Source organism: Plecotus auritus, assembly GCF_963455305.1.
Source record: "Plecotus auritus genome assembly, chromosome: 6".
Lineage (NCBI taxonomy): Eukaryota > Metazoa > Chordata > Mammalia > Chiroptera > Vespertilionidae > Plecotus > Plecotus auritus.
The window spans coordinates 111945973-112070202 of record NC_137773.1 but is presented as its reverse complement, the minus strand read 5'-3'; the positions used below and the strand labels follow the sequence as shown (position 1 = coordinate 112070202).

Here is a 124230-nt window from a genome sequence, read left to right as displayed (position 1 = left end):
TCAAAATCTATTAGAAACATATTAAACTCACAATGCCACAGACTGAATGCGTGTTCCCCTAAAATGGGCATGTTGAAACCCTAACTTCCAATGTGATGGTGTTAGGACATGAAGCTTTTGCGAGATGATGAGGTCGTGAGGGTGGAGCCCTCATCATGGGATTAGTGCCCTTGTGAAAGAGACCCACAGCGCTCCTTGCCTCTCCTCCCTCCCCGCCCCCCGGCACACACAGGACACAGACAGCAGCCCTCTGAACCCACAGCAGCTCTCACCAGACACTGAATCTGTTGGGGTCTTGATCTTAGACTTCCCAGCTGTGAGAAATAAATGTCTGTTGTTTATAGTGGTCTGAACAGACTAAGATGCCTAGCAACACTAAAATTATCATGGTGCCTGCCAAAACCGGTTTGGCTCGGTGGATAGAGCGTCAGCCTGCGGACTGAAGGGTCCCAGGTTCGATTCCGGTCAAGGGCATGTAACTTGGTTGCGGGCACATCCCCAGTAGGAGGTGTGCAGGAGGCAGCTGATCGATGTTTCTCTCTCATCGATGTTTCTGGCTATCTATCCCTCTTCCTTCCTCTCTGTAAAAAATCAATAAAATATATTTAAAAAAAAAATAAAAAAAAATAAAATTATCATGGTGCCAGATGCATTTATATATACATGCATCAATTATGGTTAATATCATAATTATCAGACTGCATTAGACCATCTCATTTGTATTATTCCATACCCTGATGTTGACTTAACTGGCCCTGTTAGCAGAGTCAGAGGATATTAATATTTTGGATATAATAAGCAGCAGCAAAGAACGAATTACTATCTTGTCCAATACAACTCACTAATACTATGTTAATAGCATAATGAAACACTCTCTTTGGCTTAAACAACCATTTGCTTAGAATCGAAGAATTCTGGAATTAGACACTATTTTATAATATTCTACATCAAGTCCTTTTTACAGACGGGAACTTAGAGTTGTTAAGAAACTGGCCCCATCTCACACTGCATGGCTCACATTAGGACCAGGAACCCTGCTTCTGGTCTAACGCCCCTCCCACTATCTTGTTCTGTCTCCTGCCTTGGCCAAACACAGTCCCCCGTGGTCACACTCCACACATCCTCTGCGGACACACAGGACGTGGTTTCATATTGATGAACATCTGTCTGGATACAGCCTTATGTAATCTGGGTACCTTATTTATTAACCACAGAGAAAGAAGACTGAACAAGAAGCGATGTTAATACCACATGGTGCCTTTTTCACAATGCTAGAAGTTTGACTTCCATCCGTAGAAAACTGTTCATGTGAAAACATCACACAATGTTCAAGTGGAAGGGAGTAAATTTCCACACGATATTGAACATGGGTCCTTCCACTAAAACCTCCTGCTCTGAGTCTCTCAAACTATAGTTGTGTTCTACTAAGGGGTCTAGAAAGCAGTTCAATCGGGTGTGATTGGCTGCTTTCAAACGAGAAAAATAAAGTAAAATAAATTATCAGAGCACACCTCTCACATTAAGTGTTGTTTCATGAACTTTTGTTTTATGTATGTCATGTGAGCAAGATCAAAATTTAAAAGATGCCCCTTCCTCTAGGCTGAAAGCTACTGTTGCTATTGGAAAGTTTAAAGTGTTAACAGTGTTTGTAGCGACTGAAATGGCTTCTCTCCATTCCATTAAAACTACTATACCCAATTTGAGAAGGAGAGTTCTCCTGAATTAGAAGAATTTGAAAGTGGGACAAAACTTGTACAAAACAATTTAATCTGAAAACTTTGACTTTAAAATGTACAAAAAGGCTCTCACATACAATCCAGGGATACTGTTTGCCAAGAGTTAATTGTTGTTGTTTATTTTTCCAGTGCAATTTCAGGGTTAGGGCTTGTTTCACGAGAATGAAAGACTTGAGCACTAACAGGTAAGCGTGAGAAATAAACTCGGTGCTCCGGAATCCTGCCTCTGTGTACACCTGTAGTTCTTTGAAATCCTTCTATCCCCGAGATCTTTCCAACAATTTTATTACTCTATCAAAAATGTGTCTTATTTCCCCCTTTTCTTCTGAGTGTGAAGTGAATTTCAACAAGGCAGTTCAACGTGGAAACACTGGTGCCCTGAATATTTCTGTCACCTTTACAAAGACAGCTCTCTGGGCAACTTCCTCTGGTGGGTTCAGCCCTTAGGCCAATAGCTGTGAGCAAAGGACAAGGTGTTGTTTTCCTATTGTATTCCCAAAGAGCTGCTTTAAAAACAAGCCAGTAGGAGAGGTAGTGTGCGTGTGTGAGTGTGCGTGCGTGTGTAACTGTGTGTGAATGTATGCACTTATCACAGAGGCTTAGCCTGGTCAGGTTCCCCAGGGGTGGGAAAATACATCTGGTAAATTTCCAAACACCTTCGTGTGCTTCAAGTTAGAGAATGCCTGGACATCCCGGTTCAGAAGAGGCGGTCTCGGCCTGACTTCTCCCACAATCCCCTCCCTTGGACTTTCAGAGGGCACCCAGGTGCCAAAACTCGAATACAAGAGAGATGTCACTGCGCTTGAAGCAACACCATCTCCCATGAAACTTCCGAGTTTATTTGACACCAGGCCCTTCCGAGGGTTCAGGACTGGCCCACAGTCCTGGCTTAGTGTGTCCAGCATGAGCTTGGGTAAGTATGCCTCCATGAGCTTAAGTTTAATTGCATGCACAGTGAGAGATCTAAAACTAGTCTCCCAGGTCCTTCCCATTGCTACAATTCTAACGAATCCTATCTAATAAAAGAGCAATGTGCAAATTAACCATCACTCCGCTACACCCACAAGCCACGCCCGCCAGCCAATCAGGAGCAAGTATGCAAATTAACCCAAGATGGCTGCAGCCACAGAGTGAACAGGAGGCTTGGGTTTCCCCAGCAATGAAGGAAGCCAAGCTTTCCGCCTGCCCTGGCCTACCCTGGCCTGCGCTCAAGGCTACAAAGTTTCAATTATAGAAGATAAATAAATCCCAGATACCAGGGCCTCTGCTTGGGTCGCCGGGGGGCGTGGCCGGCCTGCAAACCACCACAGGCCCCTCACCCAGGCCGCCCCACGTCCCACGGGAACCCCCACCCTGATCCAGGACACCCGTCAGGGCAAACCAGCTGACCCCCACCTGTGCACCAGGCCTCTATTGTATCTAATAAAAGAGTAATATGCAAATTGACCATCACTCCAACACACAAGATGGCTGCCCCCATGTGGTCAAAGATGGATGCCCCATGTGGATACAAGATGGCCACCACAAGATGGCCAGCAGGGGAGGGCTGTTGGGAGGGATCAGGCCTGCAGGGGAGGGCAGTTGTGGGTGATCAGGCCAGCAGGGGAGGGCAGTTGGGAGGGACCAGGCCTGCAAGGGAGGGCAGTTGTGGGTGATCAGGCCAGCAGGGGAGGGCAGTTACGAGGGACCAGGCCTGCAAGGGAGGGCAGTTGGGCGCAATCAAGCCTGCAGGGGAGGGCAGTTAGGGGTGACCAGGCTAGCAGAGGGAAGTTGGGGGCGACTGGGCCTGCAGGGAAGGGCAGTTGGGGGGGACCCAGGCCTGCAGGGGAAGGCAGTTAGGGGCAAACAGGCTGGCAGGGGAGCAGTTAGGCATCAATCAGGCTGGCAGGGGAGTGGTTATGGGGTGATCAGGATGGCAGGCAGAAGCGGTTAGGGGCAATCAGGAAGGCAGGCAGGCAAGTAGTTAGGGGTCCCAGACTGGAGAGGGTACAGGCTGGGCTGAGGGACACACACCCGTGCACGAATTTCGTGCACCGGGCCTCTAGTCTTATATAAAACTAGAGGCCCGGTGCACAAAATTCGTGTACTGGGGGGGTGGTGTCCCTCAGCCCAGCCTGCACCCTCTCCAATCTGGGACATCCCTCTCACAATCTGGGACTGCTGGCTCCCAATCACTCACCTGCCTGCCTGCCTGATTGCCCCTAACCGCTTCTGCCTGCCAGCCTGATCACCCCTAACCACTCCCCTGCCAGCCTGATCAACGTCCAACTGCTCTCCTGCTGGCCCAATCACCCCCAATTGCCTTCCCCTGCAGGTCTGGTTGCCCCCAAGTGCCCTCCCCTGCAGGCCTGGTTACCCCCAACTGTACTCCCGATAGCCTGGTTGCCCCTAACTGCCATCCCCTGCTGGCCTGGTCACTCCTAACTGCCCACCCCTGCTGGCCTGATCGCCCACAACTGCCCTCCCCTGCCGGCCATCTTGTGACCACACAGGGGTGCCATCTTGTGAAGATGTGACGGTCAATTTGCATATTACCTCTTTATTATATAGGAGGATATGTTATAAAATGTGTTTTATAAATAGAGATATTTATGCACAAAAAACCTAGTGAATGGCTTAATGACAAAATCTCTAGATGTTTCAGTTCTGTGTTTTTTAGTGGAGGCCATACTGCCTTGCTCATTTCTGCTAACGGAACCACCACGGCTGCCACCAGGCAGGTTCCTGCCTGCCTGACGTGTGCTAGGGACCTCACTGCACTGTCTCTAAGATAAGGATGTAATATATCTAAGTAGTAATATCTAGGACTATTTGGGAAGTTAAGTAAAACAATCTGCATAAGGCACCTGGTTTCTGACGCACGTTTTGGAATGAAATAAAGACTGGGAACAAAAATGTAGGGGTCTTGTCCCCAGTCATTATTTAATGCGCATTTAGAAGTCTGTCATCCAATCCTTCCATTTCTGGATCAGGAAAGAGAGGTTAGAAGAGTTGAAGTCACCAGCCCACAGCCAGGCAGCTATTTGGTAAGACTTCCACAGTCTCCCTCCAACATTCTATGGCATCAGGTTGCTGTTGAACACAAGAGATTCCATGACTGTTCCTTTCATCCTTTCTCTCAGGTTACAAACACTGCCAGAAAAAAATTAAAAACCAGGCAAAGAAATGCCCACAGGGGGTTGGCAACCCTACTAATCCTGGGGACCAGCTAGGACCCATGGCAGCATCCAGATGAGGAGACCGCAGTTAGGAGAAGTTAATAACTGCTCAGGGCCATGCAGAATCTTAGTGACAAGGTCAGGACCTGCACCTAGGTCTGTCCGGGTCTAGAGGCATGGTTGTTACAGCACCATGCTGCCCTTGGACATGGTCTCTTCTTGGCTTTCTAAACAGTTTTAATGCTGCCACCCAGGTGAACTTGGATTCCAGCTCAAGCTGAGTGTCAGGAGTCCAGCTTTCTTCGACATCTGCCCCAATGATTCAGCTGAAGACAAAGAAGATCCTAACTTGGCAACACAAAACTCTAGGCAGAGCAGTGAATCTCATGCAATATGGTTAAAACTTCAATATCTGCCCGGCCGGTGTGGCTCAGTGGTTGAGTGTGACCTATGAACCGGGAGGTCACAGTTCGATTCCCGGTCAGGGCACATGCCCTGGTTGCGGGCTCGATCCCAAACAGGGGGCGTGCAAGAGGCAGCCGATCAATGATTCTCTCATCATTGATGTTTCCATCTCTCTCTCCCTCTCTTTCCTCTCTTTCATCAGTAAAAATATATTAAAAAACAACAACAAAAAACCTTCAAGATCTAATATGATGTTTTAAAGAAAAGAAACAGATGATTAAGTTGCTTGTGTTCTGAGGCAATATAAACATTTGTGTCTAAAAAAACTAACAGCATTAAGATTTGGGGGACCTGGCTTAATATAAATTCACACAGACAAAAAAAAACAACAATAAAAATTCAGTATTTTCAACATAAACTTCCATTGGCTAACAAAGTGACATAGTTGCAAAACAAGTTAAAACAATCTTAAACTGTCCCGATAAAAACACCCAGAGAGGATATAATTCCCCCAAACCATAAATCTGGCCGATTGTAAAAACCTCGTTTTATTTTTGGGTGCCACATTTTTTCCAAAGTTGATAATGGAAGTGCAGTGTGATTTCAGGGCATCGAGGAGGAGCTGGGACTTGTTGATGAGCCCATTGTCAGTGCACACAGATAAGAGCCTCCTTAGATGGAGGCCAGGCCCACGTGGGGGAAAGCAGTGTTTTAGATGATGACAGAAAAATACCTTCCTGTTACTGATAACTTCAATGTCACAGTCACTTCTGAAATCAGTTCAGAGCCAAACAGGTTGAAGCCAGAGGCTCATGCGTATGTCTGTTCTTTTGATCTCATTCTCTACGTTCCACTTGCATTTTAATTGCCCGTAGCTCTGATTCCTTCTCTGATTAATATTTGACCACTGTTTTATAGTATATTCTAGAATTCACTTTATTTCACTTTACTTTGTTAAGAATGTCCTTTAAATCCTTTGTAGGATGAGATGAACTTGGTTTGATTAGTTTAATATTTACTAGGCCTTCAACAATTGAGAGAACTGAGTATTTTTAGCTGGAAAACACAAGAGATGTTTTCAAAGCTGAAGAGTCTTACAGGAAAGAGAATAGGTACAGATTTCTGTGGCCACAAAGAACAAAAGTAAGACAGCCTGTGGACATTATTGGGAGGTGGATGAAAATCACCAGGATGAACATTTCGGAAGAGCTGAGGAAGTCTTAAAGAGGAACAGGCTCCCCTGGAACCTTCAGCGTTTCCATCCATGTCACCACATTTGAACAGAGGTCAGGGACAACCCATCAGGGAGGGGAGGCCGGACCAGAGGACATCTGAAGCCTCCTGGGTCTCTGAGGTTGTCGTAAGTACACACCACAGCAAGGAAAACAATATATAGGTTCGTAGAGCACCACATTATCATCGATGACAGCAGCAATCATCAGAACAGCAGTAATGGCCATAATAATAACACAGTACAGGGCTTTACAGCTGCTTTCAGCTGGGGCCTTGTCAAAGGACATCAGGTGTAAGTATTACTTCTCATCCCCATTTTGCAGATAAGACAATTAGAATGTTTCAACGTGAATTAACACAGAAGGGTAATGAAATCGCCTAAGCTGACAGTAAGTTAGCAAAAATGGAGTCCACTGGTTCAACCACTAACTGTGGTTAACTAGCAAATGTGGGCTGGTAAGTAAGATGCCACGGACACCGAGTTTGATCTCCTGATGTGTAACAAGAGGTCACGCTGCTAAGCGTTGAAAGGGTCCAGTGAACACTTGCCTCTGGAATTCCCTATTTTATAAGAGGATGCAGGACCCTCAGGGCTCTCTCTCCTCCCAACATCTGCCTTACTCTTCCCAACCAACTACTCCATGGCAAGGCCCATCACCTCAGCAGCTCAGAGCTCACCTCTCTACAGCTTTCCAATCAGAGAAAAAAGGGATCTTTCCTGCAAGTTCTAACGTGAAAACTCCTGGGAAAGGATGCTAATTAGCCTGAGTCACTCCTACCAAGAACCGTGGCCAGAAGAGGGAGAAATCCCCCCTTGGCGCTATGCCCATGCTGTGGTTAAGTGGCCTGGCTCTATTACTGAAAGCAGAAGACAAAGCAATCCACATTCACCACAGACATTTTCTCAATCGAAGGAAATGACATGTATATTAGCCACATTTCCAAATACATTCTTACCAGCTTTATCAGAAGTCTACATAATAAATAATTAGGTTTTCTAACTTTCTAAGAGGTTACTTAATAAAAAAGATTATAAACTGCCCTAGCCGGTTTGGCTCAGTGTGTAGAGCCTTGGCCTGTGGACCAAAGGATTCGATTCTGGTCAAGAGCATGTACCTCCATTGCAGGATCCTACCAGCACGGGCTCTGGTCAGGTCTCGTGCAGGAGGCAACCAATCGATGTGTCTCTCTTACATCGATGTTTCTGTCTTTCCCTCTCTCTTCCACTCTCCCAAAAAATCAACGGAAAAATATTCTCAGGTGAGGATTAACAAAACAAATAAATAAATAAGTAAAATTGTAGTTTTATCTCATTTTTGGGTGCTTTTCTCCCTTACCTTCTTTCCCTTCTGACTGATTTTTATCATTTCACAGACAACAGTTACTTTGGCCATAACATGACTGTACTTCCGGTTCCAACTGTGAGAAGCTACTCGGGACGTATTCACAGAGGGCATCTGAGTTCTAACAGTGACCAGCAGCCTTCCAGGGACAACCACGGCAACCTCTTTCCAGGGGTCTCCACCCTCTTCTCTTGGTGACTATACATTTCAGTTGTACAGGAAAAAAGAAAAAGAAGAAGGTCTTATTGTTCCGTTTCCATTCCGTGACTTATCGTAGATGCTAACTCAGGTGTTGAACAACTCTACCGATTCCTATTCCAGGCCACAGTATCAGACTTTACAGACAGAAGGACCAAGAGAGACAGGCCTTCGTGGGATTTTCTCCCTAAATAGTAAGTTGATAAGCAAGCAAGCAAATAAGCAAAACAGTCACAGGTTGTGATAAGTATGTGGGGAATCAAAAGGACAGTGGATGGAGGTCCATAGGGAGTCTAGGACGGCTCTTCTCAGAAGGTGAAGTTAAGCCTGGGGAATGGAGGATGGAAAGGAGTCGCCATTGGAGATGCAGGGAAAGGTGCTGTTGGCCAACCCTGGCACTACTGACATCTTAGACCCGTGGTCGGCAAACTGTGGCTCGCGAGCCACATGCAGCTCTTTGGCCCCTTGAGTGTGGCTCTTCCACAAAATACCATGGCCTGGGTGAGTCTATTTTGAAGAAGTGGCATTAGAAGAAGTTTAAGTTTAAAAAATTTGGCTCTCAAAAGAAATTTCAATCGTTGTACTGTTGATATTTGGCTCTGTTGACTAATGAGTTTGCCGACCACTGTCTTAGACCATAGAATTCTGGGGTGGGGACTGTCTGTCCATTGTAGCAGGGACCTCTCCCACTGGATACTCGTAGCGATGCCCTCCCTACCCCGAAGTGTGTTTCTGGCCATTACCAAATGCCCCTTGGGAGCCCCCCCACCCTACCCCCGGGGCTGAGAGCCACTGCTGTAGACACAGGGAATTAAGAATGTGAAGCTTCAGACAGTATGAGACATTGTTAGAGAGCTAGGGACAGAGCATTCTGGGTCTGCAGGCCTTGGCAAGAATTTGGATTTTATTTTATATAAATGGCAAGTCATTGAACATTTTTAAGTCAGGGAGCGACATGTCTATATTCAAAATAGATTACTTGGGCTCCTGTGTGGGAAATGGGTTTAAACCAATGAGGATAAACGAGATCTCAGGGCCAGGCACTGAAGAGCAGTCAGCGAGGTTGGGGCAAAGGTAGGAGAGGATGCGTCCCAGCCACCGGGCTGAATGTGCCGGAGGGAGTGGTGGCCAGTGACTGCATTGTTCCGGTGACCTCATTACCAAGTCACCGCCTGAAGACTTTTCTGGAATTGCTCTGTTTAGCTCATCTTCTTGCTTAGCTATAATTTCCCCTACAAATCTTCTGTATATAATTCCAAAGTAATCATCTTGTTCAAGAACATACAAAGGCTTCCTGTCATAGCCCTACACTGGCCTTGTTTATTCCTGTTTCTAAAAATTTGCTCTTGAAGTAGCCATGTCTCTTCCCTAATGCCTTCAACATAACCACCTTCAGTGAACCCTGCAGGCTGAGGTTCATGTTTGCTCTCCCACAGAAGCTCCCCCCTCCCCCCAACAATTCCTTCCCACACGGATGTCTCTATTCTCTAAAAAGATCAATGAAACTCCCAATTTTTCACGCCATCTGCTGAGCATGTACTTGTTAAGCATCAATGCCAGGCTCTGTGCTGTGCCCTGGAAATAAAACAATGCAAAAGTATGGTCTCTGCTCTCCAGGACCTTAGCTAGTAAGGAAATAAAACTTGTCAGCAGCAGTTTGTCTAGTATCTAAATCGGAGTCAGCCGTTCAGCTGCTGCTCCTTCAGCCGTTGGTTGCTCTAGCCCGCCCAGCTCAGTCCTGGCTCACCACGCCTTGAGCTGGGGATCACCTCCTGGAATTACAGCATCCCAGCGCCTCAGGATGGAACATCACTACACCTGCTACTCATCAGTGATAGGGTGGGTCCAGCCGAAGGCAGCACATTTCCCAGAGTCTGAGTTACCTTACTCCAGAAGAGTGGTAACAGGTGTATCAGTGTGATGGTGCAGGTAGTGCAAACTCTGGCTAGGCCTCAGCTGAACAATGAGGGGATCCTTTTTAAAAATCCTCATCAGAGGATATTTTTTCCATTGCTTTTTTCAGAGAGTGGAAGGCAGGGAGGGGGGAGAGAGAGAACCACTGATGTGAGAGACACATCGACTGGGGGCAGGGAGTGAACCTGCAACCCCCATATGTGCCCTTAACAGGGAATTGAACCCATGACCCTTTGGTGAGTGGGCCGACACTCTAACCACTGAGCACACCTGCCATGGCATTAGGTGGTCTTTGGCATGCCAAGCCCACCCCCTTGTATGATCTTATGCCAATGTGATATACAGAGATCCTTCTTCGTAAATTTGGGTCCATCCAGAAATAACTATTGCATCAAACCATCAAACACACACACACCCCGGCAAGGACAAACAGTAATTCTCAGAGGCAATACATTCAAAATCTATGTTGTGCTATTCCTAACTACAACGTTTCCTGGGACCCTTGCAGTTTGGAATGTCACAACATAGGTTTTAAATGTATTTTAAAATGCCTATTTCTATCCTAATATGCAGGACACTTTTCCTTTTCTCCATGTTTGCTTCAGATTCACCTCTTGACACTGAACTTGTGACCTATTACACATCCATCATTTAAAACCCAATACTTAGACATGCCAAGAACTGGCAGGAGGTTTGAAATTATATGATTAAAAAAGTGTAGAGTCAGGGTTTAGTCAAACCTCAGAGCAGGGTGAACTGCGTGGGCATTCTTCTGTAATCTCCCAGTGAGGAAGCGTCGATGAGCCACAGTTCAAATTATTTTTTCAAGAGTGGAGGTGGGGGTTGCTCCGTCAGTTATGTTTGCATAGAAATAATTATAGTACAATATCGATGTAATAATAGAAATACGCCCCAAAACGATGAAAGAAGGGCAAGTCTATCACAGAAAGTTATGAAAAGTTCCATGGAGGAGACGGGTATTGGACTGAGACCCGAAGGGTCCCAAGGGAACCGCGATGGATCTCAGAAGAGCCAGGAGTGTGGAGCAAGTGGGAAAGGACGTAGGCCATGAGGGACTCTGCTGCTTACGGGGAAGCCCAGCACAATTTTGGCAGAGGAATCTCGTGATCATATTTTCATGTTAGATTATGGGTAGCATGGAGGTTGGGCAGGAGTGGGACTAACTAGAGGCTACTGCGATGGTCCCAGGGAGGTGAGTCAGGAGAGAGGATGACTACTTGATAGACTAAGAAGGGAGAGTACAGATTTAAGACCGGTGGATGTGAGAGATACTTAAGGACATAAGAGCCAACAGAATTGGATAACAGGCTAGAGAGGAAATGAAGAAAATGCAATATAGAGGAACTTGTGGATTTCTGACTTGGCCAACTGAAACAGGGAATGAAAATGGGCTCGGTTCCAGGTGGGTGGGGAGAGACGCTGCACCAAAGTAGGAAATGGTAGGTGCCGATGTCAATGTGGGGCATATTGAAGGTACCTGGGTGAGGTCCGAATAAAGATGCTATTGCTTAGAGGGGTGCGGCACGCAAGGGAGGAACATTTCACACGCATCAGCCAGGCAGTCCCAGAACCAGGAGACCGGCACTAGGGAAGCCCAGAGGAGTTCATGGTGTTATTATTATCATTTTTAAAATGTAGAGTTTTTATTCTCCTTCAAAAGTTTTAAATTTCTTGAAGGCAAGAACCATGTCTTAAATTTCACTGAATTTCCTTCAGTACCTAATGCAGTAAAGAGAACACAGTAAGTGCTCAAGAAATTCTCAATTCAGTTCAACGTACTATTCGCCTATATCATCTTATTTCTTCAAATAAACTTTGAGTTACCTACGCGTTTACTTACATCAATGCCCTGCCTGCCCCCGCTTTGGAATGAGCTTCAAAACTATTTACTACTGACTGAGACATCGTTAATGCTAAAGACGACCGTGGGTTTTTTTTTTTTTCTTACTACTATTCCTAAGAAACAATTTATTACGAAACCAAGTTTAGCATAATTCCCAAGAAGCAAGCAGCATGTAATTGAAAACCTGTTGGAAAGCACGGTAAGGAGGCAGCCAGAGTTTTCTTACCACAATTAACCATTAACCAGGTCAGCAGGTCTGTGAAAGCTTTCATTTTATTAACAGCCACGAAACAACCGGTTGGGGGATACACACCCCTGCACACTGGTACGCATGCCTCCGACAGCTGAAGGGAAGCGCGTACCTGCACAGGGTCTGATGCCAGAGAGACGCGCAGCTCCCAGGTAACAAACACGCGACCCAAAGCCCCGCGCTGGGGACTCGCTTCCTGAGCTCAGAACACTCCCGACGAACCACCACGAGCACCGGAAGAGTGACCTGCACGAGAGGGCTCGCCCCTCCCTCGTCGGCACCTCCAGCCCTACCTGCAGCCACCTAGCGCGGCAGCGAGACCAAGCCCGGCGTCCGGCTCCCGCCTTAGGAAGATGCTCCAACCTCGGCTCTCGCGGGATCTCGCGCCGCATCGAACCCCCGCGGGAATACCGCCCCGCAAGTCCGACCCAGGAACTCGGGGCGGGGCGGGGTCGACTGGTGAGCGTGGGGGCGGGGCCAGCCCGAGGAGGCGGGGCGAGCGCGCGGCGCCGAGGGGCGGGGCTGCCGGGACCTGTTGATCGCAGGTGTCACTGCCCTGCCGGGCCCGGGGTATCTGCGCGTGCGCATGCTCCGTGAGCAGGGTCGTGCTCTAGGCGACGGAGTCCGGTCGCCTGTGCTCCAGTTCCCCGCGCGCGGCGGTTGCGGTGGCGGTGGCGGCAGCGGCTGGCGCGTCAGCCCGCTGCTGGCGCGAGTCGGCGCTGGGCCCTCGGGAGGGCGCCCTGCGGGAGAGGAAGGGCCGAGCGCAGGTAAGTCTTCGGAACGTGTCCCTGGATGGAGACCCAGCGCCCTGCGACCCCGCGGGCCCGATTGGGACACCGGGTTCCAGCCCCGCGACCCTGTCCGACTCCCACTCCCGGGGCCCACGCGGGTTCCTGGCCGGGCCAGAGGGCCCACGCTGAGTGGGTCGCGGTGGCGGCGCTGCTGCATTGGCGGGCGAGTGACCCGGGAGGACCTGAATCCCGCGGGGGCGCTCGGGGCGTTGGATGCGGGCGCCCGCCACTGCCCGGCCATGGCCCCCAGAAGCTGCCTTTAAAGGGGTCCGCGCGGCTTGGTGCCCCTCCTTGGAGACGACAGGTGACTGGATCCATCCGCGAGAATCTCTGGGCTGCTGGTTGCTGGGTGGTAGTAGTCACTTCCAAAGTTAATGTTTAGCCTCTAAACGGTCACTTATGGGGCATTTACCAAAGCGTTTTAAACGTCGTCGGAGAACAGGAAGTACCTGCGCAGGTGCCTTGGGGAGGGTCCGGGAGCTGCAATCTGAGTGCCTTGGAGGTTTTGTTATCCCGCTACAAAGTTTTCTTTATCAGCTCAAGGTCTGATTAAGGCTTGCAAAATGCACTGCAAGGCTTAACGTGTCACCCAGCCATTTGCCAAATGTTGCTTTATCTGGGAAAAACCAGTTTGTGTGTGTGTGTGGGGGGGGGGGGGGAGAGGTTTTCCGCAAGGAATTTTCAAGGCTGTTTTTTGAGGGATGTTCAACAGTAAACTTAGGAAGTTCTTTGTGATGAGGGTCTGATTCGCTTTTAGTTCTGGTCTCTTTAAAGAAAAGCATTGCTGATTCTCAGTATTTAAAAGGAGTAGCAAGTACTTAAACAAAATGAACTTTTGGCTAAATTGATACTTGTTAGTTTTATTTTCCTTTTTTTTTATGTTCCATGATATGGTCGACTCTAGGCAAAGATCCTGTGTACTGTTAAAGAGAAATTAAACGAACAAAACTTATTTTGCAAAAACAGTATGTGATTTATCTGCCATTGTCATAAGAATTCCAAATAGATTAACTCACTGTAGGTAGGAGTTAAGTATGGCCTGAAAAAACAAGTTTTTTTGTTTTTGTTTTACATTTTAGAGGATTTTGAAATTAGCTGTTTGGACAACGTGACTAGGCTCATGATTACTGGACCTAAATCATGAAAGTGATTTATTGAAATATGTTCACAAATTAAACTCACTGGTTGTTATGTATAAAAAATAAGTGCCCAAGAATAGACCTTCCTTTTTCCCTATTAATTTTTGAAAAACGTTTTATAAATTTTGGTATATGGTAAATTGTTCATGGAACTTGATACTAATAAGGCAATCCATTAATATTATTGTTTTCTCTATATGGTACTAAAAGTAGGTTCTAAAAAGATAGCTATTTTACTTTTTACTTTTTTTCCTTACAAAGAAAAGAAAATCACAAAACTCATAATTTAGTATGTTCTGTGACTCAAGGTCTTTTATATTATTTAGTGTCAAGTAAATATTTTAAACTGTAGTATCAGGAAATAAATTTTGGAGTTATGTGGTTTAGAAGTTTGTTTCAGCAAGACAAAGAGTTAAATTATGAAAATCTGATCTATTTTAAGGTGATATACACATTTACAAGTCAAAATCAGAGGCATTTTGCCTGCGGGAACTGTTTGGAATTCACTGGCCTACCATTCCACAGAGGATATTGCTTTACCCTCCAATTTTCCTAAAATATGTTTGAAATCTGTAAAGTGGTAGATTAAGCTATCCTACAGAGACGCTTAGGTACTAAACTACCTAGCACGTCTTCTTATTTGACAGCTCTAACTATAAGGTGTTTCTCAATTATAGACCTGAGAGACAGCCTGCAGAAGGTAGCTTACCCATTGCAGCTGGAAGTATTCTGAGCGTGCCTGGTATGCATGGGCCCAAAAGATTGTCAATGTAGCCTCATGTTGCTCACGAGCTCTTGGATAAAAGGAGGAATGAGCTAACTTATGTCATCTGTGGAGAGCTAGCTAGAAATTAGTGATGATACAAATGTGGTGTTAGTATATTATTAATTTAGTATAGCTGTAATGATTTTAGATTTTGCATTGCAGCATATGCGCATAAGAGCAAGAAGTGGATGCATCCTGTATACTACCACAGAGAAAATCTTCAAAGATAATATAAGCTTTGAATAACTTTATATAAAACCCTAATCTTGGCAAGTTATTATAAATTTTTTAATACTAGGAATACTGCATATTTAGAATATTTAGGCAAAAAGTATCTGTTCTTTGCTTTTCCAGGTTAACCTGTATCTTCTACCAGGAGTTCTTAAACTGGGCTCCATGCTTAAAACCAGAGCCTGTGGTTAGAGCTGAATTTTAACATAATTAACAAACATTATTCTGAGGAGTCCATAGGCTCCGTGAGCTACAAAAGGTGGCTGTGACACACCAACGCTAGAAACCATTGCATCCAGTTGAACAATTTTAGTTTTACATGAGTCACTTCAGAAAAGTTATATCGTATGTTCATATTTGTAATTTATCAGAAAATAAAATGTTATGCAACATAAACCATGTTTGAATATCTTAGCCGTTTCGATGAACAAAATCAGTTACATGCGTTGTCATGGTATTTTTTTATTTAATTTTTTGGAAATCATTACATTAGCTTTCTATTTTGCAAATATCGACCTGCAGAAAGCAGTTTGAAGAAATACTTTTCCTTTGGAATTTGGAACTTTTATATTTACCTTTTGTGCTTTGCCAAGTTAGCAAATTTGTTCAATAAATATTTATTGACCTGTAAGTTGTATGATAGGCGCTAGGGATTAAAAAACCAGTAGGACAGTGTTACAGTGGTCAGATATGTAAGTTCTTCCTTTTCTGAGCCTCCTCTCTGGTTCTTGCTAATCCTCCCCCAACTGCACTGAGATCCTAAAGATAAAATAGTCTTTTTTCTCATTCTCTTGCCTTCACGAGATGCCGCTTCTCCTCTCTTCCCATTCCCTTTTCAACTACCAATGACCACACCGAACCTGGAAGTGTGTTCTGATCCAGCAAAGGACAGTAGAGTACCTCATCCTCGCATTAGGCACCACTTGCTGCACTTCGTACATTCTTTTGTTGAGGGTTTATACTGTATCCCACAGGGAAGACAGATAATTAAGGGCATCTGAAGATGACGACAGGTACTATCATCTAAAATGTCAGGAGAGTGCTGGATGGGCCTCCCAGGGGACGGTTGTGCGGGCATGGGAGCATTCTCAGCACTGAGACCAGGCGACCCCAATGTCAAGGTAACATTTGGTCACTCTTGTTTTTTTATGGCCGGCTGGATCTTCATGTTATTTATGAATTTAAATGGTCAGTAGGAATGTTTGTGGTTATTTTTCTGAAAAGTTTTACAGGCAGCAGTCCCCTTATCTGTGATTTAGCTCTCCCCGTTTCAGGTACATGCACTCAACCGTGGGCTAAAATACTAAATGGAAATTCCAGAAATAAACAGTTCATAAGTTTGAATCATGCACCATACTTAGTAGCGTGACGACATCTTGCACTGTCCATTGCTGTCCCAAGGTGACTCAGCCTCTGGCTCAGCATCTCCGCTCTGAGAATGCCCCTGCCATTAGTCAAGCTGTCTGGGGTATCACACCCACTGTCTCAGAACACAGTGCTTGTGTTCACATCACCCTCATTTTACTTAATAATGGCCCCCAAAGCACAAGAGTAGCCATGGTGGTGATTCAGACGTGCCAAAGAGAAGTCAGAAAGTGCTTCCTTTAAGTGAAAGGTGAATTTTCACCACTTAGTAAAGAAAGAAAGAAATCTGCTGCTGAGGCTGCCAAGGTCTGTGGTAGGGACTCTTCTATCTGTGAAATTGTGAAGAAGGAAAAGAATTTGTGCTGGTTTGGTAGAGAGCAGTGAGAAACATTTACAGAATAGTATATAGTTTTTCTATTTTTTAAAAAATATATATATTTTTTAATATTTTTATTTATTTCAGAGAGGAAGGGAGAGGGAGAGAGCGATAGAAACATCAGTGATGAGAGAGAATCATTGATTGGCTGCCTCCTGCATGCCCCATTTTGGGGATCGAGCCCACAATCTGGGCATGTGCCCCTGCCCGGAATCAAACCCGGGACCCTTCAGTCTTCAGGCCGATGCTCTATCCACTGAGCCAAACCGGCTAGGGCTAAAAATAATATATTTTTATTGAGAGAACCAAGATGGTGGTGTAGGTAGACAACAGTACTCACTGCCTCCCACAACCACATCAAAATTACAACTAAAATAAAGAACAACCATTTTTAGAGCTACCTGAAATCTGACTGAATGGAAGTCCTACAATTGGAGAAGTAAAGAAGAAAGTGCATTGAGACTGGTAGGAGGGGCGGAGGCATGGAACAGGCTGGTCCAACACCCATGTATGGTGTTTCTTTAATCGGAAGGTGATATCTCCAAGGCCTCCCATGAGAAGCAAGGGATCCCAGTTCCCAGCTCTGGAACACCAGGCCCCCAGCCCAGGGTTCCAGAGCTGGGAAGAGAAGTCCCCATAACTACAGGCTGTAAAAACCAGCAGGGATTGTAGCTGAGTGACATGGAGGCTGCTGGAGACCCAGGTGCTCCTCCTAAATGGCTCATGTATGAATTTACATGGTCCTGATTCCTCTGAGCTCCAGAGCCACGTGGAGGCTTTGGGGGAATCCAGGGACATATGGGAAGGAACTGGACTGTCTGGCATTGCAGCAAGAATGCTGGGCAGCTTTCTCCCAGACAGGCGTGCTTGCGGGGGTCATTGTTCCTGTGCTGGGACCTCCCACATCACAGAGCTGACTGGCAGCCATATCTGAGTTTCCATCAGCGTGGCACACTGTTCGCTCCATCCTGGTGATTCCCTGAGACCCCCGCCCCATCCAATTTTCAGCTCTACCAAAGCTGTTTGCAGCTGCTTTTCCACATGAATGGCCAGTCCTGGCTCAGGTTTCAGACTTTGCTAAAATATCTTAAACAAGCAGCAGCTGGAGTCAGCATGCCCCAAACCTATCAATGAAAGGCCAAAGACCCAGCACTAGCACCAGCCTGTCTTGCCTCACAGCTGGGCCTCACCTGGGCCGTTCCTAGCCCAATACAAATAGCAGGCATCTGCAGATCTCTCTGTAACTTCTGCCGGCTGGTCCCAGGCAGTGACTGACTTTGCACCTCCCGAGAGGCCCCTGTGCACCCGGTGGGCAGCTTCAGATCACACCAGATTACAACTCTACACATGCATAAGCGACACACTCAAGGGGAAGACTCAGTGAGCACCAGAGCCCCACTGAAGCAAGTCCTGCTCCATTGGGGTGTCTCCTGCACAGCATCTCCCTCACTATAGTCACAGCTGGTCCCCACAGCCAGTTAGCCTGGAGGTCAGTTTCCCCCAGTGATGCCAACAGCAATCAAGGCTCAACTACAACAAGACTGTGCACACAGCCCACACAGGGGTGCACCTAGAGTGCCCAGCTCAGGTGACTGGGGAGGCTGAGGGCCCTACAGGATACCTACTACACAAGGCCACTCTACCATTTCTAGGAGACATAACAGCTCTATCTAATACATAAAAACAAACACAGGGAAACAGCCACAATGTGAAGACAAAGAAACATGTCACAAATGAAAGAAATGGAAGCAAGCAAGCTAGTGGATACAGAGTTTAAAACCATGGTTATAAGGTTACTCAAGATTCTTAATGAGATCTTCAGGGGACTTAGTGAGACTTTCAGGGGTTTTAGTGAGAATGTCAAAGACCAAAAAAAGTCAAATTAAGAATACACTAGCTGAAATAAAGAATAGTTTACAGGGATTCAACAGTAGAGTAGAGGATTCTGAGAATCAAATCAAATATTTGGAATTTGAGGAAGTAAATAACACCCAAGGAGAAGAGTAAAAAGAAAAGGAATCTAAAAATATGAAGATAGTGTCAGCACTCTCTGGGACAACTTCTAGTGCACCAACATTCGCATCATGGGGGTGCCAGAAACAGAAGAGAGAGAGCAAGACATTGAAAACCTATTTGAAGAAATAATGACAGAAAACTTCCCCTACCTGCTGAAAGAAATAGACTTATAAGTCCAAGAAGCACAGAGTCCCAGACAAGAGAAGCCCAAAGAGGCCCACAGCAGACATACCCTATATAATAAAAGGCTAATATGCAAATAGACCAAATGGCGGAACAACTGAACAACCGGTTGCTATGATGTCAGCTGTGGTGCCAGACCAAGGTGGGGCGCCGGTCGCTGTCATCAGGGCGAGCCTCTGGTGGTTACTGCAAATTATTTGCTCCCATGTGCTGCGGTCCTGCCTGGCGTTCGCACCTGTTGCGGGCACCGACCCTGCTCGCACCCACTACCAGTGCCAGAGCCACTGCTTGTACCCACTGCTGGTGCCTGGCCCCGATCGCTTCTCAGGATTTCTCCACCTTCCCCTGCTCCTGAGGGTTGATCAGGGCCAGCAGCCACCGCTCAGACCTGCTGCCAGTACCTGGTGCTGGTCCCAATCACTCAGCGCCGTCATGGGTGCGAGCGGAGGCTGCCGGCCCCAACCATCCCCGAGCACTTCTCCACCTCCCCCTGCTCCTGAGGGGCAATCGGGGCAGCAGCTGCTGCTTGCACCCGCTGACGGCACCAGCCCCGCTCGCACCCACTGCTGGTGCCGCCCCAATCACTCCGTGCCTTCAGCACCTGGGAGCAGCGGCGGTGGAAGCGGGGCTGCTGGCAGATGGGACTGGGGGCCACGGTGGGAGGGGCCAGGCGGGGGCACCCCTTTGCCCACTGCAGCCTCACGGCCCACAGTTCCTTCCCAGTTCCTTCCAAATTTGTGCACTGGCCCCCTAGTCATAATTAAAATGCCCAGGGTTAAACACAGAATCTTAAAAGCAGCAAGAGAAAAGCAGTTAGTTACCTACAAGGGAGTGCCCATATGAGTGTCAGCTGATGTCTCAACAGAAACTTTGCAGGCCAAAAGGGAGTGGCAAGAAATATTCAAAGGGATGAATAGCAAAGACCTACAACCAAGATTATTCTACCCAGCAAAGCTCTTATTTAGAATTGAGGGTCAGATAAAGAGCTTCACAGACAAGAAAAAGTAAAGGAGTTCATCACCACCAAACCAGTATTACATGAAATGTTGAAGGGTATTCTTTAAGAAGAGGAGGAGGAGAAAATATGAACAATAAAATGGTAATAAATACATATCTATCAATAAAAATCAAAATAAATGAACAAGAAATCTAATGAACAAAATAAACATGCATAAAATAGAATCAGAGGCATGGAAACATAGAACGGAATGACGAATATCAGAGGGAAGGTAGGTGGATGGGGAGGAGAGGTGGGAAAAGATTAAAGATCTTATATGCATACATGCATTACCTAAGGACAAATACAATAGGATGGTGATGGCCTGGGGCAGGGCAGGAACTGGGCAGAGGAGGATTATGGGGGGAAAAAGGGACTTCTGTAATACTCTCAACAATAAAGATTTAAAATAAAAAAATAAAAAATATATTGATTTCAGAAAGGAAGGGAGAGGGGGAGAGAGAGAGATAGAAACATCAATGATGTGAGAGAATCATTGATCAGCTGCCTTTTACTGCCCCTCTCTGAGGATTGAGCTCCCAACCCAGGCCTGTGCCCTGACTGGGAATTGAACTCTTGGTTCACGGGTCGATGTTCAACCACTGAGCAACACCAGCTGAGCATATAGTTTTTCTATTTTATTATTAGTTGTCTCTTACTGTGCCCAATTTATAAATAAAACTTTATCATAGGTATGTGGATATAGGAAAATACACACACACACACTAGAGGCCTGGTGCACGAAATTGGTGCACGGGGGGGGGTGTTCCTCAGCCCAGCCTGCACCCTCTCCAATCTGGGACCCCTCAAGGGATGTCCGACTGCCCATTTAGGCCCGATCCCTGTGGGCAGTCGGACATCCCTCTCACAATCTAGGACTGCTGGCTCCCAACTGCTCGCCTGCCTGCCTTCCTGATTGCCCCTAACCGCTTTTGCCTGCCAGCCTGATCACCCCCTCACCACTCCCCTGCCAGCCTGATTGATGCCTAACTGCTCCCCTGCCAGCCTGTTTGCCCCTAACTGCCCTCCCCTGCAGGCCTGGTACCCCCCAACTGCTCTCCCCTCCAGGCCTGGGTCCCCCCAACTGCCCTTCCCTGCAGGCCTGATCACCCCCATCTGCCCTCCCTTGCAGGCCTGGTCCCTCCCAACTGCCCTCCCCTGCTGGCTTGATCGCCCTCAACTGCCCTCCCTTGCAGGCCTGGTCCCTCCCAACTGCCCTCTCCTGCTGGCCATCTTGTGTCCACATGGGGGCAGCCATCTTGTGTGTTGGAGTGATGGTCATTTTGCATATTACTCTTTTATTAGGTATGATAGAGGTCTGGTGCACGATTGGGGGCCAGCTGGTTTGCCCTGACGGGTGTCCCAGGGTGGGGGTTCCTTTGGGGCGTGGGGCAGCCTGGGTGAGGGGCCTGTGGTGGTTTGCCCTGATCAGGGTGGGGGTTCCCTTGGGGCGTGGGGCAGCCTGGGTGAGGGGCCTGTGGTGGTTTGCAGGCCAGCCACGCCCCCCGGCGACCCAAGTGGAGGCCCTGGTATCTGGGATTTATTTATCTTCTACAATTGAAACTTTGTAGCCTGGATTGGAGCCAAGCCTTCTGCTCCCTCTGTGGCGGCAGCCATTTCTGTTGGGATTTATTTATCTTCTATAATTGAAACTTTGTAGCCTTAAGCGGAGGCCAAGGCAGGCCAGGGTGTGCGGAAACTTGGCTTCTTCCATCGCCAGGGGCAACCCTAGCCTCCTGCTCTCTCCAGCTCCGTGGCTGCCACCATTTCTGTTGGGCTTTATTTATCTTCTATAATTGAAACTTTGTAGCCTGGAGTGGAGGCCTGGGCCCGCCAGGGTGTGCGGAAAGCTTGGCTTCCTCCATTGCCAGGGAAACCCAAGCCTCCCTCCTGCTCTCTGTGGCCACAGCCGTCTTGATTGGGTTTATTTGCATATTTGCTCCTGGTTGGCTGGTGGACGTGGCTGGTGGGTGTAGCGGAGGTATGGTCAATTTGCATATTACTCTTTTATTAGGATATGTATATGTATATATATGGTTTGATACTATCCATGGTTTCAGGCATCCACCCCTGCAGATGAGAGGACCACATAGATTGAATTTTTCTAAATTAAATCTTCTCCATTGCTTACGTGATTATTTGAGTAGCTGCCCGAGTATTTCTGATGTGTTGCTTTCTACTGTTTTAATTCATTTCTCCTTCTCTAGTCCAGTTTGCAAATGAAAGTTTGAAACAATGTGGTGGTAATTCCACTTGAAATGAAGCATTCCCGGTTTTTTGTAAATTAGAATTTTTCACATGTTAAGTTTTCATAGAGCAATATACAGCTCTATAAATGAAATTGCTTATTTTCTACTAAGAATGACTTATTAACAAACTTTAAAATTTAGAAATTGATACTTTATTATACAGTTCATCTGACCCCACTAAATCTGGTTGAAGGCCATGGTCAAGGGTGATACAGCAGCTTAAGGAAATGGAGAAAGATGGCAAAGTGGGATATAAAATGCCATGTAGTACAGCTTTTCCTTTATTCAAATGTTTGTTTATGTTGTTAAAAATCACTTAAATCAAAGATCGCGTGTTGCTATCATTATACTGGTAATGCTTGCATTTACTGAATGCCTACTATGTTTTGGGTATTTATTAGGTCTCTTATCCATGGTTTATGATTCCTACAATAACTCTGAGCCTTTTACAGAGATTGTGATGGTAGCAACTGCCGTGCCTTTAATGATTCCGTGGTTGAGAGGTGTGCTGTGTTGCTGGAGCCTTTCCAGGGTGGAATAAACAACTGGGAATCCTGAGTCAGAGCGTGTGTTCCATGCTTGTCAGGGGCCCATCAGGAACCCACCAGACACTACACTTTGGCTTCTAAGCTTTTCAGCCTGCGTAACACACTCTTGCCCTCTCATGGTGGCCACGCCCATTTCCAGGTGAGCAGGCTGTGTGGATCCTTGCAGGTGTACCCTCCTGTTTGTACTGCTCTGCAGGCCTGAGAGCACCCACCTCCCATCAGCCTAGTACTGGCCCTGTCTCCGCTGCCCGCGTGTGGGGACTTGTCCTGGACCCCTTGTGCCTCGGTCTTCTTAGGTGGGAACACTGATGGCAGAGGGCTTGTTGATGGAGGTTTCACTTTATTTCCCGAGTTTTCACTCAGTAAGAAAGAGGAGTAAGAAGTGATGCCAAGGTGTTTGTTCTGAGCAACTGGAGGATGAAGTCACCGGCTGACAAGGAGAAGAAGGGAGGCCAAGCCGGAGCTCAGGCTGGGGCTGCGCCAGCAGAGCCATGCCCGGGGTGCCTGCCGCGGCACCCTCTCTTTGGAGGCTGTGTCTCAGAGGGTGTCCTTAGTGCTCGTGTTCCGTATTCAGGGTGCACATGCAGGCTCTTCTTAAGTCACTTGTGGAAACGAGCATGTAGGGGAAGTCACAGCACAGTCCTGTTTTCACAAAGACATAGAGCAAAAAGTGCAGGACATTGAAAATTACTTAAAGTCCACTGTTTTTGTTGTTGGTGGTAGAGTATTTCTTTATTCTTATTTTTTATTTTTGTTTTATAAATTTTCTAACACAGTCTTCTCCAATTACTCTATATATAGTGACAACGGTTTTGTATATCAAAGGGCATCTATTCTTCAATTAATATCTTCCTTACTATAATCTTTCCATGTGTATCGTTTTTGTTTTAATTGTATATTTGCGTATACATACACTCCTAACTCATGTGATGCATACATGTGATGAATATACATGCTATAGTTTTTCTTCATGCAGGTGTTTTCCATGTTTATCCTCTAGTTCGGCTGTCCACCCCCATTTCAGTTAGACACACACACACTGCTCCCTGCTCAGAGGCTCATAGAAAACATATATACTTCTGGGAGCTAGTGCCTGGTTCCCACCAGACCTCCGCCCATGACCCTTCTCCGTCAGCTGCCTCCTGTATGCCCCACATCGGGGATTGAGCCCACAACCCGGGCATGTGCCCTGATCAGGAATTGAACTGTGACTTCCTGGTTTATAGGTTGATGCTCCACCACTGACCCACACCATCCAGGCCTTGTTTTATATTTTATTAGTTGTTGCTAGGTAGATAGTACACTATAGCCACATGGGTTTATAGTATGGTTACATTTTTTTATTAGTCAACAATACTCTGAGTGGCCAGATTATTATGATCTCTGAACGCATAATAATCTGGCCACTCAGTGTGTGTGTGTGTGTGTGTGTGTGTGTGTGTGTGTGCGTGTGCGTGCGTGCGTGCGTGCGTGTGTGTGTGTCTGTGTATTAGAGGCCCGGTGCATGAATTAGTGCATGGGTGGGGTCCAGCCAGCCTGGCCAGGGGGAGGGGACCTGGGTGGTTGGCCAACCTGCCTGCTGGTCAAACTCCTGGTTGAGGGGACAATTTGCATATTAGCCTTTTATTATATAGGATATACACTGAGTGGCCAGATTATTATGCGTTCAGAGATCATAATAATTTGGCCACTCAGTGTATATGTCTGTTTATCCCCTCTTGCAGTGTTACTTTAAATTTTGCCAGCCTGACGGAAACAAAGTCGCTCTTACTGACTGTGTAGCCCTCTGGGTGGGGTCTCCTAGACCCCGGCCCTCCTTTCAGTGACTGGGAGTCGGAGCACTCAGTGGGCACATTGTTGACTCATTGCCATGCTGTGTTCCCGAGAAGGGACCTAAAGCAGAGTCAGCAGACGGAGAAGGGTCATGGGCGGAGGTCTGGTGGGAACCAGGCACTAGCTCCCAGTAGTTTTCTCCCAGTGGAGTTACTCAGGGCACACTCACTCCTCCAGCGAGGCATTACTATGACAGAAAATGTCCTCAATCAGAGGCGGGAGCATTACGTGGTGGGACACAGGCATCTCCGTCTGGGACAGAGCCGAGTGCCAGGCTTGCAGGAGGAAGCAGGGGTCTGGAGAACCCATGCTGCTGCTAGTTCAGGTGCAGAGACCACCTTACCAGTCGCTGGGCTGGGAATCCTCCCGAATCGAATCCTAAGCTCTCAGAGCCAAACCCTCGAAAGCAGGCTTTTCCAAGGAGAGCAAACGCTAGCTTGCCGTGTGGTCTTTTCTTTCTGTAAAAAGTGGCTTTCATTGAAATACTAGAGGCCTGGTGCATGACATTCGTCCACTGGGGGTGGGAGTGTGTCCCCTCAGCCCGGCCTGTGCCCTCTTGCAGTCCAGGACCCATTGGGGGATGTCTGACTGCTGTGTTAGGCCCAGTCCCACTCAGCCAGAAGCCGGGCTTGCTGATCCTTAGCACTGCCTTGGAGGCAGGAGAGGCTCCCACCACCACCACTGCGCTCGCCAGCTGTGAGCCCGGCTTCTGGCCAAGCGGCTCTCCCCCTGTCGGAGCGCACTGACTACCAGGGGGCAGCTCCTGTGTTGAGCATCTGCACCCTGGTGGTCAGTGCGCATCATAGCGACCGGTCATTCTGCCATTCGGTTGATTTGCATATTAGCCTTTTATTATATAGGATAATTTATATACCATACAATTCGCTCATTTAAGGTGGATTTTAGTACATCACAATTGTAGGATGTTTTCATCACTTCAGAAAGAACCACCATACCCTTCAGCTGTCGCTCCTTGCCCCCACTGCCACAGCCCTCACTTTCCTATCTAAGCAACCACCAACATGCTGTCTGTCTAGATTGCTGTGTTCTGGACATTTTGAATGAATGGAATCATGTGCGATGTGGTCTGTGGTGACTGGCTTCTTTCACTCAGCACAATGTTTTCAGTGTTCCTCCATGTCGTTCAGCTGTAAGTCCTTCATTCCTTTTCATGGCTGAATAATAATGCACTGTTTGAACACACACAGTGTTTGGGAAGTGTAAGCTTTTTTAATTTACATTAAGAGCTGAAAATTCTTGTTTTATACTAGTTTCATTAGTTTTTAAAGTGATGTAGCATGGTAACACCTACAAAAATGCTTTATGCTGGATATTGTGCAAATTTTATCCCCTGAACAAGTGGGACCAAATAATCTCTCTCACTTATTGTCAATGTGCAAAACTATTTTATTTTTTTATTATAATTGACACAATATTATATTAGTTTCAAGTGTACAACATAGTAATCTGACATTTCTCTCTCTTACGAGTGATCATGTTAAATCTAGTGACTCTCTGGCACTGACTAGATTATTACGATGTTACTGAGTAGATTCCCTGTGCTATTCGTTCCCTCCAGGACTTACTTATTTTAGACCTGGAAGTTTGTACCTCTTAATCCCTTCACCTTTTTGCACATGTCCCCTCTCCCCACAGGCAACAGTCTGTTTTCTATAGGGTTTGATGTCACATTGATATTTAAACAATTTTTAATGGTAAACTATATTTTCATTTAGAACATTGGTTTTATATTTTAGAACGTTGGTTTTAATCTTTTTATGATTATATTAGAGGTCTGGTGCACGAAATTCGTGTACGGGGGTAGGGTCCCCTCAGCCCAGCCTGCACCCTCTCCAATCCGGGACCCCTTGGGGGATGTCCAACTGCCGGTTTAGGCCTGAACCCTAGGATCAGGCCTAAACTGGCAGTTGGACATCCCTCTCACAATCTTGGACCGCTGGCTCCTAATCACTCCCTGCCTGCCGGCCTGGTGACCCCTAACTGCCCCCGTCTGCTGGCCTGTTGGCCCCTCACTGCCTCTGTGTGCCAGCCTGATCACTCCCTGCCTGCCTGCCTGGTTGCCCCTAACTGCCCCCCTCCGCCGGCCTGATTGCCCCTCACTGCCTCTGCGTGCCAGCATGATCGTCCCTTTTTGATCGCCCCCCCGCTGGCCTGCTCACCCCACGCAGCCTGCTGTTCAGTCATTTGGTCGTCCCTCACTAACACCTCTGCTGGCCTGGTCGCCCCTAACTGCCCCCTGCTGCTGACCAGGTTGCCACCAACTGCCCCCTCCCTGCCGGCCTGGTCTCTCCTAACTGCCTCCCCCCCCCCCCCCCCCGCCAGCCTGGTCACCCCTCACTGACCCCCTGCCGGCCTAATCGCCCCCAACTGCTCCCCCTGCTGGCCTGGTTGCTCCAACTGCCCCTCCTTGCCAGCCTGGTCGCCCCCAACTGCACCCCCCTGCCAGCCTGGTTGCCCCTAACTGCCCACCCCACACCACCTCTTACAGCCCCCCCTGCTGACCTGGTCGCCCCCAACTGCCCCCCTCTGCCGGCCTGATTGCCCCTAACTGCCCCCCCCCCACACCGCTGGCCTGGTCGCCCCCAACTGCCCCCCCCCCTGCCGGCCTGGTTGCCCTCAACTGCTCCCCTGCCAGCCTGGTCACCCCTCACGGACCCCCCGCCAGCCTGGTCGCCCCACGCAGCCTGCTTGTTTAGTCATTTGGTTGTCCCTCACTAACCCCCCTGCTGGCCTGGTCGCCCCACGCAGCCTGCTTGTTCAGTTGTTTGGTCGTCCCTCACTAACCCCCCTGCCGGCCTGGTTGTAGGCAGCCATCTTGTGAAGGTGTGAGGGTCAATTTTTATATTACCTCTTTATTATATAGATATTCAACATTTCAAATATGTATTCACTATTTGTGTTCACATAGTAAAGTAGGGGCTTTGTTGATTACCCTTTATGTTTATGTAAACTCTTTTTCTTTGTTGTAGAGTTGCTTTGCGGTTACATGGATATGCAATATGGAGTCAGTCACCTTTGATAACTTCACCTGGGAGAGAGCCTTCTTTCTTATTAAAAGGCCCTAAGGAAAACAAACAACCAAAGGAATCGTGCCAGATGCCAATGCTACATTGTTTTCAAACCATCAAGACAAATGGCTTGAACTTTAAAAAAAATTTGTTCATCAACATTATTTTTAGCAGTTTAAGAAAATGTCTTTTTCATCTTAAGCTATACAAATCACTTTTAAATGTAACACATAAAAATCTTTAAGGCCTTGTTCAAAATAGCCTTCTTTTTTCGTTTTTAGAACTTAATGTTCATGTGCCCTGTTTCAGTTGACAAAGTCCTCACAATATTTGGCAGCAGGAAAGCTATGGATGTGGATGGTCATGGTATTGTCATAGACTGCAGTATATTTCAGTGGACACGTCAAGATAGCACCCGTTTCATCAAAATATCACACGAGCATACCATTCTCAGCTTTAATGCCCACAGAGCTGCTTGAACATGGCGTGGGTGAAGTTCCTGCGGAAGCCGGGCAGCAACCTGGGGAAGGCATACCAGCCCGGGAGCATGCTGTCGCTGGCACCCACCAAGGGCCTGCTCAACGCGCCGGGCCAGAACAGCTGCTTCCTCAACAGCGCCGTGCAGGTGAGGCCTGCTCCAAAGTGCAGACGTGCTTTTCAGGAAAGGGTTCGTTTGATGATGCTTTAACTTGTGCATTAAGAATAAAGTTATTCTTTTTTTAAAAAATATATTTTTATTGATTTCAGAAAGGAAGGGAGAGGGAGAGAAAGATGGAAACATCAATGATGAGAGAGAATCATTGATTGGCTGCCTCCTGCTACTGGGGATTGAACCCACAGCCTGGGCATGTGCCTTGACTGGAATTGAACCCGGGACCCTTCAGTCTGCAGGCCGACACTCTATCCACTGAGCCAAACCGGCCAGGGCAAGAATAAAGTTATTCTTGACTGCAGTGACCTTTTATCACTTTTAATGGTGGCGACAATATGTGGGCTAGTAGGCACATTGGTTATTATATCAAAAGGAATTACTTTTTTCAGCAGGATTGTATATTACTATGATATAAAAATATTTTTTGATTTATAATGATTACTTAATAAATTAAGAGTATGTTTCTCAAATACATAAAATAGTTTTTGAATCAGCTAATTTCCTCCTGTGCCCCCCTACACGCACACACATCCACATACTTTTTTAAAAGGAAATCCAGTAGAATCCCCATGGACAGCATAAAAGGAAACAAGCCATTTTTGTTGAGATGAGCTGGGGTTTTTAATCGCAGTACTCCAACTTCCTCACCCCCACTGTGCCTTAGCCCACCTCTGTGGATGCATGATTGGGACTCCACTGTTTTTGTTAAATTGGAGGTTGGTCCATTTTGCTTCCGTCCTTCTTGCAATTCTTGTAATTAACAAGTATGTATTAGCCCGCTTTTCTGTCGTAGATAAATGTCATTATGTGTGGTACGGTTTCTGTTCACCAGTCCCAGCTTTTGTAGGATCTTGTGTTCTTCCGACCACTACTAAAGAGGATTTCTAATGTTGGGCTGTTACTCTGTTGACCCCAGAATATACCTTAGAAGAATTTATTGAAAATAAATCACTTTTCACATATTTTCCAATGCTACTTTTTCCTCCTGACAGCTCAGAGTAGAAAGACAAGTACTGGTTAGTTAACCCTTTAGTTAAATGAGCCTATCCGGACTGCTCAGACATCTGAGCAAGGACACGCACAAGGTAAAGAAAATGGAAAAGTGTTCCTATAGGAATGCACTTTTTAAATGAGCACCCATGACATTGCCCATGAAGATTCTCTACACTTCCTACGCAGTTGCCCTCACTGGTGCTGGCATCTTGTGTGCAGGCCCAGCGTGGCTCTGCTGGCACCTCTCAGCGTTTCTCGTGGTCCAGGCTGTTGGCCATGAGTTCTTGAGTTTTCGTATGTCTGGGGAAAAAATCAACTTCATTTTGTTTTTGAAAGATGCTTTCACCCCTTAAACGTGTCCAAGTTGCCCGTTTTCTCTTCAGTTTTGTGACGCTCTCACTCCCTTTCTTTGGCTCGCGTTGTTTCTGATGAGAAGCTGTCATCTTACCTGTCCCTCTGCCCGCGTCCTCTTCTCTCTGTCCCTGGGCGGCTATGGTGGTGGTGGTGTACTTCCGCATCGTCCTCTTCATGTTTCTTGTATGAGGTTTGCTGAGAACTGATTTATAATTTTAATTAAATTGGGAAACTCTGACCATTATGTCTTCAGATTGTCCTGTCCCTTCCTTTGGAGGCTGCACGTAACGATACACTGGTGGTTGTGGCAGTAAAGACAACAGCAGGGAGCAGTTGGCACTCATTGCCTGCCAGCTAGGCCTGGCACTGCTCTCCCACTTTAAAGGTTATAACTGAGTGTGGGATCCTTATCAAGAGCTCTGTGAGTGTGAGGCAGCACAGTATCTCCACAGTAGAGACGTCAGGTTTTTCAGACCAACTTTAAGTACTGGACTGATTTATTTAAACAAGTACAGTCTCTCAGTCTCTCTCTCTCTCTCTCTCTCTCTCTCTCTCTCTCTCTCTCTCTCTCTCTCTCTCTCTGTCTTTTAGTAGCAAATGATGACTGGATAATTGTAGCAAAAGTATTAGGGTTATTTCTAACTGCTCTTCCTACCAGGCTGCACCCCGTTGCCAGCCAGGCGCCTTCCCCTCAGTGCGGGGTGAGCACGCAGGCCGCTGCTCACCCTGTCTTCTCGCTCACCCCACACTCACCCATGTGCTGCACCCGGGTCTCAAGTCCAATTGTATTTCCTCTCTGAATTCCAGTTCATTCCAAGTATTACGATCACTTCCTCTGTTGTGTCTCTGCCAAGTCCCCGCAATAACGCGTGTGTCCTGCTCATAGAGTCCTTACCTGAGGCCTCCGCTCGCCTGCTCCACGCTGCTCACGGGCTCCCCTGGGCACCAGTTGGCATCGCTGGTTCCTGCTGGTGCTGTCTAGGGGTGTGTGTCTGATGTTGTGCAGGAGGTTAAAGGTCGTCATGGTCTGCAGTTTCTAAGACTTTTCCGCCTCTTCTCACCGAGAGTCTCACCGTCTCTCCCCACGTCTCCTGCCGCAGGTGCTGTGGCAGCTGGACATATTTCGGAGAAGCTTGCGGGCCCTGACGGGGCACGTTTGTCAGGGAGAGGCCTGCATATTCTGTGCGCTGAAGGTAACCTTTATAGCTCTGACAACTTCCAATGATTGTCTCTCCAAATTTTTAATGTTACTTGACAGTTTGTTTGATTTATTTGCCATGTTTGATTAGCTCACTTGTAATTAAAGTTCATTGTCAAGTGATTTATAATTTTGAAGATGAATTCTTAAAGTATGACTTATTTGGGTTTATGTTTTCATTTTTCACTTCTATACAAGGACAGTTAAATTAATATTCTACATGGTATGAAATTGTTGGGAACATTGCCTTTTACGTTATTGTGAAGTTACTAGTTTTAACCTGTTTTTTGAACTGCTACTAAATTCTGGTTGCCAAGGAAGCAGCAGTGAACAGAAGTGATATAGCCTGCTCTCATGGAGCATCTATTCTAGGGAGGGAAAGGAAATCAGCACCATGGGAAGTATATCAGGCGGTAGTAACTGCAAATGAGGGAAATGGACCAGGAAGGGGAATAGAGTCGAGCAGCAGGAAGCCCTCGCTGGGAGAGTGGCATTTAAATTACGACCTGGAAGGGTGACAGTGGACTGGATGTTCAGGTGGGCAGGGCCCCGAGGGGCCGTGAGCATGACAAGGTCCTGGAGATCTGGCTGCAGCCGCTGTGTGGGCACGGGTGCCCAGGTAGCTCAGGTGTGGGGAGCAGTGATCACAACTTGCCTGCAGAGTCCTCTGTGTGGGCTGCCTTCACCCATCCATGACATAGGATGTGGCTGCACATGCTGCAGCCCTGAGGCGAGGTGTCTGGAGAAGGTGCCAAGGCTCCCACCTGGCTCTGTCTGGCGAGTGGTCATTCTCGGAGTGGCTGCGGTCCAAGGAGGAGGCCAGGCTGGCACCACAGCCCGGCAGTGGGCAGCACTAGAAGCTGCCTGGCATCAGTGAGGGATTCAATGAGTCCATTCCCAGCGCCAGGCTGTGCCACAGGCCTCCACCAGAGCAGGGTTGAGCTGTCCCCACCACGTTCAGATTTGTGCCCTAAGTGAGGCTGACTGTTAGTCACAGCCAGGTGCTTCATCATGGAGTGATCAGTAATGCACAGGAGGGCAGGGCACGGAGGGCCTTCCCGGCCTCTCTGAGGACCTCGGCTTTTCTCCTGCATGATGCCAGGAGTTGGGGTCCTTGGCATAGAGGGTGACGCCATTTGTTTTAACTGGATACTGTGTTTGGACTGGACTTGGCTGCAGGAATGAGCATAAAGAGAAGATATACAAGGCAGAGGCAGGGAGTCCATATAGATTAAGCAACTCATTTATGTCATTGAAATCCTGTCCAGTAATCTAAGATTTTATCAACACTTTTTAAAAAAATGGATTTAGAGAGAGGAAGGGAGAGGGAAAGAGAAACATCAGTGATGAAAAAGAATCACTGATCTGCTGCCTCATGCACACCCCCCATTGGGGATCAAGCCCCCAACCCAGGCATGTGCCCTTCACCAGGAATCAAACTATGAGCTCCTGGTTCATAGGTCGACGCTCAACCACTGAGCCACACTGTCCAGGTTATTAACACATTGAACACTACCAAATTCCTGCTATTTTTCATGTGATTAGATGTTTATTCTTGGTTAACATAATTTTAATTCCTACAGTACACTTTTGATTCAAAGCAACTTATCAACAAAACTTCCTGAGACCTGGTCAGAATCAGCCGGGGAGCAGTATAACACGGGCCTCACTCAGGCACACCCAGCCAGGAGCATCCAGGCTGGGCCCGAGCAGGCTGGCTGGTTCTCCTGCATGCCAACGCTCGATTGAGAAGCTGGGCAGCCATTTCCGCACAGGGCTTTTCTGTGGAATTTCAGGGTAAAAGACTGTTTAGTGTTGGTTTCTGAGGGTAGAGTTTTGTGTCACCGTGTGCGAGTGAAATATGGATGTGTTTCTGCAGTTGTTGGCATTGAGCTCACACATGTGCTTGTGGATTCGCAGACCATGTTTGCTCAGTTTCAACATAGCCGGGAAAAGGCCCTCCCGTCGGACAACGTGCGGCGTGCCTTGGCCGAGAGCTTCCGGGACGAGCAGAGGTTCCAGCTGGGCCTCATGGACGATGCTGCCGAGTGCTTTGTAAGGACTTGGGAGCCTCCTGCGAGAGCTCGCATCCCCTAAAGAGCCGATTCACAGACAGTGACACGGTCAGAGCCGCGGCGAGGGTCCGAGCGCCTTTGCAGCTCAGTTGGGGGCTCTGTGGACCTCTGGTTTTGCCCTTTGTGCTGCTCCAAGTTTTACTGAGTGTTAGGCTACTAGGGTATTTTAAAATGTATTTATTAGAGCAAAAAGGTTCATTCAATTAAAGACATCACTTAAGCCGGCGCCCCGCCCCCCTGGGCCTGCAGGTGCGCACAGCCGGTGAGCCTCTCCAGTGGGCAGTGACTCGGGCAGCAGGGCTGGCACGCACTCCATGGCAGGTCGAGAGGCCCGGTGGCGGGAGGCCCTGGGACTTTCGCCGTGTGGATGAGCAGAGCGTTCCGTGGTCCATCACGGACCTTCTGCACCTTCCTCGGTGTTTCATTGAGAGAGAGGCTGCCTGTAAGACGCAACTGTTTCTTTCCTACCTTGTATCCAGCTAGCAAGTCCCCCCGTGCTTCCTCAGAGCCCTGTGAGGTTCTCCTTGTCTTACGTTCTCCTGTCCCTCTTCCTGCCTCAGGCTCCAGTGAAGCCTCCTTCCTGTGGCCTTTTAGCCTGGCCCCTTACAGTCTGATTTTTTAAATATATTTTTATTGATTTCAGAGAGGAAGTGAGAGGGAGAGAGAGAGAGATAGAAACATCAGTGATGAAAGAGAATCATTGATTGTCTGCCTCCTGCATGCTTCCCTACTGGGGATTGAGCCCACAATCTGGGCATGTGCCCTTGACTGGAATTGAACTCGGGACCCTTCCGTCTGCAGGCTGATGCTCTATCCACTGAGCCAAACCAGCAAGGGCCTTACAGTCTTTTTTTTTTTTTTTTTTTTTTTTAATATATTCCACTGATTCTTTACAGAGAGGAAGGGAGAGGAATAGAGAGTCAGAAACATCGATGGGAGAGAAACATCAATCAGCTGCCTCCTGCACACCTCCCACTGGGGATGTGCCCGCAACCAAGGTGCATGCCCTTGACTGGAATTGAACCTGGGACCTTTCATTCCGCAGACAGACGCTCTATCCACTGAGCCAAACCGGTTAGGTCACAGTCTTTTTTTTTTTTTAATGGCCCTGGTTAATATCATTTTCTTCAGTCTATTGCTTGCTCTCCTAATATTTCTGTGACTAGAATCCAGACTCTCTCCTGACACGTAAGGCCCTTCAGTTGAACTGCAGGCCTCGCTCTGCGTCCCCTACTGTCCCTGCGAGTGAGTGATCTCATTCACCTTTCACAGCCTTTGCTCAGGGCCTGAAATACTCACAATGTCTCTGATGTATTCAATTGTCCAGGTGTAGCCTCAGTCGTGCCTGCTGGATACGTCAGGTCACAGCCCCTGCAGTGCTCCGGATTTCTGTCATTGTTGTTAGTGAGCATCTTTTCTGCTCCTTGGACAGGGCGACAGCTCCTTGACAGGGGGTCTGCTCAGCACACTTGCCATGTTGACTAAACGTCCAAAACAGCACACACATCATAAAATAGGCTTTTACAATTCTCAATAATGGGTCCATTGCTCTAAACATAAATATATGGGGCACAATATTGAAACCTATAGTTCACTTCGCTGAAATGCACTAACACAGGATGCGACAGTTCGTGGAGTATCTAGCAGTCCCGGCTTGATAACTTTTCAAGGTGGTTGAAAGGATCCATTATTTACGCTTTGATAAAAGAGGGTAATTTGTTGGAGTAATGCCTTTGGTGATGTGTATTAGACTTGAGCTGTCCCCTGAGCCTGTGGGGAGCATGCCCCTTGCGTGGTGAGAGTGCAGGTGTTGTTATTGCATGCCACCATGGACGTAAGTCACGTGGACTGTCCACGTGAGCCACATAGGATTGTGTTTAATTAACAGGAAACATAGGAAACTGTTTTCTGGTATTAAGTCCTAGATGTCAGCTACCGTAACTTGATTTTTAAAAGGATTTTAAAAATCTTTATTAGAACCACACATTATATTTCTTTTGTTAAATTTGTGAAATGGATGTTTCTTTTATTTGATTTGTTTTAAGCTGACTCCACATGTGGTGAACACTTGACCAGCATTCGAGGTGTCATTGAGCAGGAAAGCTGGCACTAAGTAGGGAACGCGTAGATCTAGCCCAGGGAAACCATAAAGGCTTACGCTTGTGAGGATATAAAGGGCTATATTTTGAAGTGTCTCTGCCAGATTCACCACTCATGTGTCTTCTGCTTTTAAACCAGGAAAATATCTTGGAGAGGATCCATTTCCACATCGTGCCCAGCCGGGACGCGGACATGTGCATCTCCAAGTGCTGCGTCGCGCACCAGAAGTTCGCCATGACGCTGTACGAGCAGGTGAGGCGCCGACCTCGCTCCTTAGATGCCGTTTGTGTTCCACGAGCCGTGCATTAAGCGTCTGTTTCTGCCGCAGTGCGTGTGTCGTAGCTGTGGGGCCTCATCAGACCCTCTGCCTTTCACAGAATTCGTGCGGTACATTTCGACGACAGCCCTGTGGTAAGAACCGGAAAGCACCTTCACCAAAGATTTAATAGCACAACGAAGCACAGCGAGCATTTACTTTGTAAGCCCACAGCATCCGTGAGTATCTGCTCTCTGTCTGGGACTCAGGCTGCGACCATCAGAGGTACTAAGTGGTGTCTGTCTCAGTTGGATATTTCTGAGTTAGCCAGATGGATCTACCACTTGGTGAAATGTGCAAAACATGAGTCAACATTCACGCCTGTTCACATCGAGAGCACGTCTTTGGAACTGGGCAGGAGGGCTGGAAATGACAAGCAGCCCTGGCCGGTGTGCCTCAGTGGTTGGGCGTTGTTCCATGTGCCGAGAGGTTGCTGGTTTGATTCCTGGTCAGGGCACATGTGTGGGCTCGATTCCCCATGGTGGGCATGCAGGAGGCAGCTGCTCACTGTTCTGCTTTCACACCGATGTTTCTCTCTCTCTCTCTCCTCCTTTCTCTCTCTCTAAAAAACAATAATTTTTAAAAAATGACAAGCGAGTGGTCAGGGAGCTGCACCTGACTCCCTAACTTCGGCAGGTGTCCCCTTTGTAGTGGCCGTGTCCCTTGTCAGCCCCGTGTGTGCCTCCATGGTGATGGGAGCTACACCTGACTCCCTAACTTTGGCAGGTGTGACTTTGTAGTGGCCGTGTGCCTCTGTGGTGATGGAAACGGGGGAAGCAGGAAAGAAAGAAAACAGTGAACACAACCCTCCGCTAGGTCTGCGGCCTTCAGGCCTCACCATCACCTGAATAGGAATTTGCCTGGCTTGCCTGCCTGCTCCACTCTGCCTGCCCAGGAAACAGTACTAGTTAGGGACCCAGAAGTATCCCCAGACTTCACACAACAGCCATCACTTGAACACTCTCAGCAGGCAGTGGAGAGAATCCTATTTGCTGTGTGCACACACTAAGGTCACAGGTACTTGCAGGTGTTCTAGTGCAGAAGCCAAAGGTGGTCGATGATCCTCAGTCAGATCCGTCAGCTGGTTACTCACAGCCGCAGTGTTTCCCCCTGCAGAGTGAGGCAGGTGCTCCTCATTCACCCACTCCATGTTTAGACTTCCCTCCTCTTGTGGGTGTAGCACAGCATTTCTTAAACACTGTTGGGTAATAACAACTGGGTTATTTGGGTGTGTTTAGCATCTTTCTTGTATGGACAGAGTTGGGGGAACGTTGGTTTAAAGAAACATTCCCTGAACTTCAGTCATTTGTGGCTCGTTTTGTTCTCTTTGTGTGAAGAGTAGGGTGGTTTGGAACAGGAGAGCCTGTGCTAAGGGAGAGCGGTAAGCCTTCGCTTTGAAGCTCCTGTGTACAGGCATCCCTGAGCAGGAGTTGAGGCCACACAAACTAGCGCTCCATCCGTGCGCCCTGGCCCATGCCCCAGATCTCAAGAGCCCAGACTATGAATTCTGATAGTCTCTTTTTGTGGGTATTGAGGATTGGATATTAATTATTGAATGCTTACTAATTATTGAATGCTTACTATGTTCCAGGCTTTACATAAATTGTCACTTTAACCTTAACAGCACCATTTCATTGATGCAGAAATAGGTTTAATAAGGTTGATCTGATACATAGACCAAGTAAGACTGGAAGCCAGGTGGGTTCCATTTCATTCAGTATTTGGTTGTCCACTCCCCGACAGCCGGGTCTGATTAGTGCTCTCTGTCCACGGGTGAAGTGCGTTAGAAGGAGGGTGCTTGAGCTGTGACTGAATATTGTATGCTTTTTACCGCTGAACTGTCAACTATGTCCAGCCCTGGGACACTTACATTAAATAGAGCCAGGGCCTCTGGAATGGAAACTAGTAAGGGTTTTGAGCCGCATTGCAGTCTCTTTGGAAATGTTTAAATATTTGCCTAAAGATACTTGATATGTGTATGTAAAAGGTTGACTCCAGGGGAGGCCGAATAAAAAGTGGCAGATACCTGCGGGCTCCGATGAAATGGCAAGCACGCCCGATGGGAGCTGGAGGTGCGGCTGCCAACATGGCTCTAGCTGGCCTTCCCAGTGATGGCAGCCTGCTCTCAGCTGGAAATGTAACTGCTGAAAGCCTTGGGCCAGAGAGGGAGCCTGCCCACAGTCTGTTAGGTCCAAGTCTGTACTCACGCCCCTCAGTAATTGATGTCATAATTTAAGTCATAATGTAAAAAAAATATTTGACTTACAACTACCTTTAGACAGAGCATCTTACCTCGTTCATGTGGTTCCAAACTGCTATAATTTTTGTGCTATTCCATTCTTGACCTGATTTTTTATCACATACCTGCCAAATTTCATGGTTTTCACTTTATGGAAACTTATGGTTAATTTTTTTTACACAAAATCATGTTTTAAGACAGAAAAAGTGATCCTGCATATATTGATAACTTAGTATTTTTCATACGTAATTTCATACATAGGCCAGATTTGGGACTGCTTCTTTCTTTTGTAGCAACGAAGTTGGAAGAATGACGGACAGGCATGAGCGTGTAAAGCCCGAAATGTTTGCGGAATTGTTGCAAGCAGCGAATACGACGGATGACTATCGGAAGTGTCCCGTAAGCAGTTTTGGACTGTCAGTGGCTTCTGTGTGCGCTTAAAGGAGACACCCAGAAGTTATTATGTCATGTTGATTGTCTATGGAATTACTTTTAAGAATATGTTTTTGCAATGTTATTTTAGGTAACTATAGCATGCGAGCTATTTATCTCAGCACTAGTTCTTTAAACACTCGACTTTGGAAGGATTTAAGGTAGCATATGTCAGTTTTTTTTAAAGTTCAGAAATCTATCATTTCACTAAAGACAAAATTAATTTCTTTTTTTTTTTTTCCCAAATAGTATCATTCTTTTCTGATGTACTATTATTAATCATTTCAGGGGTTCTATTTCTGATTTTTTTAGGCTGAATTCATGTTTTAACGTATTTACAAAAATATTGAAGAAAGCACTTTGATTTAAAATAAACTTCCTGTTTAATCAATAATTAAGAGAAATAGTTTGTTAGAAGTTTATTTTAATATGCTAAAGAAATAAATTTGCAATGTATGTTAAGAGTGTGACTTCATCATGCCACAGGCGCCACCTGTGGTATATCTGTTTCAGTAATTCCTAAACTTGCCTTTTGTGTTTTTCTTTAGAGTAACTGTGGCCAGAAAATAAAGATCCGCCGTGTCCTGATGAACTGCCCAGAGATCGTCACCATTGGTCTGGTCTGGGACTCTGAGCACTCGGACCTGACCAGCGACGTGGTTCGGAGTCTGGCAACTCATCTCTCTCTTCCCGGGGTATCTCCGCTCTTTCATTCTCCTCCTTCTAGTTTTGCACTCTCGGACACACTTTCATCGGCCGGTTTTTTAGAACTAAGTTCTCTATCTAAGGGAAGGAGGTTCAGATGGAACTCTCCTGGAGCTGACCCAGTCAGGCTAACTGGACTTACTCAGAGCCCAGGCCGGGAGTGGCTTTCGCTTCTGTCTCCTGCTGCGTCTCTTATCACTCTAGAGTGATGGTCATGTGATCATAAGTGTAAATATGAACTGTTCGCTTATATGCTTTTACCATCTTAGTTAACTATTTTGAATTGGTTGATGTTACAATTAAACTTTTAGAGAATTATCTTTTAGGTGATACAAGTTTAATGTGTGTTCGAATATGTGATTCAATCAAGAACTATCAGAAAATGGGTGATTATTTCATATTTTGAGTCTGTAGATGTAACGTGTCAGTTCTATTGGAGGCACTGTATTACTGGGCTAAAGTCAGGGCCTTCCTGTAATGCTCCTGACGGGCGATTGGAAGTGTAACTGGGGGGGCGCGCAGGACTGTGGTGCCTTCACACCAGGCAGTACTGGGTGGGTAGCACGCCCGGGAGATGCGTTTATGGGGAGTCAGATACATGATAGCATATCACTGCTATGCTAAGGATACAGTCCTAACTGTACATTACTAATTTTTCAAACAGCTTTTTTATAGGGTTACTGATGAAAATGCCAAAAACAGTGAACTTCACCTTGTTGGTCTGATATGCTACACCAGCCGGCACTACTGTGCCTTCACGTTTCACACCAAGAGTTCCAAGTGGGTGTTTTTCGATGATGCAAATGTGAAAGAGGTAGGTGACACTTCTATGAACTGGGATACTTACTGTGATTTATGCTCTTTAGGAATAAATGATGTAATAATGATCTATAATAATAAAAGCGTAATATGCTAATTAGACCGGATATCCTTCTGGATGACCTTCCGGACAAAGCCAGAGCTGCGAGGGAAGCTCAGGTCCTGGGTGCCTGCTGGCGGCGGGAGGAAAGCCCAGGTCCTGGGTACCAAAGGGAAGCCGGTGCCGGCAGCCATGGGAAAGAAGGCCTACTCTTGCACGAATTTCGTGCATAGGGCCTCTAATCTACACTAATAAAAGAGAAAGATGCAAATTGACTATAACTTTGCTACGCCCACCAGCCAATCAGGAGTGAGTATGCAAATTAACCCAACAAAGATGGAGGGTTAATTTGCATATGCAGGTGCCGAGTGGCCGGGGCCGGGGTGGGATGCTTGCGCGTCGCCATGGTGATGATGCAGCCGTTCTGCACTGCCCCAGCTGCACAGGGCCTCTGGGCAGCGTGGGAAGGCGGGGCTGGTGCGGAAAGAGGTGGCTCCAGGGCCAGAGTGGAAAGAGGCGGCTCCAGGGCTGGAGCGGAAAGAGGTGGTTCCGGGGCCAGAGCGGAAAGGCGGTGCCAGCAGCCAGGGAAAGGAAAGCCCATTTTTGCACGAATCTTCGTGCATTTGGCTTCTAATCTATACTAATAAAAGGGTAATATGCTAATTAGACCGGGCGACTAGACAACTTCTGGTTGTCTGGTCCTCCTTACAGACAAAGCCACGGTGGCGGAGGCCGAGGCAGAGGCAGTTAGGGGCAATCAGGCCAGTAGGGGAGGGTGGTTAGGGGTGATCAGGCTGGCAGGGAAGGGTGGTTAGGGGCGATCAGGCTGGCTAGAGAGGTGGTTAGGGGTGATCAGGCAGGCAGGCAGGTGAGCAGTTAGGAGCCAGCAGTCCCGGATTGTGAGAGGGATGTCCAACTGCCGGTTTAGGCCTGATCCCTGAGGGGTCCCGAATTGGAGAGGATGCAGGCTGGGCTGAAGGGACACCCCCCTCCGTGCATGAATTTCATGCACCAGGCCTCTAGTATTAATATAATAGTGACAGTGATAAAATAAAGGTATCTATATACAGGCAGTCCTCGGGTTACGTCGGAGATCCGTTCCTATAGCGCGATGTAACTCAATTTTTGCCGTAAGTCGGAACCCACCTACATAAGCACCTATGTCACTCATATGGAGCACATTCACAGCAGTAATGAAGTGAAAGAGTAACAAAAAATTAAAAGAAAGATAATTCCTGACCTTTACTTATAGTAAATAAATAATAAAAAACATAAAGCACATATGTACATACGTTGAAATGACGGGCCTTTTTTTTTTTTTATAAATACTGTAAATGGGAGATGGCGACATAACCATGAAACGACGTACGTCGAGTCCGTCGTAACCCGAGGACTGCCTGCATATAAAAGCCTAAGTGACTGAACGACTGAATGACCGGTCGCTATGATGCGCACTGATCACTGGGGGCAGACGCTCAAGTGGGGGCTGTATCCTGGTGGTCAGTGTGCTCCTACAGCCAACTTCCCATGGTCCCTTCTGGCCAACGGACTCTACCCATGTACAAATTCATGCACCGGGTCTCTAGTAATTATATAAAATGATTACTAGATGTAAATGCTTATATAAAATAATAAATGAATTTAATGACAATTCTTGGAATCCTTTTATTAATTTTTGAAATCAGGTTTATTTTGAAGCTGACTCTATATCTAGAATAATAAAAAGTTGACAAATAAATGTTAGTGTAGCCACCAGGGATCCATATGCACCATCCTTCTGTCTGATACACAAAAGATTTGGACAGTTCACCAAAGGAGATAGGTGAACAGCCCTTGCGATGATACTTGGCATGATTGGGCACAAAGAAACACATTCAGTTCACAGTGAGGTTCAGACTCAGCTGTTAGGAGGATAAATTGCACAGCCCGACCTCACCGAGAGTGTGGAGAGTGTCAAGCAGCCAGATCCCTGATGCAGGCGCATGGCAGTGCCGACCTCACCGGGAGTGTGGAGGGCGTCAAGCAGCCAGATCCCAGACGCAGGAGCATGGCAGTGCCGCAAGGAACAGCCACCTTAGAGAGCTGCATCAGCGTCTTGCACATGTAACCTTACCATGCAGCCAGCAGCACCACTCCCTGAGAACGTGCCCCCACACAGCTTGCCCTTGAATGTCCGTGGGAGTTTTTATTCCTGTAACCCCACTGGAGACCCCGAATGTCCATCAGCAGGTGAGCAGATAACCACGTTGTGGTCCAAGCACACAGTGGAGCCTGATGCCCATCAGACAGGAATGAACTGACAGGTGTGGAACATCTCAAACCATTGTGCTGATGACAGAAGTGAGACACACGGCCAAATACCGATTCCACTGACGCAAAATTTCCTGAAAGGAGGAAAGAGTGACAGAAGGCACTGCAGAGGGGAGCAAGGAGTGAGGCTGCACGGCTGTGCACACTTGTCAGAACGCGTGGGCTTGCACAGTGTACCTGGGAGGTTGTAGTTCATGTAATTATGCTCAGTAAAGCCAACGGGAAATTCTGGTACTTATGTTCTAAAAGCAGCTCTTTGCTCGGATTCCTTCAGGCTTTGCTATAGCAGCTTATTAAAGAGGCTCCGCCTGCATCCGTGAGTAGCACCTTTGGCCGTCCTACTTGGCATCCACATCGTTTAAATTGTCAAAGCTTGAAGGAGGACCTGGGTGTGCAGTCACCCTGTGAGTTTTATATTTGTTTTGCTTTCAAGTCACTCTAGTTCCTCAAGTATGTCAGCGTCCCAGGTGAGGAGGGTCAACAGCTAAGCGTGTAGTTTGAAAAATTCCTCAGACTTTTTTATGGCCCTTCCTTCCCTGCAAAAGCCAACATTTTAGAATGCTTTGGTTCCTGTTTGTTCAGTTTTGTTTTTAAATCAACATTATAGAGGTATAATTTACAAACATTAAAGTGCACCCATTTAAGTGTTTGGCAACTGTATACACATCTATGTAACCTCCACACCATATAGCACAAAGCATACCCTTCCCCCCGCATGGTGTCACGTTCCTGTCGGGCCCCTCCCACCCTGGCCCAGGAATCCCGGATGCTCTGTAGATTGGTTCTGCTCCCTCTTCACCATCGTGGGAATGGCCTTCCCCATACACATCCCTCTGAGGCTGGCTTGCTTCGCCAAGCACATGCCTTTGAGGATTCACATGTGTGGTGTTCCGTCCTATGGCTGTATAGAACAGGGGTCCTGTTAAGGTAGGAAGAGTCTGGGTGTGAACACGTTTTTCCATTGCTTCCAGGACCAGGGTGGGGTGTCTGGGTGGTCTGCTAAGTGTGTTCAGCTGTATGTGAACTGACAAATGGCTGTCCACAGAGACTGCGAATTTCCCTTCCTCTCAGCAGCCCTCCCGCATAGCACCCCCTGCTGGGAGTCTCTTAGGTTAAGTGATTTTCATTGCACTTCCCTTTGATTAACAGGAATGTTTTGAACAACTCTTCATGTGCTTACTGGCCATTCTTATGTCTCTTTAGTGACGTGTCAGTTCAGATAATTTGCCCATTTTTCAAATTGGATTATTTTCTTCTTAATGAGCTGTAGGAATTCTGTATCCGGCACAGCATTCCTTTATTAGAGATAGGTGAGGTTTTTGTTTCATTATATTTTCCATTTTGTTAATAGTGTTTTTCATGGATCAGAAGTAATTCATTCATTTCACGGAATCCAATTTTACATTTTTTCTTTGGTTTGATGTCCTATATAAGACATTTTTACTTTCGCTGAGGTTAATGTTTTCTCTCATTTTCTTCTGTAAACTGTTGAGATTTTACATGACTCCTTCTGAGTTCGTTTTTGGGCTTCATGTGTAGTTGTATATTTTCTTTTTCCTCCCATTGCTGTAGAATCATTTGTGGAATTGACTTTTATATTTCCCCATTAAACTGCCTTTAATCTTTGTCAGAAGGCAGTTGACCATGTGTGTGAAAAGCTTTCTAAAATTTGTTAATTCAAATCTTGATACAGAGAGTGTATAATTTTGCCCATCAATTATTTTTTAATATATATTTTTATTGATTTCAGAGAGGAAGGGAGAAGGAGAGAGAGATAGAAACATCAATGATGAGAGAGAATCATTGATTGGCTGCCTCCTGCATGCCCCCTACTGGGGATCAAGCCCGCAATCGGAGCACGTACCCTTGACCGGAATCGAACCCGGGTCCTTTCAGTCTGCAGGCTGATGCTCTATCCACTGAGCCAAACCAGCTAGGACAGCCCATCAATTTTTTAATGTTAATGTTTAATGATTTTTTAGACTCATTAAATGAAGTTACTCATATAATACAACGCACAGTTGAACGGCTGGCTAGCATCTGGATGTTGTTAAACATCTTTAATATGCAAATTAATTCAGCCCCTGCCTTTTCGGGTAACAGGTTGCTGACAGGCTTGGTTTTGCTCCCTGTGGTTTTGTAAAGGTTGGAACGAGGTGGAAGGACGTGGTCTCCAAGTGCCTCCGGTGCCATTTCCAGCCCCTGCTGCTGTTTTACGCCAACCCTGACGGCACGGCGGTTTCCACTGAAGACGCGCTCAGGCAGGTCGTCAGCTGGCCGCATCAGAAACCCAGGGCGGAAAATATGGGTAACTCTTTGTCTTTCAGTTTAGTGTTTTTCTTTCTCACAGTCACACTAGGAATACTAATATCCTATATAATAAAAAGCTAATATGCAAATAGACTGAACAGTGGGACGACGGGTCGCTATGACATGCACTGACCACCAGGGTGCAGATGCTCAACGCAGGAGCTGCCCCCTAATGGTCAGTGCACTCCCACAGGGGAAGCGCCGCTCAGCCAGAAGCCAGGCTCATGGCTAGGGAGTGCAGCAGTGGTGGCGGGAGCCTCTCCTGCCTCTGTGGCAGCTCTAAGGATGTCCAACTGACGGCTTAGGCCCCCGAGGGCTCCAGGACTGCGAGAGGGCGCAGGTGGGCTGAGGGGACCCCCCCTCCTCCCTCCAGTGCATGAATTTTGTGCACCGGGCCTCTAGTAGTGAATATAAAATGAAGGTTGAGGATAATTTCAAATTTTAGTTTCAGATGGAGTTCAGGAAGATTCTAATACATTGAGTTAATCTTTATCATCTTTCCTGACCAGTAGCCTCACAGGCACCCCCGGGAGCCACCCATGACAGTAGTCACACGGGCACAGAGGGGCTGCCCAGCTGTGAGCTCTTCCTAGCAGGAAGCTTTGGGATTTAAAGCGAGTTAGTCACTGGGAAAGTCCAGAGTAGAGAGGGAGTCTGTGTGCACTGCACAGCACGTAGAGATCCTTGGAAGATATCACGCCTCTGAGTTAGTAATTGTCTACAGTATCAAACATATCTGAAAGGATGATTCGACATCTCTTATGGTAGGAGGAGGAAAGGGATGATGCATTTGTGCTTGTCTTTTTAAGGATCTGAAAAGCCCTCAATTTGTAAGTCAGATAATTCCAAAGAGAATGGATTTGGTGATCAGGCCAAACAGAGAGAAAATCAGAAATTTCAAACAGATGACATTTCATCCTTTAGTCGAAGCCACATCCAGGCGAGTGGTGGCAGAGGAGCAGGTATGTGTTCTAATTGCTGTCTTTGCAGTCCCTGAGGAGACGCGCTTGCCCGGCTTCCCTTCCTGACTCACTCCTGGTAGGGACCAGGCGACAATAACAAGTAGCAGCAAAACTGTTTTTCCACTGATGCACGTCTCAGATGTGTAGCCTCATCTGGACAGCTGGACTCGACCAGTCCCTGAGTTTCTCACAGCTCCGAGCCCTCGTAGGCTGGAGGCAGTCTGGACTGTTAGCAAAAACTGTGGTCTTTCCTTAAAGGTGTCCATTACCAACTTGAAAGGAAAAACACCAGTCAACAATTCGGCTCACATGCCAAAACTAAATTTACAATTAGTGACTGCAGTAGTAGTTCAAAGCTACTGTCATAGTTTATTCTTAACCTCATTGTTATTCAACTCTCTTGTTATTGTCATCCCACAACTTTAATTTTCACAACCCGAGTGTGGTGTGCAGCATGGCTTAGAGATACCCTAAACTCTACTTGGGTGTGTGTTCAGGATGATTTGTAAGCAACTTTTAAAAAAATTTTGTTGTTGTTAATCCTCACCGGAGGATATTTTTTCATTGATTTTTAGAGAGAGTGGAAGGGAGGTGGAGAGACAGAGAAACATTTATGTACAAAAAACACATCGATTGGTTGCTTCCCACACAAGCCCCGACTAGGGCTGGGGATTGGGCCTGCAACTGAGGTACATGCCGTTGACAAGAATCAAACCTGGGACCCGCCAGTCCACAGGCCTACGCTCTATCCACTGAGCCAAACCAGCTAGGACTGTTTTTTTTGTTTTGTTTTTAAAATTGATTTTAGAAAGAGGAAGGGAGAGGGAGAGAGAATTAGCCATCTGCTGCTTCCTGCATGCCCCCCTACTGGGGATCAAGCCCATGGGAATCGAACCATGACCTCCTGGTTCATGGGTTGACGTTCAACCACTGAGCCACACCAGCCGGGCAACTTTTTAATATATTAGTGAAATAATGTCTAACCGAAAAGATAACCCATAATCAAGGAAGGTAAGATTCAGAATTAACAGTCATCAGCAAAGAAGTACAGTAAATGCTTTTTAAAATTCTAAATGGAAATATACCTTTTCCCTCTTATGTATTGTTTAGATTAAGCCATTATCTGTTTTTCTAAAGATACCTAGTTTAAGCCCAGGAACTGTGTGTGTGTGAACACAAACATTGGCATCAGGTAGCTTGGCGCTATCTGTATCTACATTGTGAGTGATGTGAACTTGGGCAGGTTCGTTACTTCTGCTTCCCGATCCCAAATGGAGCTGTACTTGTGCTCATCTCGAGAACGAAGTGAGTTAGGACACGTGGCGACCGTCACCAGCCTTTAGCTCTTACATTTTAACAGAAGCTCATTTCTCCTGCACACTCACTTTAGATGCTTTACAACAAGTTTTAAAAGGTAACATGCATCTCCATTGTCAGGAGACATCACACTAACTTGATTTAGTTAAACATAAGAATGAGTTTACTCGTCCTTTACTGCGTGCTTTGTTTTTAACACAGAGCGTCTTAAATGTTTCATACAGTTCAGTTTGTGTGCGTAGTAAGCAGTTAGAAAGCGATGTGCTTCCTGATTGGATGACTGGTTTCCCCTACAGCTAGGCCAGGTCCCAGCGACCCCCGGGAGAAGATGAAGGGCCTCTCCAGGGAGTGTGCCCTGAAGGCGCTGGAGCAGAGGCACCTGTGCACGCAGAAGAGAGATGTGGGTCGGCACAGAGGTGAGCTGAGGGCGGGCAGCGCTCGTTGGAAAGGGGCCGCTACAGCCTTGTCTGCACACCACATTGTATAACTTGAATACAGCTTAACCATTTCAAATACATTACATGTATTTGTTTATATATATTAATATGATTTCTCTAATACACCTGTTGAACCTGTAGATACAAATTTTTCTCGTTCTTATTTAATTCTAGTCTGGAATACTTTGCTGTTTTAGCTTTTAATTTAAAAAAATGAATAAAAGTTAATTTCTTTAAAATTTTTAAAATATATTTTTATTGATTTCAGAGAGGAAGAGGGAGAGGGAGAAACATCAATGATGAGAGAGAAACATTGATCGGCTGCCTCCTGCACTCTCCCTACTGGGGATCGAGCCCACAACCCAGGCATGTGCCCTGACCGGCAATTGAACCATGTCCTCCTGGTGCTGAGCCACACTGGCTGGGCAATTTATTTAAATTGTAATTAAAATTGATTTCAGCCCACTCATGGTGCACTCAGGAGGGTTCTAGAAAAAGTGACAGGGGCTTGCTTTCCTGGCACCCCGACCTCCCCTCGGTCCCCATCGTCGTTTCCGTTCACCACGAGCCTGCCCGTTCCAGCGCTTTCCCTGTGGCCATCCAGGTTTCACTGAGGCTGCAGCCTGTGGAAAGGGTGTGAGATTGACCTTTGTGTGCCCCGTGTGTACAGCCACAGCAGAATCCTTTCCGGGAATCACTGGGTTAGGGGGTCTGTTTTGAACTTGGTCGCTGTGGCTCTGTTGCCTTCTTAACCGGGACCCGTCCACGGTCCCACCACAGCATCTGGGCGTCTATCCCTCCCCCCTCCACAGAGATTGTTCTCACAGACTTTCGACACTCTGCTAGCATAAGAGATAGAACATATTTTTGTTTTTATGATTTTCATTAACCATGAATGAGGTTGAATACTGTTTTTTAAAAAAAATAATTATGATCTACTTTAGAGATATTTTTTAAAATCAATATGTAACCATCTATAATAATAAAAGGGTAATATGCTAATTACACCAGACGTCTTCCAGATGTCATTCTGCACATCCTTCCTGATGAAGCCGGGGCCAGAGGGAAGCCAGCCTGGGACCTTGGTGCCGGCAGGCGGCTTGAGGGAAGCATCCCAGGTCCTGGGTGCCTGCAGGAAGCCAGTGCCAGCAGCCAAGGAAAGGAAGGCCTACTCTTGCACGAATTTTCGTGCATTGGGCCTCTAGTTTACTTTATAAATGCCTCAGTTAGCACAGGACTAGAGCTCTGGGTGGCAGAATCGTCGCTTACTCTTACTGTTTACACATCTTCTCCAGGAGTGGCTTGTGACTGAGAGTGGCCCTGAGAGTAGTTGTGTGTCTCCTTATTTGTTTTAAAGATGTGCTGGATGAAGACCTTCCACGTGTCAAGCCTGGATCACCTCCTGCCCCAAACGGCTTCCGACAATACGGCAGTCGCCCCGAGTCCCCCAGTCAGGGGAGGGGGCCGTGCGGACAGGACCCACCCACCCAGAGCCGGGCGTCTGCGCAGGTCCCGAGTGTGGGGAGGCCCCAGGCTCCTGGTCCAGGGGAACAGACCTCCCTGGCCGGCCGGGTGCAGGGTGACAGCGGCCCCGGGTATGAGACAGACAGCAGCCTCGACTCTCGGGGTAAAGGCAGCAGCCGCAACAGCAGCAGCAGGAGCCGGAGCCGAGGCTGGAAACCCATGAGAGAAACACTAAATGTCGACAGTGTCTTCAGCGAGAGTGAGAAAAGGCAGCACAGTCCACGGCACAAACCCAGCATCAGTCACAAACCCAGATGTAGCAGAGACCAGAGTCTCAGCAACTGGCCCAAGGAGCCGCCAAAGCAGAAGTGCTTGATGACCATCTATGAGGATGAAGTGAGGCAGGAGCTGGGCAGCAGGAGTTCCCTCGAAGGCCCGGGGAAAGGCACAGAGAACGCGAAAGGCCTCACACAGACGGGCGTCCCTGCTGACGCTTGGCAGGGGCAGAGGACCGAGTCTGGCTACGAGAGCAGCGACCACGTCAGCAGCGGCTCCGCCAGTCTGGACTCGCCGGGTGTGGACGGCGCTGGGACCGCGGAGCCCAGTGGTGCCCGGGACGTGGCCCCCAGGTAGCTCAGTCACGGGAGTGCCCTGCCCCAGGCTCTCTCGTTAATTGTTTGAAGTGATTTTCAAAGTCCAGGGTCTGTTAAGTGTGATGGAAAGAGCTTGAGCTCAAAGGAACGACACCTGGGACACTGCAGGCTGTTCGCTATTTCAAGTTTTTATTTTCAATAGTTATTTCCGGATTCCAAAACACACAGCTGTGTAGGAAATGGAAATTATAGGAATACATTCTCATGGTCGACATTGAAAACTATTGAAAGATGCTACAGGGTTTAAAGCACAGCTTTAAGTGGGTTGTTTAATTCTTCCATCTAGTTAATGGCTATTCTCCCATCTCTAATTTGTAACTTGGAAGCGGGGTTATTATATGCTGTCACAACCCCCTGCCATGGAGCATAGTTTTCCTTCAGCAGATGTGAAGAATGCAGTCACACCACTAGGTTTGTGCTCAGTGATTCTGAGCGTGTGATATTGCTGTCCCAGTCCATTGCACGTCTCGGGAACCCGGGAACCCTGTCCCCAGCCTGCTCAGTGGCTGGCTTCATTGGTCAGTCTAGCGACTGTTTCTGCTTTTAATTCATCCAAAACATTCTGATTTGATATTAGATGGTGTTTTACCACCTTCATTACTAAAAGGCCAGATTTGCAGAAATTAGCTGCTTATGTTCCATTAACACAGTCGGGAACTTTTTGTCAGCAGGGTAATTTCAGCGCTCTGGGAAGGAGTTGCTTAGGGTGGTAGAAAGGTCAGGGCTTCGTAACCTTGGATTTTAATTATTGGGAAAATTAAGTTTACTTCCTTGCCTTGATCTGCTCTAACCTGAGGGTAATAGTGCTGTGAGTGTCTGGTGAGAGGTAAGTGAAATTGTGTGCGTTAACACCTAGAACAGCGCGTGGCATTTACCATTGCTTAACGAGTGTTGTTTCTTTCTTTGTCTCAGAGGAAACTGAAATAGTAATTCATGGTGGCTGATGTGTCTGGTGTGTGTTTTCTATTTTTTAGTGACCAGAGTAAGATAAGCAACCGAAGTACAGAACGTGTGACCGGCACCTCCCAACAGAGTAAAAACCACCTACAAGGTAAACTTTTCATTCAAATAGATTGTACTTGTGGTCATAAGAGTAAGGACGCTAAAAGCAGTCCTGTCACTGAGAAGTTAGGAGCTTGAGGTGGAAGTGGGCGGAGCCCATGCTGGGAGCCTTTGAAGAGACCGGAAGGGGAGTGTCCTCATGGTGAGGACCGCAGAGTCCCAGGGTGGTAGCGCAGTATGTTTCTTGTTCATGTCGTGTGCGGGACGGTCAGCCTGCTGACGGACCCAGGGGATCACAGGCCCCAGCGGCAGGACCCCATCGGCACTGATGCTTCTCTGATCACTGCTGTATGGGGGTGGGGGTACCCCACACAGAAAATCACGTGTTCGTTCTTAAAGCCTCGCCCAGCAGTTGTCAGGCATGCCTACGCTCATCGCACTGGCCAGGTAGGCCTCAGCTACAGGCCTGATTGCAGAGGGAAGGGACCATGTCACAGGGCCCGGATGCTGAGCCGCCGCTTGCACACGACACCCTGGTGTCTACCACAGGGTCAAGGGCAAAGAGAAACTGGTCAGCAGCTGCGGGGCAAGTTCAGTCTGGAAACAGTGGGCAATGGTGAAAGTTACTCCAGTGCCCGTGGTGCGGGCTGCTCCAGTGCCTTGTCAGCAGTGAGTAGCAGCCCAAAAGCCAAGGGTGTTGGGGGTGGGGAGGGGGGAGGTGTGTACAGAACTCGGCAGTGCTGTCGAGGGGCCCACGGTGTCTGGGAGGCTTGGGGGAACCATGAGCAATTACTATTGAGGTTGCAGGGACTGACAGTAGAAATGGTAAAATTCAGAGGATTAGAAGGGATTTAATTTTTCAAAATAAAGAATAGCCATAAAAATCAAACTTTAAAGTTTGTTTTTAGTATTTATCATCCTGAAGGCTGTTGTGGAGATTATTGTTCAGGTGGCAGACTTTGAGTATGGTTAAGTGCTATTATTTTGTTTGCATCAAAGGGTATAATATCAGAAGGAAACACTGATATTGAGGAAATAAACCTTCCTTTCCCATATAAATGTCTCGCCTGTTTAACAAACCTGATAACGTCTGGTAAGCAAGTATTACAGGAAGCAGCGAAGGGCTGGCCAAAGGCCACGGCCGAGGTGGGGAGCTTGAACAATGACCCCAGTTCAGGATCTTGACAGAATGGCGCTGGCCTCCCGAGAGTGTATCGCACAGGTCGGGGGCCTGAGGCCAGGAGTGCACTGCAGTGAGTGTGTGAGAATGTGCACTGGGTTTCCCACTGACTATGAAAGAGTGGGCAGGTAGCCCACTTAGAACAATGGTTTTCAATATATTTGTATTGGTTTCAGAGAGGAAGGCAGAGGGGGAGAGAGAAACACCAATGGGAGAGAGAGTCATTGATTTGCTGCTTCCTGCATGCCCTAATGGGGATCGAGCCTACAACCCAGGCATGTGCCCTTGACTGGAATCAAACCCAGGACCCTTAAACCTGCAGGCCAAAACTCCATTCGCTGAGCCAACCAGCCAGGGCTGAAACAGTTCTTATTGTGGTAAAATACACATGACGTTTGCCATTCTAATAACCACTTTTAAGTGACAGCTCAGTGGCATGAAGTACACTCACATTGTTATGCAGCCTGCACCTCCCCCATCTCCACTCTCATCTTCTCACACTGAAACTCTGTCCCCATCCCTCCCTTCCTCCTACTCTCAACCCTCCCCCTCCATTCTCCCCTACTCCCCCACCCCCCACCCCCGCCCTGGCAGCCACCTTGCTTTCTGTCTCTGAACTGGACTACTCTAGGCACCTCAGAAAAGGGATCGAACTGACTGTGTTTTTGTGACTGGCTTATTTCACTTCACATAATGTATTCAGGTTTCATCCATATGGTAGCCTGTGTCAGAATTCCCTTCCTTTTCAAGGCGGGATAGTATTCCATGGTGTGACCTAATGCATTTTGTTTACCCACTCGTCTGCTGCCGGACATTCGGGACATCTCCACCTGTGGCCACCGCAGCACTCCTGTGAACACGGCGGGACAGGGACCTGAGAGTACACCTGGAGTGGTTGCTGGGCCCTGTGGTCGTTCTGGGTTAATTTCTGAGAAACCATTCGGCAGCTGCACGTTTCACAGCGCCCTGCAGTGCACTAGGTGCAGTCCGCTCTCCACACCTCCCAGCACGCGTATCATCTGGGCTCTTTGATGGTTGCCATCCTAATGGGTGTGTAATCCTCTTTTTGTTTAGCTACATGAATTGCATCTGTTAAAATTATTTCTTGCCCAGCCAGCGTGGCCTATGAACCAGGAGGTCACGGTTCAATTCCCAAAGCATATGCCTGCGTTGAGGGCTCAATCCCCAGGAGGGGGCTGCAGGAAGCAACCGATGGATGATGTTTCTCTCTCATTGATGTTTCTATTTCTCTCTCCTCCTTATTCCCCCTCTCTTTAAATCAATAAAAATATATCCACTCATCTACTGATGGGCACTTGGGCTGTGTCCAGATCTTAGCTATTGTAAGTTGCACTGCTATGAATATAGGGGTGCATACATTCTTTCTGATTGGTGTTTTGGGTTTCTTAGGATATATTCCTAGAAGCGGGATCACTGGGTCAAAAGGCAGATCCATATTTAATTTTTTTTAGGAAACCCCATATTGTTTTTTTGCAGTGGCTGCACCAGTCTGCATTCCCACCAGCAGTGCACAAGGGTTCCCTTTTCTCCACATCCTTGCCAGCACTTGTCATTTGTTGATGTAGCCATTCTGACAGGTGTGAGGTAATATCTCATTGTGAGGTGATGCCCAAGTGCCCATCAGTAGACGAGTGGATAAAAAAGCTGTGGTACATTTACACCATGGAATACTATGCAGCTGTAAAAAAGAAGGATCTCTTACCCTTTGCAACAGCATGGAGGGACCTGGAGAGTAATATGCTAAGTGAAATAAGCCAGTCAGAGAAAGACAAGTATCACATGATCTCACTCATATGTGGAATCTAATGAACAAAATAAACTGATGAATAAAATAAATCCAGAGACATAGAAGCATGGGACAGACTGAAGTGGAAGCTCAGAGGGAAGGCGGGGGAGGGTGGTTGGTGGGGAAGTGGTCAACTAAAGAGCTTGTATGCATATGTGCATAAGCCATGGACACTGCCAATAGGGGGGTGAAGGTCTGGGGCGGGGGGTGGGGGCAGGCTAGAAGGGGTCAATGGGGGGATGGGGGACATATGTAATTCTTTCAACAATAAAGATTTAAAAATAAATATTAAAAAAGAACTGAGATGGATTTATAGTGTCATCCAAAATAAAGCATGAATGAAGTATAGACACTAAATTTTTTTTTTAATTTCTTATTCAGTGCACATCAGAACCCCCATGGTTCTAATCTTTGCCTTGCTCATGTCCCTGCCCTGTGTGTCTGTGCCCCCTGCCCAGGCCTCGGGAAGTGGATTTATTAGGCAGTTAGGGATGTATGCCTAGATCTCAGGAAAGATGATGTATTTGGACTCGTCAGCATGTATGGGAGCTGAATGGCATGGGCATGAACTATAGCACTCAAGAGAACTGGAGATGTGGAAGCAAAAGATAGAAAAAGAAAGGAAGGGTCTATTTCATTCACCAGTTTATTTTGTTCATTAGATTCCACATATGAGTGGGGTTTGCTGGGTGAGAAGGGTGAGCCAGGACAGAGAGAAGGAGCCACATTGGAAAAATGTGAGGAGTAGCTGAGAAGTCTGAGAATACACAGCAGGGGTCATCCCAGGGGACCTGGGGAGTTTCCTGAGGGATCAGGGTCTCAGAGTGAGCAGAGTCAGGGTAAGATGTCCACTTCAGCAGTGGTCCTCAGTGATGCCAGAGAGCCAGCGGGCTGGAGGACATGAGACATGAAGCAGGATCCAAGTGAAGCATTGGGAAGTAGGCCGTATTCTTGGTGCCTCACTCACATGTGTCAGACCACAGGGGGAATGTTCACCAGAGGGGATCTGGGGAAGGGCACAGGGATTCCTAGTACTAGGCTTAATCTTCCAACTTTTCTGAACTTCCTGAAATTATCCTATCTAATAAAAGAGTAATATGCAAATTAACCATCACTCCGCTACACCCACAAGCCACGCCCACCAGCCAATCAGGAGCGAATATGCAAATAAACCCAACCAAGATGGCTACGGCCACAGAGAGCAGGAGGGAGGCTTGGGTTTCCCTGGCAATGGAGGAAGCCAAGCTTTCCGCCTGCCCTTGCTGGCCTAGGCCTCCACTCAAGGCTACAAAGTTTCAATGATAGCAGATACATAAACCCAAACAAATGGTGGCAGCCACGGAGCTGGAGAGAGCAGGTGTCTAGGGTTGCCCCCAGCGATGGAGGAAGCCAAGCTTTCCGCACACTCTGGCCGGCCCAGGCCTCACTTAAGGCTACAAAGTTTCAATTATAGAAGATACATAAATCCCAATAGAAATGGCTGCCGCCACTGAGCAAGCAGAAGGCTTGGCTCTGCTCCAGGCTACAAAGTTTCAATTGTAGAAGATAAATAAACCCCAGATACCAGAGCCTCCACTTGGGTCGCCGGGGGGCGTGGCCGGCCTGCAAACCACTACAGGCCCCTCGCCCAGGCCACCCCACGCCCCAAGGGAACCCCCACCCTGATCCGGGACACCCTTCAGGGCAAACCAGCTGGCCCCCACCCGTGCACCAGGCCTCTATCCTATCTAATAAAACTAATATGCAGATTGACCATCACTCCAACACACAAGATGGCTACCCCCATGTGGACACAAGATGCCCACCACAAGATGGCCAGCAGGGGAGGGCAGTTAGGGGTGACCAAGCCGGCAGAGGAGGGAAGTTTGGGGCGACCGGGCCTGCAGGGAAAGGCAGTTGGGAGGGACCCAGGCCTGCAGGGGAGAGCAGTTGAGGGGGACCAGGCCTGCAGGGGAGGGCAGTTAGGGGTGACCAGGCCTGCAGGGGAGGGCAGTTGGGGGGGACCCAGGCCTGCAGGGGAGAGCAGTTGGGGGGACCAGGCCTGCAGGGGAGGGCAGTTAGGGGTGACCAGACCTGCAGGGGAGGGCAGTTAGGGGTGACCAGGCCTGCAAGGGAGGGCAGTTAAGGGAAAACAGGCTGGCAGGGGAGCAGTTAGGCATCAATCAGGCTGGCAGGGGAGTGGTTAGGGGGTGATCAGGCTGGCAGGCAGAAGCAGTTAGGGGCAATCAGGAAGGCAGGCAGGCGAGCAGTTGGGAGCCAGCAGTCCTGGATTGTGAGAGGGATGTCCGACTGCCCGATCCCACTGGGATCGGGCCTAAACGGGCAGTTGGACATCCCTCGAGGGGTCCCAAATTGGAGAGGGTGCAGGCTGGGCTGAGGAACACACACCCCCGTGCACGAATTTCATGCCCTGGGCCTCTAGTCTATACTAATAAAAGGGTAATATGCTAATTAGAGTGGATCAACCGGACATCTTCCGGTTGTCCAGTCTTCCTTCCAGACAAAGCTACAGTGGCAGGGGGCTGAGGCAGAGGCGGTTAGGGGTGATCAGATCAGCAGGGGAGCAGTTAGGGGCCATCAGGCCAGCAGGGGAGGGCGGTTAGGGGCGATCAGGCTGGCAGGAGAGGGCGGTTGGGGCGATCAAACAGAGGTGGTTAGGGGCAATGAGGCAGGCAGGCAGAGGCAATTAGGGGCAATCAGGCAGGCAGGCAGAGTGGTTAAGGGTGATCAGGCAGGCAGGTAGGTGAGTGGTTAGGAGCTGGCAGTCCAGGATTGCCAGAGGGATATCTGACTGCCAGTTTAAACCGGCAGTCAGACATCCCCCAAGGGATCCTGGATTGGAGAGGGTGCAAGCCAGGCTGAGGGATCCCCCCTCCCGTGCACAAATTTCATGCACCAGGGCCTCTAGTCTATATATATATATATATATATATATATATATATATATATATTCCTAATAACCGTTCCACCGGTAGCTATGACACGCACTGACCACCAGGGGGCAGACGTTCCGACCGGTGGCATTAGCTTGCTGCTGGAGTCCAGTCCGGCCAATCGGGATTGGGTGAGATGAGCCGGACATGCCATGGAGCCCTCCCGCAGTCCCTCTCCGGCCCTGATCGTGCACTGGTGGGGTCCCTGGGCCTGGCCTGCGCTCTCTCACAACCCAGGACCCCTCGGAGGATGTTGGAGAGCTGGTTTCACCCAATAGCTGCAGGTCAGACTGAGGGACCCCACCGGTGCATGAATTCATGCACCAGGCCTCTAGTTTTCAAATAAAAAGTTTTCCCAGTAGAATTGAAAGTAAATAACGGAAGCAGAGATGTGGCTTTACCACGTCTGTCCAACCTTGGCTGGGGTTAGCCCAGCAGCACCTGGAGGAGGAAAATGAAGGCCAGAGCTCAGCTTGGCATTCGTGTCAGGAGTAAGGAATAAGGATGCCCTAGGAGGAGGAGGTGTGAGGGTGGGACCAGGGCGGGGCCAGGACAGCCAGGGCGTGGTGTGTGGAGGGAGAGCTGGAGGGAACCAGGAGAAGGCAGGCCTGGGTGGGAGATGAAGGTGGGGCCTCCTTCCCTGTGCTCTGCTCAGTGGGGTGTTGAAGGAGTTCACACCCAGTAATACCTTTCTCCAGGAGCTGAGGGTATCTGCTAAAATCATGTATGTTCAGATATTACAGATTATACACAATAAATCTCAAAGGGATTATTAGGTTTTTCAGAAAACTTTTGCCACCAACTTTGGAGTCAGCAATCCTTGACTCAGCCTTAGTTGAGGGTAGAAATCAGCCTTAGTTCAAGCTGAGAATCTGGATCTTGGAAATGACAAGTTAATCTGTCATTTAAAAAATCTGTTAATTCCCTGAATTTCTTAATACAAAAAAGTCTACTTCCACTCTGTTGAGTGAAATAGACTACCCTTAATAGTGTTAAATCCTAGAATCAGTAAATGAAAAAAATTTTATTTGAAGAATTTGTACATGTGCCTGTTCACTTTCTCTAAGGTTTTTTCCCCCCAAAACTGTAGAATGTATTCATTTAAAAAAACCTATAATAATAAAAGCATAATATGCTAATTAGACCGGACAGCCGAACGTCCTTCCGGACAAAGCTGCGAGGGCCGAGGGCAGGGAACTGTGGCGGCAGGCAGCTGTGGCGGCCGGCAGTGGCAGCAGCGGCGGAGTGATGGGGGCGGCACCTTCCCCTGATCGGCTAGTTACCTCCCCTGAGGGCTCTTGGACTGAGAGGGGGCAGGCTGGGCTGAGGGACCCCTCTCCCCCAGTGCATGACTTTTCGTGCACCGGGCCTCTAGTAACGTCAGAAAGTGTATCTAGACAAGAGGTACTTTTGCCGGTTGACTCATTCCTGTGATGCCACATTTATTTTCTGAGTGTCCCCGACTGCAGAGGGCAGTGATTGGCACACAGCACCAACAAATGTTGATGTCGTTTTTAAAACTGTAAGCGTTTGGTATTGAAATTAAGTTTGTCGCAAAATAGCATTATTGACTTTTTGTTTAAATTGTAATTCCAGTGAGAAAAGTTTCCGACTCCTGTCTTTTTATTTTGTATCATCCCAATATTTAGTTACCTGGGAGCGTTGTTAAAGTAGCCACTCATGTCCTAACCCAGTGGTCGGCAAACTGCGGCTCGTGAGCCACATGCGGCTCTTTGGCCCCTTAATGTGTGACTCTTCCACAAAATACCACGACCTGGGCGAGTCTATTTTGAAGAAGTGGCGTTAGAAGAAGTTTAAGTTTAAAAACTTTGGCTCTCAAAAGAAATTTCAATCGTTGGTACTGTTGATATTTGGCTCTGTTGACTAATGAGTTTGCCGACCACTACCCTAACCGGTTTGGCTCAGTGGATAGAGCGGACTGAAGGGTCCTAGGTTCGATTCTGGTCAAGGGCATGTACCTTGGTTGCAGGCACATCCCCAGTCGGAGGTGTGCAGGAGGCAGCTGATTGATGTTTCTCTTTCATCAATGTTTCTAACTCTCTATCTCTCTCCCTTCCTCTCTGTAAAAAATCAATAAAATATATATCTTTTTAAAAAGTAGACACTCATTCCTGCAGGGTAAATTTAGCCAGAAATAGTTATCCAGTGAAATTCTGTGCTTTTTCTAAAGTATTCAGATCGTATTTGCATGTCTTGTCATTGTAGACCAGGTCATTAATTATGTGCCTGCTCTTGAACGTTTACGCTTTGTAACAGTAACGTTTCTCTTTATTCTGAAATCTCGCTGGACAGCGAGAGAGCAGTTTGGTTTTATGGCTACTTAAGTCTGTTTCAAACCTAGGCCATCTTTTCAGAGGAAGTATATATTCTGATTTCTTGACTGTTGGGCTTTGGGGTTTTTTTGTATACAGTATCAAAGTTAGCATTATTAATTAAAGCTCTCTGCCCTGACATTGTGGCATCATCCGTGCCAAGTGTTAAAATCGGTCTATTTTAGATTTGCAAAGAACCTGGAGCCAAAATTCCCGTAAAGACACATGGATGTCTATGTCAGCAGGGGAGAAAAATAACATCTATTTTTAAGGTAGTGGAATTCTGAAGTCAGACCACTTGGTTGAATGCTTGCCATAGTGACTGAAATTCCACACACTCAGAGCCTCTGCTGCCCCCTGCTGCCTGGTGTGTGGACCCTTGAACAAAAGGAAAGAGTTCTTTTAAGAATTATTTTTTTCTTGTGTGTGTGAGTCTATTAGACTTGAAATTACGTGTAAGCTAAAAAGTAAAATAAATATTCTGAAGTTAAAATCAAAATGGGTAGAAAATTATAATGTAATTTTAAATTACAAATGTTTTAGGCTTTAAAGATTGAAAAATTAGCCAGGTTCTTTTTGACGTTATTTTTTAACCATAAAGTAACACGGGGCGGGGGGGGGGGGGTGGGGAGAGGAGGCTTAGTTTTTGAGTATTATAGATGTCTGGGGTGGCAGAAGATAAAATAAATGGCAACCCGCTTCCGCACCACTAAGACTGGGGGATGTCACACTGCCTTTTATTTAGGCAGCACTAGAGTGGTGCTCGGGCGGAGACCTGAATAGGTGGGGAGATCAGAAGACAGTCTCAGGGTCCACTTCCCTGGCCCAGGTCCGGGAGCTGGGAACACGGTGGACAGGGGTGGGCTGACCTAAAGAAAGAAAACAGTGCATTTCCCATGCAGTTGCTTGTTCATTCTGTAGATTTCCATTGCGTGTCTTCTGTGTGCTAGATACTGAGCTAGCCTCTGGGGAAACTAACAAATAAAGAGCTTCCTGGTCTGGTGGAAGTAAGACTCCGTCTTTAACAAGTGAACGCCAGACCTGTGGTTCCCCCCATTCCGCTGGGAGGTGTCAATACATGTGAGCAGCATCACACATAAGTATTAAATTCCATGAATATTATACAGTTCTTGCTTGGAAATTGCTTCAAGATTTAACTTGCAGAACCTGACCAAAGTCAAATACAGATTTTTTGGTAGGGTAGTATTTAGATGTTTGGATCAACTATGGATTCCACTTGAATTCTGAGGGATAGGGTAGTTTTTACAAATATACCCTGAAGATCAACTTAGGGATAAAGGGCATCTATGATAGAGTTCCATATTATTGTTTAAAAAATAAAGTTCTGTTTTAATACCTTTGTTTCATTTTCTTTGATCTTTAATTTGGTGTGCGTGAGAACGAGAGGAAATTGAAATAAATGAACATGATGAAAAGGTCACCTAAAATAAGGAGAACACAAAAACTTATTAGAGCTGTACAGAGTATAGGCAATTAATTGAAAATGCAAGCTGATGCCATATATTCTATCTTCTGTGGGCACCAGCCCATTAAAGTGCATCGTAGGACTCGATGTTCAAACCAGTGACCCAGCTTCGTCAGACAGAGACGCTGTGGGATGACCTTGTACTAAGGGCACAGGCGCACGAGGGCTCCGGGCGCTGGAGGAGCCATGTGTGACTGCTGCCACCTGCCAGCAGCAGAGCATTGCTGGGTCACCTGCCTTCCTCGGGCATGAGAGGGGAGTGTCTCACAGCATAGCTGTGACGGAGATCTTAGGAAGACAGCTGTTTTTAATGGAGAGCAGTGGTTTACAAGCCTTTTAACCGCAAATCATTATATTATTAAAAAACACCGAGGACCTCAAGACCTTTTGTTTCTATAGTTATATCTATCAATACTTGCTGTAGTAGGCATTAGACCAAACATTTTAAATATTTATTTACTCACTTAAAGAATGTCTTACTTTACTCACGCATGGTTTTATAACATCCATGCATCTTTATTTGGGAAATAATTGGCTTGCTAAATTTTGTGTAAGTCTTCTAGCCGTTGATACTTTTTTTTTTTTTAGGAAGAGTTCATTTCTAATTCTTTTAATATATTTTTATTGTTGATAGTATTATAGATGTCTGCCACCCCACCCCTTTTTCTTTCCTCCTTCTAGCCCCTACCCCAACCCTCCCCCCAGTTCTTTACCACCCTGTTGCCCGTCCATGGCTATGCATTTAAGTATATGTATGTTCTTGGGTTTATCTCTTCTTGTCCCCCCAACCCCACATCCAGGCATGTCAGTCTCTTTCATACCTCCTTGCTTCAGGTCTTATTTTGATACTATCTTTATATATCTTTTTTTAAACCCTATTTGTTAATATCCCCACAGACTTTAGCAGAAAGTCTTTATAATTATTGGGAAGCTAAAAAACTCAGAGGTAGATAATAAGTTTTTCAAAAGTCTTACTTTGATCTAAAAGCTTGAATTTCATCATTGGCAATAAACACTGCCAGTTGGTTTTCTTGGAGTCACATGTTCACTTCTTTAACGTTCAAGAAAATTTCTGCCAAATAACCAAGTCTGATAACCCACACTTGTCATCTTTTTCAGTAAAAATGGTGTTCAGTTGTAGAGAGTAAATAAAGTAATTATTATCCACTTCTCCCAACCCACGTGGGCGGTTAGGGTTAGGGTTAAGTCAATGGTAGTGGGTGGTGGTGGTGTAACGTTGTGTGTGCTGTGACCCAGTGGTGTTCCTACCCCCGTGAGGCAGGTGAAATCAGTCCTGTGGTCTCATTACTAAGGGAGCGACATTGTCAGGGGCTGAGGGGCTTGCTCGGTCACCACCTGGTCAGCCGTGACTCCAGGCTCCCACCGAGCCCTCCGTTTTCAAATGAGGGTTCTGTACCTCCTCAGTGGTGGGCCTCGTATACCTGGGACACGGGCACCTGGGACACAGGCCCCGGTCCACGCCCAGCACATGGGAAGAGCATTATTCATTTGAAGTGGTAACAAATTGAGGGAAGAGCCATTCTGTAGAAAGGGCCAGAAAAGAGGTGCTGTTTGAGCTGAGTCTTGAGGAATTCGTTTTGTTTGTTAATTGGAAGATTTTAAATACTCCCACTTTTCTCCCTCCTCAGGCTGTAGAAAAGAATTCAAGAACTTGGAAGTAGGCTGTAAGTCTCATGACCCAGAATCACATCCACAAATAAAAAACCCTGTGATAAAAAGGTAAGGAGATACATTTGGGAATATTAATGTCTTTTTCTTAAGGGGGTGTATTAGAGGAATGCTTTACTTACCAGAAAGGCACAGTGCACATTGCTACCCCGCAGCCATGGTCTGCGGCATGTTGATGTCCATCTTATTGGGGTCAGTTAACAGGACGTACACCTAAGGAGAGGGGTCCCACGGGTACAACACGATTGTTTCAATCCTCATATATCCTTACAAAGTAGATGGTATTTTGCAAAAGAGAAGATTTGGGACTTAGATGAAGTAATTTGTCCAAAGTAGTGGAGCTCAAACCTGACTATAGCTCTTGTCTACCTAGCAAAGCCTCAACTCTTCATCATTATGTAATGCCCATGATAAAAATAACCAGGTGAGCAAAAATATTTTGCAGTGTGCTACCTTTTATCTTCACCTTGGATATTAATTACTACCTAAATAGACATAATCTTGGTTTACTAGATTATTTTAAATTAGTATCCTATCCTTATGTGTCAGGATTAAAGTACCTCCATTACTGTAAACTCTGCAGTGTTGGTTGGGAAGTGTCTTAGGGGATTGACGTGTTTGCTGGGAATATCTTCCTGAAGTCTGAAATTCGTTTTTAAAAATCATACTTCCAATGCTTAGCAACTTGATTTAGTAGTGACCAGTGTTTCTGAGCAGCACTCCTGTCTGATTGAGAGTCAGAGAGTGTAAAATGTTAATGCTTCAGATCCCTTCCGTCTCTGTTATGTCACAAAAGTTGCCTAACGTGTCTGCTGGGAGATGAGGTGACGGGACAGTTCCCTCCAGCTCCGCATGCTCGCACGTGGGGCTGTAGCTTCGTTTTGTTTTTCTATTTTAGGTCCCGCGGACGTGACCCCAGCGGGAAGTTGCTCCCTGCATCAGGTCCACACATCCTCCGGGACCTCATAGCCAGTGAGCACACCCCGTCGGGGGAACAGAAGCTTGAACACGCCAGCGAGTGCCAGTTTCCCACGCGGCCAGTTGGAGGCAGTTCCGAGGGGACAGGTTTACTTTCTCACACTGATGCTAATTCTGCTTCTGGAATGAGAACGAGCAGTGATGACGTCTCACCAGCCTTGGTGTGGCCCGCGCCAGGAAGAGCTGCGGGGCTCGCGACCGGCGCTGCCCCCCTCGCCCGGCAGTGCACTGCCACGGACCCGTGTTACCCAGAGACCTCCCTATCCAGGGGGCGTGGGGCTCCGTCCACTCGCAGAGCCGATGGTTGTCAGGTGCCAAAACTCATTTGCCAGAATCCACCACCCCCTTTGCCACCAAAAAGGTATGCTGTGACCTGTGTGCCACAGCCAGGGGAAAATGGCCCTGTACTGGACGCCAGACTCCCAGAGGTGCCCAGAGCTCGCTCGGCTGGTCCTCCGCCACTCAGCACGGGGACAGCGGCAGAATCAGGCTCTGCAGTGAGCGTCCCTTCTAGGGACGAAAGGCTCAAGCAGACGGTCCAAGCAAGAGAGCGTGTGGGCGCCACCCGGAACCACCCGACCAGCTCAGCCAGTGGTGCCCAGGCAGGCCTGGGTGCAGGTGTCGCTGTATCGTGCCAACCAGAAGCAGACTGGAGTCCATCCTGTCCCAGGGAGACCGTCTCCCTCACCACCTATTTTTCAGTCGATAGCTGCATGACCGATACGTACAGGCTAAAATACCATCAGAGGCCCAAGCTCTGCTTCCTAGAGAGCTCCGGCTGCTGCGAGAACTCAGCACCTCGGAGCGAAAGAGGCCCGGCACCTGGACCTACGCTGCCTGACAATCTCGGGGCAAGCTGCCCTCTTGAGCAAAGACACAAACCCAGTGTCCATTGTAACAGATGAACCATGACACCGGCAGCCTCATGCTCAGAGGCCATTACAGCATGAGGGAGATCGACGGACCGAACTTACTGAACAATGAAATTAAAGCCGTGGTGTTTCAAAGTCATTCGTCACTTTAACTTTCTCTTGTACATTTTACCTTGAGACAATCAACTTATTGGATGTTTTAGAAATCCCGTTCAGTAGTCTTGGCTTGCCTCGAAAAACAGACAATCAGGGATGTGCAAAAAGTCACTTACTATATGGTGTGGTTGAATAAAAATGGAGTCTGTCCCTTTGTTTTGTGGTTGGTAGAACCCTGAGTATGAGAGTAGTCAGACCTCGTGTGTGGAGATGGCTACACTGTGCTAACTGAAAAGTGCCAGGGGATGTGTAGTCGGTAGGCAAAGCAGGCTGGGCTTTCTGAACAAGCACTTTCTCGCGGGGCCAAAGGACACTTCGCCTTCCCATGGGTTCCGACTTCTGGGATAGTCGGCTACGTGTGACCTCTCCATGTCTTAGAAAATACCGACCCATGAAATTGATAGCATTTGGGGGAAAAGCCTTAATGATAAAGACATTTTAAAAATATATATATTTTTATTGATTTCAGAGAGGAAGAGAGAGGTAAATAGAAATAGAAACATCAGGATGAGAGAGGATCATTGATCGGCTGCCTCCTGCACACCCCACTCTGGGGTTTAAGCCTGCAACCTGGGCATGTGCCCTGACTGGGAATCAAACCATGACCTCCTGGTTCATAGGTCAATGCTCAACCACTGAGCAACACTGCTGGGCAATAAAGAAAATTTTAAATTCAATTCTCAAGGTCAAAACAGGAGAAACTTAATTTTGCTCCTAGGACTTTCATCTTCAGAATGCCTAGTTAACATCAATTTGGCCCTTGACTGTTGTATGTATCAATAAACAATACTTCAGCCAGGTAAGCTAAAAATAATAAAATACTTAGCTTTAATATATTTATCTATCTTGTTACTTTTTTAAACTTTTGTATGAAATGTAAACGGTTTTTGTTTTGGTTTGGTTTACTGTGGGCTGCTAGTAACCAGTGTTGGAAGTTGACCTAGTGCCCTCCTGGGAACCTCACTGTGACCACCGGATTTCCCTGCCATCATCTCTTCTGTCTCTAGGATGGCAACCTATTTTGTTGATTTTCTGATTCTTGTATCTGAAGATCTTTCTGGGTTTCCAGATAAAATTGTTGCCTTTGATTTAGAGGGTTTAATTTTAATGAAATGTCATTTTACCCTAACTACATTCATGGAGAGGGCTCTATTTTTAAATAAAATAAAGGAATCTTCCATTATTATGATGAACTCACAAGTGTGTGAGTTACTTTAATTGTCTATTGCTTTACTTTAGTAGTTGTCATTTTGTACTAGCTGAGGAACCTAACTGTGGCTCAGCTGAGTTTCACATTGTCCACTCCAGAGAACAACACACCGAAAGCTTTTCTTGCCTTTGTCGATGGTAAAGTTTATAGGTAGAACTTGGTCACTCTTTAAAATGATTACTAAATTTAATACTTTGACCAATTCCATAAATTAAAATATTCCAAAATGTGAATGACTAACAGTACTTCCAAATAGGAAGTAATTGCTTATAAAAGTCTAACTTAGTTGTCAAATCTTATAGTTGTCTTCCACCAAGAAGGGTTTTAATAGCCTTTTCTAACCATTATAGTGATTATCACCTCTTCATTTAGAAATACTTGAATATCAACTGAATTAAATTTTATCTTTTAAGAAAGCTTATTTTTAACATGACTTTGAGTATGGAGCATTTGTAAATATTGTAAACTTTGTAAAATTGTATTTGAAATGTCAGTGTATATAAATAGTGCTTTTATAACACTGTAAAATACTAGAAAACAGGCTTCAAGTATTTTTAATCGTTTTCAAAAACCTTTTGTGTAGGTTTTTATTCTACTGGTCAAGATGTTCAGTTGAGATGTATTATTTGAAATAGTTAAAGCAATTCCTGATATTTAACAGCAATCTCATAGATTTGAATTTACACTCACAATTGAGTTCAAACATCAACTAGAAATGCCCCCTTTGGGCTCCTGTTTTAAGTGCTGTCCTGTCGAAACATCCCGAGTCATGTAACAGCTCGAACAGGCTAGAAATGACCGTTCATCTTTATATGATCCAACACTCCAAATACAGTTTGAGTGCTTATTTAGTAACTAATAATTCACATGTAAAATTTTTATTTTTAGGGTGCCTATTTATTTTTATAGGTGTCTTCTGCTTATAAACTTGCTATGGTAACTTTTGAAATAATGCAACCAATTGTAATGTTTAAAATACTTGTCTTCCAAATGGTCTATTTTCATGTGAAATAAGTTTTTCCAGTTCAAAATTTTGGGTTTTTTTTTTTAGATAAGCTGATCTTTAAGTTGATATGGTTGGACCTTTCTTTGCATTCATGAACATTCTCCCCCCCCCCCCCCCCGGTGTGGATTATGTATTTTATGTGAAATATGTCAATTTAAAGTTCAGGGGACTTGGAATATCACTGACCATCAAGTGTTATCACAGGAGGCTCCTGAGGGAAGCTGCAATGAAGCCTGGAGCAGCCCCCACAGGAGCTGGCGGACTTGGTGAGGAGCCAGGTAGTACTCAAGGCCTGTGGACACGGTCTTTGCAGCACACAGCTCCTCAGCTCCGCCAGAGCTGTGGGGAAGCAGGCATGTGCCAGGGAAACGTGGACGTTGACACTTGAAATGTCATACAATTTTTACATGTCAGGAAATAATCAATTCTCTTCATCATTTTCTCAGCTCACAGGCCTTATAAAGAGAAGCAGTGGGCCAGCTGTGGTCCATTGGCCAGTTTCATGACCCTTGTCCTGGAGCATTATCCACATTGGATGCCCTACTGACCCTCAACACCCTGTGGGCTCTGAGTGAGTCCGTGCAGTTAGGGGCTGGGTACAGGCAGCACTTCACATCCTAACACTTTCAGGCTAACAGCCTTCCTCACAATTGCTAATCAGCCAGTTCATTTCAAATGGTTGTGAAGACAATCGTTTTACTTTTAAGCTTGTGAAATTTACCAGATTAAAATCATATTGCTGTTATTCTTTTGGTGTCTTTGTTCTTGCCATAGCAAATGTGCCAACGTTCTTGGTGTCCCATTTACCCGGGTGGAGGCTTAGAAGCCGTCATTGCTTGAGGCCACAGCTCAGTGGTAGTGCCATTTCTTACTCAGCACCTGGAGGACAGGTTCCACCTCACCTGCCACTTCTGGGTGCCATTCACAGCCAGGCCCAGCTCTGAGAGCCTCCGTGTTACCCATGTAGAAATGCTTAGAATGTGCCATCGCTGTTTGTAGGCTGATTTTAGGCTCGGAAAGGTAGTATGCAGTGCAAGCCCATGTGTGACAACAGTAAGCAAGCTACATGAGAACTTTCATCCTGTCACAACCTCACGTATACATCAGACCAAAGTTAGCTGCACAATAAACATTTATTGGACAAAATTACCAGCCAGCAGCACAGAAACAGTTCATACAATGTTTGGATACGCAAGGAAATTCCAGTTCTGTGTTTCTTTAGCTCCAACCTTTGCCCAAAACGTTTTCTTCAGACAGATCAACGGTATCCTGGAGGCACTGTTGTTAACCTTGTAGTTGACAGATAAAATCCTCCAAAATCAGTCCCAGATTCCACTGTAACCCTAAGTGCCATTCTGAAAGGTAGAGGGACGCAGAGTTCACCAGATCTATGCCTTGATTTGAAAGAGGGGGCATATCCCCCAAAAATGTAGGCAACTCACATACATCAAATGTCCCTAATTTCGACAAGAGGCTGTTCCAAACATTGTATATAAAGGAGTATCTGTCCTGTAACGTCTGAAAGGCTTATTGTAGCTACTCTGCCAGTGTGGCCCTGCTCATCAAATGCCAGCTGTGCACTCCTAGAAAGTGAATTCTTGTTTATTTAGATAAAAACCAAGGTGCTGAGTTCCATGAAGGCAGTGATTTTTGTTTGTTTTGTTCACTGCTGTACCCGGTTCATACAAGTGCTCAAATGTTTGTTGAATGAATAAATATGCTGATTTTGCTGAATAGTTAAGTTACAGTAATTATAAAAACAAACGTGTTTTGGCCACAAGTATTCTTAATGTAACCCCAGTAATAAATAACAGGACTGAAACATACTGTATTTTAAGGAGTTCAAGAGCTTAAAAGAGGGGGAGCACTGGGCAGGAAGAGCTACCCACTAGCTTTCCACTACTGGCTATTACATACTTTCTCCAAGGTCATGTCAACCTGGCAGCCAAACAGAGGCCCACTTAATCTAGAATTTAAGCTGGATTCTTACAGCCAGTAACTTGTAGACCTGCATTTTCTGTATAGCTTTTAATTCCTTTTCTAAAATTCTCCCCTTGCTTTCTAGGAATTTAATTTTACATACTTCACCTTAATAATTCACCATATATAATATTGCATCATACTAAACCCTGGTCAACCCTTAAAATGTTAAGGGAAAGTCATTGCTGTAGTTCTTAATAAATACACTAAACCTTTCTGTACAAATATTTTAATTCAGCTCCTGCAAAGCCATCAGCTATTTGAAGAAAGTTTTTAAACATGAATCAAAGAGTCTAGTTTTAAGGACTTAGTTATGATGGGTGAGGTCACTACCCATTTAATATAGTTCCCCAAAGAGTAAGGAATGTGTAAAAGGAAAGAAGGTCCCTTAAGAGTTTGAAATTCTTCCGTGGCACAATCCTGTCTTTGTTCAAGAAGTTGTAAGTCGTGTTCAGAATTCAGTCCAGGAGTCAACTTCTTGATGTAGATATCAGGCAATCCATCTGTAAAAACCAAGTATTTGTCAACAGTGTTTCCTTTTTCTTCCCATAATACTTTATGCCAACTTCTGAAATTAACTGTCTTGGTGACTTGCCTATTCCGGATGAATGACATTGACAAGAGCAAAAAATAGCCCGAGCCATTGATCAAAAGGCTTCTGTTTTCTACCCAGAGCTGAAAATTCAGGTCATTAAAAAAAAAAAAAAAGAATTACTATACTTGAGGTACATCTCTACCAAAAAGGGGGCGGTGGAGAAGAGTGGACACTCTCCCTTTACAAATGGCCCCACAGAGGATTTTATAGAATCACCCAACTCTCCCATTCGCCCACTCACCCTTCTCCCTGCTAACCTGCCACAGATCCAAGAAACCGGAGACAAAGGGGCCTCAGGTACGAGCTTATGCTCAAATCTTTGCCAAATCTTGGGCAACTGCCTATCAAGAGTGCTAACTCACAAGCGTGATGACCGAGGGCAGTTAACTTATGGGGAATAAAGAACTCCAAAGACCAAGAGGCGTTTGATCTCTTCTCCCATAGGCGCCTCCTCCGCTCCCTGCTTCTCTGCTCCACTTGACCCCTTCGTCCCGCCCCCCCCTTTCAGTCCTGCGTCCCTCCCCTTTCTTCCCCTCCCCTTCCATTCCTTCCTCGCTGCCAGAACTGTCTTCCAAGGGAGCGGCTGGGAAAATGGACTTGAAGGTGGAACCCACCTAGCTCTGTGAACTGCCCACCGGTGTTCGGGATGTGTGGGTGTGTGCAAAGGGGTACGGCCGGGTCCGAGGTGGAAAGCTAACATTACTGAAATGGCAGCTCTGGGTAATAAGTACATCTGGGACCCGAGACACCTGCGCGGCGGGCTCCTGCTCCAGCTGCAGGACAGTCACAGGGGCCTGGGTGCCACGCAGAGACCTCGCCTGCAGATAAATCACTGCCATTTGGCCCCGCTGCACTCGCAGGACCTGGCCACTCGGGTCCCCAGGGGTAAATGCCAAGAGCTCCGTGTCTTCGGGGGCGAGAGCACACACTCCGTGGCTTCATTGCAGAACATCCGAGAGACACGCAGCTCAGGTTCCCGCACCCCTTTTCCTAGACCCCTCCGGGGCCTGGAGGGCCCCGCGCCCCGCGCTCACCACGGCCACAGGTACACGACCAGGAACAGCACCAGGTCCACCAGCACGAACAGCCAGAGGTCCAGCCAGTACGAGTGCTTGGGCAGCCGCTCCGCCGCGGCCGGAGGCCGCCCCTGGTGGTTCTGCTGCGGCGCCGCGGCATCGCCCGGACCTCGCCGCTCGCGGGGCCCGTGCCGGTCGTCTACCGCCGCCGCGCGCCCCTCCATGGTACCTCAACCCCGCAGCCGAAAACCCGCAGTTCGCGCTTCCTCCTTCCCACGCCCATCAAGGGAACCAGGCCGCCGCCTACGCATGCGCGGCGCCCCGCCCCGGAAATGCCCTCCCGCCCCCGCGCTCCGGCACCGCCTGTGGCCTGCTGCGTCCGTGACCGCAGGCAGGCAGCGCGAAGGGTGGGGTGGCCGCCGCCCACCAACCCCACCTCCTGGCCCGCCCCGCCGCCTGTGGCCTCCAGGCGGGAAGCTGGCCATTCTGGTTTCCCTAGAAGAAGTGTCCCGGCCGGACCGGAAGTAGCCCTCATGTCCCGTTCCCAGCGGTGATGGTCCCACCAGCGCGACGCATGGCGCTTCCCCCTTCTCGTCCTTCGTTCCCCTAGGATCCTGGTGCGGAGGTTGCGGGAGGGTGCGTTCTGGGCCTTCCCCGCGGGTCACGCTTGCTTGTTTTGTGGTTTATGAATGAGTTGCGAATCATAATGGCCAGCGCGAGCTCCTCAGGGGCAGAGGACAGAAGGGGGCAAGCACCTCGTGGGCGTGAACTTGAGAGTAACCCGGGGTTTGCCCTGGGACCCCGGCAAGATCGGAGCACACCCAGAAAGAAAGAGATGGGCCACTGTAGGCAGCACAAACCCCTCTGCCCCGTTTGGGTCCCAGAATTACAGCGACAGATGACAGGTTCACAGAAGAGCATGCACGTTATTCATCTCTTACGTGCACAGCACCTTCACGAGAGGACCAAGCCCTGAAAGGTGCCTGAGCAGAAAGCTTCTACACCTTTTACATGACCAGCAAACCCAGGGCTTTGGGCCGCTCATGGTAAATCGCGGGAGGAGAGAAGGGTTTGCCTGTACAGGTTTCTCATCGCCATTCCTCATCCCTTGTTCCTCCTGGGCCAGGGAGGGCACCTCATCTTCTTGTTTCAGGAAGAGGAAGAAAGGTCAGAGTGCCCTCCCTTCACCTGCCGTTTCTTAAGAGCATTGAACTCAAAATAGTTTGCCCAAGTGGCCTCGTTGGGGGTGAAAAGCGCTGGACTCCTTCACTTCCCCAATGCGTCACGAGTGGCTGAACAGGTGGCTGTGGACAGAGGGTTGGGTTCGTGGCAGAGTGGCAAGGGGTCTTAGATTAGAATGGAATGAGTAAAGTGAAAACTTGAAGATCTGAGCAGATTTCCCCACATCCCATTAAATCCATCTTCCGTCCCCGGAACAGGTCACTAGTAGAATGGCTGAGGCCCATTTATCGGATGGAGAGCGTTCATCTTGTCCTTCAGATTAGTGGCTTTTCTTCCCAAGAGATGTGCACAGAGGCAGCATTCTTCCCCGAGGGTTGCACAGCTTCTCCGGCTCCAGCTGTCCGAGTGTCCAGGCGAGGGGAGTGTGGAGTACAGCAAGGCTAACTATTCACTTCTGAGCACTGTGCTTCCAGGATTTGCACAGTGATAGCAAACTCTTGCTCTGTTACTCTGGAAAGATGTAGAACTGCCTTTACCGACTGACAAGTTCCCAAGCCTGGGAAAAGGGATCTCAATGCTGAAAAGAACTTATGATTGTGAGGCACAAGCCAGTTTCCTGTAACATCTCATCTGGTACGTTTACGTGGCACTACTTTAAGGACAAAGGAGCCCAGGTTGTAATTTGGCTGACATTGAAGGCGGAGTGCCTGGTGACTGAGGGCGTCAGGAATCTGAGTCCATATCATCCTAGCCATCTGGACAGGAACCTTTATATCCCTTGTCACCACATGAGATGAAAAGGCCAGTGTTGTTTATGGCTGAGATCCGACAGGAACGTGTGACCACCAGGTCGGGGTTGGTGTGCCTTGTCACCTGTTGTGCTGGCATCTGCACATCTCCATCCCTGTGTGTTCCCGTCAGTCTGTAGGAGCAAAGCAGGCTGTGGAATAATGACATGGGGGCCTTAGCAGCTACAAGGCTTGGTTTTTATTACCTGACCAACTCAGTCCGGATTGTTGGTCTACCCATAGGTAATGTTTGGTCTTTTGGCAACTAATCAGGGGAGCCACTGAGCTACCTAAGGTTGCACAAGTGTGGTTGGAGAGCCACACGTAACATCTAGTGATTTGGCAAGTGTCCATACCGTAAGAAGCCACACTAAGACTGTTCGTGACCTTCGTGAGAGGCTTGAGGATGCTACCTGTGGAATCAAACCACAGGGTGGTTGCAATGTTGCCTTGCTACACGACCCAGGCAAGGCCCAGCACCATGCCTGTTTTCAATGCAAAGAAGAAAATGCCCTTCTGATGTGTCTGCCTGAGCAGACACACTCCTTGAGCTTCTAAAGGCATTTCTGTGTGTGTGTGTGTGTGTGTGTGTGTCCAATTGACTCACCAAATGAAGAAGAGTGACGTTGTTTTCTTGGTCATGGATGCCACACATTGTCATTCATCTATTTTCTAGAGTTGGTCCTCCAGGTCCTCCCATTGGCAGGAACACAATTAGTATTTTTGCTCCTGCCAGTGGTCTAAATGTTGACACAGCCAGCACTCAGATTGATTAGTTAATGTGGCCAGTGTTTGGAAAGTTGGTACAGGGAGCGTCTGTGCTTGACCTTTTGAGAAACCAGAATGAGTTTAAGTTCATAAGAGTGAGACACGGCTTGAGGAAGAGCCATGGTGAAGAACCAGATGGAAAATAGGATAGATTGAGACAAGCAAGCTCATGTCAGCCTTTTAATAAATGGCTGAAGGAAGTGGAGGTTTGGTTAAAAGAAAGATTCCTCCCTGTTGTATTTCCCTCTAGAAGTACGGAGACCCAATAGGGGAGAAATTAGGTGGAAGTGAAGTTTCTTGATATGTGATCTTGGGAAGAGCTGTCTGCTTCATGCTTGTGTCTGCCCCTGGGGCCTGGGAATTGGTCCAGGAGTCCTGACTTCAAGGTCACCTTTTGATAGTCTTCTAATTATCCTGGGAGTGATGGCCACACCAAGCTAGTATGGCTTATGTGAATCCAAAGTAATTTTTTCTTCATTTTGATGGCAGTAGGTGGTGAGCATCTCGCAAGGGCCTTCTCAGCAAGGTGACAACGTGTGCTTTCTTCAAAACTGTGATGTATGTCCCATCTCCAAGTCAAAAGGGATGGCAGGGCTTAAGGTCAGTGGAGGCCACGCCCTTTTACCTGTTGATGCTTTCCTACAGGTATACTAGTTAGTTCCTGCATGTCGCTGGTCAGCATGGAATTAAGTCCCTGTACTGTTCACTGAAGCCAAGAATGGGAGGTTTAGAGAAGCCAGGAGGCATAGGGCAACCAGACACTCTTCCAAAGGGGTGACCCACCCGGAGGTTCTGTAAGGACCATTGGGAGCGCTCTGGCCGGTGAGTCCAGTTTCTGACAGTTTACATAAAGCCTTTGATTCCTCGACTTCTGGTTCCATTTGCCCTGAGGATTGGGGTTGGTACTGGGAATGAAATATTGGTGGGTACGCCAGAGTTTTTGCAAGGAAGTGGTTTATTTCTGCTGTACAATGGGTTCCCTAGTCTAAGTCAGTCCATCCAGGAACATACAGGGTTAACTTCTCTGCCTCTGTGGCGTCCGTCCACCAGTCTTTTCACCAGTCCATCCACCAAATATACAGGCCGGAACCAGTGGGAAGAGCCCACAGTGGAGGCAACTCTAGGGTCTGCTTTTAATGCTACATGGGCAGTGGGGTAAGGAGGGCATTTCCTCACCCCAGGTTTAGGAACAAGGACAGGATGGCTCTGACTGGACACTAGGACCCTGGGACCTTGGACAGAAGCTGGCAGAAGGTAGGGATTGGCCTGTGTCAGTCTCCAGCTCTGCCTGCAGGGCCCAGACAAAGCAGAGTGGCCAGTCTGTCTTTGTCACTCCCCTTCTAGACTTAGAGTGGCCAGAGAAAACGTGTGGCTAGTTCTTAGGAAGAGTGACTCTGGTCTTTCTCTTATGAGGACTCCTGTTTTCTATTTCTGACGGCTGTAAGGAAAGGAGGGCTTAACAGCTGACCTCTCTAGACCCCAGCACCCTCAGAGGGTTCATTTTTCCCTTCTGCGGACAGCACCCCTCAACTCACAGGGTCAGCTGGACCTCAGTCGCACCCAGAGCTCACCATTAGCCTCAGCAGAGGACTGGACGGGCTTCGTGGGCACGGTGTAGTGTCAGCCCCATCCCGAGGCTCACTCTCTCCTGGCACCTCTGCGTCTGTCCAGGCTGATGGGTCTCCGGGCTACCTACTCATGGTCCATATCTCAGGCCACCCCAGCATCCTTAGGTCCCTCTGTCCTGTTCCCTTCTCCATCATTACTGCTTTACCTCCCCGTGACAGTTCTCTTTGAGAGCTGTTGGTTGCAGCTTCTCTTCTGTCTTCGTCTTAGCCTCTCGCAGCTCTCATCCCTCGCCACACTCAGCCCAGTGCCCAGCAGCATGTCTGCTCAGCCACTCAGCACCCTAGTGCCCAGCAGTGCCCCTACTCAGCCACTCTGCCCCCCTCCCAGTGCCCAGAGCACCCCTGCTCAGCCACTCAGCCCCTCTCCCCATGCCCAGAGCACCCCTGCTCAGCCACTCAGTCCCCCGGGGCCCAGAGGCCCCTCCTTAGCCAGATTTCGGTCTCTGTCTTCCTGTGGACACCCTTCTCCTCTGGCCTGTGGGCTGTGGTGCTTCTTGTTCTCACTAAACTATGTGCTTCCCCACCTGTCCCAGTCCTATCCATCCCTTTTCAATGTAAACATTTCCCCTTGCGATTCACACCCATCCTCCATTCTGTCTGTCTAACATGCCAATTGCAAAAACCGCACATTCATCTGTCTCCAACATGTTATGTGATGCTTTCTTCTTGGGCAGGGTTATGTCCTGAAGGCCAAGCAGTGAGGTGACGTGCCTTCTGTGTCCTTTGCCTTATCTCATTCTGTAGCACCTCCTGTTGATGATGCTGTTATTGGATGGGTCATTTTTCAAAATTGCTCTACATTCTGCTAAAAAATACTGAAATTTCCTTACCTTATAGCCTGCGCATTGACTTGCTTTGCAGCACAAATTTATGTGAATTGTCTCCCCTGTCAGAGTAGTTAAGTGTTCTTTAGTGGGGAGACTATCTTCTTTACCATCTTCACAGCCTCCACAGTCCCTCCAGCAGTGCCTTGAACAGGGAAGAAATCCAGTATTTATTCAATTATATTTTATTGTTTTTAGCAACCACCAATACAGTCCTGTTCACAAAGTATTTGCTGATGATCTCTTCCTGGCCAAGTAAAATGGTCCCTCCCTGTCAGGCTTCTTCAGGTACTGGTGACGAACATGCATGAGCTGTGCCCCCATGGATGGCTCGTCTTTAATCCCAGGAAGCAGTCTCAGAGTGCTGGGCACTGAGGAGCCCCGGGAGACACAGAGGCATGGTCATCTAGTGATCAGCAGGACCAGTCTCCACCACAGCACAGTGGTGGGTGGCCAGCAGCCTGACCCAGAGCCCGAGGGTGGGCATCCCGCCTGGGTGCGGGGAGGGCCATGCAGGACAGGCTGTAAATGAATGGCCTCTCCACCTGCTGTTCACACACTCACAGACCTCCGCAGTGGAGCTCGGTCTCATTTATTTCATATTGCAGGGTTCATAGGAGATTTCATTTTAAAATAAAGGAGACATTCTGCTGCTTTTTAAGGATTAAAAACAACTTAATGGGGCAAAGGTCACTTAATTGGCAGGCAGGTATAGATGACAAAGATGGTGGAACCCACAACCTTAAAATATCTTCATGCTCATCAGCAGAGCAAACAACCAGCTTTTGTTTTATTGGAAGGCGGAGGGACAGTCTCAGCGGGTGGAGACTGGAGGTGAGTCAGCACAGGGCCCCTCCATGAAGTGATGGAACGGGCTTCCAGGCGAGGGCGTGCCGATGCCATAGGCGCCATCTAGAATAACTGTGAGCTGAGTGGATGCCAGGTGGTCCTGCTACCCATCAGACACTCACCAGAATTGGGCATTGTTGTAAGTGTGGGAGATTTCAGCATGTTAACAGCGGTTACCTCAGGAAATGGGATCACAGGTCATTTTATTGCTGTGCTTTTTCATATTTTCTAAACTTTCTCAAAGAAAATACATTAACTAGAAGTTGGGGAGAAAGTTTTTTGAAAGCAAGTTAGAAAATAAATGAGGCCACCTGGGCCAAAGTTCTTACTTGGTGATTTCTAACGTGGGATCACAGCAGGAGGTGCGTCAGTGTGGGGTTGCTGTGAGGGGTGACTGCTCGTCAACCTGCCCTTCATGGAGCTCTGATCCCGGAGGAAGCTTTGATGTCCACACCTATAAATGTCCCTGTGAGGAAACAGACTTACTTTCCCTTCCAGTCTGGTGACCTCAGTGTCAGAAGGTCCCTGGGAGACCCAGGTTTGGAATGGTGGAGGAGGCAGCTCCACGCCTCATCCCTCCACAGAGACCTGGGGAATGGGCAGGGACTGTCCCGAGCAATTGTCAGGACTTGGCACAGTCAGAGGTTTGCGGATCTGAGCCAACATTGAGTCATTGACGTGAAGAAGGCATGGACAGAATTGAGGGAGAATAGATAGTTCTGCAGTAACAGTTGAAGGTTCAACACCCGCTTTCAGTAATGGCTACAACATCCAGACAGAAGGTCCGTAAGAAAGCAGGAACTTGAATGGCACTGTAACCGCCAGACTAACAGACGTGGAGCTGTACCCAGCAGCCCCAGAATCCATGCTCCACTGCTAGGCAGCCTGAATGACTGAACAGGTCATGCTTGAGCTTTCGAAAGCGGGAAAAGTAAACTTTATAAAGTCTCAATGTTGCCACCTCACTAAAGAGTCCTGCACAAATCCCAGCTCCCAGCAAGCGAGAGGCTCTCTGCTCTCCCTACACCCGGCAGCCTGAGCCTGGATCAGCACCCACAGGTAATGGATGTCAGATGGCACAGTGCTGTGGGGACAGTGAGCCTGGATCAGCACCCACAGGTAATGGATGTCAAATGGCACAGCGAGCCAAACTACTTTGGTTCAAGTCCTGGATCAGCCACTTCCTGGCTGTTGCACTGGCCAAGTTCCATAACCCCTCTTCCTCAGTTCCCCCATCTGTTAAGTGAGGGTTGCTGGTTCTCATGAGGAGCTGTGAGCATTAACACGAGTTGATTTTTAAGAGGCACTTCAACAGCGTCTGCTCATTACAGACATCACGAAGGTGGGGTGAGGTGCACTGAACTTCATCTCAGCTAGTGCTGTGTTCTGTGGATAAAACATTTATAGTTTACAATTCTCTCTTTATATTTTGGAGCCATTTTGAATTTTGAAGGTATTTTAGGTCCTGGGAACCAGCCTTTTCATGTCCGGTTACAAATTAAAATAAGAATGGAAAGAACACATCCTTATTAAGTGTGCAACAGGCCTCTTATAACTTGGGGAGGCCACATAACTGGCATGTGGGGAAGGAGGCCCATGGAAACATGAGTTTAGATGCTGTGTGAGTCTATGAGAGCTTCAGCCACGTCCTCGTAACGCCTATCACAGTGGTTTCTGCTAGTTTCTACCTCCAGATTCTGGTCTAGGCTGGATTCAAAGCTCTGTGGGAACAACAAGGGTCTGTCTCATCCATCACTGAGTTCAGGTTAGCTGCAGTGGGGCAAGCTGCCCAGCACAGGGTTGTCTGTGTGTAATCCCCAGAACACAGGTGGGGAGGCTAGGTGGCTGCCTGCAGGCCCAGGTATCATCCAGCTACAATGATTAATGTTTTGCTGTGTGTGAGAAGGACATGGGGTGCACAGAACTGAGACCATCCTGGTCTTAGAGAGCTCATGGCCTGCAGGCAGCAAGTGAGCCCACTGGGTCCAGAGCGCTGGTGTGATACTGGCTAGCCCTCTGTGCTGTGGGCACACAGGAGGCACACTCAGGGGCCATCCTCATTTAAGTTTTTCTGTCCCAAGGACATGTTGAAACGAAAACATTCTGAGTCATGTTTGTCCTTTGATATCCTTATTATCTTGACATCTTCTTTTAAAAAAAAAATATAGAAATGATTACAACGGGACAGCAAAAATGGGGAAACAAAGAAACTATCCCTAAAGGAAAGAAAAGGAGGAATTGCCAGAAAAGGAACTAAATGAAATGGAGGCAAGTAATTTGTCAGAGTAATGGTTGTACAGATGTTCAAACATCTGGATAAAAAATACAACTCAATGAGAATTATAAGGAGCCAAATGAGAATTTCACCAACATGAGTAAGAATCAAGAGGAAATGAAGAATGACATACCTTTGATAAAGAACACAATAAAAGGTTTCAACAGTAGACTAGAAGAAACTGAGGACTGAATCAGCGAGTTAGAAGACAAGGTAAAAAATTATCTAAAGGAAAACCAAACAATGGCAGTAAGCACATACTCCTTGCGCTGAAGCACTTTGGGTGTGTTTCTTTGTGAATGAGGGAGAGCACGGTTCTTTGGCTCTGGGGGCTTCATGTGGTGAGTGTGGGCAGTGGAGCAGAACTGTCTGAGAAGAACGCCTTATACCACTGTCCTCTGGGATGTGACCTTGGGACTGGGCGGAGGTCTGGGAGAACTTGCTCCCTCGCCAGGCTCCACTCCTCCTCCCCACACAGGAGTCCTGCCCACTTACTACTGGGCGGGACTTACCTTCCCTCTTCTCTTCCTGATGATCTAGCTGCCACTGAAGGCAGGGCTTTCACGGAGTTCTCAGTTGGAGTGGGGAAGGAGCAGAAAAGCCCTCGGAACACTCTTTGGATAATTTGCTCCATGGCCCTACATTTTGCAACTTCTGCCACTTCCTGCTGACTCTGCCTACTGATTGTGATGTTTCTTCCAACTAGTAGCCTGAAGGTGGTTGTTGAACTTGGCGGTCATAGGTATACATCACCTTGCATGTCAGTACACACTGAATGAGTGTCACCCTGCACATCCGCACTCTCAGAATAAGTGTTACCCTGCACATCAGCGCACGCAGAACAAGTGTCACCCTGCACGTCAGCACATGCCGAACAAGTGTCACCCTGCATGTCAGCATACACAATGAGTGTCACCCTGTATGTCAGCATACACAATGAGTGTCACCCTGTATGTCAGCACACACAGAATGAGTGTCACCCTGCAGGTCAGCACACGCAGAATGAGTGTCACCCTGCATGTTAGCACACGCAGAATGAGTGAATCTGTTGATGACATTCCTTTTTTAAAAATATGTATTTTATTGATTTTTTACAGAGAGGAAGGGAGAGGGATAAAAAGAAACATCGATGAGAGAGAAACATCGATCAGCTGCCTCCTGCACACCACCTACTGAGGATGTGCCTGCAACCAAGGTACATGCCCTTGACCGGAATCGAACCTGGGACCCTTCAGTCCACAGGCCGACACTCTATCCACTGAGCCAGATCGGTCAGGGCTGATGACATTCTTAACTATCTTACCAGTGGCATCTATTATTGAATACTTGATGCCTGACACACAGTGCTGTTATAAAACCAATGAAAGCCACTTTGGGGATTGCTTGGGAAGACAGAGAAGGACTGTTTGCGTTGCTTCTGTTTAGTTTGGAAGTTGGTATGAGGAAGCCTTTGCCAAGTATTGCAAACTGCTGAATGCAGCATGTCCAGCCTTTCTGGACACCTCCTACTGAAATGCATCTGCCCTGGGAGGCCTTAAAAGAGCTCTTGCCCATGACCAGCAGGTGGCAGTCTCATCCTAGAGTTGAGAAAAAGCAAGTGGCAGCAGAGGGTCAGGAGCATTTCATACCCCTTGGAAGTTCCTCTTCTTCACCTTTCCTGCCTCCCCAGACAGCATCTCACCCACCCTGCCCCTCTGCAGGTGCCATGGGAGCTCTACAGCAGTGGTTCTCAACCTGTGGGTCGTGACCCACAGGTTGAGAACTGCTAGCAGGGTAGCCTAAGACCATCGGAAAACACAGATATTTACATTACGATTCATAACAGTAGCAAAATTATGAAGTAGCAACGAAAATAATTTTATGGATGGGGGTCACCACAACATGAGGACCTGTATTAAAGGGTCGTGGCATTAAAAAGGTTGAGAACCACTGATCTAGTCCAATGGCCTCGTAAAGAGGACTCAACTAAGTTCCAAAGAGACCAAGTGACTCACCCGTGTCCTGAGCTGGTGATGTCACAGACTTCCCTGGACTCAGGGTCCTCACTCCCAGGCGAGGCTCTCCCCCACCCCCCCTGCTCCAGGCTGCTGATGCCCCCCGCCCGCCACCCTGCCAGGCTGGTGATGCCCCAGGCTGAGGCTGTCCCCCCCCCCCCCCCCTTGGCTTTCCTATCAGTCAGACACACTTTGCTCTGTTCTCCCTACAAGAGAATGGCATAGGTGTGAATTATATTTATTGAGTACAAACTATGCTGGGCATCTTGCTAGATGCTTTATATATACCTAGAACCCAGTGCATGAAATTCATGCGCTTGCCTGGGGAGGGTGTGGGGGGGCCTGGGCAGGGGGGGTCCCTCAGCCCAACCTGTGCCCTCTTGCAGTCCAGGAGCCCTCAGGGGTTGTCTGACTGCCGGCTTAGCAGGGAGCGGGACTAAGCTGGCAGTTGAACATCCTTAGTGCTGCCACGGAGGCAGGAGAGGCTCCCTCCACTGCCACTGCACTCACCAGTCATGAGCCTGGCTTCTGGCGCACTGACCACCAGGGGGCAGCTCCTGCATTGAGCGTGTGCCCCCTGGTGGTCAGTGCGCGTCATAGCAACAGGTCGTTCCGCTGTTTGGTCAATTTGCATATTAGCCTTTTATTATATAGGATAGCTCAATTAACAATCTCAAGATCGTTACCATTTTCCACGGGAGGAAAATCAAGGCTGGGCACTTGCATTTGAGTTAGTGAGTGGAAGACAGAGTGTGGGAAGTCTGGGAACCCCACCCACTCCTAAGCCCAGGAGGAGCCAGCCTGCATGCCTGGGCATGGCACCCATCTTCAGTCAGTGATGGCAGGTCTCGGAGCTGAGTAGACTCTCTTGTGCCTCACGCTTTCCAGGCTCGCTCCTGCCCTGGAACCTTGGCTCCAGGCTGTTTCCTCCTGGATGGTCCTTCTCTGAGACACTTTGACGGCTAACTTGTCTCCTTCCTGGCTGACGGTCACCTTCAGGCTGTCATGGGCCTCCCGCTTCTTTTTCACCACGATGCCTGCAAGTGGGAGGGATGCAGTGAAGTCAGCGCCAGTTCTGCCTTAACTCAGCATCACCATTCGTGACCATTTGTGGGGGTGGGGGACAGGGTGGGTGGAAGGCCCGAGGGCATGGCCTTGCAGCCAGGCAGGTGATTGTGCAGAAAAAGTCCCCGCCCAGCAGGTCTTGAGCCCCGACAAGCTATTCTCTCCGAATTTGAGAAAAAATAAATGGAGCATGGAACTACAGAACCTTAGAACTGAGTGATTTAAATGAAGTGATCAAGCTTTTTGTCTCAGAGTTAAACCAAATTCCAGATATGATCAATGAAGGATTAAGATGACATTCATCCATGTGTAAGGATATACAACTTTAATTCTGCAAATACAGGATTCTTCTCTTACTGCAATTCTGCTTTCCACAATGGCTTCAGATTTTGACCTTCATCCTTATCTTTGCTTTTTGAGGCATTTCGGACTGTCACCGACATGAGGAAGTCAGCGATTATTACAGTCAAGGTCATTATCATAAAGCGTACAGATTCCATAAACGCGAGCTTCAGGTCCCTGAGCTGCAGGTCACAGTGGAGGCAGCTTTTTGCTCTGAGTAATGACACACATGTGTCTGCCCTTCTTGGGCAGCGTGTGGGCTGCCCGCGTGTTGGAACAGATACTAAAACCAGTTACACTAGGGCCTCCTTGAGGAACCCCAGGTTGTCGGGAGGTTGTTCCAAGGTCATTGCTTGGCCTGTGACTCCTGCTAGAGCCCTCTTTCACTCATCCCATGCCTTGGCTTGGCCGGTCCTGGAATGCACTGTCTCAGGACCGGGAGCAGCCATGCACACTGCCGTTCTTCCCTTTATAAAAAGCTGTGTGCGTGCACCCACACGGCTCAGTCAACATCTGCATCTTTGCGTCTCAGGGGACAGCACCCAAGGCCTTTCCTTCCACTAGTGACAGTGTGTCTCCAGCGGAAGGTGGGAGCCTGGCGTGCCCTGCTCTGCGCCAGCACGCGGCCGGAGCCCCCGGGGCCAGGTGGTGAGGAAGACAGCTGTGGGAAGCAAAAGAAGGAATGAGGAAAGAGGGAGGTCCTTACCTGTCTTCTCCATGGACTTGTCATTCTTCTCTTTCCGCCCCATTAGACGCCATGATCTCTTGTCCTGTCCAAGCTATTGCAGGAGACTCAGGTCAGCCCTGAGGAGAGAATTTATACAGTTTCTTATCTTAGAGCCAACCACGCGCTGTGATGTAGAAGTTTAAAGTTCAGGAGGTCACCTCACCTAAGTTCACTGAATGCAAAGCAGTTTTTGTTCCTATAAATCCCTTAGTTCCTCTTCTAAAAGCTCACTGAATTAAAACACAATAAGCACGCCTGCTCTTTCTCAAACTACAACTTGTGGGACATTTGCTTGAAGAATTAGAAGGAAGCCCTAACCAGTTTGACTCAGTGTATACAGCGTAGGCCTGTGGATTGAAGGGTCCCAGGTTCGATTCCAGTCAAGGGCATGTACCTTGGTTGCGGGCACATCTCCAGTAAGAGGTGTGCAGGAGGCAGCTGATGGATGTTTCTCCCTTATCGATGTTTTTGACTCCATCCCTCTCCCTTCCTCTCTGTAAAATATCTATAAAATATATATTTTTAAAAAGAATTAGAAGGCATAGTGTTACAGAAGACCAAAGAAATACCAAGCACGCTTCCTAGAGAAAGGGAGGGACCCCGTTTATTAACACCAGTGGACGCCAGGAATAATTTCCAAATCAGAGTGAAGAAACACGCAGAGGGCTTCACTTTTTATAACCTTCTGGGGTCTTTGTCTTGCAGATATGGTTCCGCCCCCTTTCGTGGGCTTATAGGAAGGCCCCCAGGTGTTGGGGGTCCCCAGGCCATATCCGATGATCTGCGATAACGACGCCCCCCCCCCCCACCCCCCCGCAAGGCAGTGCATTGTTCACAGTTTTTATGCCCTGACACGCCTTGCAAGACCAGTGTCCTCCTCATTCCCCACCCCCCCCCCCCACCTGGCCCCCAAGCTTCTTTTAGCCTTGTGGAGCAACGAATCCACAGGGGTTGTTTCTGGTATCCAGGTGTTCAGTCCTGCAACCTTGAGAACGGTGGGGTGGTCAGGATGATGGTATGTGGTCCCCTCCAGGTAGGAGTCAGTCCTTGGGTGGTCTTTACCCAAACAGTCACCAGGTTGGAAGGAATGGACCGGATCAGTAAGTCAAACGTTTTAACCAGATGAGCAAACAGAAAATCAAAGTAGCTTTTGCTTTCACACAGACCAGTTAATCAGCAGATAATTATGCCAAAACAGACAAACATCCGTACTCACACTTTCTCAGTAGACTAGCCCAGACTGGAGCTGAGCAGATAATGCCCAACTCCCCAGATGGGCATGGGGGCACTCCTGGCACCCATGCCCCAGACCAGAATTCTTGACCAATGTCTCGGTGAGAACCTACCAGAGGAGTTAAGGCTGCATCCAGCCCCCCTTCTCGGTAGCAAATTGGCTAGTCCCACTGAAGTATGGTAGCAATCATCTCAGGTAGAAACTGTAATTTTAACTTTAACTCTGCTGTTTGGCTTCTGTATTTGCTTGCTAAAACAATGGAAAAGTTATTTTGATTTTCTGAACTTACGTATGCTATCCCAATCGATTGAATACTCCATGGATGGTGGTTTGAATATCCCATTGATTGTGATCTCACTGGTTATCGAAGCACATTCTTCTGGGAACCAGGACAGCTCAATTACCCTAAATTGTCTCAGTAGCTACAGATAATGAGTTTCAGTTGACTCAGTGGTCCAGCACAATTATTCTAAATTGCTTCAGGGCTCCAGATAATGTGTTTCTATTGATTCAGTGACCCGTAGACCCAAAACTATACTTAATCTTTATAGATAACTAACTTGCTCAATTTTGCTTCTGTAACTGCTTTGTGCAAACCAGGTACCTCATTCCAAACCCAAAGATGTAATCGATAGCTTTGTGATATTCTGCCAATATAAGCCAGATGTGGCGAGCTTTTCGGGGCTGCGAGATTTGGAGCGCTGTTGCCCGTCGTAGCCGCCGGCCTTTGAATAAATGACTCCATAATTCGACTTTTTGAGGTGTCCTTTGTACCCGCTGTGTGTTGCGACCCACAGGTTGAGAACCGCTAGCAGGGTCGCCTAAGACCATCAGAAAACACAGTTACTTACATTACGATTCATAACAGTAGCAAAATTAGTTATGAAGTAGCAACAAAAATAATTTTATGGTTGCGGGTCACCACAACATGAGGAACTGTATTAAAGGGTCGTGGCATTAGGAAGTTTGAGAACCACTGGCATAGAGGTAACAGACGCAGTACAAACAGCTCACCCAGACCTGACAGATGTCCTGCTATCATCACCAGACGAGGTACTGTTCACGGATGGGAGCAGTTATGTTCAGGATGGGATCCAATATGCAGGGGCAGCGGTAGTCACCCTGGACCACACCATTTGGGCACAGTCCCTGAAAAGGGGGACATCAGTACAAAGAGCTAAACTTTTGGCCTTGATCCAGGTCCTCCGATGGGGACATCCCCTGGGAAAGAGGGTTACCAACTTCAGCCGGAAAGGACATTAAAAATAAGGAAGAGATTTTAGCCTTATTAGAGGCCAGCCATCTGGCTCCCAAGGGCAGTTGCAATAGTGCACTGCAAAGGACATCAGAAAGGGGAGACAATTGAAGCCAGAGGAAATAGAGCCACAGACCAAACTGCCAAGGAAGCCGCCCTAAAACCAGTGGGGCCTTTACAAGTCTTATTAACTCTGCCAGACCCTGACCTATGACAGACCCCCTCCTACACCAAACAAGAGGAGGAATTGGCAGAACAGAAGCAAGCCATCAAAGGACCACATGGTTGGTGGACCCTACCAGATGACAGACTGTTGGTCCCAGAGGCTCTAGGTCGGACGTTAGTTCCAGTTACACCAGGCTACCCACCGAGGTGTCACCAAGACTTCTGAACTTCTGGGAGGCAGGTACTACATACCAAGCTTAGATAAGGTAATTAAAAGCATCGTCACTGAGAAACCAAGATGGCGGCATAGGTAAACACCTAAACTGCTGCCTCGCACAACAATTTCAAAACTACAACTAAAAGACAGAACGGACACCATCCAGAACCGCAGGAAAGCTGACTGAGTGAAAATTCTGCAACTAGAAGGAAGGAGAAAAGCTCACAGAGAATTGGAGGTACGGCAAAGGGTCTTTGTGCGCGCAGAGAGGAAGGGCGGCGGAGTGCCTGGCTGGCTTTCTCTGGCGGAAGGGGGAAGGGAGCCCCCGACCGCATTGAACCCCAGTTCTGACTGCACTGAACACCTATTCCGGGCGAGCCCCTGGGGACCCACGCTCTTGTGGGGGGAGTCTGGACTCTCGGGCGGAGACTCGGGAGCCGGGGAAGGCGGAAGACTGAAAGTCCGCTCGCGCCAGTGCGCACAAAGGCTGCGGGAGGCTGCCACAGGCTTTCCCTAGCGGAAGGGAGTGAGAGGCTCCTGACGGCACAAAACCCCAGTTCTGACTGAAGTGAGCCCCAGTTCTGACTGCAGCGAACCCCAGTTCCAGGCGAGCCCCCGGGGACCCACGCTCTTGTGGGGGGAGTCTGGACTCTCGGGCGGAGACTCGGGAGCCGGGGAAGGCGGAAGACTGAAAGTCCGCTCGCGCCAGTGCGCACAAAGGCTGCGGGAGGCTGCCACAGGCTTTCCCTAGCGGAAGGGAGTGAGAGGCTCCTGACGGCACAAAACCCCAGTTCTGACTGAAGTGAGCCCCAGTTCTGACTGCAGCGAACCCCGGTTCCAGGCGAGCCCCCGGGGACCCACGCTCTTGTGGGGGGAGTCTGGACTCTCGGGCAGAGAATCGGGAGCCGGGAAGGCAGAGGACTGAAGGCACACACGTGCTAGCAAGGGCAAGGCTGATGGGAAGCCAAGACTGAGACTCCACCCCATCCAAGCAGAGCACAGAGGCTATTGCAATTTGGCAAGTCTAATCCTATAAGGCTGTCTCCAGCACCGGACTTCTCCCAGCATAGACACAGCTGATCCTTACAGCCAACTGGCCTGGAGGTCAATTCTTCCCAGTGATACCAACAACAATAAAGACTTAATTACAACAAGGCTGTACACACAGTCCACAAAGGGGTGCACCAAGAGTGTCCACCCCAGGTTAACTGGGGAGGCAGACCCACTGGGCCAAATTGGAAACCTAGCACACAAATCTACCAACTCGGGGAAGCAGTGAAAATGCGGCGTCTAAGAATCAGATCACAAACGAAAGAAATGGAGGAAAACAAACGACTGGATATAGAATTCAAAACCACGGTTATAAGGCTTTTTAAGAATATCCTAGAAAAGGCCGATAAATATAACGAGACCCTCGAAGAGATGAAAAAGGACCAACTAGAAATTAAACATACACTGACTGAAATAAAAAATATTATACAGAGACCCAAAAACAGACAAGAGGAACACAAAAATAAAGTCAAAGAATTGAAATACAAAGAAGCAAAAAACACTCAACCGAAAAAGCAAAAAGCAAAAAAAAAAATCCAAAAAGTTGAAGATAATGTAAGAAGACTCTGGGACAACTTCAAGCGTACCAACATCAGAATTATGGGGGTGCCAGAAGAAGAGAGAGAGCAAAATACTGAAAACCTATTTGAAGAAATAATGACCGAAAACTTCCCCCACCTGGTGAAAGAAATAGACTTACAAGTCCAGGAAGCCCACAGAACCCCAAACAAAAGGAATCCAAAGAGGACTACACCAAGACACATCATAATTAAAATGCCAAGAGCAAAAGACAAAGAGAGAATATTAAAAGCAGCAAGAGAAAAACAGTTAGTTACCTACAGGGGAGCACCCATACGACTGTCAGCTGACTTTTCAACGGAAACTATGCAGGCCAGACGGGAGTGGCAAGAAATTTTCAATGTGATGAATAGCAAGAACCTACAACCAAGATTACTCTACCCAGCAAAGCTATCATTCAGAATTGAAGGGCAGATAAAGAGTTTCACAGACAAGAAAAAGCTAAAGGAGTTCATCACCACCAAACCAGTATTATATGAAATGCTGAAAGGTATTCTTAAAGAAGAGGAAGAAGAAAAAAGGAAAGATAAAAATTATGAACAACAAATACATATCTATCAACAAGTGAACCTAAAAATCAAGTGAATTAAAAACCTGAGGAACAGAATAATCTGGTGAATACAATAGAATCAGGGGCATAGAAAGGGAGTGGACTGATAATTCTCAGGGGGAAAGGGGTATGGGGGGGTTCATAAAGAGACTGGACAAAAATCATACATCTATGGATGAGGACAGTGGGGGGTAGGTAAGGGCAGAAGGTGGGGTGGGAAATGGCTGGAGGGGAACTATGGGGGAAAAAAGGAGAAATAATTGTAATAATCTGAATAAAGATTTATTTAAAAAAAAATAAATGATATTGTGTGAAAAATAAAAAAAAAAAAAAAAAAAAAAAAAAAAAAGCATCGTCACTAGATGTACTATCTGTGCACAGATAAATGCTAAGCAAGGTAAGAGGGGCCCCTGGGAATTCAGGCCCTGGGGAAATTCCCTAGGAGAGCATTGGGAGGTGGATTTCACAGAGATTAAGCCACCAGCGTCAGGGTACAAGTACCTGCTAGTTCTCACAGACACCTCCTCGGGTTGGGTTGAAGCATACCCCACTAGGACAGAAACTGCCTCTATAGTAGTCAAGAAATTACTCCAGGAGATTATACCTAGATTCAGGCTGCCAGTAGTCATAGGATCAGATAACAGCCCCGCTTTTGTAGCCAAGGTATCTCAAAGTATAGCTCAAGCCTTAGGCATAAATTAGAAACTCCATTGTGCATACCGGCCACAAAGTTCAGGACATGCATGAGCAGGACTCTAAAAAGGAGTTTAATTAAATTTGTCCTAGGAACCGGTGAAAACTGGACCAACCTCCTGCCCTTCGCCCTCTTATGGGTCAGGTGTACCCCCTACCAGGAGGGGTTCTCCCCTTTTGAGATCATGTACAGTAGACCTCCGCGCATCCTTCCCAGGGTCAGGGAGAAACTGAAAGCGGGAATTCATAACCATTCCTTGCTCGAGTCCTTACAGGCTCTGCAGTATACCCAGAGCGCCACCCATAAGCTTGTTCGAAACGCACTGCCAGTGCCCACCATGGACCCTGTACACCCCTTCCAGCCCGGGGACTCGGTGTGGGTAAAGAAGTTCACTGCCCAAGGACTCACCCCAACCTGAAAGGGACCCTACACTGTTATCCTGAGCATGCTCACGGCTGTTAAAGTAGATGGCACCCAGACCTGGCTACACCACTCCCAGCTTCTCACCAGGAAACGGCCTGGATCCTGGCAACCAGTGGCCTCACCTGTGAGATCCCTAGCCTGGGCTCCATGCAGGCCATGAGGAGACTCGACGCCTGCAGGAGGGGAACTGGGCTTCAGTGAAGACAGTACTGACGGGGACCGTGGTACTAGGGGCCTTGGTAACTGAAAGAACATTTTTGCTAGCCAGTGAGAAAGTCCAGGGCCAAGTAGGGCTAGATGTACTAGGACAGTGGTCGGCAAACTCATTAGTTAACAGAGCCAAATATCAACAGTACGATTGATTTCTTTTGAGAGCCTAATTTTTTAAACTTAAACTTCTTCTAACGCCACTCAAAATAGACTCACCCAGGCTGTGGTATTTTGTGGAAGAGCCACACTCAAGGGGCCAAAGAGCCGCATGTGGCTCGCGAGCCACAGTTTGCCGACCACGGTGCTAGGGGACAGGAGAGCAGGAACAGAACAGAGAATGCCCTTAAAAGAAGTGGGGTGAGTAAACAGAAAACTAATTGTGCCAAGCATGCGGTTTAGAAAAATTAATGCAAACTACTTGAAGTGAGGGGGCAGTACAATCCCTTATCTAATGAAGATGAGTCCATGATTTGACTCATGCACATAAAACTAGTGGGGAATGAAGTACGGTAGCAATCATCTAAGGTAGAAACTGCAGTTTTTAGCTTTAACTTTAACCCTGCTATTTGGCTTCTGTACTTATTTCTAAAACAATAGAAAAGTTACTTTGATTTCCTGAACTTATGTATGCTATCCCAATCGATTGACTACTCCACTGATGGTAATTTGAATATCCCATTGATTGTGATCTCACTGGTTATTGAAGCACATTCTTCTGGGAACCAGGACAGCTCAATTACCCTAAATTGTCTCAGTAGCTAGATAATGAGTTTCGGTTGACTCAGTGGTCCCAGAATCTGGACAGCACAATTATTCTAAATTGCCTCAGTGGCTCCAGATAATGTGTTTCTATTGATTCAGTGACCCGTAGACCCAAAACGATACTTAATCTTTATAGATAACTAACTTGCTCAATTTTGCTTCTGTAACTACTTTGTGCAAACCAGGTTCCTCATTCCAAACCCAAAGATGTAATTGATACCTTTGTGATATTCTGCCAATATAAGCCAGATGTGGCGAGCTTTTCGGGGCTGTGAGATCTGGAGCGTGTTGCCGCCGGCCTTTAATATATGACTCCATAATTCAACTTTTTGAGGCGTCCTTTGTGAGTTTCGGGGTACAATATAACACCACACACAAATAAACAGAAGAGTGAACCCATAATTCCTTAATCAAATCTGAATTCACTCACCTCCGGAGTCCTGATTCCTGATTTACCTGACGAAGTCCTATGACTTCCGGGGAGGTGATCAAGCTCCCCTTCCCCTCACTTGGAGTGGGCCTGACTGACTGGGGCCCCTACCCTACAGATTCTGTCGATAGGTCCAGAGGTGTCCGTCCACTTTCTCCAGATGCTGGCCGAGTCCTGGGCTGAGGTCCGGGAGCGCCTGGAGTCCCAGCCCCCCCACCACATTCAACTCTGCTCAGTGTGAGCCTCCTGGAGGCCTATCCCGCGCCCCCGGGCCCCAAACCAGAGGCTAAACAAAGCCAAAACATGGTTAGCTTCCGGGTCAGGGGGAACCATATGTTACAGAAGACCAAAGAAATACCAAGCACGCTTCCTAGAGAAAGGGAGGGACCCCGTTTATTAACACCAGTGGACTCCGGGAATAATTTCCAAATCAGAGTGAGGAAACACGCAGAGGGCTTCACTTTTTATAACCTTCTGGGGTCTTTGTCTTGCAGATATGGTTCCGCCCCCTTTTGTGGGCTTACAGGAAGGCCCCCAGGTGTTGGGGGTCCCCAGGCCATATCCGATGATCTGTCCTGGGGCCAGCTATGACAACCCCCCACCCCAGGGCAGTGCATTGTTCACAGTTTTTATGGCCTTGCAAGAGCAGTTTCCTCCTCAATAGGATCTGAAGGAAGGCTTTTTTGCTCCCAGGTTCAAAGTGCACGCTGCATTGGAGATAACCTGGAGCATAAATCAAGTAACAGCTGGGCAGCAAGACTTAATGGCTACTCTGTTTCACAATAGCAACTTCCTTGTAAGTAAGACTTTCTGGCCAAGTGCAGCTGCAAGACCAAAGTTAATAAGACACAGAAACTGAAAATCCACTCGCTTTTCGAACGTGTCCCTCCCTGTGTTCTGGGGTTGCTGGGAGTTCGGGCCACCCCCCTGCACCTGGTGTGGAGCCGGCCCCTGTGCAGAATCGGCCCGCTTGTGTTTTGCCCTTGAATGGTGATGGGCCTGGGGGCCGGGGGGCGGGGGAATTCAAGAGGCAGAAAGGAGGTCAGGAAACATGAGAACTCCCATCAGAGAGCCAGCTTCAAGTCTGTCACACCGCTAGCTAAAACCTTTCCCTTCTCCCGCTCTCCCTGCCCTGCCCTCCGCAAACCTGGCCCAGGGGGACTCAGAGACTCATGTGAGGGGGGCTGGGGTGGAGGGTCGCAGGGAGGGTGGGAGGGACTCAGCCCCTCCCAGCACAGGCTCCCGCCCTCCAGGCCCCAAGGAAACCATGAACTGTGTGCAGAGCAAGTTCACTGTGAAGCAGCCGGAACACAGTAATCCCTGAAGACGGCTGTTGTGAGGGGAAGTGACTGCAGAGCCCGTGGTTACCGCTGGTCAGTGGAGTAGCTACCGGGCAAGCCCCAGACCCCTCCAGGCCCTGGGAGCGACGCCACACATCTGAGCAGACAGGGGCCCGGCCAGGTTTACACTTGCTGGTATCCCCGGGGCTCCCCTTTCAGGGAGCTGCCCACTGTCCATTCCACCAGCCGGGCCAGTGCAGGGCGGTGGCCACCAGCCCCAGGTATGGCATGGCGATCGCACCGGCTTCCGCTGGCCCGTGTGTCCTCCAGGGCACAGAAGGAACCGTGTGAACACGGCTTAGGGCTCCTGCTGGTGTCTGCCGCCTCGCCTCCCCCCCCCCCCCCACCCCCATGCCCTCCAGGTGAGGTCACAGGCACACGCGTGGCTGCCTCTCCTAGGAGCCTGCCCTGTGCCCGCGAGGGTCAGCAGCCTCCCAGGGCGGTGACCTCCCGGGGTCTCAGCGTAGCTCAGAAGAGACACCAGGGACACGCAGCCCTGAGACTGGGGGAGGCGGTGCCATGTTGGGGGCTCACCCCAGAGGGCAGGCTCCAGAGGTCAGGGGTCCTCCCCCGCATCCCCCCAGAGGTGGGAAAGGCCTGCAGAGGATTGTGTAGTGTCATTCATGGGAAGCAGCCTTGTCAGGCCTTCCTCCTCCCTCAGTGTTTCTGAACCTGCTTTGCTGTCCCCAGTTGGTTGACGTTTCATGCTGGAGGGGGAAGTAGTCTGTGTTGGGGGGTGGCGGGGTGGGAAGGGGGCTGAACTCGAGGAGGGGCGGGGTGAGGGTGGGAGTAGGTCTGGGAACTCCCGCCAACCCCTCAGGGACGTCTCTCTCTCTCTCTCTCTCTCTCTCTCTCTCTCTCTCTCTCTCTCTCTCTCTCTCTCTCACCCTGAGCCACCGCAGCCCAGAGACGTGAGGCCTGCGCAGTGATGTCCTAGATTAGGGGTGGGCAAACTTTTTGACTCGAGGGCCACAATGGGTTCTTAAACTGGACCGGAGGGCCGGACAAAAGCATGGATGGAGTGTTTGTGTGAACTAATATAAATTCAAAGTAAACATCATTACATAAAAGGGTACGGTCTTTTTTTTTATTATTTCAATAGTTTTATTCATTTCAAACTGCTCTGATACTGTGCTCTCCAGGGGCGTGTCTCCCTACATCACCATGATAACGTGTCTACGCATTCCCAGGGTGATGTCGGGGGACGCGTCCGCGGGCATTACAAGGAGCCTCTGGAAGATTGAGAGGTTGTTCCTTCTACTGAATGGGCGGATATAAATGCGCCCACTCAGAAGAAGGAGCTGTGGCCGTGTTTCCCCACGTTGCCATGTTAACACTGCTGCTGGTGAAGGAGCGGAGGGGAGAGCAAGAGAACCCTCCGCTCTTTCGGCTCCGCGGGCCGGATAGAACAGCCGAACGGGCCGGATCCGGCCGCGGGCCGTAGTTTGCCCACAGCTGTCCTAGATGCTGTGCCTGGAAAACTGCTGGGTTTCCTCCCAAAGACCACGGAGTGGCAGCAGCTGGCGGGGGGTGGGGGCTAGGGGGTGGGGGGTAGGGGGGTAGGGGGGTGAGGGGGTGGGGGTGAGGGGGTGGGGGAGCAGGGCTCCCATGCAGCAGGAGGGGCTGCCTTCCTAGGACCTGGTGTGTCAGCTGGGTGACCTGCAGGCAGGGATTGTGACCTCCACCCCCTCCTTGACTCTAATCCCAGATGCTCACGATGTGTGTGTGTATAGGAGGGGGCGGGGGGCTGTGGGAGGAGGGGGAGCTGTTCCTCTCCTGCCCGCACATGTGCAGCCCACACAGAGGCAGGCGGGTCACATCGTCTCTGCTCCCCACGGCCACATCCCACACCCAAACCTTAGGTTTCGCCTTTTTTTTTTTTTTTTTTTTTTTTTAGAAAAACTTTTATTTTGAGCCCATTTCCAACTGGTTATGACCTTCCAGCTGCGGCCTCACGTTATCTACCTCCTCCTGGTCTGTCGTTATCATCGGTCCCCATTTCTATCTGCCATCTACACTGGCAGCTGGCTCACTGCCACCACCCAGGGGACCCCATGTCCACGTGGAGAAGCCACTTGTCACTCTGGCCTCCCTGCTCCCGACCCTTAAAACCTTCTCATGACTCAGAACCCTCATCGCGACTCCTCCACTCTCCTTCACACAAACTTGTCTTTAACACCCGTCTGCATACGTTTCCCGTTTTCTCTTGTCCCCTCGCCTGCGCTTTATCCCGCTGCTGCCTCCTTGCAGCCGCTCATCGCGGGCCCCACACCTCCCTGGTCCAAGCGGACCCCCGGCCCTCCACCTCTCAGAACCTGCTGTGCGTTGCCTTCTGCGGCTCCTCCATCTGCCTCCCTGCTCAGCAGCCACGCCCATCCGGCCCAGCGCTTTCTCTTCCTGCCCCTTCCATGTGAGCCTATGTTTTCAAGGGTCCTGCTCTCGCCTTCCCTCCCGGCCTGCTCTCCCACCACCCTGCACGGGAAACCGGCTCTCCCACCGCCCCGCACGGGAAACCATGCCGTGGATGCCACGAATCCAGGGCCACCCCCCAGACCGCCATCTCCGTGGGAGCCCCTGCCCTCACCGCCAGCTGGTCATTTCTGAGTGTCCATATCCATCGGGGGTCCTGCAGCCCTAACCGTCCCATGTTCTAAACCACATCGGCTGGCCTCCTCCTTCCCTTTCCCGCTTGGTTATTCAGGCGCCTTCCTTCTCGTCGGGCTCACCTGCCTTCTCTCTGCCTCACAGGTAGCGCCATGGACTGTGCATGGCCCTGCGGGCTCCACTTCCTGCTACAGTGATCCTGACCAGCCACAGTGACCCTGAGCCAGCCACCGAGGCCCTGAGCCTGCCACGGAGGCCCTGAGACAGCCACAGAGGCCCTGAGATAGCCACGGAGGCCCTGAGCCAGCCACGGAGACCCTGAGCCAGCCACGGAGACCCTGAGACAGCCACGGTGGCCCTGACCAGCCACAGCTGCTCAGGTCAGGTCAGTTTCCCAAAGAGGGGTGACAGCAGGTGGCCACAGCCAGTGGTCAGCGGCTCCAATACTAGGAAGCAGGGGACACCCAGTGCAGGAGAGGCATAAGCTGTGGGAAGTGAGCCTGTGAGGCTTGGACATGGACAAGGGCCCAAGCACTGGATGCCTCTGCTGAACAGTCGGCCCTGGCTCATTGGAGCGCTGTTCTGGGGGCCACTGAGGAGCTGGGAGACTTTTTTTCTTAAGATACTTGTGTTTATGCTGGGCATAACAGCATAGATCCCATGTACGGGACTGAAAGTCAGGGCCTCCATCAACTCCTGGGTCATCAGGGCCTCTGACACAGGAAACAAGCTAGTGAACAACATGCCAGTTTCTCCACTTTCCAAGGTGGTTAGCACCTGCCTTCCCCCACTTCAGATACGTAGAAGGTGAGCTTAGAGAGGGAAAGGTACTCGGAGCCTTTATTTTTACAAAAGCATGTGAAAATCTAAATCATATTTCCTCTGTGAAGTTTTCAATGAAGTTATAACCAAACAGTGGATTTGAGGGCTCGCTTTTGCAAAAGGGTAGGTGTTCTCCAATCTGTGCATTTACATCTTGTGCTCACATCTCTTTCTAGTTCTCATGTATCTGCCATGTGCACACCCACAGCAGGACAATGCGGATCATGGCTAGGATGATATACATGGTAACTGTTACCTTCATAGTATGAAAAAGGCAGTCAAAACAAAAGCTCAAAGAGAGAGTCACAAAATATCAACCCCTCTTTACCCCCTGATGCACACCCTCTTGTAATGCAGCTGCTTGAAGAAAATGAAGTGGTACATTGTGTGAGAACATGAGAAAGTGGTACATCACATGAGAACATGAGAAAGTGCTATGTTATGTGAGAACACGAGAAAGTGGTACATCACATGAGAACATGGGAAAGTGGTATATCATGTGAGAACATGAGAAAGTGGTACATCACACAAGAACATGAGAAAGTGGTATGTTATGTGAGAACACGAGAAAGTGGTACATCCCATGAGAACATAAGAAAGTGGTATGTTATGTGAGTACATGAGAAAGTGGTACATCACATGAGAACATGAGAAAGTAGTATATCATATGAGAACATGAGAAAGTGGTACATCACACGAGAACATGAGAAAGTGGTATGTTATGTGAGAACATGAGAAAGTGGTATATCACATGAGAACATGAGAAAGTGGTATGTCATGTGAGGACATGAGATAGTGGTACATCGTGTGAGAACATGAGAAAGTGGTACATCACATGAGAAAGTGGTATGTCATGTGAGAACATGAGAAAGTGGTACATCACGTGAGAACATGAGAAAGGAAAAGGCCTGGACCATGCCATTGGCGGTGCACGTGCTGATGAAGGAGGGGTGGTAGGTGGCCCGGCCGGTGTCTGTGGTCCTTGATCTCAGATCCTGGCGCACTGCCCAGAGGTTCTGCCCAGGGATGGGGTGGAGAGGAGGAGCGGAAACCTCCAAGCCCCTCGGGCCTGGGATCCCTGGCCGTCAGAGACACGCAGGCCAGGCCTCTCCCTCGCACGTGGTCATGTTGTTGGAAGTGATGCCTGTGGAGAAATGCCTGTTTCCACAGAGATGAGGCCGGGAGGGGTCGGCTAAGACCAGAATGCTGACCAGCGCTGGGTCCGGGGCTGGTGCAAATATGAATTTTCCATGTGCTTTTCTACTTCTAAGTTTTCTGGTTGAATATATATTGTTTTTATAATAATATGTTTTACAAAAGAAAATACTTAAAACCAGTGCAGGATTGTAAAGACCCCCATGCAGGCTATGCTTTTAGTTTACCAAATGTGGGAAAAAACCCCCAAACAGTCTATCAACACACACAGCGACGTCACGTAGCTTTTTTCTTTTTAAAGGAGAGGCTCCTTGTAAAGTAATGTAGGAACAATATTTATTCATCTTTTAAAAAATGTCAGATTCTTTCAGAACACCAATCAGTGTACATCTTAGAGAGTGTACACCCTGTTAAACCCGAATTAGCTTTCACTTCTTTGCTTTGCGAGACTGGACGCGGAAGTCGGGGTCGTGTATGAATGGGCTGGCTCGTCAGTTCGCTGCACTCGGGGGTCCACAGCGCTATCCCTGTGGGTCCAGCTGAGCTGCCGGCACCGCTCACTCCTTTTTGAAGATCCTCTTGGCTTCTACCCCTTCGTACACGTAAGTCTGAAAGATGTTAACAGACAGGAGGTGTTAACAGCATTAAGATTTAAGGCTAAATTAAGAAAAATATTAGATTCACATAATATTATCACTTTGAAGTGAATTCATAGTGTTTTTCCTTGTTCTTGATAGTAGCATTTTGTACAGTTACAGACCACAACTACTTAAAAACATTCAGTTTGCCCGGCTGGCATGGCTCCGTGGTTGAGCATCGACCTATGAACCAAGAGGTCCCAGGTTCAATTCCCAGTAAGGGCACAGGCCTGGGTTGCGGGCTTGATGCCCTAGTGTAGGGCATGCAGGAGGAAGTCCATCAATGATTCTCATCATTGATGTTTCTCTCTCTCTCCCCGCCTCTCCCTTCCTCTCTGAAATCAATAAAAATATGTTAAAAAATAAAAACATTCAGTTTGTAATCACATTTCAGTTAAAATAGGCATTGATGTATTGGACATATATGTAAGTTTGCTTCAATAAATAGGCATCAGAAAAGATGTATATTGTTAAAATCAGAAGGTTTATGAGAAAAGTAATAGTCTGGTTATGGAAGCTATAACTCAGCAACCACAAGGATAAAATTACTGTCGTGGAGTTATTTGGCTTTGGGAAGCAGTATCATTGTTACAACTCACCTGGACCAGCTCACCACCTACGATTTCTCGGACAGCGTTCAGCTCCTTTCCGTTGTCTACCCGCTTGAATCTCCCGACGAGTTTATCTCCCTCCAGGCTCCAGGTCCCCTACAGAAAAGTCACAGGAATGAAATGGACCACTAGGGTCGCCCACGTGTCAGGCGCTGCTCTGAATCGGGTGGGTGGACGTCTCGCATCTTCACAATGACCCCATGAGGTGGGTGTCCGCTCTCCGTCTCACAGGCGAGACCACCGGCGGGACCAGCCCAGCCCCGCCGGCCAGACCGCAGCTGAGCTCTCACTCAGCCCCACGCGCTGGCTTTGAAGCCCTCCTGGGAGCAGAGCTCCTGGACCTCTTGGTGGTTCTGGTTAGCTCCCGGGCCGGGCCGGCACCCCTGCTGGCTTTAGTTATGGACTTGTTATAGTAACTTTATAAGGGACATAGTGGGCCAGATGTTAACACTTTCATCATCATTACAAGCATAGTATTTAACCAGGAAAATTCTGAGGACGTAAAAGTTTCCAAAAAATCAGCTGAAACATGACTCCCTAAAAATTAGTATCTTAAACATTACACGGTATGACCTGCGGTTAGCATGAGGCCTTTCCCTTTCTCACTCATTCATAATCATCTTATTATTTAAATTACACTTATTAAATGCCGGTGATGTCTGGTTAGAGAGCTGAAGGTTTTGGTTGCCGTCAGGTATGGAAAGTTGATCTATGAATAGGTCTACAGTCAGTCATTCAACGGGCTTTTTCTAATTCTTCTTGTTCAGTCCAGGTTCCTTACAGATATGGGTGGAAATAAAAGTGTATTCAGTCCCCTCCAGCTGTGTAATATGTAACGTGGTAAACTAAGTGAACGAGACCTGCCTTAGCTCACCACCGGGGACGGGGCAGGGGCTCCAGTGCGGGCAGGAAAGCCCAGAAGGCCTTGCTATGAAAACTTACAGTGAGCTCCGTGCCGTCCGCGAGGCTGTAGTTAAAAGTCACACCAAGATCGAAAGCAATTTCGGCGGTCCGGAAGGCGCTCGACTCTTTGATGGTGAACTTGCTTCCTTCCTGGCTGATGATCAGCTTCAGGTTGTCGTGGGCCGCCAGCTTCCTTTTCACCACGTTGATGCCTGTAAGCGGGAGGGGTGCAATGAAGTCAGCACTGTTCTGCCTTAACAGCATCACCATGTGTGTGGGAGGGGGCGGCGGGGGCGGGGTGAGGCCCGAGGGCTTGGCCTTGCAGCCAGGCAGGTGCTTGTGCAGAAAAAGTCCCCGCCCAGCAGGTCCTGAGCCCCGACAAGCTATTCTCTCCGAATTTGAGAAAAAATAAATGGAGCATGGAACTACAGAACCTTAGAACTGAGTGATTTAAATGAAGTGATCAAGCTTTTTGTCTCAGAGTTAGACCAAATTCCAGATATGATCAATGAAGGATTAAGATGACATTCATCCATGTGTAAGGATATACAACTTTAATTCTGCAAATACAGGATTCTTCTCTTACTGCAATTCTGCTTTCCACAATGGCTTCAGATTTTGACCTTCATCCTTATCTTTGCTTTTTGAGGCATTTCTGACTGTCACCGACATGAGGAAGTCAGCGATTATTACAGTCAAGGTCATTATCATAAAGCGTACAGATTCCATAAACGCGAGCTTCAGGTCCCTGAGCTGCAGGTCACAGTGGAGGCAGCTTTTTGCTCTGAGTAATGACACACGTGTGTCTGCCCTTCTTGGGCAGCGTGTGGGCTGCCCGCGTGTTGGAACAGATATTAAAACCAGTTACACTAGGGCCTCCTTGAGGAACCCCAGGTTGTCGGGAGGTTGTTCCAAGGTCATTGCTTGGCCTGTGACTCCTGCTAGAGCCCTCTTTCACTCATCCCATGCCTTGGCTTGGCCGGTCCTGGAATGCACTGTCTCAGGACCGGGAGCAGCCATGCACACTGCCGTTCTTCCCTTTATAAAAAGCTGTGTGCGTGCACCCACACGGCTCAGTCAACATCTGCATCTTTGCGTCTCAGGGGACAGCACCCAAGGCCTTTCCTTCCACTAGTGACAGTGTGTCTCCAGCGGAAGGTGGGAGCCTGGCGTGCCCTGCTCTGCGCCAGCACGCGGCCGGAGCCTCCGGGGCCAGGGGGTGAGGAAGACAGCTGTGGGAAGTAACAGAAGGAACGAGGAAAGAGGGAGGCTCTTACCCATCTTCTCCATGAACTTGTCATAGTTCTCATTCCGGTCGATCTTCCAGGCCCCATCAAACGCCATGATCTCCGGTTGAGTCTGAGCTTGTTGCACGAAACTCAGGTCAGCCCTGAGGAGAGAATTTATTCTGTTTCTTATCTTAGAGCCAACCATGCACTGTGATGTGGAAGTTTAAAGTTCAGGAGGTCACCTCACCTAAGTTCACTGAATGCAAAGCAGTTTTTGTTCCTATAAATCCCTTAGTTCCTCTCCTGAAAGCTCACTGAATTAAAACACAATAAGCACGCCTGCTCTTTCTCAAACTACAACTTGTGGGACATTTACTTGAAGAATTAGAAGGCATAGGATCCGAAGGAAGGCTTTTTTGCTCCCAGGTTCAAAGTGCATGCTGCTTTGGAGAGCATAAATCAAGTAACAGCTGGGCAGCAAGACTTAATGGCTACTCTGTTTCACAATAGCAACTTCCTTGTAAGTAAGACTTTCTGGCCAAGTGCAGCTGCAAGACCAAAGTTAATAAGACACAGAAACTGAAAATCCACTCGCTTTTCGAACGTGTCCCTCCCTGTGTTCTGGGGTTGCTGGGAGTTCGGGCCACCCCCCTGCACCTGGTGTGGAGCCGGCCCCTGTGCAGAATCGGCCCGCTTGTGTTTTGCCCTTGAATGGTGATGGGCCTGGGGGCCGGGGGGCGGGGGAATTCAAGAGGCAGAAAGGAGGCCAGGAAACATGAGAACTCCCATCAGAGAGCCAGCTTCAAGTCTGTCACACCGCTAGCTAAAACCTTTCCCTTCTCCCGCTCTCCCTGCCCTGCCCTCCGCAAACCTGGCCCAGGGGGACTCAGAGACTCATGTGAGGGGGGCTGGGGTGGAGGGTCGCAGGGAGGGTGGGAGGGACTCAGCCCCTCCCAGCACAGGCTCCCGCCCTCCAGGCCCCAAGGAAACCATGAACTGTGTGCAGAGCGAGTTCACTGTGAAGCAGCCGGAACACAGTAATCCCTGAAGACGGCTGTTGTGAGGGGAAGTGACTGCAGAGCCCGTGGTTACCGCTGGTCAGTGGAGTAGCTACCGGGCAAGCCCCAGACCCCTCCAGGCCCTGGGAGCGACGCCACACATCTGAGCAGACAGGGGCCCGGCCAGGTTTACACTTGCTGGTATCCCCGGGGCTCCCCTTTCAGGGAGCTGCCCACTGTCCATTCCACCAGCCGGGCCAGTGCAGGGCGGTGGCCACCAGCCCCAGGTATGGCATGGCGATCGCACCGGCTTCCGCTGGCCCGTGTGTCCTCCAGGGCACAGAAGGAACCGTGTGAACACGGCTTAGGGCTCCTGCTGGTGTCTGCCGCCTCGCCTCCCCCCCCCCCCCCCACCCCCATGCCCTCCAGGTGAGGTCACAGGCACACGCGTGGCTGCCTCTCCTAGGAGCCTGCCCTGTGCCCGCGAGGGTCAGCAGCCTCCCAGGGCGGTGACCTCCCGGGGTCTCAGCGTCGCTCAGAAGAGACACCAGGGACACGCAGCCCTGAGACTGGGGGAGGCGGTGCCATGTTGGGGGCTCACCCCAGAGGGCAGGCTCCAGAGGTCAGGGGTCCTCCCCCACATCCCCCCAGAGGTGGGAAAGGCCTGCAGAGGATTGTGTAGTGTCATTCATGGGAAGCAGCCTTGTCAGGCCTTCCTCCTCCCTCAGTGTTTCTGAACCTGCTTTGCTGTCCCCAGTTGGTTGACGTTTCATGCTGGAGGGGGAAGTAGTCTGTGTTGGGGGGTGGCGGGGTGGGAAGGGGGCTGAACTCGAGGAGGGGCGGGGTGAGGGTGGGAGTAGGTCTGGGAACTCCCGCCAACCCCTCAGGGACGTCTCTCTCTCTCTCTCTCACCCTGAGCCACCGCAGCCCAGAGACGTGAGGCCTGCGCAGTGATGTCCTAGATGCTGTGCCTGGAAGGCTGCTTGGTTTCCTTCCATAGACCACGGAGTGGCAGCAGCTGGCGGGGGGTCGCGGGGGTGGGGGTGAGGGGGTGGGGGAGCAGGGCTCCCATGCAGCAGGAGGGGCTGCCTTCCTAGGACCTGGTGTGTCAGCTGGGTGACCTGCAGGCAGGGATTGTGACCTCCACCTCCTCCTTGACTCTAATCCCAGATGCCTCCTGGTGTGTGTGTGTGGGAGGGAGGGGGGGTTGGGCGGAGGCTGCTCCTCTCCTGCCCGCACATGTGCACCCCACACAGAGGCCGGCAGGTCGCATCCTCTCTGCTCCCCAGGGCACATCCCACACCTTAGGTTTCCGCCTTTTTTTGTTTTTAAGAAAAGCTTTTCTTTTGAGCCCATTTCCAACTGGCTGTGACTTTCCAGCCAGCCTCAGCTATGACCTTCCAGCCGCGGCCTCACGTTATCTACCTCCTCCCCATCTGTCGTTATCATCAGTCCCCATCACGTGCTATCTGCCATCTACACTGGCAGCTGGCTCACTGCCACCACCCAGGTGACCCCAAGTACACGTGGAGAAGCCACTTGTCACTCTGGCCTCCCAGCTCCTGACCCGTCACTTCATGCTTCGTCTGATGACACCCAGGCTGCAGTCTGTCATGGGCCATGGCGGCAGCCCTTCCACCCTCGGCCACAGCTCTTCATACTCAGCCTCCACTTTCCCTGGCTGCACGGCTGGGAGATGTCCGTTAGCCATGGCCCCTTTCTCCCACAGGCCAGCCCTCCTGGTTTATGCACATTCTCCATCCATCAAGGTGCTGTAGCCAATAAGAAACCCCCTCTCGCGTTTTCCTGCGCCAAGCAGGTGCTCACCCCCATCCCCTCCCACCGCATCTCCAGAGCACCGCTTTCCTCCGCCTGGAAACCCCACTCCTCACCCCTGCTTTTCTCCTAACACCCGCTTGGCCTGTAAGAAGCTGCTCAATGCCATGTCCAATAAGCCTGCCTCCCACTGGCTGCCTGCTTGTGGCCGGGCCAACCTCACTCCTGTTGCTGCCTCCACGGGACCGTTCTTCACTCTCGGGTCGCGGTGGTGTCAGGTTTCTCCAAGAGATGTCCAGTTTTGAGGGCAGAGATGCCCCGAAACGTGCAGAAACTCTGTGCAGAAGACGCCCATGTTCCCTAATTCACGCCCTGTTCCCGCCCGGGGAGCAGCAGGTGAGTAGCTAACGGTGAATCACAGCAGCAGGGCCCGCGCTGGCTGCTCTGATTCTAGGGGGTTCCCGCCTTGCAGCCGAATCAAGGGGGCCCCTTCGCAGGCCCCCATTGCAGATACCCAGCCTCAAAGCTGGTCGGAGCCATAGCATACATACTGTTTTGTAAACACTTTCAAAATGAACAACTATCATAACATTTTCCCATTTCATTAAATACTCCTTTCCATCATTAAGAAAAAAATTTAGCCCAGCCATGCGTGGCTCAGTGGTTGAGCATCTACCTATGAACCAGGAGGTCATGGTTTGATTCTTGGTCAGGTCACAGGCCTGGGTTGCGGGCTCAATCCCCAGTGTAGGGCGTGCAGGAGGCAGCCTATCAATGATTCTCTCTCATCATTGATGTTTCTCTCTCTCTCTCTCTTCCCTCCTCTCTGAAATCAATAAAAATGTATTTTAAAAAAGAAAAAAAATTAAGTTATAGGTTAAGGAGCGGTCAATGCATGTAAGAAAATACTAAGAGGCATAAATAAAAAAAATGAGTCAAGGACTCCTAACCCTACAGCTGGACAGAATTGCGGTAATGTTTAGGATTCTGTTATTTTGAAGTGTATGCGTGTACACTCACACATATGTGTATGTGCATATTTTATATAGTCCCACGCACACAGGTGTGTATATGTGCGTACACACATAGCTTCATCTGGCACCAAATATAGGAGGGGTTTGGGAGACCAGGAGGGGACTGGAGTGGAGAGAAGCAGAGGCAGGTAGGGACGCCGCAGGTGGCGGGCAGAGGAGCGTAGCAAGCTGACCGCGGTGCCAGCTGGGCCGCGTGCGCCCTATCTCCCGGCGGCATCAGGGCAGAACTCGCTCCTCAGGGAGCTCTGCTGTGGGGGAGGGACCTTTGAGTACAGATAAGGCCCCTGCACACCTCAGTCAGTCGGACATTGACATTTGCCCCCCGCAATGCTGCTGTCCTTGGCAATAGCAATTTGCTTCTTAACTCACCCACTGATAAGGACACAATCACTCTCCTTAACCACTTAATTGGCCTTTCACTTTCTGTCTGCTTATCCCTTCATCCCTCGTCCATCCTTCTGTGACTGCAAGTTGAAGAGCACAGTTATGGAGTTGAACTAAAATGCAAATTCATTTTTGTCCACGGGGAGAAGTGATTTCCAGCGGCTGCAAGAAAACGTCGCAGCTGGGTGTTTTCTGACCGTGTAAGTAACGATGCTCGCAGGGCCTTCAGGGGCGGGACCCCGGGGCACATGTGGGCTGAGATCCCTCCCGCCACCGCCTTGAGTCCTAAGGTCATGGCTTTAATCTTTAATATCAGTCACATTTTTAATTCCGTGTTTAGAAGGGATCTGCCTACTCTATTAAAGAATACTTTACCCTTCCTTCAATTAAGACGTCCATTGACCTCCTTGGCGGGCAGGGCTGCAGGTCGGCCAGCCTCCTCAGGGAGGAGAGGGATGCGAACTGTCCTTCCTGCTGGCCCCTGCGGGCGAGGCGGTGGGGGGCAGGAGGTGCCCTCTGACTGCTCTGGCTCTCAGGCCCACTCCACTAGCAGGGTCTCCTCTGCCCGTGCTCATTGCCAGCGTCCTGGTTTCTGCCTGCAGCAGCGCATCCCAGGGCCGCCTACTCCAGGCAGCCCTCCAGCCTCTCAGATCACCCTCCTGCCCAGGCTGCTGTGTAGATGACCCCAGGCTGGGTCGTCGCTGGCCTTTGGGTACTCTGAGCCTCTGCTGGAGGAGGGAGGTTCCTGCCCAGCGCCCACCCCGCTGCCTGTCATAGCTGCTCAGCGGCCGTGAGGCCCAGGCGTTGTACATGGTGCCCCGCGACTGGGGGAAGCTAGCGAGGCACTCACTTCCAGTACAGAATCGGGGGCAGGGGAGGGGGAGGGAGGCAAAAATTCAGCAATCAAACTTCGTGCCAAAGACACAGAGAGGCACATCATGGTAGGCACTGGAGATTTTTTTGGAAACCTGTTTTCAAAGTTTTTTTTTTTTTTTAAGGCTGGTACACTAAAGGGGTAATTTACTCAATAAACATTTGTTATCTATTTAGCTTACGACATACAGAGTGATTATTGGTGCCAATGGTCAAAGATAACTCCAAAGTCACTGGCGGCAACTTTGGCCCATCATGTAACCGGGTATGATGAGCATGGGGCAGGCGTGCCCGTGCGAGACCCCTGGATGGGCGAGGCTGAGGGGCCGGCAGGCGGGGTGCGGGTCACTGGGTCTGTGCTCTGTGGGGATCTGGGACTGGATGGGCCTTTAGTGCTGTACCTCACTTAGACGGGGTCGGGTCCTGGTCCCTCCTTGAGCCAGGCGGCCCCTCAGGGTTGGGACAGTTTCTGGGGAGGCCCAGCTGTGAGCTGACACTTGTCAGCAGCCTGGCGCTGGGGCAGGGGTTTCTGTCTGCAAGGAGGAGGCGGAGGACTCCAGTGGGAGGCGACCCTGAGGAGGGACCCACAGCGACCTCTGCAGTCCGCCTCATCTAACAGGGAACCGGGAATGGCTCCTCCAGGCCCCACTGGTCTCTGTCTGGGAAAAAGGAAACATTAGTGGGAGGGACTACTGAGCCTCCTGGTGGCAGCTGTCCTTGAGGTCACCACTGCTAATCCCACCCCTGCTCCCCAGGCCCTGCCCTGGGGCTCCCCTGGGGCCCTGGTACCCTGGCCAGCGCCCCTCCCACCCTGAGGCTGCTGTGCTTCCCCATTTCCTCTCAGACTTTGGGGAGAAGTCCTAGCACCATTTTGTTCGCCTCAGCCCTCCCTTTTATCTCATGTAAGATAATGAGTGACTGGGGTGTGACTGGGATGGAGAGGTGACGGGGAGGTCGGATGGAAGACTGGATGGCTTCAGTGAGGATCATCCATGAGAGCAGCTGCCTGATCTCTGGTCCCAGCTCCCATGGGTGGTAGGACTGTCTCCCAGGACAGCATGCTGAGGGGGGTGTGTACAGGCCAGGGCGGTGAGGACCCTGAGAAGGTGTGTGCAGGCCCGGGAGGTGGGGACCCTGGGAAGGTGTGTGCAGGCCCTGAGAGGTGGCAGGGGGTGGGCACTCTGGGAAGGTGTGTGCAGGCCTGGACAGGTGGTGGGGGGTGGGGACCCTGGGAAGGTGTGCAGGCCTGGACAGGTGGTGGGGGGTGGGGACCCTGGGAAGGTGTGTGCAGGCCTGGACAGGTGGTGGGGGATGGGGACCCTGGGAAGGTGTGTGCAGGCCTGGACAGGTGGTGGGGGATGGGGACCCTGGGAAGGTGTGCAGACCCCGGGAGGTGGCGGGGGGTGGCTCCTGTGCTCTCCAGTGATCAGTGGCCTGAAGTGCCATCTCAGAGACCAGGGCTCAGCCCGCTGGGTGCCTTGCGCTGGGGCAGCGTGGAGGTGAGAGGGGAGAACCCCCTGCCCCATGGTCCATCAGGAGGGATGCGAACGCTCTGAGGGGGAAGCTCCTGCTGAAGCCAAGATGAGAGAGGAAGTGCTGGGACGAGCCATTGCCCTGCCCCCAGGGCCAACGTGTCCCCTCCCTGCAGAGGGAGCTGCTGCACTTGGGGAGAGAGGGGAAGTCATGTAACCAGTAACCAAGAGGTAGCGGGAGGCGGGGGAGGGGTGGGGGGAGGGGGCGCAGTGAGAGGAAGGGCAGTGTCTCAGCCCTTCTCACTCCAGGGAGCATCGGAGCACCTGAGGTCGAGGCGGGCGGGAGCCAAGGGCTGGCATTTCTACAGATGCTGTTACAGCCTGGGAGCCACAGGCGGGAAGTTAGTTACATAACACAGGCTGAACGGGACCCTTGGAGAGGAGGGAGGGCGCAGGGGCGCTGTGCGAAGGCGTGGGCTCAAGGGCACCTCAGAACAGTACTGTGACCCGTGGTGAAGCACCGAGCCTCGGCTCTGAAACAGAGGGCGGGGGCGGGGGGCACGGCCCGCTGCACAGAGTAGCTGTTGGGGAGGGGGTGGATGCGCAGGTGCCACTGGAAAGGGCTTGGCAAATGCAAACATGACGCAGGTTGAATTCGTTCTGGATGTGGTTTCAATAGTCACGTTTCATCTCCTTAGCAGCAGAGCTTTCATTTTTCCTTCTGGGACAGAACCTTCCGCCGCGACCCTAGCCCAGTGAGAGAGCCCACTCTCCTTTCCTGGCGCTCGCTGCGGGCACTGGCACGCGCTGTTTACAGCCTTCAAAACCCGCATGCGCTCTGCTTTATCAGATACATTCTCTGCTCACTGAAGAGCAGAGCAGGGCAGCGTGTGTGCCAACGACCTGTGCCCTAAATTCACGGATCCCGGGAGACAGTGACTGGGTGACAGACACAGCCCAGACCTCGTCCAGGAACGGGGCGCGGCACTTGTCACGGCTGCTGGAGCTTTGCAGCATGACTGCTGAGCATCTGCAGTGGAAGGACGGGCCTGGTGTTGCCACAGGGTCCTTCTGAGAGGGAGACAGAGAAGGAGACACGAGGGTGGAAGCAGAGGCCAGGCATGAGAGAGAGAGAGAGAGAGGACTTGGAGGGTACACATTAGCTCTGGCAGCTGGCAGCTGCTGGCTTGGAGGAGGAGGAGGCCAGGGCTGAGCAGGGCCCCTGAAGCTCAGGGCAGGGGATGCCATAGGAGTCAGGCGGCCTGGCTGGGCTGGTTTTGATCTGAAAGGTAAGATGCTGTAGCGGTTGTTCTAAATCAAGACATTGTGGTCATGTTACACCCGCAATGGGAAACGAATACGGTTTTGAATGGAAATTTGGAAACTTGAGTCGAGAAGAGGAACTTCCACATTTTGTTGTCCAGCTGGTGCATGTGGGGCCCATCCCCGGGCAGTGTCCAGGGCCACGTGCTCGGCGCGTCCCTGTCAAGCGTGCCCCATCCTTACTCCCCGAGTGCCCTCTGTGAGGGAAAGCTTAGCACCAGGGCCTTCAGACCTGTCTGTGTGGAAACAGCGCAGGTCTCATTCCTGCTGTCCCTGATACCGCAGACCCTGCTGGTTCTGTGATCGCTCAGGACGCTGCCCGCCAACAGCTTCCATTCCAGGGACTCAGTGTTCCTGTGGGCGTGCGTCCCTTTCACCCCAGTGGACCGCTGAGAACGGCCAGGAGAAAATGCGAATGCTCGCTGCTGGTCACGCTCCATCAACTTTTCAGAATTTAATGACATACAACACAACAGCAGCCCTGGTGTGCTCAGGGGTGAGCGTTGGCCCATGCACCAAAGGGTCGTAGGGGTGGGCAAACTTTTTGACTCGAGGGCCACAATGGGTTCTTAAACTGGACCGGAGGGCCGGAACAAAAGCATGGATGGAGTGTTTGTGTGAACTAATATAAATTCAAAGTAAAGGAGCGGAGGGGAGAGCAAGAGAACCGGATAGAACAGCCGGATCCGGCCCGCGGGCCGTAGTTTGCCCACGGCTGGCTAGGGTTTGATTCCTGGTCAAAGGCTTGTACCTGGGTCACAGATTCAATACCCAGCCTTGGTCAGGGTGTGTTCAGGAGGCAACCAATCAATGTGTCTCTCTCACATCGATGTTTCTATCTCTCTCCCCTCCTCTTCCATTCCCTCCACTCTCTATAAAAATCAATGGAAAATATCCTTGGGTGAGGATTAAACAAAAACAAACACACACACACACACACAAAATCCTCAACCCCCACCCCCACAAGAACAGATCTTTCAGCCACACCTTTCTTACCCTGCACAGGGCCACACCACGGCCCTCCTAACCTGGGGTCACTCTATCCCTGGAACTTTGCAGCTGTGGCAGGCCCTGAAGAGACTGTGGATGCTGACCAAAGGCAGGGGCAGTGATGGAGAAGGCTGTGGGCCCAGCAGAGTGGCTGTCGGGACCCCTGGTGGGAGGTAGGGCAGCACTCCAAGGTCCCCAAGGTCACGGGCTGGAGCGAGCTAGTTGGAAAAGGGAAGCTGTTTCTTATAGGAATTTGCTGGATTGGGTCACATAAAGCCTAAATTACTCCCACTGGGCAAAGGGACACAGGGTGGGGACGTGACCATGGCTCTAAGAGTAGTCACTACAGGAGATAGCACAGCCCATATCCATTTCTCCCTTGACCCCTTCCTACCAAGCCCTCAGCCATGCAATCTTGTCCTTTAGTTTAGAAAAGAGGGATCGAAAATGTGCTTGTGGGAAGCTATAAGATGAATGAGAACTTAGTTGCTGTTTATCACACACACACACTCACACACACTCACATACACACACAGACACACACACACACACACACACACACATTCTTAAAATGAAGCAAGTGGAGAGGGAGATCATACATGACAATTAGCCAGATCTCTTTTGATGCTGTGAAGCCACGGCCTGCATGGCCTTGGGTTCAAAAACTTGGAGAAATTAATACACAAGACAAGAAATATAAATTTGAAAAACTAAATGGGGGAAGCCAGTTGTGAGCTTGGTACAAGGGACCAAGTTCCACTGAGTCTCCGTTCCCATCTGCTTTTATTTACTAGAATACACAATTGCCTTTTAGGAATGCAAACAGACATATCAATGGTAATGCTTATAGTAAACAGTAAGATTATCAGGTTGGAGAGTTTGCTTTAGGCCATTGAGTCATCAGCAGTAGGTAATAAAATGCAGATATTTAGCCCTTCGAATATAAAAAAGCCCCATTCAGCCTTCTGACCGGACTTCTTGCATTTATATTAATTACTGTTGATCTTGGCTTCTGGCATTTCCCCCTTCTTTAATTTCTTAACAGATGTTGATATGCTGCTTGCAGAGCTTGGGTTCTTTTAGGATTTTTATTCCACATCTGCAGACTAAAACATATAAGAACAAGAATGAGACAGGCAATAGTGGTTATGCTAAAAGGCAAAAGTAAGGAGATGCAGTGAAAAGGAGTAAATTCTTTTCTTTAAATTGTTGCCAGGCATCTAAGGAATTAGTTTGTAAGTTTGCCTGGGATACTTATACAATATGCTGCTGTAATTCCAAAATAGCAAGGTTGGTGTTATTTTTACCCTAAGCACCAAGAAGGTGATTTTTTAAATTGAAGTTATCATTTTAAACTACATCATTTTACCGGTGCAAGTGCAGCAGCTGATTTCCATTGATTATTACTATATGCAGACCTGTAGGGGCTTCAATCCACAAAAGAAAAAAAAAACAACAACTGTTCTTAAGTTTGCTGCTGGTGGGTGCCATTCATAAGACTTTTTACATAATGGCTTAGTTGGGGGAGGTCTTAGTAATGTTAAATTCTCTTTGCCTCTCCAAGGAGCAAGCATTTAGGTTTTTGCTTCCCCCTCCTTTGGTGTCAATGCTAGCCAGAAAAACCTCTCTTTAATTCTATACACAAAGGAGCAGTAGTTTGATTCTGTTTCATATAAAAAAGGAAGCTGGGTGGGGACACCCATGTAATTATACTTGCCCATATACTTACTATACTAGGTGGGGGAATCAGCCCATTGAAGGGATTTTACCCAGGGAGGACTTCCCCATTAGCCCCTGGTGATATTACCGCACAGCTGGTGACTGCCAGCATGGCAAGAAAGACATTTTCAGGCGTTCTTGGGGTTTTGGTCTCTTCACAAATTCATTCAGCTTTCTGGAGGTCTTCTTTATCATTCCCCAAGTCATCTCTGGGCTGTTTATCATCCACTGTCTTTGTCTCCCACTCCTTATCTTCAGTGTGTTGCCTGGGGCTGCTGCTGTCTGTGGCTGGGGTAGCCGATTGTCTACAGCTGCAATGTGTGACACCAGGTGCAAGGTCCTCATTAATCTGGCTAGTTCCTCTCTCAGACCCATGTTGCAGTTTAATATTTCTTGTGGGAATCCACACAGGTTTGGAGAAATTTTCTGGAAATATACAAGCATATCCTCGACCAAATGTTAGCAATGGTCAGATGTAACCATGCAAGTGGGACATTCTCTGAACCACAGTTTTAGAGGATTGATGTCCTAGGTGGACCTATTCAATAATAGCAAGAGAGTTTTTATTTTAGAAGATGACTCCAGTGGGACTATTTGTAGTAGGATTAATCTGTCCCAATAAAGGCAATTCAGGCAGTACCCGTGCCACTTGGGCTAAGGAGATTGCCAGACTCGGGATCTTTCCATTTAACTAGACCATTTCCCTTTGTTTTATTCTGACACCAGTGTAACTCCATGGGTGTCTTGCCATCAGCATCACAAGTGAAAAAATTTAAAGTAATTAAGGCTTGGTACAGCCTATCCACAGGTGATTTCTCCATCATAATCCTCCCTTTCTAGAAGGCTTATAAGCTTGTATTATTACCAGCAAGGGACAACGGTTAATAACTCAGATGGGATATCAAGCTGGTCAAGGTTTAGGAAAAGATAACCAGGAGATTAAAGAACCCATTTAGGCAAAAGAAAACAGGAAGACAAGGACTAGGATATCAGCCTTTTTAGGAGTGGTCACTGTTCAATCTCCTCACCCCCGTGCTGATCCTATAGAACAGAAAGATGATAGACCTATATGGGTAGATCATTAACCAAGGAGAAATTAAGTCATATTCATGAATTAATACAGGAATAAGTAGAGGCTGGTTATATAGAACCTTCCAATAGTCCTTGGAATACGCCTATATTTACAATCCCTAAGAAGGCGACAGGAAAATGGCGATTGTTACATGATCTTAGAGCAGTTAATGCTACTATGCATACCATGGAAACTTTACAGCATGGACTCCCAGCACCTTCACAAATCCCTCTAGATTGGTCTCTTATAGTAGTAGATCTTAAGGATTGTTTCTTCACCATTCCCTTGGCACCACAAGATAAACAAAGATTTGTCTTTTCAGTGCCATCTATTAATAATATAGAGCCTATGAAAAGATATCAATGGAAAGTTTTGTCTCAAGGAATGGCCAATAGCCCTACTTTATATCAAAAATATGTAGCTCAAGTTATTCAGCCTTTAAGAGACAAATATTCCCAGTGTTATATTGTCCATTACATGGATGACTTGCTCCTAGCGAGTCCACGGGAGAGGACTAATTGAGAAAACATTGCAGACTTTAGCAATGTTTTCTCAATTAGAAAAGGAACTTCCTAAATGGGGCTTCAAAATTGCTCCAGAAAAAGTACAGAAAGAAATGCCTTTTAAATATCTAGGTACCATAATTGAAAACCAATGTATTAGGCCTCAAAAGGTAGAAATATGAAAAGATTGCCTTAAAACCTGAAATGACTTTCAAAAATTATTAGGGGACATTAATTGGTTAAGACCTTATCTAAAAATCTCTACAGGAAAAATGACCAATACATTTAATATACTTAGAGGTAACTCTAATCTTTTCTCACCCCAAGTATTGTCAGATGAAGCTAGAAAGGAGTTACAAAGAATTGAGCAGGCAATCTCCTTAGCCCAAGTGGCACGGGTACTGCCTAAACAAATTCCTGTAGGAACAACTTGTCTAGCCATATTGGTGATCAGGATGTTTGTTATTGTACTATTGAGATCTAAACCTGTACTTCCTGGAATGAGTTGAACCAGGGAATCTACTTTAGGACTGGCAGGGTGGAAATTCCCCTAATTAACAACGGGGCTGGGGGAGCCCCTCCAGCCCTTTCCCTGTGGCTGGCCATTTCCTACGTCTTGATTTCTATGAAAATTTAGATCCTCAGTGACTGGCCCAGTGATTCCCCTTCTGACATCTGGGACATAAACCTGAACTGGGAGGTGGAATGCTCACGCCTTTTCCTAGAGCGCCACCTTGTGTCCTTTTTGGTTGCCTACATTCTTTTTTGAAGTGTCCTTGTCCTCAGTTGTAGCAATTTTTATTTTTTGTTGTTATTGCGGCAGCTAGTAAGCTTGCCTGAAAAATGCCTGATCCCACAATCTGACATGCTCAAATCATTTCTGTGATGGCACTACTTTTTCTTAGAGGCGCTAGACATTTCTTACAATCAGCATTGGCATTTTCATAAGCTAATTGCTGAGTCAAAACGTCTCCTGCTGTCTCATGTTGAATCTGCCATTTCACTGCTTGAGTGAGGCGAGCTACAAAATCAGAGAAGGATTCAGTGGGCCCCTGCATGCACTTACTAAAGGCTCCCTCAGGGTCCCCTTTTGCTGGTAAAGTCCACCAGGATTTTCGCCCACAAAGTCTAATGTGTTCATATGCCTGTTGGACGTATTGGAGCTGATTCTGGATGTCACTAAATTGCCCCTGTCCTGCAAGCATCTCAGAAGTTATTTGAACATTCTGTCTGAGATTTGAAGAACCTTGTTCTTGACATTTCTCTAAAAATTCTCCTTTCCATAGCAAATAATCTCCTCCATCCAGAGTTTCACGGGCCAGAGAATACCAATCATAAGGAGCTAGGAATGCATCAGAAATGTTAGTTATAATTTCTCCAGTAAATGGAGCATTAGGACCATTTTGTATTACACTATCACGCAAGGCCTTTATCATTTTAAAGTCAAATCTTTCATGCTGTCTTATTAGTTGATTTTGGAATTGTGGGTTAGCTACCTGTATAATAGGAAAAGCAAGTCTATTCTCCACTGTCACGTCCTTTAATCCTTCTCGGATAGCTCTTTGCATAGGTGATTCTATTAGTGGCGATTTAAATATTTCAGAATCAGGACATGAAGGCCACTCCTCCAATTTATCTTTCTGCTTCTCTTTAGGAATGGAGGGTGTAAAGGGAGGAGGTATTTCTTCTCTAAAAGGCTCTAGCAAATGCAATACCATTTCCCACAAGGAGAAGGCAAACTTTTTTGCCTTCAATTTTCCCACAATTTGGAGGCAAACTTTTCCCCTGCTGCTGAGCTTCTTTCAAGTTTTGACCTATTCTTTCCCAACATTCAACATCCAATGTACCTTCATCAGAAAACCATGAATTATCTACCCAATAAAAGAGTAACATGCTAATTGACCATGCCTTTGCAACACCCACCAGCCAATCAGGTGTGAGTATGCAAATTAACCCAACAAAGATGGTGGGTTAATTTGCATATGCGGGCACTGAGCGGCCGGGGGCGGGGTGGGATGCTTCTGTCTGGTGACGATGCAGGTGTTCTGCCCCACCCCTGGCCACTCAGGGCCTCTGAGAAGCATAGGAAGGCGGAAAGGCAGTTCCGGGGCAGAAAGGTGGCTCTGGGCTGGAGCAGAAAGGCGGTTCTGGCCATAGCGAAGGCAGTGCCTGCAGCCAGGGAAAGGAAGGCCCATTCTGGCACAAATCTTCGTGCATTGGGCTTCTAGTATTCTATAATAATATGTAGAAACTGTAAAAGAAGATCTTCTGACACTGCAATTCCCTTATCCTTGAGCATACAAGCCAAAAGTCTACAAGAAAGTCTCTCCCTTTTCCATGAATTCTGTCCCATTATGATCTGGCTGAAACAAAAGAAATTACTCGAGCACTTACAAATCTGTGGGCTTCCGCAGCTGACATGAGTTTTGCACTCAGTTAATCTTCCACCACCGGACCAGTGATTTCTTTCTCTGCTCCGGCGAATTCTTTTTCTCCAAGTCCCAGTTCAAGGATGCCAAATGTGAAGCCATGGCCCATGTGGCCTCGGGTTCAAAGTCTTGGAGAGAGGGCTGACGTGCAAATTAGTATACAAGACAAGAAATATAAATTTGAAAAACTAAATGGGGGAAGCCAGTTGTGAGCTTGGTACAAGGGACCAAGTTCCACTGAGTCTCTGTTCCCATCTGCTTTTATTTACTAGAATACACAATTGCCTTTTAGGAATGCAAATGGACAAATCAAAGGTGATGTTTGGTAAATAGTAAGATTATCAGGTTGGGGGAGTTTGCTTTAGGCCAGGGGTGGGCAAACTTTTTGACTCAAGGGCCACAATGGGTTCTTAAACTGGACCGGAGGGCCGGAACAAAAGCATGGATGGAGTGTTTGTGTGAACTAATATAAATTCAAAGTAAAGGAGCAGAGGGGAGAGCAAGAGAACCCTCCGCTCTTTCTGCTCTGCGGGCCGGATAGAACAGCTGAACGGGGCCGTAGTTTGCCCACGGCTGCTTTAGGCCATTGAGTCATCAGCAGTAAGTAATAAAATGCAGATATTCAGCCCTGCGAATATAAAAAAGCCCCATTTGGCCTTCTGACTGGATTTCTCACATTTATATTAATTACTGTTGATCTTGGCTCCTGGCAGATACAAATAATCAGTATTTTTATTCCATTCATAATGCCAATGATTTCCATTTTGAACAAGTGGTTTGTGAAATGGAAATGTGTTGCGTTGTTCCTTTTGAGGCTGAATGTAGCTTGAAATCAGAGCATCATCTCTGCCCATTCAATGTGCTTGTCCATTCGATCTCCTGTGGCTTAAACACGGAGTCATCCAACACTGGTCCCTGTCACTCAGGGCCCGTCTGATGGGAGGCAGCATGACCGGCCACAGGACAGGGTGCAGAGCTGCCGGGCTGCTCTTCAGTGAGAGGGAGGCCTCAGGGAGGGGTGTTGAGGGTCAGTGGGACCTTCCAGTGGTCAGTTATTGTTCATTTGGAGAAAATCACGTAGAAATGTCACTGGACAAAGGGCAGCCAGTCTTCTTTCTCCACTGATTTTTTCCCCATTTATTTCTCCTTTGCTAGTAAAATCTTTTTATTTTTATTATTTTTTAAAATATAATTTTTAGTGTTGATAGTATTATAGATGTCTCCCCTCCTCCCCCCCCCCCCAGGTCTTTAGCACCCTATTGCCTGTGTCCATGGGTTATGCATATTGGTATATAAGTTCTGTGGTTTATCTCTTCTTGTCCCCCCACCCCCATCGAGGTTTGTCAGTCTGTTCCATGCCTCCCGGCTTCGGGTCTTATTTTGTTGGTCAATTCTATAAGTGAGATCATGTGATATTGTTTTTTTCTCAGTTTGGCTTATTTCACTCAGCATAATATTTTCCAGCTCCTAAAATCTTTTAAAAAGCATTTCTATTCACTGTTTGTGCCCAGTGTGTGTGTGTTTAGGGGAGAGGGTGATTATCATTTTTAAATACAACTCAAACTCTGGTGCCCTCTAGTGGCCCGGAAGCCTGAACTCTGGCTGCAGGCGAGCTCTGTGTACTTGGCCTTCAGCCCTGCTGTGCAGGCTCAGCTCCTCCGCCACAGGAAGGGGCTTGTCTAGGCAGAACCTACAAGGCCTGTGACCCTGCACTGAACGCTGCCTCCTGCCTCTGCCACGCACGGGAGGGCCCTGTGCCCAAGGAACGAAGGGGTCACTGTGGATCCCAAACACACCAACCAGCGGGGTGAGTGACGCCCGTCTCCACGCTTCTAGCTGCCTACCTGACCCACCACCCACAGATTGGGGCCTCTTGCAATGACAATGAAAAGGAGGACTGAGTGGAGTTGCATCTATTGGAAACTGGGCAGCTGTGCTGGGATCCGGCCTGTGCACGTGGCCAGCATCCCCACTGCCCCCCATGCCTGCACCTCCATGCACAAGGCTGGGCCTGTCCTCCGGAGTGTGGCTGAGCTTTTGGAGTGAGGAGATGGGAAATGTGGCCGCAAGTGGGTGGCAAAGGATATTGCTAAAAAGAGGACTGTTGCTGAGAGGAGTCTGGGCCAGGGAAGGACTGTTCCTAGCTGGTAGGACCCAGGTTAGCGAGATCTAAAGTCTCTCCATCTACTCGACCCATTCCCTCTGCCTGAAATTCACACCCAATAACCACTCCACACTCACACGTGGTTGCTCATTCTTTCTTTTATTTTTACAAAGCGTGGCAACACTAGGGAACAACAGACAGTGAGGAGCCTGCCCTCTGGGGGCCACCCTGACTGTGGCTTGTAGGGCTGGTCCCCGTGAGGGCTGGTCCCCGTGAGTTCCTTTACAGGGATGTGTCTCTGAAATGCTTCTCGCGGTGGGGGTGGGGGTGGGGTAAGACGAGAAATCAACACCCACAGTTATTCAAATGGACTTAAATGCTAAACACAATATACATAGGACCTCCGTTATCCTAGTACAAAAATAGTGCCAGAAACTATATATTTGTTCAAATATGTTGAAAAGGTATAAGAATACAAATAGATATTAACAGTGGCTAGTGATGATTCATAAGGTTTTCTTTTCTTAAACTGTAATAGAAATTTCTATTTTCAGCTATTTACATGGCTTTCCACAGCATTCATTCGGACGTATCTCCACAGGCTTTGAGGAGAGTGTGGACGGCAGCGTGAGCTCCAACCTTCTTCCTCGCCGCCTTCCACGCAGCAGAAGGCCCACACTGTGCACGGCGGACAGGCTGCGGCCAGCGACCTCGGCACAGCTGGCGCAGGGACAGCCGCTGGAGGTGCAGCACACAGCCCCCAGGCACAGGCGCTGGCAACAAGCTCGCAGGAAGACAGGTGTCCTAACAGGTTCTCAGAAGGTCCAGGTGAGGAGCTCCTTGGAAAACCGCGTGACCACACGTTATTGATGAAAACAGAAGTGACACCGTGTGCCTGTGTCCCACGGCCACGCGCAGGCTCAGCGCTGAGCTGGGCTCACCAGCGCCGCCCACGAGGCTGGTGTGCCGTCTCCTTGGTGGCCCACGCCTGGCGCGTGGCAGGGACCGAGGCGGGGACCGAGGCGGGCCAGGGGAGTGGAACTGCCCCTGTGTAACCGCAGGCACTCGGGGAGGCAATGGCAGTGCCAGGGTTTCCTTCTCTCATTGCCAACGATCTCAGAATGAAGCAGAGCGGCCGTGAAGTCTGAGGAGCACGGACGATTGAAAAACACAGCAAACGTGAAATCAACGGGGTCTAACATGCATGCTCTGTGCTGGACACGGGCATGTCCCTTGCAGCTGGGCCCGTTCCCTCAGAGCCAGCATTCCGGCAGGTTCCCATGCTCCCGTGGCCAGCAGGGCTGGCAGGAAACTTCTGGGAATTAGGAGACGGGCGACCACCTCACGCCCGGGCTGTGCTCCGAGGCAGCTCAGCCCTGCGTCCCACGCTCACCAGCCGTCTGCGTGAGAATCCAGTGAGCGCGTGTCTCTGAGGAACCGAATGTGGGATCACAGCTCAGTGGCTGCGTGTCCCATGCGACAGTGGTCTCGGCTGCCGGGCACACAGAGCAGCGCCGCCTGTGACGTCCTCGGGGAGACAGAGGCTTCACCCGAACACAGCACCTCCGTCCAGGCGACAGAGGTTGTGACCCACACAAGTTCACACAGGATTGCGGTGGGCAAAGCCGCTGCTCCGAAAACTACCAGGCCGGTCAAGTTCACAGATTTTAAACAACTGAGTGAAAAGTGGGGGTTTGGGGCTGGAAATGGAAATGAAATAACGGCATAACGTTACTCAGCTAAAACCACACCAACCCCTTTCTCTGGAACAGAGCAAGTCCCTGCTGGTTTGGGTGATATATATACAGGGGAAGGCGGAGGCCTACACTCAGAAGGGCAGGAGTGGGGTTACAGCTGTGAGCACATGAAACAGCTTATTCTTGTAGCGCTACTTATTAATTGCTGTATTATTTTCCATACCAACAACTGTAAACCTACTCTTGGCCCACCCTGGACATATATTTTCCACCTAGGAAGCGGCAGGAAAGCAAATATTCACATAAGAATGAAAACTTTGTGCCACATACCAGATAGGAGTCCATGAATGGAATGATTTTCCTAAAAATTAAAATGACTGGAACCAGCTCTAAAGAAGTATTCTTCTGTAGGGACTAAAGTGCCAGGCATGGCAGAGCCTCACTTCTAATTTCTAAGCGAGTGAAGTATCTAAAGGCAAACCGAACAGTTTCTAATCGAAGTGTATCTCTTTGCCTGTTAAAATGGCCCCTCACACCCTCCCAGACTAGTCTGCGGTGGCTTTTACAGTCTCAGTGACGTGTGCCGGGGGGTCGGTACTGAAGTGTATGACGCAGACGGAGGCATAGTCACAGTGCACGGTGACAGGTAGGTTATTAGAGATGCCACTTCAGACAGTGTTCCACGCTGAGGAACACGCGTGCACATGGGTGTGCACAGGATGCAGGTGTGTGATTCAGGGGCAGCCTGTGACGGACACATCCGTGCCCCCAAAGAGGTGCCTTAGCTCATCTGTATGACATGAAATAGAAATAGGGTAACATCCTGAACATACAAGTGTCATGACAACCACACACACAGCATCACACAGTCCATAACTTGCAGACTGGCCTTTCCCACAGAGTAAAAGCCGTAAGATTTGTCCACCCCCCCCCCCCGACCTTTTTTTACCTGATGGTAAGAATACAGATGCATTATCTCAAGGTACACATACATATAAAACTTCACATGTCGAGTGTCAGGCAGTTTAGAGGAAAATGCTACACATGGAACCTTGTTTCAGTGAAAGCTTTGCTAATGCTGTTACCGCACCCCCACCCCCTCAGGAGATTTCCCCCCAAAACAGTGACAGAAACTTGTTTTTTGGGGGGGAGGGGGGCGGGTAACAAGCCAAACAAATACCTCTTTTCCTGCTCAGTCCAGACATTTGCACGGATTTGGAGATTATCTTCCCAGAAGCGGCCACCTGCCTCTGCTCTGCGTCTCCAATGCTGGATCGTGTACAGGAGCACACGCTATGAGTGGAGCTCAAATTCTAAAAACGTTCACATTTTCTAAAAGGACTGGAAGCTAGAGACGTGAATGGCACCAGCTCCAGCTCAGGGCCAGTGTGTAGGGCACGTGCCCACATTCTGCGATCCTGGGCGGACTAGTCCTACAAGCCCACGCTGGGCAATGTCTGTCATAAACAAGACTGCTGACTTCCTCAGGCCGGAGTGTCCTGCTGCCCCCGCGGTTTCATTTCTGGACAATGTCCAGGGTGGCCTTTTGCTGCTCTTTCTTAACTGCAGTCACATCTCACGTCAGCTCTGGGCTCCAATTGCCACTTTGTTCTTGATTTCCCACTGAGGTGCAAACCGGCCCCCTATAAACTACGCTGTAAGATGAACCGAGGAAGTTACAGATAAAAGAGGGACAGAACTGGTGGCCATAGCATTCCTGGGTCACACTGTCTGGTGATAAGACCAGTGAGAGTCAGTTAGAGGGCACCTTTGCTTTACAATTCTGCCCTGCAGCACTTCCTATTTGTTTGGGAGTTTTAACTGTTTTAACATAATACATTGTTGACAAATCTCCCCTTCCCCCTTCACATCCACGCAGCCCCAATTTTTCTCAACCTTATGCAGGTTTTACGTGTCACGGAATATATTCCATTTGCTCTGGGCCTATTTTTGAAAAAGAAAAGATTCCAAACATTCTTGAAAGGTCGGCAATTCCAAAACCACAAAACCAATTAATTAAAATTCCCAAGCCAAACAGCCAACTGAAGGCGAGAAACAGCCCACGCTTTCAGCAACGATTCCTGCGCTGACCTGCGGTGGGGGGGTGCGGTCCGTGCGGAGCGAGCCTCAGCTCAGTGGGCAACACACACACAGGTAGGTCCGCCCCCTACAAACAGTCCCGCTGTGCTCTCAGAAGCTGTGCACACACACCAGGACAGCCGTGGGAAGGGCACACGCAGCCGTGCAGTGTCCAGCCAGGCCGGGCCGTGCAGGCCGCGGTTGCGAGCACCTGCCCGGGGCCCAGGCGGTCAGCTGCGCGGGGCGGGGCCGCCGGCCCCATTGACCAGTGCATCCTGCTGTTCGGCCAGCGCCTGCCACTTCTGCCTGTTGTGCCTGCAGCCGTCCAGCAGCGGGGAGCAGTCGGGGGACACGTGCGCCAGCGCCTGGGGAAGGAGAGAGAGCCGCCTTAGGAGGCGCTAGGCAGCAGCCCTCCCAGGGTGCCGGCTGCACCGCTCCGCTCCTCGCAGGCAGCCCGCGGCTTTCCCAGGCTCCGTGATCAGCCATGAGACCACGGCTGTGACCACACAGAAGGTCCCCGGGGAGCGAGTCCGAGCTGACACAGAGCAAACACATGTCCCAAACCACAGCACTGGGCTGGGAGGCCCCGTGAGCCGCTGGCCGGAAAACAACGCGTTTTGCCTTTTTACGTAGCACAGACGTCGCTCTCTGCCTGTGACTGTCCGGGTTTTTGCGTTTTTCTATAAAATGTTTTTTTCTTATCATGTACTTAAATCAATTTTTACCCATGATTACAATAGGATGAAGTCATAATTCATTGTGGTGTTACTATTTAGCAACTATAGTGCCATAAATATTAAGGGAAAAGGATGTTCATTGCAGATTTCTTCATAATAGAGACACATTGACTTAAGCACCCAACAACAGGGTTGGTGATGGGATACCATTTAAACTTCGAAAGACAAGGGCAGCATCTATTTCCTGTACGTGGGGCATTAAAAATCTAAACTAGTAAACAGTTGTGTTAGGGAATATCTTCAACTCAAAAATAAAGACCCCAAGCAGCAGGTGCCTGGAGGTGGGACCTGCAATGTTCTTCCAGCCACTCCTTTAACCTCACAGACACCTATTAACACTATTTCGCTGCACTGTTCACTGAGAAAGAGTTGGATAATTAGCTTCTCTGTTTAGACCAGACTTAATGTACAAAGAATAACACTGACAGAGAGCGAGCCCAGTACATATCCTCAGGGAGGACACCGGGACATCAGTCCCAATGTCCCTGCACCACTAGGACTAGCACATGGCAGGCACTCAATAGATGGCTGCACTCGATGAAGTGAAGTGTCTGAGAAATTGCAAATACAAACTGTAGGAGTTTAGCAGCCTAGCAGTTTGCATGGAGATACCTCATAAAGCTGCAGGCAGATGGCGTCGATGAAGCCGACCTGCATACTTGGGATCTTATTCTTCTTCTCCCTGTTCATGAGGTCCTGAAGCACAAACACAGGACAGACACTCAAACCTGCAGCCACGGAAAGAGCACACTGCCTGTCCCGGGCCAGGGGAGGATGGCCTGGCGCCTACTCACCACCTCCTGACCTATGCTCGTCTCCTCAGCTGTGCCAGCCTCCTAACCTGTGCCAGCCTCCGGCACTACTCGCTGCAGCACCGTCAGGAAGGCCTGATCCTCAGCCTTGTCTGTCATGGCAGTGACCTTCCCACATCACCCAGAACTGACCACTACCCTAGAGCTGACCACTCCTAGAGCTGACACTGTCCTAGAGCTGACACTCTCCTAGAGCTGACCTCTCCTAGAGCTGACACTGTCCTAGAGCTGACCACTCCTAGAGCTGACACTGCCCTAGAGCTGACCTCTCCTAGAGCTGACACTGTCCTAGAGCTGACACTGTCCTAGAGCTGACACTGCCCTAGAGCTGACCTCTCCTAGAGCTGACACTGCTCTAGAGCTGACACTGTCCTAGAGCTGACACTGTCCTAGAGCTGACACTGTCCTAGAGCTGACACTGTCCTAGAGCTGACACTGCCCTAGAGCTGACCTCTCCTAGAGCTGACACTGCTCTAGAGCTGACACTGTCCTAGAGCTGACACTGTCCTAGAGCTGACACTGCCCTAGAGCTGACACTGTCCTAGAGCTGACACTGTCCTAGAGCTGACACTGTCCTAGAGCTGACACTGTCCTAGAGCTGACACTGCCCTAGAGCTGACCTCTCCTAGAGCTGACACTGCCCTAGAGCTGACACTGTCCTAGAGCTGACCTCTCCTAGAGCTGACACTGTCCTAGAGCTGACCTCTCCTAGAGCTGACACTGTCCTAGAGCTGACCTCTCCTAGAGCTGACACTGTCCTAGAGCTGACACTGTCCTAGAGCTGACACTGCCCTAGAGCTGACCTCTCCTAGAGCTGACACTGTCCTAGAGCTGACACTGTCCTAGAGCTGACACTGCCCTAGAGCTGACCTCTCCTAGAGCTGACACTGTCCTAGAGCTGACCTCTCCTAGAGCTGACACTGTCCTAGAGCTGACACTGTCCTAGAGCTGACACTGTCCTAGAGCTGACACTGTCCTAGAGCTGACACTGTCCTAGAGCTGACACTGTCCTAGAACTGACACTGCCCTAGAGCTGACACTGTCCTAGAGCTGACACTGCCCTAGAGCTGACACTGTCCTAGAGCTGACACTGCCCTAGAGCTGACACTGCCCTAGAGCTGACACTGCCCTAGAGCTGACACTGCCCTAGAGCTGACCTCTCCTAGAGCTGACACTGTCCTAGAGCTGACACTGCCCTAGAGCTGACACTGCCCTAGAGCTGACACTGCCCTAGAGCTGACACTGTCCTAGAGCTGACACTGTCCTAGAGCTGACACTGCCCTAGAGCTGACACTGCCCTAGAGCTGACACTGCCCTAGAGCTGACACTGCCCTAGAGCTGACACTGCCCTAGAGCTGACACTGTCCTAGAGCTGACCTCTCCTAGAGCTGACACTGTCCTAGAGCTGACACTGTCCTAGAGCTGACACTGTCCTAGAGCTGACACTGCCCTAGAGCTGACACTGTCCTAGAGCTGACACTGTCCTAGAGCTGACACTGCCCTAGAGCTGACACTGCCCTAGAGCTGACACTGTCCTAGAGCTGACCTCTCCTAGAGCTGACACTGCCCTAGAGCTGACACTGCCCTAGAGCTGACACTGCCCTAGAGCTGACCTCTCCTAGAGCTGACCTCTCCTAGAGCTGACCTCTCCTAGAGCTGACACTGTCCTAGAGCTGACACTGCCCTAGAGCTGACACTGCCCTAGAGCTGACCTCTCCTAGAGCTGACACTGTCCTAGAGCTGACACTGTCCTAGAACTGACACTGCCCTAGAGCTGACACTGCCCTAGAGCTGACCTCCCCTAGAGCTGACACTGCCCTAGAGCTGACCTCTCCTAGAGCTGACACTGCCCTAGAGCTGACCTCTCCTAGAGCTGACACTGCCCTAGAGCTGACACTGCCCTAGAGCTGACACTGTCCTAGAGCTGACACTGCCCTAGAGCTGATACTGCCCTAGAGCTGACACTGTCCTAGAGCTGACACTGTCCTAGAGCTGACACTGCCCTAGAGCTGACCTCTCCTAGAGCTGACACTGTCCTAGAGCTGACACTGCCCTAGAGCTGACACTGCCCTAGAGCTGACACTGCCCTAGAGCTGACCTCTCCTAGAGCTGACACTGTCCTAGAGCTGACACTGTCCTAGAGCTGACCTCTCCTAGAGCTGACACTGTCCTAGAGCTGACACTGCCCTAGAGCTGACACTGTCCTAGAGCTGACACTGTCCTAGAGCTGACACTGCCCTAGAGCTGACACTGTCCTAGAGCTGACACTGTCCTAGAGCTGACACTGCCCTAGAGCTGATACTGCCCTAGAGCTGACACTGTCCTAGAGCTGACACTGTCCTAGAGCTGACACTGCCCTAGAGCTGACACTGTCCTAGAGCTGACACTGTCCTAGAGCTGACACTGTCCTAGAGCTGACACTGTCCTAGAGCTGACACTGTCCTAGAGCTGACACTGTCCTAGAGCTGACACTGCCCTAGAGCTGACACTGTCCTAGAGCTGACACTGTCCTAGAGCTGACACTGTCCTAGAGCTGACACTGCCCTAGAGCTGACACTGCCCTAGAGCTGACCTCTCCTAGAGCTGACACTGCCCTAGAGCTGACACTGTCCTAGAGCTGACACTGTCCTAGAGCTGACACTGTCCTAGAGCTGACACTGTCCTAGAGCTGACACTGTCCTAGAGCTGACACTGCCCTAGAGCTGACCTCTCCTAGAGCTGACACTGTCCTAGAGCTGACACTGTCCTAGAGCTGACCTCTCCTAGAGCTGACACTGCCCTAGAGCTGACACTGTCCTAGAGCTGACACTGCCCTAGAGCTGACACTGTCCTAGAGCTGACACTGTCCTAGAGCTGACACTGTCCTAGAGCTGACACTGTCCTAGAGCTGACACTGCCCTAGAGCTGACACTGCCCTAGAGCTGACCTCTCCTAGAGCTGACACTGCCCTAGAGCTGACACTGTCCTAGAGCTGACACTGTCCTAGAGCTGACACTGCCCTAGAGCTGACACTGCCCTAGAGCTGACACTGCCCTAGAGCTGACACTGTCCTAGAGCTGACACTGCCCTAGAGCTGACACTGCCCTAGAGCTGACCTCTCCTAGAGCTGACACTGCCCTAGAGCTGACACTGCCCTAGAGCTGACACTGTCCTAGAGCTGACACTGCCCTAGAGCTGATACTGCCCTAGAGCTGACACTGTCCTAGAGCTGACACTGCCCTAGAGCTGACACTGCCCTAGAGCTGACACTGCCCTAGAGCTGATACTGCCCTAGAGCTGACACTGCCCTAGAGCTGACACTGCCCTAGAGCTGACACTGTCCTAGAGCTGACACTGTCCTAGAGCTGACACTGTCCTAGAGATGACACTGTCCTAGAGCTGACACTGTCCTAGAGCTGACCTCTCCTAGAGCTGACACTGTCCTAGAGCTGACACTGTCCTAGAGCTGACACTGCCCTAGAGCTGACACTGCCCTAGAGCTGACACTGTCCTAGAGCTGACACTGCCCTAGAGCTGATACTGCCCTAGAGCTGACACTGTCCTAGAGCTGACACTGTCCTAGAGCTGACACTGCCCTAGAGCTGACCTCTCCTAGAGCTGACACTGTCCTAGAGCTGACACTGCCCTAGAGCTGACACTGCCCTAGAGCTGACCTCTCCTAGAGCTGACACT

The 124230-nt window shown here is 48.9% G+C and overlaps 3 protein-coding genes across 11 annotated transcripts in view; 1 reads left to right on the top strand and 2 right to left on the bottom strand.

Moving 5' to 3' along the window:
• The first annotated feature begins 12587 nt into the window (after positions 1–12587).
• On the top strand, positions 12588–64629 carry USP53 (ubiquitin specific peptidase 53). 5 transcript variants are annotated; one of them, XM_080674195.1, is made up of 16 exons: positions 12588–12868; positions 27586–28249; positions 30724–30816; positions 32742–32876; positions 35135–35248; positions 35325–35407; positions 37845–37950; positions 38532–38678; positions 39353–39502; positions 44003–44165; positions 44977–45129; positions 46743–46862; positions 48241–48976; positions 49975–50051; positions 61391–61481; positions 62329–64629. In XM_080674195.1, the coding sequence occupies exons 2-16, from the start codon at positions 28106–28108 to the stop codon at positions 63311–63313; spliced, it is 3297 nt and encodes a 1098-aa protein (XP_080530321.1). In that variant the 5' UTR covers positions 12588–12868; positions 27586–28105; the 3' UTR covers positions 63314–64629. The 5 variants fall into 5 exon arrangements, with proteins under 5 accessions (XP_080530321.1, XP_080530323.1, XP_080530324.1 ...); XM_080674197.1 differs by lacking the exon at positions 44977–45129; XM_080674198.1 differs by lacking the exon at positions 32742–32876 and having other exon boundaries at positions 12615–12868; positions 35374–35407.
• A 30843-nt stretch (positions 64630–95472) lies between these two features.
• Positions 95473–98765, bottom strand: FABP2 (fatty acid binding protein 2). The gene is made up of 4 exons (XM_080674388.1): positions 98605–98765; positions 97367–97539; positions 96413–96520; positions 95473–95783 (listed from the first exon to the last, which is right to left on the bottom strand). The coding sequence occupies exons 1-4, from the start codon at positions 98759–98761 to the stop codon at positions 95733–95735; spliced, it is 489 nt and encodes a 162-aa protein (XP_080530514.1). The 5' UTR covers positions 98762–98765; the 3' UTR covers positions 95473–95732.
• Positions 98766–115374: 16609 nt separating this feature from the next.
• Positions 115375–124230, bottom strand: part of PDE5A (phosphodiesterase 5A) — a gene marked incomplete at its 5' end in the record, with an annotated part of 113700 nt that continues 104844 nt past the window's right edge. For 3 of the 5 annotated variants that reach the window (XM_080674754.1, XM_080674756.1, XM_080674758.1), the window contains 2 exons: positions 115407–119374; positions 120359–120442. In XM_080674754.1, the coding sequence (XP_080530880.1) occupies positions 119240–119374; positions 120359–120442 (219 nt within the window). In that variant the 3' untranslated portion in view covers positions 115407–119239. Of the gene's footprint in view, positions 119375–120358; positions 120443–124230 lie in introns of all 5 variants that reach the window. The other 2 variants (XM_080674755.1, XM_080674757.1) reach the window with 1 other exon arrangement.

Bases quoted from the DNA above. Each gene is read 5' to 3' on its own strand.
- FABP2 (XM_080674388.1), bottom strand. From the start codon at position 98,761: ATGGTTGGCTCTAAGATAAGAAACAGAATAAATTCTCTCCTCAGGGCT. The intron at 97,540-98,604 runs GTAAGAGCCTCC...TCCCGCTTACAG, and splicing joins CAAGTTCATGGAGAAGATGG to GCATCAACGTGGTGAAAAGG. The intron at 96,521-97,366 runs GTAAGTTTTCAT...ACTTTTCTGTAG, and splicing joins CGGACGGCACGGAGCTCACT to GGGACCTGGAGCCTGGAGGG.
- USP53 (XM_080674195.1), top strand. From the start codon at position 28,106: ATGGCGTGGGTGAAGTTCCTGCGGAAGCCGGGCAGCAACCTGGGGAAG. The intron at 28,250-30,723 runs GTGAGGCCTGCT...CTCCTGCCGCAG, and splicing joins TCCTCAACAGCGCCGTGCAG to GTGCTGTGGCAGCTGGACAT. The intron at 38,679-39,352 runs GTATCTCCGCTC...TTTTTCAAACAG, and splicing joins CTCATCTCTCTCTTCCCGGG to CTTTTTTATAGGGTTACTGA.